The 144,179-nt window shown below is 46.6% G+C and overlaps 2 protein-coding genes and 1 non-coding gene across 3 annotated transcripts in view; 1 reads left to right on the top strand and 2 right to left on the bottom strand.

Annotated features, from left to right (window-relative positions):
• LOC135367491 (uncharacterized) overlaps positions 1-45,506 on the bottom strand; it is a 53,590-nt gene extending 8,084 nt beyond the window's left edge. The window contains exons 1-4 of the mRNA XM_064600794.1: positions 45,420-45,506; positions 13,825-14,000; positions 11,250-11,339; positions 946-1,075 (exon numbers count right to left, since the gene is read on the bottom strand). Coding sequence (XP_064456864.1) covers positions 946-1,075; positions 11,250-11,291 — 172 coding nt within the window. The 5' untranslated portion in view covers positions 11,292-11,339; positions 13,825-14,000; positions 45,420-45,506. The remainder of the gene's footprint in view (positions 1-945; positions 1,076-11,249; positions 11,340-13,824; positions 14,001-45,419) is intronic.
• A 3,459-nt stretch (positions 45,507-48,965) lies between these two features.
• Trnat-ggu (transfer RNA threonine (anticodon GGU)) lies at positions 48,966-49,038 on the top strand. Its single transcript has one exon. It is a non-coding gene; the product is annotated as a tRNA-Thr (tRNA).
• A 9,784-nt stretch (positions 49,039-58,822) lies between these two features.
• LOC135365916 (venom metalloproteinase antarease TserMP_A-like) lies at positions 58,823-133,209 on the bottom strand. Its single transcript, XM_064598580.1, has 14 exons — positions 133,041-133,209; positions 122,367-122,542; positions 120,989-121,078; positions 117,554-117,683; positions 114,898-114,951; positions 110,213-110,328; positions 104,779-104,853; positions 103,497-103,654; positions 83,219-83,274; positions 80,594-80,702; positions 76,970-77,137; positions 68,689-68,833; positions 61,778-61,903; positions 58,823-58,992 (listed from the first exon to the last, which is right to left on the bottom strand). Exons 1-14 carry the CDS (start codon positions 133,144-133,146, stop codon positions 58,948-58,950), a joined length of 1,554 nt encoding a protein of 517 aa, XP_064454650.1. The 5' UTR covers positions 133,147-133,209; the 3' UTR covers positions 58,823-58,947.
• Between the last annotated feature and the right edge of the window lie 10,970 nt (positions 133,210-144,179).

Raw genomic sequence — 144,179 nt, 5'->3', positions numbered from 1 at the left:
GTCCCGTGAGTATGGCGGGTGCGGAAAGTCACTCAGGCCGCAGACCTTTTTTTCGGAGATTTTCTCCGCTGTCGCACGTGCCGTGTATGGGCGTGCGTGCAGTAACACATCACAGCTAAGCAAACCATGACGGTTTGATTTGATTGCTGCCTTCGAGTCATACTCAAGCAGATTACGGTATGACGTACTATTCACAGTAAGTCGGTTGGTGCTGTAATGTTCCACTATTGGACCTTTATAGTCCTAGAAGACCGTGAGCATAAGCTTCTGTTGGAGCTGCCAGAGGCTTCTCTAGTCTTGGTGACGTAGGGTGTGTGACTTCCCAATATCGTCACGCGCATCACGGTTGGTATCGTGAAGTAACCGTACCTTCCTATTGATTGCGTGCGGAAGACGCGGTAGGCTCCCGGGCTCGCGATAACGGTTATACTAACGCTCTCTAATACTAACGTCTTCTCTACCAGCCGTATATTGCCCCCAGTTACGTCGCGCACAGACTATGTATGGTATGGGTGCACGACATAACAGGTGTCATACGCGTTGAAGTAGTATAGCCGTTGATGTACCCTACGTCGTAAAAGTCCGTACAGCAAAATATATCGCAAACAACTACGCGCACTTCGTTTCATGGAGGTGCGCCATTTATTGCTTGTGCAGGATATCACTGGCGAACCCGCAATCGGGTTCCAAGTGTAGAAACAACATTGTTTCGTTCTTGTGTTTTTCTCTATACACTGTGTGGCGAATTATCAATTTTGTTACACACGCGTTCAACAATATCGTCATATACGATGCATTTGACTACTAAAGAAACAGAGTCTGGTTGAGACGCTCGATCATCCAAACGTTTGTGCGGTAGTGCATCGCACACATAAAAGCGCCGCCAGTGGTCGTAGTAAACTCACAGTATGTTGTTTTTCTTGAGGCTCTTACTCTTCCGCTTACCGTAGTCGTGTAGTGCAGCTCCATTCTTCAAGGATTCCTCCCGGTAGAGAAGATGCGGAACGTAGCCTTCTGCAGTTCGTTCCATCGTCAACAGAGGGCGAATGAGCATGTCTTCTCCGATGATGCCATTCTACGAAATCACAAACATTACATGTGTGTTTCGGCGCTACTCTGTGATGGCAACAGAATATAGCAAAACTCAATATAGATGAGAAAGGTACGGTCTCTGAGCTGTAGATGCTGTGCAATAGAGCAAAAAACACGTCAATTACTGTTGAAAGCAAGGTACACATTATTAAAGAACCAATGAAGTGACATCTGACATGGCTCGGAACCCTATTTTTATTCGTCCGTCAGGAAGCAACGCAAAATAGTTTCGCTGTTCAGCGTATGGTCACTGCGCGATCAAATTCACAAGTACGCTCGGAGAAAATAAAACAACAACAACTTTATTACGGGATGACGGCTGGGGAGTTTTATCGCCGAGGGCAGAGCGTTGGTGTGCTGGATGAGGCCAGGGACAAAGTAATTTTGTGAGAGAGGGGGTGCGGGAGCACTAAATAAGCGAAACGTATTTAGTGACTATAGGAGAAAGTAGCCGCGGGCGGCCGTCACGGTCGCCTCGCGTAACGTGGACAAGTCCCTGTTCGTTTCTTTAGCTTCGTTCTTTTTACCTACACCTCCTGAAAGTGCAAGGAGTGCAACCCTCTCGCATTCTTTTTGTCATGCACTCGCACTGCACCTGCGCGTCCCCATCCTTTTTGGGGAAGTGCTGACCTAGTTCTGCACAACTTCTCGGTTTTCTTGCACGACGTATCCCGGTCGTGCAACGGAAGGGCGCAGAGGAAGAGACGACAAGGCGGCGGAGAGCACTTTGTGTGCACTTTGCAGCACAGTGTTGTCGGATAATGGCGAGCGTATCATTCAAGATGGGGGAGTATTTACATGTGACATCAAGCAAAATTTATGTGTGCCTCGTTTTAAATATCTGTTATGTTTCTTGTTCGCACCGTGAACGCAGAAGTAAACTATAAATGCGTAGGCTCGTCAGATGGCTCCTTCGTACCCCTCTATCTCCATCTGAGTCGCAAAACTGATGTCGTCTACAAAAGTTAGGATAGCGAATTATTCGGCCATTATTGTGAGTAGTTGCGAGTAGTAATGTAACAACCCAAGATTTACACAGAAAATCCACGGCAAGTATTGCACATTTTACTTTAAATTATTTTAACATTACTTAAAAATTTGTTAAAAAATTTAAATTTAAAAAAAATTTAAATTTGGCAAAATCTGACTTAGTGCAATACTTGACGTGGATTTTCTATGTAAAACTCGGGTTGTAGGAAATAAAAAAAACTAGATAGAAAGGAAGCAGACAGTGGGAAATGATTTATTTGAAAATCAACGACGCCATCTTGAAGAAATCACGCCGGTGCGGGCGACTGGAGCACGACGGTTGCAGAGGCAGGTGGCACGCTAGTTCCAAGGCATCACACCAGATGGCGCCAGCATCGTAGCTCTGTACGAGAAACACAGAGAACAAGAAAGTACTAGAGACACGTAAAAATGGCAACACTGCTCAACAAGTCTAACCATGCCAGAGCGCGGGGAAAAGGCCTAACCGCTACTGCTAAACAGCACGGAGAAAACACTACACATCGGGGGAAAAGGCTTAAGGCAATCGACAAGGCCTAACCAAAGCGTCACAACACTACGCGGCTAACACAAGGCGGGAACCACACGATGGTAAACGTGCGTCAACAGGCTTGGACACCGCTAAACAAGTCTAAACATGCGAGAAAAGGCTTAACACGAGCACGGTAAAACAACGCGCAAACATCGGTAAATCACTCACCTTTTCCCCGCTGCGACGGAGCATCCGCTCTCGTCGACAGCCAGGGATAAAGTGACAACGGAGCGACCGGCCGCACGACTTCTACCTACGAGAGCCAGAGCTGGACTGAGTGAGGCGACGCGCCGCGGCAGCTACGCATGCGCGCGCGCTCCTAGCGCCCTCTGCTCCACCCGACCGCGCATGCGCGCTCCTAGCTCCCTCTGCGCCGCCCGAGGGTGTTTTCGGTTTCGGCTCTCCGCTGCGCGCGCTCCTAGCGGCGACGGGTGGCTTCTGAGTTTCGGTGTCACTCTCGTTTCTTTGCGCGCGCGTTTATCTGTATAAAGGCAGCGCGCACCGCGCTCGCGTCATCATTCTGTCCGATACGTGGAAAACGCCATGTGTGGTTTATTCTCCGGCGTTTCTCGTCGTCGCAAGGAAAAGACAAAACACGAAGAACTTCGCGAATTTATACGCGGCATCGTGGAGGAAGCCTTTCAAGTGCACCGCCTGGAATGGTTGCAAGCGCGTCAAGAAATGTGTCAGGACAAAATGAAGACGCTCGACCGCATCTTAGCGGTGGACAGACTGGCGAAAAAGAAGTCCAACTTTAGTCCACGCCGTCGCGACGTCTTGAGACGTTCTTCCTCGTCCGACATGAAACACCTCTCCGAAATTTGCCTCAATGTATTGAACGGAAAGGTGGCTCTAGCTCCAGATACGTTCGCGCGTTTGAAGAAGCACAAACGCTTTTTACGACGGCTCGCCTACAAAAAGATTCACAAGAATCCGCAAGGTTTGAAGCGCTATCTGTCTCAGCAGCGAGGACAGGGCGTTCTTTCGTCGGTGGTTCCTCTCCTGCTTTCCGCCGTGTTGAACCTTTTCGCCAATGGCCAAGTGAATTGAAGTGGCCACCTCCTCCATCGGAAACATTCTTTCCTCGAGGGAGAGTGACAGTGGAGGCAGGAGAGTGGAGAGTTTATCATTCCCATTTGGCAGCAAATAAAACCGATCGCCAAGAGAACGTTGAAGCGCTTGGCGCGGAATTTGGCCGATGGCGAAGGAATATCGCGCGCAGTAAAAAAGACGGCCATAGCAACGGGGAGAGACGTGCTGAATTCCATGGAGGGCTCTGGAAACAACAACAATGGAAAGAAACGCCGCAAAAGACAACAAAAGGCGCCGACACACGACGCACCTGCAGATATCTTTGGTACGCCGTGAAGGTCACACATCCGCTGCGCGCGCTCCGTCATGACGTTAACGAAAGCAAAAATACAGACGCAACGGTCACCGCATTGTCTTACGAGTGACGTGATGATATTCGAACCGACCTTCCATTCAATACGGCGTGGAAGATACTTCGTACCAACTCTTTTATCCTGTCAACAGAGTAAATAATTCCGTAATCGAATTTTCTATTCAAAATTTGCAAAGGGCGCACTTGGATCTCTAGGGCAGTTTTGTGTCTTTGACCGTGCGCATTGTTCGCGACGACGGGGAAGAAATGGACGAGAAAGATGTCGTTTTCCCAATAAACCACCTGTTGAGCGGCATGTTTAAGTCGGTCACCGTCTATGCGAACAACAAGCTCGTCAGTTCCAACGAGTTGTACGCCTACAGGAGTATTTTGGACGTCGTGCTTCATTCCACGCCCATGGCTCAAGAAACAGTGCACGCGGCTGGACTTTATGTCGAGGACGACGAACATTTAAAGAACGATTACGACGTCTCGTCTCGCGGTCCGAAACAACGTTACGAAGCGACGAAGGGTGGAAAATACTTTAACCTCGTCGGACAGATCAATACCGACCTGTTTCAACAGCCGCGCCTGGTGGTACCTGCCGTCGAGATTCGCGTCGTTTTCCTCTTAAACAACGACGAATTTAAACTCATATCGGTCCCTAACGACAAGAAAACGTACAATTACGAGGTGGACATTAAAGAAATGACGTTACACTTGAAAAAGGTGACGCTGGCACCTTCCCTATTTTTGGAATACGAGCGGCGGCTTCAGACCACGCCAGTCATCTACGTGTTACGCGGATTGGAAACCAAGGTGCGGAGCTTGAGTGCCGGGAGCTTGGACGCTCACTTTGAAAACGTTTACCCCGAAAGGGTACCTTCCAAATTATGCGTCGCCCTGCTCGCCACGTCCGACTTTTTCGGCGACATCCAATCGAACCCCTACAAATTCCGCCATTACGACCTGTCTCATTCGATGCTCTCCGTGGACGGCCAGCAAGTGCGAGCCGAGTACGACTTTCAGAACGACTTGGTCAAAATTTCCTACTTTAACTTCTTGCAAGAACTGGGAGAGAAACATTTCAAGTATAGCTACGAGCGATTTATAACGAACGGGTTCCTTCTCTACTTCAACTTGGACGTGGACAAGTGTTCTTCTCCTTCCCATTTGAACGAGTGGCGAAAAGGAAACGTTCGCCTGCAATTACGCTTCGCTAAAGCCCTTCCACACTCGGTCACCGTCCTCTTGATTTCCGAGTGTCCCAAGCTCATGTGCGTCGACAAGGACCGTACGGTCACCTTCTCATAAGAAAAGATGTACGAGAGCGACATCTTGGAACTCGTGTCCCTGAACCCCCTTGCTTCCTCCATGCTAAGAGGCATTTGCGCTTCCGACGAAGCCTTCGTTTTACGCAAGCCCGGCTATTTAGTCATCAATACCGAAGAGCGAAGAAGGCGCGGGCAGCACTGGGTGCTCTATCTGAAAAACTACGACGGGTCTGCCGTGTTTTTCGACAGCTACGGACTTCGCCCCATCGAAGCAAACCTTCGAAGGACTTTACCTGTAGTGGACGAGTATAACGACAAGTGTATTCAATCACCCTTTTCGCCTTACTGCGGGCATTTTTGTATCTACGTAGCCACGCGCATGTCGAAACGCTACAGCTTGAAAAATTGTGTGTTTCTCCGTGCTGTTTAGCAGTAGCGGTTAGGCCTTTTCCCCGTGCTCTGGCATGGTTAGACTTGTTGAGCAGTGTTGCCATTTTTACGTGTCTCTAGTACTTTCTTGTTCTCTGTGTTTCTCGTATAGAGCTACGATGCTGGCGCCATCTGGTGTGATGCCTTGGAACTAGCGTGCCACCTGCCTCTGCAACCGTCGTGCTCCAGTCGCCCGCACCGGCGTGATTCTTCAAGATGGCGTCGTTGATTTTCAAATAAATTATTTCCCACTGTCTGCTTCCTTTCTATCTAGTTTTTTTATTTCCTACAACCCGAGTTTTACACAGAAAATCCACGTCAAGTATTGCATTGAGTCTGATTTTGCCAAGTTTAAAAATTTTAAAAATTTAAATTTTTTACCAAATTTTAAAGTAATTTTAAAATAATTTAAAGTAAAATGTGCAATACTTGCCGTGGATTTTCTGTGTAAATCTTGGGTTGTTACATTACTACTGTTGCGCTGTTAAAAGAGGACGATATAAGAAACAAGATTCTGCCAATGGCTGTTTACGAATTGCTAGTACAAACCATTGGTACAAACAAAGCGCGAATTAAGCAGGAAGGAAACAGGCTACAACACCGCCACGCCAACGCTGCGCTCCGTAGCAGACAACAAGGTCTGCACTGTCTGGACTTCCTCATTCTTTGTTGTAGCCGGCGCTGTCGCGTCAGTGCAACTGGATCGGAACTGTGGAACACATTGCGTGCAGTCAAGAACTGGTGCAGCACCAGTGCAGCACTTTTCTTTGGAAAAGAACGCACCTTTTGTTTTTTACTTCTCAGCTCATACGCACTGTTTATACCTGCATAAGCTGCGTATGTCTGCGTCACAAATAACATGATCGTTCCTGCCAGGGGGATAGATGACGTCATGTCATGCCGACCTCCTATGCTCGTTCTCCGACGCGTTCTTTCCAAGAGAAGAGCCTTTTTTTTAGGTGCGTGGGACACAGGCCTCTGTAGAGGCGCTGCAGGTCGCCTGACCTCGTCGTTCTTTCGGAGGTGCTCATCGTATCTTTTTTTTTTCGCACAACACGCCCCAGTCAAGAAGAAAATAAATTATGGGGCCACGTCGATGCTGCTCTAAAATAGTACTTCATCACATGACATAGACTTATACATCCCCTGATTTCTACAAGTCACAGAGAAAACGATATCCTTCTGAATGATGGTTCGCTCCGGATGGTGCTATGGGGCGAAGTTATGTCCTAACGGTGACAGGACTGTCTGTTTCATACTAGACGTGGGAAGACAAGAATATTACTTTGGTATCAAAACCTTCGCCACCAAGTCAACCTTAAAGGGACTGTAAAGTTAAAAATAACCCCCATACTTTTGCCCACTATCGTGCACAACATCATTGTTTGATAACACACGGAAAGCATTACTTCTCAACTCAGCATATTTTTTTACGTATAAATACTTTGAAGATTGCCGGAACATGGACGGTGCTGCCAATGAACGGCGAAAAAGAGCAACTTGGGTTTCGGGTCAAGGGCTTCCAGGGATTGGTCAACCCTTACCACGTGAGAGTTAATTTTGTAGAGAACAATGTTGACGCACATTATCTTACAGCTAAACGCCATTTAAAGATGACACTCACTTCCATAGTTTCTACATTAATAAAGCGTTAATAAAGCATGCACCTACTTCGCCGCTACGAGCTACGATCCGCCGCGCCATCTGCAAGGCCGTCTGTGTTATCGTGTTATCGCGTTTATTGTGGTTTATTGTCTACGTCGTGTGTGGTCATGCTGGTTGAGCGATGCACAAAATGGAAGTGAATGACATGTCTGTGGCTGCTGTGTGACGTATTCGAGAGACTTACATATGCCTAAAGTAGTTTTGGTGTTCCGGGATGCAGAAATCATCTTCGTTCATCTTCGACGACGGGCGTTTCCTACCACAAGATTCCACAGGAGAGTGCGCGAAAACGAATGTGGTTCGAGCGCACTGCTCTTAGATACAGCAGTCGTGTCGTGTGTGCTGAGCTCATTTTGCTACCGATGACTACGAAGATGATGTAGAAGGCGAATTGCGAAGACGTCCGAAGCAAACTAGTTCAGTACGTTCATTCAACTGTGATTTTGCTTCACCGAGGTGACGAGTTCAACACAACGGTACGTACAGGTGTTACACATGTATAAATTATAATATAGTGATTCCATTATTCCGATTATAGCGATTCCGATTCCAACTTATGTTATCCTACTTGTCCCGTACTGAACATTGTCAATATCAACAAATTTGATTTTAGGGGCCTTCCAGTGTTCAAGTGGCGCCAGACTGCTTCGTGTGCGTATGATCCAGGCACTCAAGTTGTCATGACAAAAACATCTGAAAGCAGGTATGCAAAGTCCACAGATGGAAGCACTAGATCTGTTACGTGTTGCAGACTTTGTGACATTTTTGGAGAATTGAACAGGTGCAGAACATTAGTATGACGTCAACAGCAGGAGAAGAACCGATGAGAACTACTAGCTTCTTTGAAGGGTAGAGGACTACTTCCTGTTGAGGTACAGTTATGACTAAGGAACGCGAATTAATTTTCTAGAGATGCGTCCTCTACACTTCAATGAACAGTGAAACAGCGAAAGTTCACTGTCTTTGAAGCCCCCCTACTGGAATTGTTCAAAGCGTGTCACAGCTGCACTGAGCCATGAAAGGGGGGGGGGTATATAAGTTTAATGAACAAGAGGTGGCGTCCACGCAGGGAGAGGTCAGCCAGACCTATGTCGGCTTGCTACGCCCTGGTGGAGCCATGCAAGGCTACATCATGTTGGTCCTAAATTTGCAGAGTTCCCCTATCTCAGACACAACGGTCATTTCGGTTTATTGCTGTCCCAATGCTACCTTCTCAGAGATTAATGTGGTTCTGCGTTGCATGGGCACTGCCTTTTTCTACTTATACTTTCGGTTTCTTGTTCTGTTGAATAAATCAATTGAGAGTTTGCAGCCATCACGCTGTCTGCTGTATTCGCCCCTCATCTATATTGATGTGCTATAACGGTATAGCACGTCAACATGCCGACAACCTACCAACAACAACAAAACAACCTTGCCTAGTCCTACTTTTGGATGGAAACTACACGATGTGGTAGCATCCACATATATAAAATTATAGTCGACGGAGAGTTGCTGTTTTTGTACAACCTTCATTCTACATTCCTTTTGTTTCACTCAGCACAAGTGAAGAAAAGTTATCTTCATCAAGATGACACGTCATTGTTCGATCTATCTGCAGCATTATTGTTCCTGTAATCTTTTCATCAACAGCGAATACAAAAGTACACAAATGGTAAAATATAACTTGCTTCTTCAATTCGAAAGGGAAAGACAGAGCTCTTTATACTTCTCGTGTTTATTTTGTTGCAGGTTTTACAACTCTATCAAGTACGTCAAAACATCAGAGGGCAGGAAGTCCTACTCTGTTTCCTAAATCTCTGGACAACAAAAAAGAAAGATATAGTTTGAGTTGTGACAAAATGTTGCTTCTGCTCTTATATTATATTTCAATTAAATGTTACGATGCATTTGTCATGTACACTGAAGCCAGTTTCATCTTGCTGGGCCGTCAAAAGTACTTTACAAAAGTACATCTTAATTACAGTAACAGATAACTTATGCAATAAATTATTTAGCCGTTTTGGAGTACTATGTACACCAATGTGGCATGGTTAGCTTTGAACCCAGATCAAGGGTTGATAATACTTGAAGTCAGCCCTCAAATCCTTCTTTACAAATGTTAGTTGGTGACGTGATCATGAATCAGTTACAAGTACTCCTTTTAGCAAAACAGAGTTAATTAAGTGTGAAATCCCAACCTTGGTTCAAATAATAATTGGCATTTGGAAACGTGGTCAGTAAGAAGTATATTAAAAGGTTATGAACACAGCTCAGCTGAATGAAACCAATGAAAATTTTCTTATTTACTCCTTATATATACAAGATATGAGTATAATCTACAAATGCAGATATACCCCCAGGTTACTTAACCCACCAGGAACAAACTAATAATCATAATATGCTGTGACAGCAAAGAAAAAGCAATGAGAAAAACTTGCAGCAAGCAAGAATTGAAAATTTGCTGACATCAACATTTCTACAAGTCTGCGCACTGATGAGAAAGCATCCCTAATAGCATGCACGACGCAGATCGAGATCCAGTGGAGTACTTTCTACTGTATTTTCTCGGAGTACCCCATATCCTTCTTGTGAATGGCTGACAGGTGATATAACGGAATTCCTGCAGAAATAAGGGTTTTCGTCCAGTTTGCCGTTCAAGTAGCGCGTAAAGACCACACGGCGCCGCCGCGTATGTTGCCATACTCTTCGGTGTCTCGGATGTATGTAAAAGACACTTGCAGTACTTCGGTGTCAAGGCACAGTATTTCGAAATATTCGTTAGTTGTGATGCAATTGTCTGTTTGCTTTTCACACGCATTCTCGACCTCTCGGCAGCAAAAACCGTAGTATCCATCCGTAGTATCCGTCGGTTTCCATTTCACACATGATCACCTGCACGACGAAAAAACAGTGCTTGTTTCGGCTTACAGAAGTGCTTCTCCCTGATACATGGAAATTTCACAAAGCAGTCCATGTCCACGGCACGGTGAGCTACTGCTGAGGACAAATGTGACTCCGGTTAATCTCTGGACGAGGAATCTTCTGCTGCGAAAAACACACTTTCCAGCACGCTAACGGACGAACAGAAGTTATGTGTGAGAGACAGTTCTCGAATGCGAATTAGTACTCAAGAGCGCGTACCTTCATGTCAAACCTGTACCAAATTTCGAGAGGTGACTTCAGTGAAAACTCTTGGTGTCCCTTCTTCAAGGTCCCGATTCACCTCCTGAATCCCAGCTGAACCGGTCGCGATTCTCCTGGGGGCCGCGACCCACATTTTGGGAGGCACTGCCGTACGAGGTTACAAAAACTACTAATAGTTCAATCCGCCAAGCATATAGATTAAGGAATTATAAAGTAAAAAAAAAACTACTTAATTTTGATAATAATTCAGCTGTACGATCACAGCTGGCCGAACTGCTACCTACGGCATGTAGTCATCTGATGCGAATATGGTAGTCAGCACCACAGCGTCAACCGAGGACTTACAATGTCGAGAAACGCGAGCTTTTGGGGTATGGCGTTCGTTTAGCTGGACTTGTCCATCTATCGAGCAACTTTTTCACTGTGAGAGCCGGGAGGCAGTTTGTTGAAAGACGCTGGAAATCTGGTAATGAAGTGTCGGTAGTGGGAGCAATGGAGAAGGATAGGTCATATCAGATCTTGCAAGTCACCAATGTGACGGCCGCTTCGAAACTCAGGTTATCGAACGCGGCAATATCACTAAAAGCTACATTGAGGCACATCCGATGGATTTATGCGACACCTTGACGAGAGGTGCTGCGCGGCGTCAGGAAAGGGTGCGCTACATGAACTCTCGCCACCGCAGATGCACCGCGAGCAAAGCCACATGCGAAAAAAAAAGTAATATGACAAAACTTACCACACGCAGTCCGTCTTCTTCAGACACTACTGCAGAAGCCATGCGCTGTGGATCTTGGAAAAGCTTGCTGTTGAACTCTGACGCATCCACCTAATGTAGAGACCCATTATATGCTTATTCACCCGTTCAGTATGCCTTTTTGACTACAAATATTGCCATTCATAGCAAAAACTGGACACATGCAGTGTTAATGTGGGTGGCTTTCGACTCCTCCCATTCGCTGTATTTCCACAAACGAAAACTCTTATTCATTTTACAACCCTTACTCAATAGCGCTGAGAACACGACATATCGTCAACGTACTCATTCAAACGATCCTGCTCATTTTAAAGACACAATCAGCCAATCAAATTACCCTACTGCTCTTGTTCTACCTGAGAGGATAGGCATGTAGCCCGATACACCAACGAATGCACTCCGAATGTGAGTGGAAAGAGAAAAGAACTTGAAAAAAAAAGCCTCCCTGTTCTCTAAGCCGTTTCGCTAAGTGAAGCTCGGGAATTCGCATACAGATCTAAGAAGCTCTGGAACAGTTGTGAAATGTATTACGCGCCACGAAAAATAAAGTCATAGGCATAGTTTCAACCAATTCTTTTGCGACTTTATTTTGATGTTGTCATAAACATTAAATGTCCTTAAAAAAACATCTCCATAAGGAACCCAGTGACTAGGGGAAATGACACATACACAAGTCTCAAACACAGCTGACGTTTATTCATCATCCCACACAAATGTATAAATCAACGGGATGTGACGTCCCTCGCCGTAGCCGTAAGGGGGACGGAGCACAAAATTACCGAAGAAAAGGGGATACACTCAACACGTGGGCACCCGCAGAGGCGAGAAGGAATAACAACCACTCACTTCGTCAACTACAACAAGACATGATTTAATGAATAAAAAAAAGCACTACGCCATTATTCAGTTCGTATGATGGATAATACAAATCGCGGCAACAACACACATGATATCAAGCGAACATGGTATACTTTAAAAGAACAGTTATACAAAACGCGCGGTTAATGAACACGTGAATCGGGTGCAAACGTAGGAGACACAACAAGGCGGCAAGAGTGACTGACCCTGACTTTGCGCATCCCGACGACACCACATCTTCACCAGGCCGTGGACGATGGCGTGGCAGACGAGCTCTGAAGATGACTTCATCAGTGACCTACACGGCCGCCTTTCCATGCTGTGGCTTTCGGTTGCTGCTTCCGTCGATCTTCATCCGCTCTGGTCTCCACTCTTGGTCCACGGCCGGGTCAAACAATAGCGAAGACTGCGACTTGGCGGCAGGCCTACCGTCCCACTTGGAGGCTCGGTCCCAGGAGCTCGGCTGCCGCCCTCGTCGATCCGTCTCTTCGCTCGCCACATCGTCGTCGGGTGCACCTCTTTCCGGTCAGTCACCGCCAGCTGGGCCTCCTGTTCGTAACTTCGGTTGCCCGGACGTCAGCGCTGGTGGAAGGAGACTTCGGGGACGAACCCTCAGGTCGAAGGTGGGTTCCAGGCATCAAGGCGCCGCCGTCGTCCATCTCCCTCCGGGCATCCGTCCGGGCTCCCGCTCTGGATCACATCTCGACGACTCTTTTCTGGTTCTGACCCTCGACGCAAACTACCACTGACTGTTTAGGCGACTGTCCCACTCTCTCCCTCTCTCGAAGTCACCCATGGTTTATATAACCTTCCCGCGCCATGACACAGCCCGGGTCAGTCACGTACGCCAAACCAAAAACACATGTGCGTCCGAGACTGCATTCGAAGAACGCTGTAATTGCCACTGCTTCCGTTAACATACAGTTATGCTGCCTTCTACACAAAGCCGCCTCGAGGGGAAAACAACACTGTCTAAGGGGGAGCAGATGTCACCCTTCCCACGGAGAGACACTGCGCACATGCCAACTAAAGTTTTATGGTTTTCAACTGTGGGGGAACACGAGCTCTCGCAACCGTTTGGAAGTAACAGGGCGCGCTGTCCCTTTGGTGCTAGATAATTGGAAAAAGTCTGTGAAACCGATTTTGTCAAGAAACTCGGACCGTCACAGGGAAAGGGGGAAGAGGAATGGGAAAGGAACAGCTTCAACTCTTTAAAAACTCCGTGTGTGAAACAGAAGGGTTGCTACTGACATCCCCAGAAGTGCATATCTCGACGGCTTCCCGTAAAACTCTTTTCGTTGTGTCAGCCTCTTTTACTAAAAACCCTGGCCTCCTTCCAAACGGATTCGAAATTGTTCCAATCTTCAACATGCTCGACAAGTTTGATAAACCTTTTGGAAGCAGGTCAGGGTTTTGATCAAAGAGGCTGACACAGTGAAAAAAGTTTTACGGAAAGCCGTCGAGATATGCACTTCGGGGGTGTCATTAGCATCCTTTCCCCGTCTTCTTCCCCCAGTCTCGGGGTTCGTTATGGAGATCTGTTATCACCAGCACGCCTGTTTTTTTGCCGATCTTTATTTAAAAAATCTTTCTTAAATCATAGACTTCATATACCAGTTCATCTATCTCTCGACATCAACATTCTCCTCAACAGTAAACGCCCAAGAAGACTCCTAGTGGAAAGCCACAAAATACATACAAACTTTTCGATGAAGGTATTATCTCCTCCCGCTGTTCTGACGAGTAGGTTGTCGTCGAAGGCAGATCTTTGTTCAAGGTGTAAAGTGAGTTCATCGTGGAGCTTCAATATTCTTGCACCACTCTCTGACCTTCCTTCCAGGAACAGCGGATACACAATTTTCCTTTCCGAGGAGCCTGAAAATGCACCGACTGAAATCAGTTTTAAAAAAATTCACTGTACTCTTTGGCGCACTACCAAATGCGTACGAAATGCGATAGCATTGCAGCAGACGAAGGGCGGTGCCTGCGCTGTCACAGTACACGATTGTCGGGCGTCGCAACGACAAACCCGACCATAGGTTGGCATGGGCCACGTGCAAAAACACGAGCGTCACCTGCAAACACATTCACGCATTCCTAGACATCTGGCTGAGCGTAATGGAGACACGCTTTGTAGCACGCAGCTTCCTAGCATTACCGGTCGCGCACTGCTTACGTTCCTTATTTTCGGCACCGCGTCCGCATCTCTCGTCCGATACATCTGCGCACTCTATGCATGACCTGTAGGTGACGCATCTAAACCTCAACATTGCGGACGTGTCCAGGTTGTCGCTCAGTTTCAATTTTCAGATTTCTGAACTGCAATAATGATTCTCGATGCCTTGAAGGCGAACGACTATTACACGCTACTCATATACTTCTGGCAGGCGTAACTGACTTGTCCAAAGAGAAGGCTATAGCTGTCGCGTATTACTTGCGAAGTTCCGGTGTGTTTGATCTCCCCCCCCCCCCTCACACACACACACACACACACTTCGTGAAGGTCAGTTTCAGGTTTACCGGTTACGAGGCCGAAATAGCAGGCTGCGAGTGTCCTGCGCTTCAGGAATGTCAGAGACATGTGAGCACACGACACCTGTTTTGATGCTGTCATACAGATAAGATCAAGCCTGTAGCGCGTGTACGAATGTAGTTTATAATTAGGGTTTGTGGTTTTCGGCATTTATTTTCAACCCAATTCGGGGGGTGTTTATCGGCATTTATATGGGGGATTATAAATCGGATTTTTTCGGCATCTATATTCCGTCCAAAAAATAAATGCCCGAATACGGGCATCTATTTATTTCGCATGAAGGAAAGCCTATTTTGCGCGCGAAGTAACAACGAACCGAAAAGAAGTGAATCGATTCATGGTTTCATTAACAATGTCTTTTATTGCCTGTGCCAAACCAGCAAACAAGGAGACTACCTCTTGTTGTAATAGATGCAAGCGTACATCATCATGCTCGCATCTGTCATAGCGGCTCGCTCCTTGCGATTAATAACACGCAGTTTAGAGAACGCGCGCTCAACATTAGCGCTAGAAACAGGAATAGCCAGTATGCTTAAGGCGCACTGCGATAGCAAAGGCCATGTGCTGGAACGGGCCGTCCAAAACTGAATAGGAGATATATCCACCTGAGGGGCAGGGCATAGAGCATATTCGAAAAACTCGCGCTTTATATCATCCATACGAGATTCATCTCGTAGAACAAATAAGAATAAGTCTTCATACAGTGAAGTGCCTCGAAGTGCCTTGTAGTGCCTCACGAACGGAAACAAGGGTCACTCCCAGTCGTAACTGGAAGGGAGTAGATAGAGGAATACAAAGAACACAAAAATGAACTAGAAGGCTAGGGCAGGGGATGAGCGATCGGCTTTTGAAACCGTTTGGGAGCTCCGTACACTCGTGATCTCTTTTTAACCGGGCAACAACAGACCACAAAGGTTCTGGATAGTAAATTCACTAAAGATAGGTGTGTCACTAAGTACGTGTGCTGCCAAAAGGCGGTCACGGACCGCACAACAGAGCTGAGGTCAGGGCACAGCCCGAAAATAATACCACGCTCTAGAAATAGTCGACAACGGGAGATTCCAAGCGGATTTCCCTTTGCGGTTCCAGGAATGGCAGCTGTCAAGATACGAGAAATTCGGATTTTTTCGGAATATTCCGAATCAGAAAAAAATCATTCGGGGGCTGTTTTCCGGCATTTTTCGGAAAATGCTGAAAACCACGAACCCTATTTATAATTTACAGGGTAATGTTGCGGCACCCGTGTGTCAGTGGTGCGCATGTTTTGGGGAAACCTTAAGAAAACGTCGCAATTTTTCTTCATTATTTCCCAAGTGATGTGACGCGCTGATTCAAATGCACAGTTACAAAGCTGACTTGGTATACGTTTTCGCGCTACCCCTTGCGTTTTGTTATTGTTAATGGCTACTCAAGTATGAAACAAACTTGTTTCCTTTTGCCTAGACAAGGTTTTGCTTCCCTTGCTGACGTGAGCAGCAAAGAAATGTGCTTCAGAAAGGGGGAAAAAAAGGAAAAAACGTTCATCAGATACGTATAGGCAGTACCGCTCCAAGATCTTTGCCACTCACACAAATGCATTGCTGGTATAACAGGTTTGCTGATTTTGAGTCGCTCAATCCGTCCCTTCCGAGGATACGTCAAAGTAGGCGGTATTCCATGTGCGGAAAGAAGAAAACGCGGAAATACAAACTGTTGTGCCCTCGGCGCGCAGAGGGGACAGTTGTGGCAAAGAACAAAAGTCATTTGGTTTTGTTTGCTGGTCGTTGTCTGCACTGTTTCCTTCATCCATGATTTCAACACCAAAATACAGGTGTAGCTCAGCGACCCATGCGAAAATCACCAACTTATCCGCAAGTGAACGCGGGGTCGGCCGTGTGTACCTGGATCGGCTAGTCCAGAGTTTTCCGATGTGCAACGTCGATTGGCGAAAAACGCGAGTAGTGGCGCGAATGATCCGCAGCACAATGCCTGCACTCAGCCCTGTAACTCCACAGGGTTCGTGTTGCCAGACGACGTCGACGGCATCATGTGAGACGCGCTCTGCAGACACTGAGAGGGGGCAGGGGCGTCCGCCCGTGGGTGCTAGCCGACGTCGTGCGGAAGATTAGGATGTTGTGGGTTCGAATCCTACCACTGCCAATACTGTTTAATGTTTGCCCTGCTTTGCCCTGACTTTTGTGGCAGACTCTCCAGGCGAAGGTCTGGTACAGAACTTTCTGATTTTGTTCGGCACGGAATGTTAGGCGGCCGAAAACCACTTTCCCACAATTAGTACAACCGTAGCGAACTTGCGACGACTACAATAGCTCGCGAAACACCATCAACTCGTTGAGGATAGATACGTGGCGAGCGCTGCGGGATGGGCGTCAGCATGTTATGTGTGTAGCAGAGGCTCTTCTCTTTGGATATGGGCTCGGCTTTGGGTAGCGTCGGCCACCACCGGTGAGCAACGCCACTGAGGCCTGGCGTCTGCTACTGTCTGGTATAACTTCAGAGACACTTGACGCTCTTCGGTGACCTAATGTCCGAAATGAAGGATTCAGAGGCCGTCAGCGGCCTTGACGTTTTGGGACCCCTGGCACTATGCAAGAACGAGTAGTGCAACGCGAATCTCACTGTCTGTTGTACACGGACACCCCAGTTCTCCCCGACGGTGTGCGGTTCCATGGTGTTGTTACTTCAGAAATATCTTCGGTTACGCCACCGGTACGTGAAAATTGACCTGGACATCGACATATGAATCCGAATGTAAGGGGACGAGTTTACTAAATGTACATGAGGCAACTGCGTCGCCATGTAGACCGAGCGGAGGAATATCTGCTGCTGTTCCATCGTTGCCGGACGACAAAAACGTTCGGCAGTGATTGATAATCGCTCTTGTTGAAGTACCTATACAGCATATTCGAAGGTTTGTATCACGCTGTGTATCCTGAAGTTGGATTAAAGCGAGAGTCCTGCTTCTTCCTGGCTCATTCGGGAGAACCTTCTGCAAGCAGCAGTCAGACGTTGCCTGTCTCTTTCACGCAACCTTGAACTCCGCGCTGGTGAGCTATACAGCAACACAATTCGGTAGTCTGCGGACACGACAGATCAAACAGACTTTTCCGTGACAGGGGATTAGCGATACGTCGAAGAAACGCGCTACTGCAAATGCCTCGGAGTATTCTCGCTTTGAACGGTGTACTGACACGCACGTCGCTCTCCAGTTGTAGATGTGCAACGAACGATTGCACAGTAGCCACGGATATTACTCTTGTGATCGCAATACTATTTTGTCGGGCTGGATATATATATATATATATACAGGGTGTCCACGCTAAGTGTGAACAGATTTTTTAAAAATATATATAACACTTTTTCCAAGATGAAATCAATTGCAATATAGCATATGCTGAAGGGCACTCCCTAGCAGGGCATTAGCAAAGTCCAAAGGCAATGTCTTAATTAACTTTCATTGATTAACTTTTTAATTATAAAAGCTACAAAGTTGTCCCATCTGTTCCTTTCGGTCACCTGATATCGTAGCCGTTTTCAGAACAAAAATCCGTTCGATAGATCGCCCGCAAAAAATTCGTGAAGGAACGCCAATTTTTTTCTTTATTTTGTTCACTGCGCTTCTTAGAAGACGCGTATTTCCTTCATCCCCAACGGGAGAGGGGGAAGGAGCACAGTGCCGCCTCATGCGTCGAAGATGAGCTTTAACTTGCGGAAACAAAACAAAAACAAATGTATCGGGTGACTCTATCGGAACTAGCCTTATCTTGGGTTGCATATTCTGTTTCCTTTTAATCTTTTTCCAGGACGCGAGAGGCGATAGTGTGCTCTTTCTCCCTCTCACATTGGCGGTGAAAGAAAGACGCGTCTTCTAAGAAGCGCAATGAACAAAATAAAGAAAAAATAGCGTTCCTTCACGAATTTTTTGCGGGCGATCTATCGAACGGATTTTTGTTCTGGAAACGGCTACGATATCAGGTGACCGAAAGGAACAGATGTTCTCATTGGGACAACTTTGTAGCTTTTATAATTAAAAAGTTAATTAATGAAAGTTAATTAAGATATTGCCCTTGGACTTTGCTAATGCCCTGCTAGGGAGTGCCCTTCAGCATATGCTATATTGCAATTGATTTCATCTTGGAAAAAGTGTTATATATATATTTTTATATATATTTCGTACACAACCCTTTTAGCATTCCAAGTATCTTAAATGTCAATAAATTATCCCTTTTTTCTTACTTCCCGTACCTTCGTAGTCTGTGTTTCAATTTTCATTTCAGCTACATATATTCGCGGTCGTCCGAACCCCATTCACCAAGTATATATATATATATATATATATATATATAGCTGAAATGAAAATTGAAACACAGACTACGAAGGTACGGGAAGTAAGAAAAAAGGGATAATTTATTTACATTTAAGATACTTGGAATGCTAAAAGGGTTGTCGACGTTTCGACAGTGGCACTGTCTTCGTCAGGACTGTCAGGACATATATATATATATATATAATGAGGGGAAAAAAGCCATTAAAGAAACAAATAAATGACACTAGACGTGTTTGAAATTCAAAATTACAGATTAAGATGGCTTCTATGACTGCACGCAGAGAAACAGATACTCATGGAACGATGCGACAGCACCAGAGGACACGTGTTTCGCCGTGTTTGCGGTTCGTCAGTTCTGGGCAGCTGCGCATCGTTCGGAATTGGCAAACCAGGGGTCACTCAGCGAGCGATACACACCTGGGAGGGTGACTTAGCACTCCTCAATGCCACAGTGCAAGCCAGTGAATTATAATTATCTCTGCGTGCAGCCATAGAAGCCATCTTAATAAGGTCTCATCTCATCTCTTAAGGTGGGCCCGGAGGGAGAGCTGCAATGCAGTCACTAACGGCTCGTCCTCATGTTTTTCAGAGATACTTTGGGGCACTTGCGCTGAACTACTGTCTACTCAGCTTGCTTTCGCCATCGTGGCTTGTGTCTCGTGTACCATCGGCCTTCGTCTTCGATCAACGGCTGTGTGATTGCCGTCACGTGTTTCAAGTCTGCGATAGCACGGTACTTTCACCAGTGTTTTTTGCTATCAACGCTATTGATGAACTTCGTGAAAGCCCTACTGGTGGAACACCTGCTTATCACATCGAGCAACAGTACGTCACTCACCCATCGTCAACAGCGATATTCCGTACAAAAGAAGATAGGTCGCTACTTCTCGTCAGTGGGCCCGGAGGGAGAGCTGCAATGCAGTCACTAACGGCTCGTCCTCATGTTTTTCAGGTTGGTACCTGTTACCCTCTCTTTTCCAAAAGAAGCAATAATGTTATGCTGCTTCTCTTTCCGAGCCCACGGACTTGTTTTGCAATTGCCTGTGACTGTTTTTCTGTTGTTAGAATGCTCTTACTGTGTGCGGGAGACGTTGAGGCAAATCCCGGCCCCATGACAAAAGAACAAGAAGCTCAATTTAGTGCAATGATGGGCTTACTCGAAAAACTTAACGCCGGTCAGGAAACGTTGCTCAAAGAAGTAAAAGCCATCCAGAAAGATCAAAAAGAATTTCGAGCTTCTTTAACTAACCTTACTACGCGCGTTGGTAAAATAGAGTCCAATGTAGCCTCAATGCAAGGTAACTTATCGGAAGTTATCAGCACACAGGGTATGCTCTCAGCCATCCCATCGGACATGGCTTCGCTTAGATCACGCATTGATAACCTTGAGAGCAGGTCCAGAAGGGACAACCTGGTGTTCTATGGTATTGAAGATGCTAGTAATGAAACATGGACCGAATCAGAGGAAAAAATTAGAAAGCTGTGTCAAGATAGACTGGATGTTGTGGTCTCAGCTGAGCATGTCGATAGAGCCCATCGCCTAGGACGTTTTCAAGAGGCAAGGACACGTCCAATAATCGTGAAGTTTGCGAACTTCAAGGTTAAGGATACCACTTTAAGAAACTCTTATAAGCTAAAGGACACTAGTAAAGCAGTGTCTGAGGATTTCACTCCCGCTGTTCGTACTGCCAGAAAGAACCTGATTGCCTTCGGACGCTCACAGGGCCAAACTTTTCGCCTCCGTTTCAATAAGCTGCTGGTTGGTAGCAAGTGTTATATGTACGACGAGGAAACACAGCTTGTTCGAGAGGTCCCAAATATCGAACCACGGAGCTTGCTATCTCGGGAAACAAACCCAGTTTCAGCCGCAACCACTAGCGATTAGCAATCACTGAATGTCACTAGTTCCTTGTCTCATCACTATAGTTTGTCACTTATCTTTTCAAATATTAGAAGCATTGTACCCAAGCGTGAAGACCTGTTATCTCTTATAGGAACAACTGAAGCTGCTGTTGTTGTTCTGACCGAGACATGGTTAACACCTAACGTGCATGATGCTGAAATACTGCCGGGTTTTAGAGTATATCGTTATGACCGTGTTGAAAGGCGTGGTGGTGGTGTGTTGCTTGGCATCAAAAATGAAATACCATCTCGCCCCATTGAAGTCCCTGGGAACATTGAGATGGTATGGTCTTTACTTGGTCACTCCCACAACAAGATCCTTATTGGAGTTTGTTACCGCCCACCTGATGATGTTTGTCTTGTCGCTGAGCTTCATAAAGCCCTTGCCTTTGTGAAAAGCAGTTTTCCATCTCACAAAATAATGCTTTTCGGTGACTTCAATTTCCCCGATATTGACTGGAATGACGTCTATAAGCCAAAAGCCTCCGCGGTTTTGTCTTCCGATTTCTGTGATCTATGCGTGTTATTTGGTCTGCAACAGCTGGTCACCGCGCCTACGCGAATTTCTGGAACCTGTCAGAGCATCCTTGATTTAGTGCTTACCACATCGCCAGAGCTATTTTCTCCAGTAGTGATTTTTGATGGCCTCAGCGACCACAGATTAATACACACCTCCATAAAAGTACCCTATACTGAACGTAAGAATATTAAATTCGATATAGTGGACTACAACAAAGGGAATTATGACGCCATAAACAGAGAGCAAGGTACGTTTTTCGATGAGGTTGTCTGCCTGTCTCCGATGCGATCTGTTGAGGATAATTGGTGTGCTTTCAAAGCTGCTCTTAGCAATCTAACTGAGAAGTACATACCCAAAATTACAATACGGTCATCCCAGAATGCTCACTGGTACGACCGCTCGTTGAATCGCTTGGCCAACAAAAAGAAGCGGGCGTACCGCAAAGCGAATACCCGCAAAAGTGACTCTGCCTGGGAAACGTACAGGGTAGCCGCAAAAGAGTATACCCTTGCCGTTAAAAATGCGACGCGCACGTTTTTCAGCGTGACCTTACCTTCTCTCCTAAACAGTAACCCTAGAAAATTCTGGAAAATTATCAACCCAAGTACTGACTCACATATACAATTAAGAGGTAGCTCTGGTGACGTGTTGCCCTTAGAGCATAGTGCCGCATTATTAAACAATTATTTTTCTTCTGTGTTTGTTACTGAGAGAACTTTTGATGCCTCAGGTTTACACATGCTAGACACTGTTATCATGCCCAGTATCACCATTGACCATCTTGGTGTTGCCAAGCTTATCGACTGTACCCGTTCTTCATCATCACCCGGTTTGGACAACATTAGCCCCAAAGTACTCAAGAATACGTCACCAACATCTAGTCGGATTTTGTCTCTCATCTTCAATCAGTCCCTTCTAACCGGTCTGTTTCCGAACGATTGGCCCGTCGCCAAGGTTATCCCTATATTCAAAAGTGGTGATACCTTCACCCCCTCGAACTACAGGCCTATCTCGTTAACTAGCATTCCCTGTAAGTTGATGGAACATATCATATACTCGAACGTCGCCCGGCATCTCACTTCAATTAACTACTTCTACGAGTTCCAACATGGATTTAGGAAGGGCTACTCATGCGAGACGCAGCTAGTTGAGTTCATACATGACATCCAAAGTTGTCTCAATTCAAGGGAACGCATGGACGTCATCTTCCTTGACTTTTCAAAAGCATTCGACACTGTGCCTCATTTAAGTCTCTTGGCTAAGCTCTCAACACTAAACCTCGACCCCTTTGTTTTCTCCTGGATAAGAGCCTTCTTGACAGACCGGAAACAGGCCGTTTTCACTAACAACACTCTATCGAACTTCACTTCCGTAACATCAGGTGTACCTCAGGGATCCGTTCTTGGCCCTTTATTGTTTCTTATTTATATAAATGACTTACCCCAGTGTCTCAGTAGTACCGTTCGACTTTTTGCAGATGACTGTGTTTTATATAGGAAGGTGGCGTCCAGTGCAGACCATGATCATCTTCAGGGGGATCTGCTCGCGGTGTCCCGTTGGTGTACCACTTGGTCTATGTCTCTCAACATCACTAAGTTCAACGTCATGTCCTTCTCACGTTCCTCTTCACATGTCTCTTCATCTTATCAGCTACAGGGCTCCCAGCTGTTATGCGTTCCCACGTATAGATACCTAGGCCTTCACTTAGATTCAACAATGCGTTGGTCCCTGCATAATGATAAGATTGTGTCTGAGGCAAACAGGACCCTGGGATATCTTCGCCGCCATCTTGCACTTGCTCCGCCTCACATCAAACTCCTATCTTATCGAGCATTCGTATTACCCAAATTAGAATACGCCTCTGCTGTTTGGGATCCACACCAGGAATATTTGATACATGCCCTGGAATCAGTTCAGAACAGGGCCGCACGCTTCATCACCTCCAATTATTCATCGGATTGTAGCGTCTCGGGACTAAAAGAAGACCTTGGCATGGACCATCTCACATTCAGACGAAAGGTCTCCCGTCTGTGTCTTTTCCATAAGCTATTCTATAACAGAAACACTCGTGATCGTCTTCTCCCCCCTGCGGAATACATCTCTTCACGTCACGACCACGCTCACAAGATTAGAACCCCACAATGTCATACTAATTCTTTCATGTACTCCTTCATTCCTAAAACAATTCGGGACTGGAATCACCTGCCAGAGTTGATCGTTTTTATGCAAGACCCCGCCCACTTTAAGGCTGCCATCACCCAACACTACAAAACATAGCCTACATCTCATGATCGCTCCAGCGTCACTTTCCGCCACCTCTTTTCTTTTATTTTCTCACCTCGACCGTCTTTTCCTTTTGCATTCATCCAATGTCATTTCTAGTGAGCACTGCAAATCTATTGTTTTATATTGGTTGTACATCTGTTGCAATATTTTTCCTATTTGTCTGTATGTTTTTGTTGTTGTTTTCTTCCATGCTTTGTTTCCTTGTCTTTTTCCTTGCCCTCCGTTGTGTAATACCCCCTTGGGGGTCCTCAACGTATGTAAATAAATAAATAAATAATCTGTAATTTTGAATTTCAAACACGTCTAGTGTCATTTATTTGTTTCTTTAAAGGCTTTTCCCCCTCATTATAATTCACTGGCTTGCACTGTGGCATTGAGGAGTGCTAAGTCACCTTCCCAGGTGTGTATCGCTCGCTGAGTGACCCCTGGTTTGCCAATTCCGAACGATGCGCAGCTACCCAGAGCTGACGAGCCGCAAACACGGCGAAACACGTGTCCTCTGGTGCTGTCGCATCGTTCCATGAGTATCGGTTTCTCTGCGTGCAGCCATAGAAGCCATCTTAATCTGTAATTTTGAATTTCAAACACGTCTAGTGTCATTTATTTGTTTCTTTAATGGCTTTTTCCCCCTCATTATAATTCACTGGCTTGCACTGTGTCATTGAGGAGTGCTAAGTCACCCTCCCAGGTGTGTACCGCTCGCTGAGTGACCCCTGGTTTGCCAATTCTGAACGATGCGCAGCTACCCAGAGCTGACGAGCCGCAAACACGGCGAAACACGTGTGCTCTGGTGCTCTCGCATCGTTCCATGAGTATCTGTTTCTCTGCGTGCAGCCATAGAAGCCATCTTAATGTGTAATTTAGAATTTCAAACACGTTTAGTGTCATTTATTTGTTTCTTTAATGTCTTTTTTCCCCTCATTATAATTCACTGGCTTGCACTGCGGCATTGAGGAGTGCTAAGTCACCCTCCCAGGTGTGTATCGCTCGCTGAGTGACCCCTGCTTTGCCAATTCCCAACGATGCGCAGCTACCCAGAGCTGACGAGCCGCAAACACGGCGAAACACGTGTCCTCTGGTGCTGTCGCATCGTTCCATGAGTATCGGTTTCTCTGCGTGCAGCCATAGAAGCCATCTTAATCTGTAATTTTGAATTTCAAACACGTCTAGTGTCATTTATTTGTTTCTTTAATTGCTTTTCCCCCTCATTATAATTCACTGGCTTGCACTGTGGCATTGAGGAGTGCTAAGTCACCCTCCCAGGTGTGTATCGCTCGCTGAGTGACCCCTGGTTTGCCAATTCCCAACGATGCGCAGCTACCCAGAGCTGACGAGCCGCAAACACGGCGAAACACGTGTCCTCTGGTGCTGTCGCATCGTTCCATGAGTATCGGTTTCTCTGCGTGCAGCCATAGAAGCCATCTTAATCTGTAATTTTGAATTTCAAACCCGTCTAGTGTCATTTATTTGTTTCTTTAATGGCTTTTTCCCCCTCATTATAATTCACTGGCTTGCACTGTGTCATTGAGGAGTGCTAAGTCACCCTCCCAGGTGTGTATCGCTCGCTGAGTGACCCCTGGTTTGCCAATTCTGAACGATGCGCAGCTACCCAGAGCTGACGAGCCGCAAACACGGCGAAACACGTGTGCTCTGGTGCTCTCGCATCGTTCCATGAGTATCTGTTTCTCTGCGTGCAGCCATAGAAGCCATCTTAATCTGTAATTTTGAATTTCAAACACGTTTAGTGTCATTTATTTGTTTCTTTAATGTCTTTTTTCCCCTCATTATAATTCACTGGCTTGCACTGTGGCATTGAGGAGTGCTAAGTCACCCTCCCAGGTGTGTATCGCTCGCTGAGTGACCCCTGGTTTGCCAATTCCCAACGATGCGCAGCTACCCAGAGCTGACGAGCCGCAAACACGGCGAAACACGTGTCCTCTGGTGCTGTCGCATCGTTCCATGAGTATCGGTTTCTCTGCGTGCAGCCATAGAAGCCATCTTAATCTGTAATTTTGAATTTCAAACACGTCTAGTGTCATTTATTTGTTTCTTTAATGGCTTTTCCCCCTCATTATAATTCACTGGCTTGCACTGTGGCATTGAGGAGTGCTAAGTCACCCTCCCAGGTGTGTATCGCTCGCTGAGTGACCCCTGGTTTGCCAATTCCCAACGATGCGCAGCTACCCAGAGCTGACGAGCCGCAAACACGGCGAAACACGTGTCCTCTGGTGCTGTAGCATCGTTCCATGAGTATCGGTTTCTCTGCGTGCAGCCATAGAAGCCATCTTAATCTGTAATTTTGAATTTCAAACCCGTCTAGTGTCATTTATTTGTTTCTTTAATGGCTTTTTCCCCCTCATTATAATTCACTGGCTTGCACTGTGTCATTGAGGAGTGCTAAGTCACCCTCCCAGGTGTGTATCGCTCGCTGAGTGACCCCTGGTTTGCCAATTCTGAACGATGCGCAGCTACCCAGAGCTGACGAGCCGCAAACACGGCGAAACACGTGTGCTCTGGTGCTCTCGCATCGTTCCATGAGTATCTGTTTCTCTGCGTGCAGCCATAGAAGCCATCTTAATCTGTAATTTTGAATTTCAAACACGTTTAGTGTCATTTATTTGTTTCTTTAATGTCTTTTTTCCCCTCATTATAATTCACTGGCTTGCACTGTGGCATTGAGGAGTGCTAAGTCACCCTCCCAGGTATGTATCGCTCGCTGAGTGACCCCTGGTTTGCCAATTCCCAACGATGCGCAGCTACCCAGAGCTGACGAGCCGCAAACACGGCGAAACACGTGTCCTCTGGTGCTGTCGCATCGTTCCATGAGTATCGGTTTCTCTGCGTGCAGCCATAGAAGCCATCTTAATCTGTAATTTTGAATTTCAAACACGTTTAGTGTCATTTATTTGTTTCTTTAATGTCTTTTTCCCCCTCATTATAATTCACTGGCTTGCACTGTGGCATTGAGGAGTGCTAAGTCACCCTCCCAGGTGTGTATCGCTCGCTGAGTGACCCCTGGTTTGCCAATTCCCAACGATGCGCAGCTACCCAGAGCTGACGAGCCGCAAACACGGCGAAACACGTGTCCTCTGGTGCTGTCGCATCGTTCCATGAGTATCGGTTTCTCTGCGTGCAGCCATAGAAGCCATCTTAATCTGTAATTTTGAATTTCAAACACGTCTAGTGTCATTTATTTGTTTCTTTAATGGCTTTTCCCCCTCATTATAATTCACTGGCTTGCACTGTGGCATTGAGGAGTGCTAAGTCACCCTCCCAGGTGTGTATCGCTCGCTGAGTGACCCCTGGTTTGCCAATTCCCAACGATGCGCAGCTACCCAGAGCTGACGAGCCGCAAACACGGCGAAACACGTGTCCTCTGGTGCTGTCGCATCGTTCCATGAGTATCGGTTTCTCTGCGTGCAGCCATAGAAGCCATCTTAATCTGTAATTTTGAATTTCAAACCCGTCTAGTGTCATTTATTTGTTTCTTTAATGGCTTTTTCCCCCTCATTATAATTCACTGGCTTGCACTGTGTCATTGAGGAGTGCTAAGTCACCCTCCCAGGTGTGTATAGCTCGCTGAGTGACCCCTGGTTTGCCAATTCTGAACGATGCGCAGCTACCCAGAGCTGACGAGCCGCAAACACGGCGAAACACGTGTGCTCTGGTGCTCTCGCATCGTTCCATGAGTATCTGTTTCTCTGCGTGCAGCCATAGAAGCCATCTTAATCTGTAATTTTGAATTTCAAACACGTTTAGTGTCATTTATTTGTTTCTTTAATGTCTTTTTTCCCCTCATTATAATTCACTGGCTTGCACTGTGGCATTGAGGAGTGCTAAGTCACCCTCCCAGGTGTGTATCGCTCGCTGAGTGACCCCTGGTTTGCCAATTCCCAACGATGCGCAGCTACCCAGAGCTGACGAGCCGCAAACACGGCGAAACACGTGTCCTCTGGTGCTGTCGCATCGTTCCATGAGTATCGGTTTCTCTGCGTGCAGCCATAGAAGCCATCTTAATCTGTAATTTTGAATTTCAAACACGTCTAGTGTCATTTATTTGTTTCTTTAATGGCTTTTCCCCCTCATTATAATTCACTGGCTTGCACTGTGGCATTGAGGAGTGCTAAGTCACCCTCCCAGGTGTGTATCGCTCGCTGAGTGACCCCTGGTTTGCCAATTCCCAACGATGCGCAGCTACCCAGAGCCGACGAGCCGCAAACACGGCGAAACACGTGTCCTCTGGTGCTGTCGCATCGTTCAATGAGTATCGGTTTCTCTGCGTGCAGCCATAGAAGCCATCTTAATCTGTAATTTTGAATTTCAAACCCGTCTAGTGTCATTTATTTGTTTCTTTAATGGCTTTTTCCCCCTCATTATAATTCACTGGCTTGCACTGCGGCATTGAGGAGTGCTAAGTCACCCTCCCAGGTGTGTATCGCTCGCTGAGTGACCCCTGGTTTGCCAATTCCGAACGATGCGCAGCTACCCAGAGCTGACGAGTCGCAAACACGGCGAAACACGTGTCCTCTGGTGCTGCGCATCGTTCCATGAGTATCTGTTTCTCTGCGTGCAGCCATAGAAGCCATCTTAATCTGTAATTTTGAATTTCAAACACATTTAGTGTCATTTATTTGTTTCATTAATGGCTTTTTTTCCCTCATTATAATTCACTGGCTTGCACTGTGGCATTGAGGAGTGCTAAGTCACCCTCCCAGGTGTGTATCGCTCGCTGAGTGACCCCTGGTTTGCCAATTCCCAACGATGCGCAGCTACCCAGAGCTGACGAGCCGCAAACACGGCGAAACACGTGTCCTCTGGTGCTGTCGCATCGTTCATTGAGAATCTGTTTCTCTGCGTGCAGCCATAGAAGCCATCTTAATCTGTAATTTTGAATTTCAAACACGTCTAGTGTCATTTATTTGTTTCTTTAATGGCTTTTTCCCCTCATTATAATTCGCTGGCTTGCACTGTGGCATTGAGGAGTGCTAAGTCACCCTCCCAGGTGTGTATCGCTCGCTGAGTGACCCCTGGTTTGCCAATTCCCAACGATGCGCAGCTACCCAGAGCTGACGAGCCGCAAACACGGCGAAACACGTGTCCTCTGGTGCTGTCGCATCGTTCCATGAGTATCGGTTTCTCTGCGTGCAGCCATAGAAGCCATCTTAATCTGTAATTTTGAATTTCAAACACGTCTAGTGTCATTTACTTGTTTCTTTAATGGCTTTTTCCCCCTCATTATAATTCACTGGCTTGCACTGTGTCATTGAGGAGTGCTAAGTCACCCTCCCAGGTGTGTATCGCTCGCTGAGTGACCCCTGGTTTGCCAATTCTGAACGATGCGCAGCTACCCAGAGCTGACGAGCCGCAAACACGGCGAAACACGTGTGCTCTGGTGCTCTCGCATCGTTCCATGAGTATCTGTTTCTCTGCGTGCAGCCATAGAAGCCATCTTAATCTGTAATTTTGAATTTCAAACACGTTTAGTGTCATTTATTTGTTTCTTTAATGTCTTTTTTCCCCTCATTATAATTCACTGGCTTGCACTGTGGCATTGAGGAGTGCTAAGTCACCCTCCCAGGTGTGTATCGCTCGCTGAGTGACCCCTGGTTTGCCAATTCCCAACGATGCGCAGCTACCCAGAGCTGACGAGCCGCAAACACGGCGAAACACATGTCCTCTGGTGCTGTCGCATCGTTCCATGAGTATCGGTTTCTCTGCGTGCAGCCATAGAAGCCATCTTAATCTGTAATTTTGAATTTCAAACACGTCTAGTGTCATTTATTTGTTTCTTTAATGGCTTTTCCCCCTCATTATAATTCACTGGCTTGCACTGTGGCATTGAGGAGTGCTAAGTCACCCTCCCAGGTGTGTATCGCTCGCTGAGTGACCCCTGGTTTGCCAATTCCCAACGATGCGCAGCTACCCAGAGCTGACGAGCCGCAAACACGGCGAAACACGTGTCCTCTGGTGCTGTCGCATCGTTCCATGAGTATCGGTTTCTCTGCGTGCAGCCATAGAAGCCATCTTAATCTGTAATTTTGAATTTCAAACCCGTCTAGTGTCATTTATTTGTTTCTTTAATGGCTTTTTCCCCCTCATTATAATTCACTGGCTTGCACTGTGTCATTGAGGAGTGCTAAGTCACCCTCCCAGGTGTGTATCGCTCGCTGAGTGACCCCTGGTTTGCCAATTCTGAACGATGCGCAGCTACCCAGAGCTGACGAGCCGCAAACACGGCGAAACACGTGTGCTCTGGTGCTCTCGCATCGTTCCATGAGTATCTGTTTCTCTGCGTGCAGCCATAGAAGCCATCTTAATCTGTAATTTTGAATTTCAAACACGTTTAGTGTCATTTATTTGTTTCTTTAATGTCTTTTTTCCCCTCATTATAATTCACTGGCTTGCACTGTGGCATTGAGGAGTGCTAAGTCACCCTCCCAGGTGTGTATCGCTCGCTGAGTGACCCCTGGTTTGCCAATTCCCAACGATGCGCAGCTACCCAGAGCTGACGAGCCGCAAACACGGCGAAACACGTGTCCTCTGGTGCTGTCGCATCGTTCCATGAGTATCGGTTTCTCTGCGTGCAGCCATAGAAGCCATCTTAATCTGTAATTTTGAATTTCAAACACGTCTAGTGTCATTTATTTGTTTCTTTAATGGCTTTTCGCCCTCATTATAATTCACTGGCTTGCACTGTGGCATTGAGGAGTGCTAAGTCACCCTCCCAGGTGTGTATCGCTGGCTGAGTGACCCCTGGTTTGCCAATTCCCAACGATGCGCAGCTACCCAGAGCCGACGAGCCGCAAACACGGCGAAACACGTGTCCTCTGGTGCTGTCGCATCGTTCAATGAGTATCGGTTTCTCTGCGTGCAGCCATAGAAGCCATCTTAATCTGTAATTTTGAATTTCAAACCCGTCTAGTGTCATTTATTTGTTTCTTTAATGGCTTTTTCCCCCTCATTATAATTCACTGGCTTGCACTGCGGCATTGAGGAGTGCTAAGTCACCCTCCCAGGTGTGTATCGCTCGCTGAGTGACCCCTGGTTTGCCAATTCCGAACGATGCGCAGCTACCCAGAGCTGACGAGTCGCAAACACGGCGAAACACGTGTCCTCTGGTGCTGCCCATCGTTCCATGAGTATCTGTTTCTCTGCGTGCAGCCATAGAAGCCATCTTAATCTGTAATTTTGAATTTCAAACACATTTAGTGTCATTTATTTGTTTCATTAATGGCTTTTTTTCCCTCATTATAATTCACTGGCTTGCACTGTGGCATTGAGGAGTGCTAAGTCACCCTCCCAGGTGTGTATCGCTCGCTGAGTGACCCCTGGTTTGCCAATTCCCAACGATGCGCAGCTACCCAGAGCTGACGAGCCGCAAACACGGCGAAACACGTGTCCTCTGGTGCTGTCGCATCGTTCATTGAGAATCTGTTTCTCTGCGTGCAGCCATAGAAGCCATCTTAATCTGTAATTTTGAATTTCAAACACGTCTAGTGTCATTTATTTGTTTCTTTAATGGCTTTTTCCCCTCATTATAATTCGCTGGCTTGCACTGTGGCATTGAGGAGTGCTAAGTCACCCTCCCAGGTGTGTATCGCTCGCTGAGTGACCCCTGGTTTGCCAATTCCCAACGATGCGCAGCTACCCAGAGCTGACGAGCCGCAAACACGGCGAAACACGTGTCCTCTGGTGCTGTCGCATCGTTCCATGAGTATCGGTTTCTCTGCGTGCAGCCATAGAAGCCATCTTAATCTGTAATTTTGAATTTCAAACACGTCTAGTGTCATTTACTTGTTTCTTTAATGGCTTTTTCCCCCTCATTATAATTCACTGGCTTGCACTGTGTCATTGAGGAGTGCTAAGTCACCCTCCCAGGTGTGTATCGCTCGCTGAGTGACCCCTGGTTTGCCAATTCTGAACGATGCGCAGCTACCCAGAGCTGACGAGCCGCAAACACGGCGAAACACGTGTGCTCTGGTGCTCTCGCATCGTTCCACGAGTATCTGTTTCTCTGCGTGCAGCCATAGAAGCCATCTTAATCTGTAATTTTGAATTTCAAACACGTTTAGTGTCATTTATTTGTTTCTTTAATGTCTTTTTTCCCCTCATTATAATTCACTGGCTTGCACTGTGGCATTGAGGAGTGCTAAGTCACCCTCCCAGGTGTGTATCGCTCGCTGAGTGACCCCTGGTTTGCCAATTCCCAACGATGCGCAGCTACCCAGAGCTGACGAGCCGCAAACACGGCGAAACACGTGTCCTCTGGTGCTGTCGCATCGTTCCATGAGTATCGGTTTCTCTGCGTGCAGCCATAGAAGCCATCTTAATCTGTAATTTTGAATTTCAAACACGTCTAGTGTCATTTATTTGTTTCTTTAATGGCTTTTCCCCCTCATTATAATTCACTGGCTTGCACTGTGGCATTGAGGAGTGCTAAGTCACCCTCCCAGGTGTGTATCGCTCGCTGAGTGACCCCTGGTTTGCCAATTCCCAACGATGCGCAGCTACCCAGAGCTGACGAGCCGCAAACACGGCGAAACACGTGTCCTCTGGTGCTGTCGCATCGTTCCATGAGTATCGGTTTCTCTGCGTGCAGCCATAGAAGCCATCTTAATCTGTAATTTTGAATTTCAAACCCGTCTAGTGTCATTTATTTGTTTCTTTAATGGCTTTTTCCCCCTCATTATAATTCACTGGCTTGCACTGTGTCATTGAGGAGTGCTAAGTCACCCTCCCAGGTGTGTATCGCTCGCTGAGTGACCCCTGGTTTGCCAATTCTGAACGATGCGCAGCTACCCAGAGCTGACGAGCCGCAAACACGGCGAAACACGTGTGCTCTGGTGCTCTCGCATCGTTCCATGAGTATCTGTTTCTCTGCGTGCAGCCATAGAAGCCATCTTAATCTGTAATTTTGAATTTCAAACACGTTTAGTGTCATTTATTTGTTTCTTTAATGTCTTTTTTCCCCTCATTATAATTCACTGGCTTGCACTGTGGCATTGAGGAGTGCTAAGTCACCCTCCCAGGTGTGTATCGCTCGCTGAGTGACCCCTGGTTTGCCAATTCCCAACGATGCGCAGCTACCCAGAGCTGACGAGCCGCAAACACGGCGAAACACGTGTCCTCTGGTGCTGTCGCATCGTTCCATGAGTATCGGTTTCTCTGCGTGCAGCCATAGAAGCCATCTTAATCTGTAATTTTGAATTTCAAACACGTCTAGTGTCATTTATTTGTTTCTTTAATGGCTTTTCCCCCTCATTATAATTCACTGGCTTGCACTGTGGCATTGAGGAGTGCTAAGTCACCCTCCCAGGTGTGTATCGCTCGCTGAGTGACCCCTGGTTTGCCAATTCCCAACGATGCGCAGCTACCCAGAGCCGACGAGCCGCAAACACGGCGAAACACGTGTCCTCTGGTGCTGTCGCATCGTTCAATGAGTATCGGTTTCTCTGCGTGCAGCCATAGAAGCCATCTTAATCTGTAATTTTGAATTTCAAACCCGTCTAGTGTCATTTATTTGTTTCTTTAATGGCTTTTTCCCCCTCATTATAATTCACTGGCTTGCACTGCGGCATTGAGGAGTGCTAAGTCACCCTCCCAGGTGTGTATCGCTCGCTGAGTGACCCCTGGTTTGCCAATTCCGAACGATGCGCAGCTACCCAGAGCTGACGAGTCGCAAACACGGCGAAACACGTGTCCTCTGGTGCTGCGCATCGTTCCATGAGTATCTGTTTCTCTGCGTGCAGCCATAGAAGCCATCTTAATCTGTAATTTTGAATTTCAAACACATTTAGTGTCATTTATTTGTTTCATTAATGGCTTTTTTTCCCTCATTATAATTCACTGGCTTGCACTGTGGCATTGAGGAGTGCTAAGTCACCCTCCCAGGTGTGTATCGCTCGCTGAGTGACCCCTGGTTTGCCAATTCCCAACGATGCGCAGCTACCCAGAGCTGACGAGCCGCAAACACGGCGAAACACGTGTCCTCTGGTGCTGTCGCATCGTTCATTGAGAATCTGTTTCTCTGCGTGCAGCCATAGAAGCCATCTTAATCTGTAATTTTGAATTTCAAACACGTCTAGTGTCATCTATTTGTTTCTTTAATGGCTTTTTCCCCTCATTATAATTCGCTGGCTTGCACTGTGGCATTGAGGAGTGCTAAGTCACCCTCCCAGCTGTGTATCGCTCGCTGAGTGACCCCTGGTTTGCCAATTCCGAACGATGCGCAGCTACCCAGAGCTGACGAGTCGCAAACACGGCGAAACACGTGTCCTCTGGCGCTGCGCATCGTTCCATGAGTATCTGTTTCTCTGCGTGCAGCCATAGAAGCCATCTTAATCTGTAATTTTGAATTTCAAACACATTTAGTGTCATTTATTTGTTTCATTAATGGCTTTTTCCCCCTCATTATAATTCACTGGCTTGCACTGTGGCATTGAGGAGTGCTAAGTCACCCTCCCAGGTGTGTATCGCTCGCTGAGTGACCCCTGGTTTGCCAATTCCCAACGATGCGCAGCTACCCAGAGCTGACGAGCCGCAAACACGGCGAAACACGTGTCCTCTGGTGCTGTCGCATCGTTCCATGAGTATCGGTTTCTCTGCGTGCAGCCATAGAAGCCATCTTAATCTGTAATTTTGAATTTCAAACCCGTCTACTGTCATTTATTTGTTTCTTTAATGGCTTTTTCCCCCTCATTATAATTCACTGGCTTGCACTGTGTCATTGAGGAGTGCTAAGTCACCCTCCCAGGTGTGTATCGCTCGCTGAGTGACCCCTGGTTTGCCAATTCCCAACGATGCGCAGCTACCCAGAGCTGACGAGCCGCAAACACGGCGAAACACGTGTGCTCTGGTGCTCTCGCATCGTTCCATGAGTATCTGTTTCTCTGCGTGCAGCCATAGAAGCCATCTTAATCTGTAATTTTGAATTTCAAACCCGTCTAGTGTCATTTATTTGTTTCTTTAATGGCTTTTTCCCCCTCATTATAATTCACTGGCTTGCACTGTGTCATTGAGGAGTGCTAAGTCACCCTCCCAGGTGTGTATCGCTCGCTGAGTGACCCCTGGTTTGCCAATTCTGAACGATGCGCAGCTACCCAGAGCTGACGAGCCGCAAACACGGCGAAACACGTGTGCTCTGGTGCTCTCGCATCGTTCCATGAGTATCTGTTTCTCTGCGTGCAGCCATAGAAGCCATCTTAATCTGTAATTTTGAATTTCAAACACGTTTAGTGTCATTTATTTGTTTCTTTAATGTCTTTTTCCCCTCATTATAATTCACTGGCTTGCACTGTGGCATTGAGGAGTGCTAAGTCACCCTCCCAGGTGTGTATCGCTCGCTGAGTGACCCCTGGTTTGCCAATTCCCAACGATGCGCAGCTACCCAGAGCTGACGAGCCGCAAACACGGCGAAACACGTGTCCTCTGGTGCTGTCGCATCGTTCCATGAGTATCGGTTTCTCTGCGTGCAGCCATAGAAGCCATCTTAATCTGTAATTTTGAATTTCAAACCCGTCTAGTGTCATTTATTTGTTTCTTTAATGGCTTTTTCCCCCTCATTATAATTCACTGGCTTGCACTGTGGCATTGAGGAGTGCTAAGTCACCCTCCCAGGTGTGTATCGCTCGCTGAGTGACCCCTGGTTTGCCAATTCCCAACGATGCGCAGCTACCCAGAGCTGACGAGCCGCAAACACGGCGAAACACGTGTCCTCTGGTGCTGTCGCATCGTTCCATGAGTATCGGTTTCTCTGCGTGCAGCCATAGAAGCCATCTTAATCTGTAATTTTGAATTTCAAACACGTCTAGTGTCATTGATTTGTTTCTTTAATGGCTTTTCCCCCTCATTATAATTCACTGGCTTGCACTGTGGCATTGAGGAGTGCTAAGTCACCCTCCCAGGTGTGTATCGCTCGCTGAGTGACCCCTGGTTTGCCAATTCCCAACGATGCGCAGCTACCCAGAGCTGACGAGCCGCAAACACGGCGAAACACGTGTCCTCTGGTGCTGTCGCATCGTTCCATGAGTATCGGTTTCTCTGCGTGCAGCCATAGAAGCCATCTTAATCTGTAATTTTGAATTTCAAACCCGTCTAGTGTCATTTATTTGTTTCTTTAATGGCTTTTTCCCCCTCATTATAATTCACTGGCTTGCACTGTGTCATTGAGGAGTGCTAAGTCACCCTCCCAGGTGTGTATCGCTCGCTGAGTGACCCCTGGTTTGCCAATTCTGAACGATGCGCAGCTACCCAGAGCTGACGAGCCGCAAACACGGCGAAACACGTGTGCTCTGGTGCTCTCGCATCGTTCCATGAGTATCTGTTTCTCTGCGTGCAGCCATAGACGCCATCTTAATCTGTAATTTTGAATTTCAAACACGTTTAGTGGCATTTATTTGTTTCTTTAATGTCTTTTTCCCCTCATTATAATTCACTGGCTTGCACTGCGGCATTGAGGAGTGCTAAGTCACCCTCCCAGGTGTGCATCGCTCGCTGAGTGACCCCTGGTTTGCCAATTCCGAACGATGCGCAGCTACCCAGAGCTGACGAGTCGCAAACACGGCGAAACACGTGTCCTCTGGCGCTGCGCATCGTTCCATGAGTATCTGTTTCTCTGCGTGCAGCCATAGAAGCCATCTTAATCTGTAATTTTGAATTTCAAACACATTTAGTGTCATTTATTTGTTTCATTAATGGCTTTTTCCCCTCATTATAATTCACTGGCTTGCACTGTGGCATTGAGGAGTGCTAAGTCACCCTCCCAGGTGTGTATCGCTCGCTGAGTGACCCCTGGTTTGCCAATTCCCAACGATGCGCAGCTACCCAGAGCTGACGAGCCGCAAACACGGCGAAACACGTGTCCTCTGGTGCTGTCGCATCGTTCCATGAGTATCGGTTTCTCTGCGTGCAGCCATAGAAGCCATCTTAATCTGTAATTTTGAATTTCAAACCCGTCTAGTGTCATTTATTTGTTTCTTTAATGGCTTTTTCCCCCCATATTAAATCCCCGGCTTGCACAGTGTCATTGAGGAGTGCTAAGTCACCCTCCCAGGTGTGTATCGCTCGCTGAGTGACCCCTGGTTTGCCAATTCCCAACGATGCGCAGCTACCCAGAGCTGACGAGCCGCAAACACGGCGAAACACGTGTGCTCTGGTGCTCTCGCATCGTTCCATGAGTATCTGTTTCTCTGCGTGCAGCCATAGAAGCCATCTTAATCTGTAATTTTGAATTTCAAACCCGTCTAGTGTCATTTATTTGTTTCTTTAATGGCTTTTTCCCCCTCATTATAATTCACTGGCTTGCACTGTGTCATTGAGGAGTGCTAAGTCACCCTCCCAGGTGTGTATCGCTCGCTGAGTGACCCCTGGTTTGCCAATTCTGAACGATGCGCAGCTACCCAGAGCTGACGAGCCGCAAACACGGCGAAACACGTGTGCTCTGGTGCTCTCGCATCGTTCCATGAGTATCTGTTTCTCTGCGTGCAGCCATAGAAGCCATCTTAATCTGTAATTTTGAATTTCAAACACGTTTAGTGTCATTTATTTGTTTCTTTAATGTCTTTTTCCCCTCATTATAATTCACTGGCTTGCACTGTGGCATTGAGGAGTGCTAAGTCACCCTCCCAGGTGTGTATCGCTCGCTGAGTGACCCCTGGTTTGCCAATTCCCAACGATGCGCAGCTACCCAGAGCTGACGAGCCGCAAACACGGCGAAACACGTGTCCTCTGGTGCTGTCGCATCGTTCCATGAGTATCGGTTTCTCTGCGTGCAGCCATAGAAGCCATCTTAATCTGTAATTTTGAATTTCAAACCCGTCTAGTGTCATTTATTTGTTTCTTTAATGGCTTTTTCCCCCTCATTATAATTCACTGGCTTGCACTGTGTCATTGAGGAGTGCTAAGTCACCCTCCCAGGTGTGTATCGCTCGCTGAGTGACCCCTGGTTTGCCAATTCTGAACGATGCGCAGCTACCCAGAGCTGACGAGCCGCAAACACGGCGAAACACGTGTGCTCTGGTGCTCTCGTATCGTTCCATGAGTATCTGTTTCTCTGCGTGCAACCATAGAAGCCATCTTAATCTGTAATTTTGAATTTCAAACACGTTTAGTGTCATTTATTTGTTTCTTTAATGTCTTTTTTCCCCTCATTATAATTCACTGGCTTGCACTGTGGCATTGAGGAGTGCTAAGTCACCCTCCCAGGTGTGTATCGCTCGCTGAGTGACCCCTGGTTTGCCAATTCCCAAGGATGCGCAGCTACCCAGAGCTGACGAGCCGCAAACACGGCGAAACACGTGTCCTCTGGTGCTGTCGCATCGTTCCATGAGTATCGGTTTCTCTGCGTGCAGCCATAGAAGCCATCTTAATCTGTAATTTTGAATTTCAAACACGTCTAGTGTCATTGATTTGTTTCTTTAATGGCTTTTCCCCCTCATTATAATTCACTGGCTTGCACTGTGGCATTGAGGAGTGCTAAGTCACCCTCCCAGGTGTGTATCGCTCGCTGAGTGACCCCTGGTTTGCCAATTCCCAACGATGCGCAGCTACCCAGAGCTGACGAGCCGCAAACACGGCGAAACACGTGTCCTCTGGTGCTGTCGCATCGTTCCATGAGTATCGGTTTCTCTGCGTGCAGCCATAGAAGCCATCTTAATCTGTAATTTTGAATTTCAAACCCGTCTAGTGTCATTTATTTGTTTCTTTAATGGCTTTTTCCCCCTCATTATAATTCACTGGCTTGCACTGTGTCATTGAGGAGTGCTAAGTCACCCTCCCAGGTGTGTATCGCTCGCTGAGTGACCCCTGGTTTGCCAATTCTGAACGATGCGCAGCTACCCAGAGCTGACGAGCCGCAAACACGGCGAAACACGTGTGCTCTGGTGCTCTCGCATCGTTCCATGAGTATCTGTTTCTCTGCGTGCAGCCATAGACGCCATCTTAATCTGTAATTTTGAATTTCAAACACGTTTAGTGTCATTTATTTGTTTCTTTAATGTCTTTTTTCCCCTCATTATAATTCACTGGCTTGCACTGCGGCATTGAGGAGTGCTTAGTCACCCTCCCAGGTGTGTATCGCTCGCTGAGTGACCCCTGGTTTGCCAATTCCGAACGATGCGCAGCTACCCAGAGCTGACGAGTCGCAAACACGGCGAAACACGTGTCCTCTGGCGCTGCGCATCGTTCCATGAGTATCTGTTTCTCTGCGTGCAGCCATAGAAGCCATCTTAATCTGTAATTTTGAATTTCAAACACATTTAGTGTCATTTATTTGTTTCATTAATGGCTTTTTTCCCCTCATTATAATTCACTGGCTTGCACTGTGGCATTGAGGAGTGCTAAGTCACCCTCCCAGGTGTGTATCGCTCGCTGAGTGACCCCTGGTTTGCCAATTCCCAACGATGCGCAGCTACCCAGAGCTGACGAGCCGCAAACACGGCGAAACACGTGTCCTCTGGTGCTGTCGCATCGTTCCATGAGTATCGGTTTCTCTGCGTGCAGCCATAGAAGCCATCTTAATCTGTAATTTTGAATTTCAAACCCGTCTAGTGTCATTTATTTGTTTCTTTAATGGCTTTTTCCCCCTCATTATAATTCACTGGCTTGCACTGTGTCATTGAGGAGTGCTAAGTCACCCTCCCAGGTGTGTATCGCTCGCTGAGTGACCCCTGGTTTGCCAATTCCCAACGATGCGCAGCTACCCAGAGCTGACGAGCCGCAAACACGGCGAAACACGTGTGCTCTGGTGCTCTCGCATCGTTCCATGAGTATCTGTTTCTCTGCGTGCAGCCATAGAAGCCATCTTAATCTGTAATTTTGAATTTCAAACACGTTTAGTGTCATTTATTTGTTTCTTTAATGTCTTTTTTCCCCTCATTATAATTCACTGGCTTGCACTGTGGCATTGAGGAGTGCTAAGTCACCCTCCCAGGTGTGTATCGCTCGCTGAGTGACCCCTGGTTTGCCAATTCCCAACGATGCGCAGCTACCCAGAGCTGACGAGCCGCAAACACGGCGAAACACGTGTCCTCTGGTGCTGTCGCATCGTTCCATGAGTATCGGTTTCTCTGCGTGCAGCCATAGAAGCAATCTTAATCTGTAATTTTGAATTTCAAACACGTCTAGTGTCATTTATTTGTTTCTTTAATGGCTTTTCCCCCTCATTATAATTCACTGGCTTGCACTGTGGCATTGAGGAGTGCTAAGTCACCCTCCCAGGTGTGTATCGCTCGCTGAGTGACCCCTGGTTTGCCAATTCCCAACGATGCGCAGCTACCCAGAGCTGACGAGCCGCAAACACGGCGAAACACGTGTCCTCTGGTGCTGTCGCATCGTTCCATGAGTATCGGTTTCTCTGCGTGCAGCCATAGAAGCCATCTTAATCTGTAATTTTGAATTTCAAACCCGTCTAGTGTCATTTATTTGTTTCTTTAATGGCTTTTTCCCCCTCATTATAATTCACTGGCTTGCACTGTGTCATTGAGGAGTGCTAAGTCACCCTCCCAGGTGTGTATCGCTCGCTGAGTGACCCCTGGTTTGCCAATTCTGAACGATGCGCAGCTACCCAGAGCTGACGAGCCGCAAACACGGCGAAACACGTGTGCTCTGGTGCTCTCGCATCGTTCCATGAGTATCTGTTTCTCTGCGTGCAGCCATAGAAGCCATCTTAATCTGTAATTTTGAATTTAAAACACGTTTAGTGTCATTTATTTGTTTCTTTAATGTCTTTTTTCCCCTCATTATAATTCACTGGCTTGCACTGTGGCATTGAGGAGTGCTAAGTCACCCTCCCAGGTATGTATCGCTCGCTGAGTGACCCCTGGTTTGCCAATTCCCAACGATGCGCAGCTACCCAGAGCTGACGAGCCGCAAACACGGCGAAACACGTGTCCTCTGGTGCTGTCGCATCGTTCCATGAGTATCGGTTTCTCTGCGTGCAGCCATAGAAGCCATCTTAATCTGTAATTTTGAATTTCAAACACGTCTAGTGTCATTTATTTGTTTCTTTAATTGCTTTTCCCCCTCATTATAATTCACTGGCTTGCACTGTGGCATTTAGGAGTGCTAAGTCACCCTCCCAGGTGTGTATCGCTCGCTGAGTGACCCCTGGTTTGCCAATTCCCAACGATGCGCAGCTACCCAGAGCTGACGAGCCGCAAACACGGCGAAACACGTGTCCTCTGGTGCTGTCGCATCGTTCCATGAGTATCGGTTTCTCTGCGTGCAGCCATAGAAGCCATCTTAATCTGTAATTTTGAATTTCAAACCCGTCTAGTGTCATTTATTTGTTTCTTTAATGGCTTTTTCCCCCTCATTATAATTCACTGGCTTGCACTGTGTCATTGAGGAGTGCTAAGTCACCCTCCCAGGTGTGTATCGCTCGCTGAGTGACCCCTGGTTTGCCAATTCTGAACGATGCGCAGCTACCCAGAGCTGACGAGCCGTGAACACGGCGAAACACGTGTGCCCTGGTGCTCTCGCATCGTTCCATGAGTATCTGTTTCTCTGCGTGCAGCCATAGAAGCCATCTTAATCTGTAATTTTGAATTTCAAACACGTTTAGTGTCATTTATTTGTTTCTTTAATGTCTTTTTTCCCCTCATTATAATTCACTGGCTTGCACTGTGGCATTGAGGAGTGCTAAGTCACCCTCCCAGATGTGTATCGCTCGCTGAGTGACCCCTGGTTTGCCAATTCCCAACGATGCGCAGCTACCCAGAGCTGACGAGCCGCAAACACGGCGAAACACGTGTCCTCTGGTGCTGTCGCATCGTTCCATGAGTATCGGTTTCTCTGCGTGCAGCCATAGAAGCCATCTTAATCTGTAATTTTGAATTTCAAACCCGTCTAGTGTCATTTATTTGTTTCTTTAATGGCTTTTTCCCCCTCATTATAATTCACTGGCTTGCACTGTGTCATTGAGGAGTGCTAAGTCACCCTCCCAGGTGTGTATCGCTCGCTGAGTGACCCCTGGTTTGCCAATTCTGAACGATGCGCAGCTACCCAGAGCTGACGAGCCGCAAACACGGCGAAACACGTGTGCTCTGGTGCTCTCGCATCGTTCCATGAGTATCTGTTTCTCTGCGTGCAGCCATAGAAGCCATCTTAATCTGTAATTTTGAATTTCAAACACGTTTAGTGTCATTTATTTGTTTCTTTAATGTCTTTTTTCCCCTCATTATAATTCACTGGCTTGCACTGCGGCATTGAGGAGTGCTAAGTCACCCTCCCAGGTGTGTATTGCTCGCTGAGTGACCCCTGGTTTGCCAATTCCGAACGATGCGCAGCTACCCAGAGCTGACGAGTCGCAAACACGGCGAAACACGTGTCCTCTGGTGCTGCGCATCGTTCCATGAGTATCTGTTTCTCTGCGTGCAGCCATAGAAGCCATCTTAATCTGTAATTTTGAATTTCAAACACATTTAGTGTCATTTATTTGTTTCATTAATGGCTTTTTTCCCCTCATTATAATTCACTGGCTTGCACTGTGGCATTGAGGAGTGCTAAGTCACCCTCCCAGGTGTGTATCGCTCGCTGAGTGACCCCTGGTTTGCCAATTCCCAACGATGCGCAGCTACCCAGAGCTGACGAGCCGCAAACACGGCGAAACACGTGTCCTCTGGTGCTGTCGCATCGTTCATTGAGAATCTGTTTCTCTGCGTGCAGCCATAGAAGCCATCTTAATCTGTAATTTTGAATTTCAAACACGTCTAGTGTCATTTATTTGTTTCTTTAATGGCTTTTTCCCCTCATTATAATTCGCTGGCTTGCACTGTGGCATTGAGGAGTGCTAAGTCACCCTCCCAGGTGTGTATCGCTCGCTGAGTGACCCCTGGTTTGCCAATTCCCAACGATGCGCAGCTACCCAGAGCTGACGAGCCGCAAACACGGCGAAACACGTGTCCTCTGGTGCTGTCGCATCGTTCCATGAGTATCGGTTTCTCTGCGTGCAGCCATAGAAGCCATCTTAATCTGTAATTTTGAATTTCAAACACGTCTAGTGTCATTTACTTGTTTCTTTAATGGCTTTTTCCCCCTCATTATAATTCACTGGCTTGCACTGTGTCATTGAGGAGTGCTAAGTCACCCTCCCAGGTGTGTATCGCTCGCTGAGTGACCCCTGGTTTGCCAATTCTGAACGATGCGCAGCTACCCAGAGCTGACGAGTCGCAAACACGGAGAAACACGTGTCCTCTGGTGCTGTCGCATCGTTCCATGAGTATCTGTTTCTCTGCGTGCAGCCATAGAAGCCATCTTAATCTGTAATTTTGAATTTCAAACACATTTAGTGTCATTTATTTGTTTCATTAATGGCTTTTCCCCCCTCATTATAATTCACTGGCTTGCACTGTGGCATTGAGGAGTGCTAAGTCACCCTCCCAGGTGTGTATCGCTCGCTGAGTGACCCTTGGTTTGCCAATTCCCAACGATGCGCAGCTACCCAGAGCTGACGAGCCGCAAACACGGCGAAACACGTGTCCTCTGGTGCTGTCGCATCGTTCCTTGAGTATCTGTTTCTCTGCGTGCAGCCATAGAAGCCATCTTAATCTGTAATTTTGAATTTCAAACACGTCTAGTGTCATTTATTTGTTTCTTTAATGACTTTTTTCCCCTTATTATAATTCACTGGCTTGCACTGTGGCATTGAGGAGTGCTAAGTCACCCTCCCAGGTGTGTATCGCTCGCCTGAGTGACCCCTGGTTTGCCAATTCCGAACGATGCGCAGCTACCCAGAGCTGACGAGCCGCAAACACGGCGAAACACGTGTCCTCTGGTGCTGTCGCATCGTTCCATGAGTATATATATATATATACAAAGGGTAAATAGCCGAAGCTCTGTAGCTGCACGTTGAGCATATGTTTACAATTTGATCGTGCACTCCCAGCCAAGTACAGCTGTTTCGTCCTACTTGGGACTCGTCAGCCTGGCGTAGGGAAGTGACACGATCTTGGGTTGGCGCTAACAGTGCGTTTCGGCGCACTGTTTTTCTGAAAACGTGATATGCGAGTGGTGTTCAAATCAAAGCGGGACTTTCTGTCTCCTGAGTGTACAAATGGCTCGTGCTACTTCGTCATTTTCAAACGCGATAGGCCTCCGCGTTCACCACATGGTGGTCGAAAGTTTGTGCATAACAGAAGACACGTGCTGGACAAGATGGACGACAGCGAGGTGAGCGCGCACATCGAAAGGCGAATTGTCATGAAGTTTCTCGTGTATGAAGGCGTAAAGTCATCTGAAATTCGCAGAAGCATTCAGGCTCAGTATGGCCGCGATACACTTAGCCACAGCAAATCGTTTAAGTGGTGCAAAGGGTTCCGAGACGGCCGTACATCAGTGCAGGACGATACCGGCTGGAGCGGCTCAGAGCCCAGTGTCACAGATCCTGAGAACATCCAACTTGTGGTGCGCCTGATCCTCAAGGACCGAAGAATGACATGTCTCGAACTGGCTCGAAAAACGGACGTGTCTGTGGGAACGTTGAACACTATCATTCATGAACACCTCCAGTTTCGGAAAGTTAGTGCCCGTTGGGCCCCGAGGCAGCTCTCCGTGTTTGACCGGCAGAGAAGACTGTAAATCTCCCAAGAGCAAAGGTACCATTTCGACACTGAAGGACAGCCGTTCCTTGATCGGATCATCACGTGCCGTGAAACGTGGGTGCACCATTTCACCCCTGAGTCTGAACGCGCATCCAAACAGTGGAAACATCCGGGCTCGCCAGCTCCCAAGAAGTTCCGAATGAGCACCCCGTCTGTGGGTAAGGTCATGGCCACGGTTTTCTGGGACGAGGCTGGCGTTGTTCATGTTGATTTTCTGCCCAGTGGTACCACCATGCTGTCCGATCATGGCTGCTACGCATCGGTAAGGATTTCTACGCTGCTGGCCTCCAAGTCCTCGTGAAACGCTGGGACAAGTGCATTAGTGGACTGGAGATTACGTCGAAAAATAAAACTAATTTTTCGCCTGTAAGTTCATTTTACTTTTGCGAAAAATGAAAAGTCCCGGTTTGACTTGTACACCCCTCGTAAATCATATAATGAATATCAGTCAACAAGAAACAGCGCGCAATGTTAATAGCAGACGGTTCTTTTCTCACAACGAATGAGGGGCTTCTCCACCGTAAACGTCACTCTAAGGAGGTGCGGTATGCAGTCGGAACGCCCCGACCTCACACCGCGGTAACGATTTTGCAAATGAATTGCGCCGCGGTGAAACAACTTTAGGCATAAATATTTTGTGGGAATGCCTTTCGCATACCGCTCTACAATACGACAGCAGTTTTTGGTCATGTTGGATACTACTTTAATGCTCCTTTATTACATCAAATGACGGCAAAAACCCAGAGACAAGGGACGATGACAACTGACACACACAGACGAAGTCTCAAACTGTGTGTTTCTGTTGTCGCCGTCCCTAGCCAATGAGCAATTCTTCTAATACTTTCCATTCTGTTTTAGTATTCTACGAGACGTGAGGAGGCATATTCTTTTTTTATTTTATTTTTTGCGTTCTCAGTCGTCACGAGTGCCGCTCAGGATTAGTTTCGATTTCGCTCGGGATTACTAAAATCCCGGCATTTCAGGACGTCAAAACATCCAGGATCTCCAGATTAGGGATATGCCGGATGCCAACACAAAACGGAACTACCAAATATACCTCAAAATGGTGTGGTGATGCCTACCTTTTTTCTTAGAGTGACAGTGGTACTTAATATCAAAATCAGCAACTCACGATCGAGACACTTGGTTTGCTGGGCCCAGGTCAACAGCAAGGTAATGCCCAGCAGCCATACGCTCAGACACCAGTGGGGAAATCGACGTTCGCACTTGAGGCAAGCCATTGCAAAATCACTGTTATCAGTCAGCCACCGAGGTTTCACACATCCACATATTTTAACAAGAGCGACACCTGGCTCTATTCAAACACACCTCACACCTGCTTTCTGTGCACAACGCATTGTTTCACAATGTCAAATTACTGCGTTTTGGATAATCCGGTGAGACAATAGAAATTAAGTATCTGTCTTTGCAGGTGAGAGACGGATACGTTCTGCTGTGATAGTAATCGCCTTCAATCATTGAAACCGTCTGCATTTCCGGCCACTAGGCTTTTAGAAACGGTACTTTCTTCTTGCACTGGTTCATTAGTGCTTCTTGGAGTCGTACTTGTCAATTTCCGGTATGAATTGGTACAATGCGAGCATGAATCGGTGACGCACTACGTAACGCATTCATCGGTACTAGAGAACTCGCTTCAGAATGAAAAAATGGCTAGGAAGGATGTTCCCTAGTCTCGGGTTTTTTACATTATGCAACGCTTCAGAAGTTCATTGGGCTGGCTCCGGTCGAGGGCCTGTCGCTGTCGCAGAGTGTTGATTCACTCGGTCCACCCAGCTATATTTTGCAGAGCTAACTCAGCCTTCGCCTTGTCGTCTATGTCGCTGAAGTTCCCAGTGGAACACCCTATCAAGTTGCACGACACTGTGAGAGGAATGTGGGGTCCAAGTAGGGTGGACAAATGGCAATGAATGGGGCAAACACGGACGACCCCAAGAAGACGGCTTAAGTGGTCCGCGTTCGGGCGCCAAGATGTAAAGTTAGCTGCCGTCACTAGATGCTTACATACTCGTATAACACCCTTTTGCTGTGGGCGGTTGGTTCGGACGGCGCACTACAAAAGAACCCCCACGCGGTCGAAATTATCCGCAGTCCTACCCTGCGGCACGTGCAGCATTTCGTTCCACTACGCAGACAAGCCTTACGTGTAACATCACGGCACCATTATTATTATTATTATTACTATTATTATTATTATTATGAGCCATACATCAGCGTCAATATAAGGCACGGAACAATCCGTCGGAAACGGAGCAACAATAACGCTAACACGAACTCCGTGGCTAGAATATCGAGTATCGCCGATAGTGTCGAGCGGTGCTATTTGTTTCTCGTGGTAACTTCCTGGGAACAACTGGGAACATCCTCCACTCATTTCGCTCGTGTTTCGGTAAGAACGACCGCCGTGTTTCTATCATTCAAAGGAAACGGTGCGGACGCTTTACACTTTAAAACAAAAACTTCACGGCCTAAACACGCTCCTAGATTAATCACGATTGCAGACTGAACTGAACGGCTGAACGTTCGCTGAGAGAAGCAGAGGAATTTGGAAACAAAACGGCAACCTTTATTTCAAAACTGCGTCACAAAAAAGAAAAGAAGAAAGCTAAACAAATCACTTGGAGTGGTGTGGCCATACGGCAGGTTTCAGAGTTCAAACACTCTCTCCCCCCGCACCCCTCGAAAATCGTGCCTTTGGTAGTACATTCGAGATAGGGAAAGTGACATTATTAAATCCCCTGATGATAAAATTATAACAGGAAAAAAGAAAACGATTTTTTTTAGTGGGCCGACAGACATACTCCTCTGATGGTGGCAATAAGAGAAATTCACTGGGCGATGTTGTAACTCGGCAGTTTGGGTAGCGTGAAGACGAACTCCAACAAACTATGCAGGGAAATGGAGACAGACGCCGGTACGCATGATACGGGGGAAGGCGACACAGAATATATTTACATCATGTAGAGACTGGTGAGGGACATACGTCTAAAGTACAGAAAAGCGATGAGCACCCGATGTCGGATGCTTTTAAAACCATCGAAGGTGAGAGGGTCCAGTTTTCTCTATTCCAGGAATACATCCCCTGCTTGGTTCAGCCTCTTAGCTGTCACTAAACATTGTCTTAGACCATCAACTCATTGAGATCGTAAAGACTGTCAAAATACTTGGTGTGCATTTTTCGGACAACCTGACATGGGATGCTCATATCGGTTATATCAAATCTAAAATAGGAAAGGCAGCGGGTATACTCTGTAGATATCGCCATAATTTACCAAAAGATGTTATGATTTCTATTTACAATTCATTGATAAGGTCGCATCTAACCTATTGCCATCTTGTGTGGAGCACCACCTCTCAAAATAACATCAAAGACCTGTATCTTCAACAAAAGCGCACAGTGAGGGTGATTGCCGGTGTGCCACCTGGCCATCACACTGCGGAATTATTTACACAACTTCGTATCATGAAAGTTCATCAATACTATGAATACCTCCTTTTGAAGTTCTACATATCGGCCGTAAAAAATAACAACTTAGTAATACTGTCACTTTTCAACCTGCAGTCACAGTTCACCCAAAGGACACGCCAGGCAGTCTACTGGAATGTACCCCGCTTGCGTACTAATTTCGGTACTCAATTGATACAGTATAATATTGCAGCAATTCTTAATAAGTACATCAAAAACGGTATCGATCTTGCGAATACGTCATTTACAACTCTAAGAGCCATGTTTGGATTCTGACAACTTGCAATTTCTCTTGCGACTAATATTTTGTTACTAGGCCTTGCATCAGAGTCATCTCTGTAACTTCTATTTCTGATTAATTTCGTTAGATTTATCTAGTTTTTGTTTTGTTACGTCTGTTATTGTGAATTCACATTGATGCAGTGCTAGCGATTTGTTTTGCGATTTGCTTTATTATAGTTTGCTTTATATAGTTGCACAATTGTTGTGATGCTGCTGTACGTTATTAAAGGGGCGTGCCCTCGTTAAGCTGCAGTATTGCCGCTTTTTGGCCGCCTCTAATCAACTGATGTAACATGTTGTGTCTATAATAAATAAAGAAAGAAAGAAAGGAAGAAGAAAGCTGCCTCCCAGCTTTATTGGACAAAGCAGACCGCAGGTCTGTTTTGAGGCTTTGTATGTATTTGTTCCTTCTATGTTGTTCCAGCCTCAGAACATCAGTTCTTTCATGTTCAACTGTTGCCGCCTGCGTCGATCCCGTCGTATGAATGTGTGTATGAGTGAGCAAAAATTGTAAGAGTGAAAGGAGGATGAGTGAGAGACAGTGGCTGGTTTGTCCTTTCAGATGACGCATCCTTGGAAGTCCCTGAGAAGGCGTGTTAGCTTAGCTCAGTTGGTAGAGCTCTGGACTGGCAACCCGGAAGATGTGGGTTCGAGTCCTACAGCTGGCTAACCTTTTCAGTGACTTTAATCTTTCATCGTTAATTTCTTAGGCAAATTGATGCTTTGTATGTATTTGTCCCTTCTATGTTGTTCCAGCCTCAGAACATCAGTTCTTTCATGTTCAACTGTTACCGCCTGCGACGATCCCGTCGTATGAATGGGTTTATGAGTGAGCGAGTTTAAGGAGGATGAGAGACAGTGGCTGGTTTGTCCCTTCAGATGACGCATCCTTGGAAGTGGCTGAGAAGGCGTGTTAGCTTAGCTCAGTTGGTAGAGCCCTGGACCGGTAATCCAGAAGATGTGGGTTCGAGTCCTACAGCTGGCTAGCCTTCACAGTTAATTTAATCTTTCATCAGCAGAATATGTTGACTTATCAGATACTACATCCGAGTTCGGGACAAGGAAGGAAAGAAAAATAGTCTTAGTAACTACCTACGCTCTATTTATAGCTTGATAGTATTCTAAATTAGTTTTGTACTCATATGAATGTAAATAATATAGGTTGGGTTCTTCGTGTGGGGACAAGCGTGCAGTTACCAGTTGACGTCCCTCTCCCTGCGCTGCGGCGGAGCACTGCGTCGGTTCATACCGTGCTGCAGGTGGTGTGATGTCATGTGTGACTGATGTCATAAGGAGCATCCACTGTATCACGTGGTGTTGCGACGTCATAGCGCAGTGACGTCATCTCATTTCTGCTAGGCTCGCCACAAGCCGTCAGCGCCGCAAAACCTCGCTAATACAACTACTGCTGTAAAAGGGCGCACGCCCAGTTCCCCCTTCAAATCAGAAACGATAATTGCATCGCTCGGCGCAATGATTTGTCGAGTGTTCTGTTTCTAGAGCGTAGAAGATATTCTGCGTTGTACCGTGTGAACAAATGAGTGCAGGACTAGTGCAACCTAGTGGTTTCTATTCCAACAGTTTTCATGCCTCGCTCAGACGACTCCACAGAGCAGCGTGACCAAGACGCCATTCGTAAGCACAATGTTACGAGACCGTCTGCGGTAACCCACCATAAAAATGAGTAGGACGCCCTTGTGGATAAGATTTTGCACGTGGCACCTGCAAGTAACTTAAAGGAGCATTGAGGTGGTATCTAACATGGCCAAAAACTGCTGTCATCTTGTAAAGCAGTGTGTGAAAAGCATTCGCACAAAATATTTCTGTCCAAAGTTGTTTCACCACGGTGCAATTAATTTGGAAAATGGCTGCCGCGGTGACAGGCCGGAGCGCTCCAACTGCAGACCACACCCACTCTACTGTGACGTTGGTGGTAGAGAGCCCCTCATTCGTTCGTAGGAAAAACCGTCTGCTACGAACATTGCGAGCTGTTTCTTGTTGACGTCTATTCTTTACATGATTTATATCACGTTTTCTTTAAAAAAAAACAAAGCATATATGCAGCCTGAGAAAATAAGATTACGATCACAAGAGTAATATATTCGTGGCTTCTGTGCAATCTCAGAATTCACAGTAGCAGAAGGCAAGCGATGGCGGCGGTATTGTGGCTCTACCTGTCAGCCACTGAACCAACTACGCGGTGAAAACGGTCGGACAGGCTGCACACTGTCGAGAAGCACGGGGTTTTCGCTGTACAATCGCAGTTAATTTCGGGCTGCACCACTCGTTCTTCCCGTGGTATCTGCGGTCCCGAAAAATCGTGGTTGTGTCGTGGACAGCCTTCAAACTCTCCGTTTCGAAAATCACGTAGCCGGAGAACGCATGGCGTCTCCGAAGCGGTAGCAGACGCTCCGGGCTGCGCGATGTTGCTCACCTCGATCATGTGATCCCAGGTTCACCGAGGAGCGTCCTTACCACTTGCGTCACATAGTGACGCGCGTGGTGGCGCTCATCACGTGCCTATCGTGAAGGCGAAGGAAGGTGTTTTGCGCACGGGAGGTTCGGGGAGCCATTGCAGGCGTCCCAATTTCGCTATGGTTGCACTAATTGTGGGAAAACTGATTTCGGCCGCCTAACATTCCATACATTCCAACATGCGACCACATGAGGAGCCTTTCGTATTCAACTACCTTGAACTTGAGAACGCGTACGGCACAGCATGGCGATGCAGAATATAAGGGAACCTCTGTGTCTTCTCTGCGCGTGACTGCTAGGGCCGGCGATAGGGGGGTAGCGGGAGGGGGAGAGTAAGGCGATCCCTGTAGAGTGTAGACCCCGCGCGAAGCCCTCAACCAGGGATTATTTTTTTTCAAAATATCAAGTATGCACTTAATCGTGTGAAACAGGCCCGCGATGTGCATTTGCCTCAGACCCCGCACACCCCTAGCACCGGCCCTGGTGACTGCTTTTAGGGATGTGTACGAAATTTTCTTACTGGGTGAACGTTCAGAGTTCTGCTTTGGTTTGCAGGGGTCCTCCGCTCCAAGCCTTCGCGAAAGTGAAGGGGCACAACTGTGTCCTCTGAGGGTCGCGACTCCGATTTCGTCAGCGTATTTCGGAGCAATAACGCGTGGAGCAGAAAGGTGGTTTTATCCTAAAAGTGGCCTTTTGTTTGCAGGGCTTCTTCACATTGAGGGAAATCCTGATATCCATGTAACGGCCGCTACCGAATCTCAGACAGCACAAAAATGCAGGCCTATTCATACAAGCGTGCCTTCGGCACTCGGAATAAGAAAAGTATTTTCTTTGTTCGCTGCGTCTTCGAAGCCGCCCTTAAACACATTTCAAGTGTACCTCATTGTAGAGCTCCGGGCTGGCACATTTTAAAAGAAAATCAATCGAAGTAATGCTCGCTAACTCTGCAATTCCTCTTCTTCATTACCTGATTTACGTTATCATATTGTGGTTCATGTATTCCCCGAAATTCCTCCAGGAATTACTCTGACATCAAGAACATCCGTTTGACCAGCTGTTGGAGCCTTTCAAAGGAGGCTGTCCTCATTAATTTATAAAATAATGTATTTGCACTGTAATTGTCTCGTTCTGCTTTCAATACGTTCCGTTCACATAGAACGGTGACCTTTGTACGGTGCCGACTGCTGCAAGGGTACACCCATTATGTCGTTGTCGCGAAGAGCTTCAGTGTGGGTATTAATTGTACAAGTGGTTGGATTACATGGACGTGAGCAGCTTGCTTTGATTTTATGCAATATGTCACAATCTGATGACGTCCTTGGTGATTGTTCCATTCAGTTCGAAGTGTTACATTAGCGGCGAATGGCGGACAACACACAGAATGGCTATCGAACGCGTGACGTTTCCTTTGTCATATACAACAAGAATATTCTGTCTTTGCACAATATGTCTGTCTCTTTTTTTTTTCGTTTTTCGGTGCAGCGTGTTCTCCAAGGAATAAAATGAGTTCCTGCGAAAGAACAATGGCGCGTAGGTGACCTACAGCGCGAGCGCGAGGGCTCTGTTCCGCACACATTTGAGAAATCCTTTTCCTCTCGTGAAAAGAGCGCATCGCGGAACAGGAGGTCGTGACGTATGCTACTCCCCTCACGTGAACAGTGTCGTACAGCGTCACAGCTCAAGCATGTATAAGCAGCGCGTGAACTGCGAAGAAAAAAACAAACAAAGAAACAAGGCACGCAGCCTTCACTGCTTCACTAGCGCATCCTGTCGGGTCTACATTGGCTGTGCCTTGCCGGTCCTAGATCGGACTCAAGCCTGTGCTACTGCATAGAGTGCGAGTCACAGGCAACAATGTAAAGATAATGTGTTAAGGGTGCGTGCTTGTACCGTTAGATTTTCTAGCATGGCTTGGTGAATTCATGGGAGTGTAGGTAGCACGGTGTAACTCCTATAGCGTCACCGAATGGAAATCAGAGGTTATGGGTTCTCTCCCACTGCTCTTGCCCTCTTCATTAACTGTCAATCTTTAAGCGGCTTCCATTTATTCGTCACGAACTCTATCCGAAGAAACCGCTAGCTCAGTGACAATGTTCCTACCAACCCGGTTGAGGTTCTACGTGAACGTGAAACGGCTCGCCACTTTCTACGTTTGCGTGCTCACATTCCCAGTCACCCGCTCCTCAGGAAAATTCGATACCGCCCTGAAAGCGACTTCTATCGAGTAGCGCAGAGGACACGCCCGACTCTCACTGGCTTCATAGCTAAGGACATTATACCGCCGGAACCCCCCTGGTCTCTACCGGTACCGCCGACTTTCGTAAGCCTTCCGAACCTTCTGGAAAGAGAGATCAGGTACCCCCTCAAGTCCTCCGAGCCCATTTTCCTGCTCTGGTAGACGAGAAGTTTTCTACGTCTACGGCAGCATATACCGATGGCGCATCCCACAATAACAAGTCCGCCTCAGCATTCGTCATAACATAATACGAAGGGAACCCAGAGACAAGAGGAAAGAAAACACGAAACACACACGATCTCAGATTCGTCATACCATCCGAAGGCGCAGTGCAAGGACGACGTCTTTCACATCAAACCTCCTCCACAGCTCCGGAACTCTATGCCACCCTTTTCTTCCTACAACACATCGCTGATTTTGCACCGCGGGAATGGGCCGTCCTCACAGACTCCAAATCTGCACTTCAACCTATTGCAATTTCCGACATACGAGGCCCATCCGCAGCCCTGGTCACAGATGTGTTAATGGCTTACCACACTGTCTACGCAGCAGGCCACAGGTTAGTTCTCCAGTGGATTCCAGCCCATTGTGGTGTCGTGGAGAACGAGCAGGCCGACAGCGCCGCAGAAGCAGCACTCTCGTATTGGAAACGTTCCAGTATTGTTCTACTAAGAGGGAATCGCCGTTCCATTCCGCGACGCCTCGTGACACCCCTGGCTTCCCGCCAATGGACAAGCGACATTCTCCCCCCTTCGATGTTAAGCAGAGTTGATCCAACGCTCGCTTTCCGCATGCCACGAAATACCTCTCGTCAAGATGCTGCATTAATCCACCGGATGCGCCTCCATGTGGCCTTTACAGCTCAGTAGTGTTACGGCTTGAGACAAGTTGACTCTACCACATGCTGCCACTGTGGTGCTCTTGAGGATCTGGAGCACATTCTCTTCATTGGCCCCATTACCAAGCTTTCCGAACCGCTCTCTCCGAGTCCCTTAGTCAGCTGGACTCTCGCCCCTTCTCCCTATCGAAATTGCTTGGTCCCTGGCCCAATCCAGCCCAGCAACGACCTGCGCTCAAAGCTCTTTGACATTTGTGGACACCATCGGACTTCGAGCGTTATTGTGAAGGGGCTCATTATTTTATTCCTCACCTCCCCACCAGCAATAGTGTAGAGTATCGCCTCTGGCGATGAACCTCCCCGCCCTTCCTCTTCCGTAAAAAAAAAAAAAAAAAAGCTGTTGTCGTCTCCCTACCAACGCGCACAGGCTGGAATGAACAGTAAATGTTCAGGTAACATTCTCAGACTCTTTCACCAGATTTCAGTTTACGTGCCTAATGTTCACGTTCGGGCCAGTATACGCAATGCAACAACACAGAACTTAAATGTCATCAGCGGGCACTTGTCGCCTGCTGCTTGACGCATGTCCAGAAAACTTGGCCATTTATCTGGAGTGGCACCGACCACCGCGCCAGCCAGAACTCCCAAACAAGGCTTGGGAGTCTTGGAGAGGAGTGCCGTGAGTGCCGGTAAAAGGTTCACGCCAGTGGGATTGACGGGAAGAGTTGAAGTCTGAGCAGGGTGTAGCTGGGTTCATGGTGCACGTCTGGGAGCCGTCCGTCTGAGGACTGCACACAAAGAGGACATATCCCTTTGTTGAAGACGTTGGCAAAACAAAAAATCACGTTCATGCCGAAAGAGGCACACATGCAGAGCACACAACATGTTAGTCACTGATTGAAGTTCCATCAGTTCTTCAGTTGTCATAGATGACTTATTGATGAATTTGAAGCTCCTTTTTCTTCCTGTGCCAATTGTCAAAGAGATGAAATCCTGGTGGCGGTTAGGAAAATAAAGTAAAGGCCATTTTTGATGCCCTGAGTGAGCTTAACCATCCTGCACACGACCTTTTGCACTACCTTCTTGGCCCGGAGATTCGTTTCTTTTGTTCGTTTCAGCAGAATAGGCCGCGCTCAGAGTTTACAGCTCCCCACTTAAAAGAGTACGTGTCATCAGTTCGTGGCCTCCGCGAGAGCCACGTGGACGCTGATCTTTCTACATGGTCAGTGAGGCGGTTCTATGTGTCCCTGCTGGGCTTACTTCCGGCACCCACGGGTGCACCGGAGCTGTCTGTTGCGCGTCAGACCGCGTGGCGCTATGCTACTGCAGGATGGTTGGACTCTCGTCGTGCAAGTTTGCAGTGGCGACTTGCGCACAATGTCCTGCCGCTCAGGGGTCGTTTGCATCGTTATGGTCTCGCCTCGCCTCGATGTCCTTTCTGTTCTAGCCCTGAAACTGCGCAGCACGCTTTTCATGAGTGTCTCGTTCCCGACGTTTTGTGGCACAGAGTTGATGAGCTGTATGGGGTTCCACAGATTCGCTGGAGCACCATTTAAACGCTCCTTCAACACCCCGTTCCAGTCCGGGATAGACGGCAGTTCATTCTCTTAGCCGTAGAGATAAACTACCAGGTGTGGCTTGCGCACTGCATAGCAGTAAACGGCAGCCGCGCTCGGGGGCCGTCACACGTTCTAAGCCCCGTTCGAGCGGGTGTTCGCAGAGTTTTACAGAGGGAGAGAGCAGCCCTTGGTGCTATGGAGTTCGGAAGACGCTGGCTAACTTCGTCTGGGCTATTCGAAGAAACGCATGGAAGGTACGTTGTTCATTACTAAGCGTTACTTTCCTTCGTGCCGTTACCCCGTACGCAACTCTCCGCAGTCTTGGTCTGTTTAATGGCGACGACAAGGACGAACAGCAATCCTTAACGTGACGTGATTTCACAAGCAGCAGTTGGCATTCCACTAGTTCTAGTTTTAGTCCTAGCTTGTTGAGATAGTTATATGGGAGCCAGTCCTTCCCAGCAAACCATTAATATCCCTGGAACATCCCTACAAGGTCGCGAATGTCCTGAATATCTCGACATCCGTAAGATATCTCTGGGATATCACACAATTTCAATGCGTGTTGGGCTTACTCCAGTAAACAACAGATGTCCCTGGTACGTTGGAAGGATATCGCGCTCTGGATGTTTGAATGTCCCATGACAGGCAGCCTGCATATCCTAGGGATATCTATGGGAGATCCAGGAAAGATTTGTTTGTCCTTATAGAGACGGTAACCTGAATTAAAAACACAGTAGTTGATAGGAAGGGATGTCGGAAATGTTGTTGGGTATACTGTGAGTTGATGCAGAAACACAGGAATTGCGAAGATACATCCTCATCACCGTTACAAATGGTTTACGCCAAGCTACCCCTAACGAACGTGTGTGTAACGATTTGTATTTCAGTATATGTTCCATCCAGCTCGCAAATAGAGGTTACTGCGGTTTTTCAAAAGTGGTCCAAGTAAGGCGGGCGGGGTTCGGCTCTTATGCTGGCAGTTCCCACAGTGTTGCTGTACTGTGATGAATCCTGTTAGGCTAAGGTAATGTTTTGTTCCCCAAATGGGAACAATAGTATCAAATTGGTTAAAACACACAAATATTATTTGCTGGTACACAGTTGCAGTGTTCTCTACGCACTCTACGAACACCAAATATGTGATGCACAAAATTTTAAGAAGCAAAATATGTACGACATTCGTAATCTCCCTTATATATCCAAATATCCGTGACAGACGTCGCAGGGACTTTCAGTGGATCTACAAACATGGCAGAAATGCTAGTCGCTGGGATATCGCATGGATGTAAAACGGATCTGTGGCAAACTCCACTGGATATCCAAATGTCCCGGGCAGGATATCTTACGGACATTTGCTGGATGTATCTGGTTTGCTGGGTTATGATTGGTCTTCCGCCACGATGTCAATACACGCGAAGGTTGGGCCACTGGTTTTCCAGTGAAACAAGACATTGTACCTTTTCTATACTATACCCCTACAATCTGCATATGCGTATAATGGACATTGGGATGATGCCATTCCTGGAGAAAGAAGAGGAACACGGGGCATATGTTTATTTAAAGAAAGAAAATCTAGAAGGGGGCATTCCAGAAGAGCAGCGGGTTTCTAGGTATCCGGTGTGAAGCTCTCGAACAGATGCCCGACTCAATCGCGGATGTCAAACACAGCAGAGATACAGCCAATTCCACTTGTAGCCCTAAGGTCTGTGACATCAGAGTTTTGCTATTCAAGGTGCCCATTTTGTACACACTATTCCCACCTTGGTTTGTAAAACACACATTGGTACAAAGAAGCTTTTATGTTCATGTGGGATGATGGTGTTGCAACCCCTTTCACGGGTTTGTGGGGAATGACCTCATTCTGCACGTAAGACTTACCACGAAACACCTCAACTACACCTGTGTTCTGTACAACTTGCAGTGTACTTGTTTATCTATTGTGACGAATTATTCTTCTTCACCCTTTAAACACCCTTTTAGGAGGGTGTAAAATTGTTAAACACCCTCCTAAAAGGTTGTATAAAGTGTGCCAAAGACAGCAATTTCAAGGAAAAGTACCATTTCAAAGGGTGTTGTACACAGGATACACCCTCTGGAGAGGGTGTTCCAGACCATATGGTGTACAAAGAGGTGTCAGTTATAGGACAAGCCATTTACACCCATAAGGGTGTTTTTCAGTTTGCAGTGTACTTATTGTTTTAGGATTTTTCAAGATTCTTCAATTGCTACTGTCTAATACTGAAGATGAGGATGTTTTCAAGTCATCAATCAACTTTTCAATCCCGCGAGGGTGGACAGTGATATTTCCCATGGGAGGAAAGTTACATATACGGGTATGCTTGGTGGACGTGACGAGGAATTCCTAGTGAAAGGCAACAGAAAGAACTAGTTGAATGCAGATGCAGATGATTCGTCAGGGAGGAAGTCACCAGAAGTGGAACGGAGATGGGTAATGAAGAAATGGCTAGGAAGCAAGCGAGCTGGTGAAGATCATGCATGATGTAAAACCCCGAGAGTAAGGAACACGATGGGACGGACACAAACACGGGTTCTCAAACACAGCTGAAAATTTTACTTCACATACAAGAAATGTATACACAAACAGGGGGAAGAGAAACAACCAGATGAAGACAAAAGAGGGTCAGTTCGGGAGAAAGAACAGTCTGTTCAAGGCCGTACCGAGGACTACGGATGGGTTGCTGACACATGAGATGCTCACATATGAGATGGGTGTCAGGTTCCTCCTTTTGGTTGATTACTTTCCAGAATTGACGAGGATTGTTCGAGAGTAATGCGGGTAATGTGGTTCTAAAAAGGAAACGCTTGGACCTGGTTACAGTCCTGGAGTATATTTTAGCGGCAATCCGATAGGCTTCCCAAGATCTGGGAGTGTTAGATAACCTAGCTTTCCGATACAAACGTTTCTTTTTAATCCCAAAACTAAGGAGACTGTGGTTGAAACACGAAGTCTTGTTACTGCCTTTCATGATATCTGTGGGAATGTACGAATTTGCATCGCACGCCTGTTTGGTATACTTAACAAGCGGTCACTATTGTGACTTCGACTTACCTCCCTCCGCTGTCTTTTCCTGCCTCCGCAATCTGCAGCTGCAAATATCCTCGGCACAGCATTCCGGTTGAGATATATTCTCCTCGAGTTGCGCGTTGCTTCCGTAACATTCAGGGCCGAAATGATCGGAACAAATCACTGCTTTCGAAGGTGGAACCCAATCGGAGCTGTAACCGATCGCTGCATGCAATACAAAAGCTTCTCCTTTCGTCTTTCGCAAACTCGTGGTTCGCATTTTCAGTACGCGTTACGAAATACGACATGCACCAGGGACTGGAGCAGACATCCCGGCTCGGCAGAAGAAGCCAAGCCAAATGCCATGCCAATCCAAAAACATCCCTGACATCGAGTGTGACGTCGACACAAGGTTTGAAGGTCGTAAGTCGGAATGGTAAAGCCAATTAACTTTTCAAAAAAAAAAAAAAGAGGGAAAAAGAAAACGCGAAGAGTTTGGAATAACTACATGATCAGCGTTCCCTAATGAACACGTTGTGTGAGTATTGCTCCGTTCTGTAACACTCGAAAATCGGCGTAGCTGAGCTTCAACGAGCCGGTCCTTGCATGTGGGCACACTCTGGGAACTTTCTGGTTTGAACCCTTTATTCCATTCACTGCGTAGCGCGTACATATTTAGGAGCGTCATTCTCAGTTTCTTCGGTGCCCTCGTCTTCTTTTTTTCCTTTTTGTACCGGTGCTTTGCTTGTCTATCCGCTCTACGTTTTCGATGGATAGGCTTTACATTCCCCACGTATGCACACCTGAAGCGACAGAAAATAATATTGCCAAATAATTATAACGTAAAATACAGTACACATGCGTTGACACCATTCACCAATTATCTGTCATCGGCGTGAGCAACGCTAAAGGCTGAACCGCATGGCACGAAGAACTGGCCGAAAACTGGGCGAACCGACATCGGGACCGACCTTTTTTCTGTGCATCACCGCATGCTACCGAAATGCACCCCGAATTTCCGCCGATGACTTCTCGGGGAACATCGCCTTACAACCATCCAGCTCAATGAGATAATCCCCGTATTCTTTAGAGGTAGAAGTCGCACACACGGCAACGGTCGACCCGCTTGCTACGTCATCGTTGCTATGGTTCTTTTTCCGGCTGAACAGCCATTGGATGCTTCTACTTTTGCGGTTGGCGTCACTTCCCATTTCGGAGGAGAAATCTGGCTTGGTCAGATCGGGTCGAATTCGGCCCGAAATTCTGTTCTCCAAAAAAAGGTTCGGACCCGAATTCAGTTCGGGAAGATTTCGGACGCTTTTCGGGCCATGCGGTTCACGCTTAAGAGGAGGATGGATGCAGTGAGCGGCACTTGTGATGTGGATAATCGCATTTCTCTGCTTGTGAAGCAGTTCCTAAAAATCAGGCAACTGGCTACCACAGCCGCTTTCGACCGTGCTGTCATTTACCTTAACAGATAACGAAAAGACAAAAAAAAAAAAAAACACCGAAGACGATCGTAGAATTATTATGGTACAAGCTTTCGGACGGAGTCCGTCCTTTATCAGGTGAACGACATCATCATCACGGATTGAGAGAGATGACGAGGGATGACGACATCGTCAGCGCACCTGATGAAGGACGAAATCCGTCCGAACGCTTGTAACATAATAACTCTACGATCGTCTTCAGTGCTTTTTGTCCTTGCGTTCTTTAACTACGGTCTTCACTGACCTTGTACTTCTTTGTGCTTCAGATAACGAAAAGAAAGTTCCTCTACATCTGTAAATTGTGACATGAATTCCTGATAATAGCATTTATACACCACTTGTCAATCATGTAGAGAAACTTAGCACACCTGCGATTCCTTAAAAACAACAGAAAGCACAGAGAGCAAATCATTGAATGGGGATATGTAAAGAGAAATATGCAGAAGCTACAACTAGGAGCTACAGAATACGCGTGTCATTGTTACGAACACGTCAGCCACTTCCACGTTCCAGAAGTACAATTAGAGAAGAGTAAATCCGGTGTTCATGGACATAGCGTATACTAGGGGCTTCGGTGAGCAAGCGCTGGATCGACTGATTAGCCCCAGGATAACTTTCACATATAATCAGCCTGTGGTGATGATCCTGGTAATAGCTATAGGCACAACCACGCCGTCGGCCGTTCATGAGCAGCAGAGCGAATGCAAATGTACTGAATGTCTGTTAGTGTGCCACAGGTCGCACCGTTCTGGGAGCTACATTTCGTCATTCTGAGCATCCTGCGAGACGTGTGCGTAACACTCAGGCGCAGGCGATGCATTAGAGAAGGGTGTATTCTACGCAAGCCACGAGGGACAACATAATTCACGGTTGACACTATAGCTCTCGAGTATTTGTGTCGAGCTTCAGCACACTGGCGATGCCCGAAGAATTTACGCACACGAAACAGCGGAAAAAATTGCGGGTTTAATGCGAAATTAATTCCGGCCCTTCACGTCCTAGCGTTTCACGTCAGCTGTACAATAACCATAGGTGGGCATTTTCCTGCGGCCTCACTCATCCTCACCTCACGAAGCACAGACTTTATTGGCCTCACTCACCCTCACCAAATTTCCTCACCAGTAACTAAACCTCAGTCGCCCTCACCCTCACATTCCATTTTAAATTTTGCCCTCACAAACCTCACCTCAGGGCATCGGGATCCCGAGAGGCCTCACCATCCTCATCCTCACATGCCTTCACCTCATGAGGGTCCTCATCCTCACGTGTCCTCACCTCATGAGGGCCCTCATGTCCTCGCCTCATGAGGACCCTCATGGCCTCACGACCCCTCATCCTCACGAGCCCTCGCCTCGTGAATAACCTCATGGCCTGACGTGTCTTCAAGTCACTAGAAGGCACATGAGCCTCCAAAGAACTACCCGTGATGTTCTCATGACACGTCGGTGTTGAACTACTGTGTCGGTAGTTGGTACTAATGATACTGCGCGGCATTAAATTGTTTATAGGGTTTCGTGCTGTGCTTCGATAAATTTGGTAACAGTTGTTACTGTCACAGTGAAGTTTAACGTTCGTGTTTGGCATCAGCAAAGAGGAGACCGAACCCATCACATCATCCGTGAGGCCCCTCACGAAAGGCTTCATGGTCTCATCCGTGAAGCTCCTCACGGAATACGTTGTACCCTCACGTATTGATGGCCTCACGACGACTGGCCTCATGAGGGCCTTCACGGTGGGCCTCATGAGGGACAATCCCTCACGACTGTCCTCGTGAGGAACATTCAGCGTGGTCTGGCCTCACTCACCCTCACCTCATCGTCGTGAGGTGAGGGTGAGGCGTCTTCATGAGGGTCCTCATGAGTGAGGAAGCCCAGCTATGACAATAACCATGAAATTAATTTTTGCCGTCCTATGTAACCGGTAGTTGTCTGTGCTATAGTATACTGCGAGAGATCGATGCTAGCCCACACCTCAGACGCAGATTCTTCAAAATTCGAAACATAATAGTTTAAGCAACGTTACCTTCCGCACAACGTCCAACCAATGCTCATAGGCCCCAAAGCTAATCAAATATGGTCAATCCGGTGAGTTCACTTACCTTGTTTCCTCCATTGCAGCGTATTCCATCAATGGCGAATACCTTCGCAGTGCTATACACCGGCTTTTCGCCGGCCTGGTAGTTAGCGGTTCTGCACGGTACCATGCAACCAACGTATGGTTCGTTCTGCAGTATACAAACGCTTTGGTGTATGGTGATCATGTGGACAACAGCCTTATTTTGGTGAAAATGAGCGCGATGTTACATCGCCGGTGGCGATTCTGTACCCAATTCCGCTAATTTGGCGAAGATGGAATGATGAACTTCACTGTGCGTACGAAAGTCCTGTAGTGCCCAGCAATGTCGTAGCTAAAGGGGATGGGGGAGGGTTTAAACGTCCCTGAAATGGTACCTTTGGAAGTGCATTTGGGAGAGGTATACAAGGGTTAAATTGTCTTCCCTCATGTAAATTCTCCATAAAACCCCTCCCGAAATATTAGCGAGTCCTAGTACAGCGGAAGAACTCTACAAAAACGATACGATCAAGGAAGATGTCGAATCCATAGCTTACCAATGTGATGTCACGCGCTTCAAAGGAACAGGGCGATTCTCTCACCATGTTTTCGGAGCCGTTATCGTGGGCACCTTCCGATATATAAAACTCGCAATTTTGGTGCCGTGGTGCCAGTGGTGTCCCGACAGGTAAGCAGTGCATTTGCGGCGTGAGTGTGTGTAGCCTTGGCTACCCGCGTTTTCAATTCGCTCCCCGTGGTTAATGACCCCGACCAACTTGCCTGATTCTCCACACACAACAAACGACATTCACCCGTATCCCACGAATCAACGCGTAATCCGAATGACAGATATTTCTTGGCATCAGGAAAGCGAGCGTTGAAGGTAATCTTCCAAGCGCAGGTGTGGAACGAACGTCAGTTGCCCACTAGTGCGCAGAGCCGTTTAGAGGGAGAGTTTGGCCTAACTTGAACGGCGTCATGGGTCAACCGGTCGCCGATGCCATGTTGATGCAAAGCGTTGGTCACGATGCAAGGGGGAAGGGCGTTGGTCACGATGCACCGCGTCCTTCGAGACCCCTTCGTCCTTGAATCCTTTCAGTTTGGTAACAAACCCCTCATTTCACACGCGCCTGAGAGTCATAAGCCGGCGACTCTGGTAGATTACATTGAGCGCGACAAAAGTACATGTCGACAAGCCGGAGAACTGCATCAATATGGCGCCTACCTCCTGGCTGATAAGCGGACTTCGCTTGGATTCAGGCTTTTTGGGCGGTGCAACACCGACCCTGACGTCAATCCCTGCTGGAAATAGTAGGCATGATGTCACTGACCTCTTCCCGCAGTTTTAATGAGATTCAGTGAGAAATCAGACAGCGAATTCCTTCAACGTGTGAAAGACAACTATTTCTCATTGACTGAATTGGAAGTTTAGTAGAGAAGCTGCCTGCAAGAAACCGGGCTCCGCCGTGCTGTGAGACGAAGACCGCATCAACGGAGTAGAGAACCAATTCAACGAATTGGTTTAATGGGCGTCAATGAGAAACGCTGATTTCCAATTGGTTTAATGAGGTCCGGAACGTTGTTTATTACAGACTGCACCAATAGAAGGAATCAGGTATTGGCTTAATGTGTATCAATGAAAAACTGCTTTCCAATTGATTTAATGGGAGCCAACGTGTTGCATGGCCGCCAGTAAATTAAGTGAGAAGTCAGTTACTGAAGCACGACCTACGATACACCATAACTCTCAAATTAAGTAATAATATATATAGGAAGAACGCTGTACGTCTGTGTGGAAAATGAACTAATTCGAGAAACGCGTCCAATTCAAACAAATGAAATTCCAGAGCAGGCTCCGCTTGTGAAGCGGCAAAAGATCAAAAGATGGCAAAACTCTCCCTATATACGGCTCTGCTAGCGCGAGGCCACATGCTCCATCTAGTGTTGAAGGAGCCGTAAACAGGCCGGCAGACATTTCACAAATAATGGTACCCCATGAAGGAACGCAGGTCATAATACCCATATATGTCTCTCGTTCACCTCGTGCCAGCTCAGTGACCCATATAAATGATTTCAAACATGAGTAACCAGCCCGCCTCTCTCCACCACCCATACGTCACATGCCTACGTAGCCTTTTGCCGTCCAATCGCGGGGCAGAGCTCCACACATGACGTTTCAAATTACCAGCCAATAAACAGGCTTCATTATCACCTGTAAGGCGGAGAGCTCCGTTTGATTGTCTGGAACTACATTTTGCGCCCCGTGCTTACGAAATTCAACGTAATGACATCTTCAACATCTTTGGCTGGCGCAAACGTCAATAATTGGGCTGCTATAATATGACGCGATTTGAACACGGGTACCTCCCAATCACGACGTGACATGGCCAGCACACTAACCACTGTGCCACGCGAGCTGATGCCGCGTGGCTCAAGCCAAACTACGGCAGCGCAGTCGTCGGAACCATTCGAAGATGACGAAGGTGACCCATCGTGACACATCTCCAACGTCTTTGGCTGGCGCAAACGTCAATAACCTCTGTATGCAATAAGGGGATAAGTCGAAAAATCACAAACCGAGAAAAGAGGCCTGATCTGACGGTCGGTCCCATTGACACGCCTGCATTTCCCGTTTTTTATCGTCCTGTACCGGGTCAATAAATAGCAATACGGTCGCAAATTTTCCTTGGCAGGTACATACTGGTATGTATATGTCATTATAACAAAATAGTAAAAAGGGGATAAATCGACTTATCCCCTTATTGCATACAGAGGCTGAATTGGGCTGCTATAATATGGCGCGATTCGAACCCGGGTACCTCCCAGTCACGATGTGACATGACCAGCACGATGTGCCAGGACGCACACTGTGCCACGCGAGCTGGTGACGCGATGCCGCGTGGCTCAAGCCAAACTACTGCAGCCCAGTCGTCGGAACCATTAGAAGATGACGAAGATGACCCATGGCGCACCTACTTAAGATACCTACCGGAACTGTAGCGCCGGATATTCATTCGCGCTCGCGGTGTGCTGCGTGCTACTGCCACGTCAAAATGACGTAAAGTTAGAGCGCAGGGCGGAGCTAAAAGCGAAGGAGTGCAGCGAGTATTTCATCAATATGCAAGCGCCTTTTGGTTTTGAGCGTTTGTAATTGCAAGGAGCTTTCACTGCCTGAGTTGCAATAATATAACGCAGAGAAATGCGCACCTTGTATACCTCTTTAGGCCCCCTTTAAAGTAATTGGTAAATGTGTTCAGGAAACTAAGGACTCCCAATACGCTGGACCCACAAATTCAAGGGGAAGCCGAAGCCAACGCCACCTGGATGTAGAAGGCCTGCTTATTGCCTCCTCTCCCTCCTTGGCTACGTCGACATATAAAGTCAGAATTCGTCTGCTACCGCGATTCGCCGTAATGCGAAACTCGCAAATGATTGCAGCTAACTTCACAAATTTGAACCCGTAGACTAAAAGTGCAACACGCTTTAATCCTGAGAAAAATATGATAAAAATATGATAACATGTCGCGCTTTATTTTGTCTTCTCATTGAGTACGGGGACGTTTACTCGCAAACGACAGTTGCTGCTCATGAAGCCGACGGTGGCTCGTATTCATGGTCGCGACCACTGAAAGCACGTTTGTGATTGGCTACGGTCGTTGAAAACACGATCGTAATTGGCTGACTCTTAGTTGTTACGTCACGTCGACGAGTAAGCAGGCTTTCTGTATCTAGGTGGTGTTGCCACAGCGCTCTGCCAACAGTGAGGGTATGCCGGTGTTTTTAAAGTCAGTTTTGTCTTAGAAATTGTCAGAACCGTGATGCACCGCATTGGCTTCTCAAGCACGGAGACGGAACGATATCATTCTGAGTGCTGGTCGCCCTTAAAGGAGCAGTCTAGAGGCACACAACTTTGTCTTTTTGTTTTTGGTCGGTATTGAATGTTAGACGGCCGAAAACACTTTTCCCACAATTAGTGCAACCGTAGCGAAATTGGGACGCCTGCAATAGCCCCCAAATCTCCCGTGCGCGAAACATCCTCCTTGGCCTTCACGATAGACACGCGATGAGCGCCACCACGCTCGTCACTATGTGACGTGATTGGTAGGGACGCGTCCCATTGGACCTGGCATCACGTGATCCAAGTGAGCAACACCGCGCAAGCTGGAGCGTGTGCTACCGCTTCGGAGACGCCCGGCGTTCTCAGGCTGCGTGATGTCCGAAACGGAGAATTTGAAGGCTGTCAACGACACAACCTCGATTTTTGGGACCGCTGATACCACGGGAAGAACGAGTGGTGCAGCATGAATCCAACTGTGTGTTGTGCAGCCTAAGTGTCTCCCGACAGTGTGCAGCCTGTCTGACCGTTGTCACCGCACAGTTGGTTCAGTGGCTAACAGGTGACGCCACAATAGCGCCGTCGTTGCTTGCTTTCTGCTACTGTGACTTCTGAGATTGCACAGAAGCCACGCATATTACTCTTGTGATCGTAATCTTATTTTGTCGCTTGTCGAAACTCTGGTACCATGGGTGATTACACGCCTGATAGGGAGGGCGCGATCGATAAACTCGCATTCGGTTAGTATGCCCCAGAGGCAAGGGGCGTGTAGTAAGAAACACAGGACCTAAGCAGTCTGCTTCAAGGGAATGGGGCTCTTCTCTTTCTGGTTCCCGTGTGGCTTGTCGCACTCGTTTGCTTTTCAACTTGAAACGTGCACACAGTATATGTTTCTCGTAAGGTAATAAACCTTGTTCTTGTTTTGAATTCTTGTTGTGCGGGACGGATGGGCTTCGCTCTGAGAGTGGGAAACGCTCCCAGAAGCTGGATCATTGAGTATGGCTGTTTAGGCAACAGGTGTTTAGGCTGTTATGGCTGTTCTGTTATGGCGGGGTCTTGCAACAGAGCAACACAAAAAAAGTTACTAGTCTCTCTAGGGTATACGCCCCCAGTTACACCTAAAGTACTATTGAGTCCTCACAGGGTCGTGTAGGTCAATTAGGGCGCAAGCGTTCCCAACATACGGAATATGTAGTCCAGGACTACGCTGAAGCTGTGACTAACTTCCTGAGTTGAAAGGCCAATGAAAACTTCTTGTGTCTGTATATAGCCACCACCACCTATATACAGAAAGCCTTACTCGTCGACGTGACGTAACAACTAAGAGTGAGCCAATGAGGATCGTGTTTTCAACGACCCTAGCCAATCACGAACGTGCTTTCAGCGGTCGCAACCATGGAGACGAGCCACCGTCGGCTTCATGCGCAGCAACTGTCGTCTGCGAGTAAATGTCCCCGTAATAAATGGGAAAAGAGAATAAAACGAAACATGATCCCATATTTTTCTCAAGACTGATTAAAGCGTGTTGCACTTTTACTCTACCGGTTCAACTTTGCGAAGTTAGCTGCAATCAGATTCGCAAAACGGCGAATCACGGTAGCAGACGAGTTCTGGCTTTATATGTCGACGTAGCGAAGGAGGGGGGTGGGAGGCAATAAGCAGACATCATTTATCTATGTGACGTTGACAGACCACATTTGAGCCCTACCGACATATGGAGACTTACCGTGTATTCACACGAGCGACATTCCCCAGAATGCTACAGCGGAAGATGCGAAAAACGTCATAGCTTTCTGCTGTGACTGAGCATGAGTGCTCAACGTCGTGTCTTCACATACACTGCTAACCGTAGGGAATATCCTGCGACACAGCCACAAGATATTCCGTAGCAGAGGACAGGAATAGACGCTGACGGTGTCCGTCCCCTTGTCCGTCCCTACGTCCCTTTGTCTTTTGCGTCGTGTTTACTTCATTATGCTGACGGTGTCATCTGCTAAGTGCGCAGTATGCCACTCCCGATATTCCTGCACCATGTGAATGCTCAACATAACGCGGTACCGACCTTCGGCTCTGTGCCCAGTGTTTTTGCTTTATCTTCTGTACAATCTTCCGTGAGAATGTCGCTCGTGTGAATACACGGTTAGTAATATGTTCAGCAGAAGACGCGGTGCTGCCGTCCATTGGAATTACTGTGTACGGGCGTGGACGATCGTAATTTGTCTTGTTTGCGTCAGTCACATCGTGGACATCTTCCGTGACAAGCATTTTTCTCACGGCCTAGGTGAGCCACAGATTAGCCCAACCGCTACGTACACTTTAAAAAATCGTCGGCGGCCACTAGGGGACTTTGGAAGGAAATTATTCGGAAGTGTGTGGCGAGCGAGCGCTGTGTGTGCTTGGTGGAGCCTGGTAAGAACAACCTCGAGGCCGATGCTGTGTCTACTACATAACAGTCGTGCAGCCCAAGACTGTCGTCCACGCAAGGCGTATAGAACTCTGCGATATGTACGTTTTGCCGAGAACTATATGCTGTAACTTCATTTTCTACATGCCGTAACTTTCTCAGCTGCACAGGCAAGGTTAATCTATAAAGTTTATTCGTCTCATGTCTCATCACCCTTTCAGAGAGAAAACTAGAGAGAGAGAATTCAGAGAGAAAGATATGGGTGCTACTCTCCCCCCCCCCCCCCATTACGGGACACCCACCCACACCGCCCCCGAGACTGAAATCCTCGGAATATCCCTGGTACCATTTGCATGTAGATGGAATTTTCAGTAACCTTTGCGACTTATGTGGCAGTTTTAGCCCTCGACTAAGGTGTCCTTCGCACCTTTCATATCATCCTTGTCAGAGCCTTACGAAAAAAAAAAAAAAAAAAATCAGGATACTGAACCGTTTGCAGAGCCGGTTCCGAATGCTACTCTTCATTAGTTCTGGTCCAGGTTCCGTACCAAGAATGCAGAAAAAAATGTGATCGGTTTTGTACCGGTTCGGGAGAAAATAGCAGTTCAGTTCCGGTTCCACAGCCTGGTTTCAGGAGCACATTCATGTATGCAACTGTCACTGTATATTTCACCGATATGTCTTTCACTTTTGGGGGTATGCAGGAATAAATGCTTACCTCGTCGAAATAGTAGACTCGAGTCTTATGAGCAAGGGATGCTTTACAAAACTCATGTAAGGTCATATTCGTGCCTGGCAAGTAGTGTGTTGTTGGTCGTTCTCTCTGTGTGTTGTTCACATGCAGACAGATATGGCTACGCAGGCTGTTAACAGTAAACGAAAAAAAAAATCTCATTACAAAGCAGTCGATATACAGGGTGTCCACGCTAAGTGTGAACACATTTTTAATATATATATATATATATATAAGTTGAAATAAACGAATGCGGTTGACCACGAAAAATAAAGGTATTCAATAAAGGTCAGAAGTGGAGACGGTGCTTCCACAGGATAAGGAATAAAAGGGGGACTTTATTAAAAACTAAGAGGGGGTATTCGACGTTTCGACAGCAGCGCTGTCTTCAACAGGAATGGGATACTATGGTGACGCAAGACAATTGCAAAGAATGAGAGGGGAATATGTACAAGGAGAGAGGGCAGCACACGTGCTTTGTCAAACAAAGGTAAAGGGGTACAATGAATCATAGGCAGTCATGTTCTTCGCCGGAGGGCAATGATTTCCTGGGGTGACCAACCGGGGAGTCTGAAAGAGATACAAAAGAGTGTATGTATTCTGAGAGAATTAGGAATTTAGGTTGCGAACTGTTGAGAGGACGCCGGGGTCCTCGTTGATCTGGCTTTTAAATTTGTAGATCAGGAACGATTCTCTTTGTTCTCTAAGGCGTTGGGATTGAAACCCCGATTGCAGAACGAAAATGGTTATGTCGTTAATTGAGTGGCCGGGTTTACTAAAATGTCGAGACACTGGCAGATTAGGTTTCTTTGATACGTCGGACGTGTGGTTGTTGAATCGGATTCGGAAGGATGTAGCTGTTTGACCGATATATTGGGCCTTGCACTCATTACATTGAAGGAGATAAAGGATGTTAGAAGAGTTGCAGTTAAATAGACCATTAATTTTTGTGCGATAGTTGGAATTTGTGCTTTCTACTCTGGTAGCAGTTTGCATTAATTTACAGATCTGGCATCTGCGTCCGTTGCATGGTTGACAACCGTTGTGTTCCGAGGACTTGTTTAACTTGGCGTTCACAAGTCTGTCTTGGATGTTCCTTGCTCGACGATAAGTAACGCGGGGTGGTTCCGGAAACACCTGACTCATACGATCAGATTGGGTGAGGATTGCATAGTGCCGTTTAAGTATACGGTTTACGTCCGGGGCATAACCGTTGAAGCTAATAGTGAGGTTTACCGAAGAATTCTTATCGGCTCGGGGCTGTGTTTGGAATAGGTTCTCTCGATCGGTTGATCTAGCTCTGGCTATGGCATCTTTTACGACCTGATTAGGATATTTTCTATCTGCGAAAGTTTCTTCAAGGCTCTCAAGATGATTGTCTAGTTCATCATCGTTAGAACATATTCTCCGGTAACGCAGTGCTTGACTATAAGGGATAGCTAGCTTAGTGTGCCTGGGGTGGCAACTCTGGAACGATAGATATTGTTGGGAGTCGGTAGGCTTGCGATACAGACTGGTGGTTATGATTCCATTATGTAGTTTAACTTCCACATCCAGAAAATTAACAGCTGAGGAGGAGTAATTGAATGTAAATTCAATACTGGGATGTACTTGGTTAAAGTCGTTAACAAACAACTGAAGGTCGCATTCGGAGTGGGGCCAAATAATGAATATATCATCTAGGAATCGCTTATATAGGAGTGGCTTCAGTGCACAGTTTCTGAGGAACGGTTCTTCCAAGGATGCCATGAAGATATTTGCATAGTTAGGGGCCATTTTTGTTCCCATTGCTGTACCATTGACCTGTATGTAGTGTTTGTCGTCGAATTCAAAGTTATTGCATGTTAGGATCAGATTCAGGAGCTCCGTGAGGACAGACGTATCATAACCCTGATCCGGTTGATTCTTAAATGCACGCTCTGCTGCTGCTATTCCATCTGAGTGAGGAATGTTAGTATACAGGGAAGTGACATCTAGGGTTGCTAACAGACAGTTAGGGGGAACGTTTATTTTACGTATATCTTGAAGGAAATGGTTGGTATCGCTAAAAAGATTGAAAAAGATAAAAAACGCTAAAAAGATTGACGAGAGCTTGTACCAGTATTTACTCCCAAAGGACCCTAGGCCTGGTAGATTTTACATGCTCCCGAAGATACATAAACCGGGTAACCCCGGAAGACCGATTGTTTCCTGTAATGGTACAGCCACTGAGAATCTTTCATCATTCGTGGATCATCTCCTCAAGCCCATCCCGTCTAAATTCGACTCATACGTTAAGGATACCAACCATTTCCTTCAAGATATACGTAAAATAAACGTTCCCCCTAACTGTCTGTTAGCAACCCTAGATGTCACTTCCCTGTATACTAACATTCCTCACTCAGATGGAATAGCAGCAGCAGAGCGTGCATTTAAGAATCAACCGGATCAGGGTTATGATACGTCTGTCCTCACGGAGCTCCTGAATCTGATCCTAACATGCAATAACTTTGAATTCGACGACAAACACTACATACAGGTCAATGGTACAGCAATGGGAACAAAAATGGCCCCTAACTATGCAAATATCTTCATGGCATCCTTGGAAGAACCGTTCCTCAGAAACTGTGCACTGAAGCCACTCCTATATAAGCGATTCCTAGATGATATATTCATTATTTGGCCCCACTCCGAATGCGACCTTCAGTTGTTTGTTAACGACTTTAACCAAGTACATCCCAGTATTGAATTTACATTCAATTACTCCTCCTCAGCTGTTAATTTTCTGGATGTGGAAGTTAAACTACATAATGGAATCATAACCACCAGTCTGTATCGCAAGCCTACCGACTCCCAACAATATCTATCGTTCCAGAGTTGCCACCCCAGGCACACTAAGCTAGCTATCCCTTATAGACAAGCACTGCGTTACCGGAGAATATGTTCTAACGATGATGAACTAGACAATCATCTTGAGAGCCTTGAAGAAACTTTCGCAGATAGAAAATATCCTAATCAGGTCGTAAAAGATGCCATAGCCAGAGCTAGATCAACCGATCGAGAGAACCTATTCCAAACACAGCCCCGAGCCGATAAGAATTCTTCGGTAAACCTCACTATTAGCTTCAACGGTTATGCCCCGGACGTAAACCGTATACTTAAACGGCACTATGCAATCCTCACCCAATCTGATCGTATGAGTCAGGTGTTTCCGGAACCACCCCGCGTTACTTATCGTCGAGCAAGGAACATCCAAGACAGACTTGTGAACGCCAAGTTAAACAAGTCCTCGGAACACAACGGTTGTCAACCATGCAACGGACGCAGATGCCAGATCTGTAAATTAATGCAAACTGCTACCAGAGTAGAAAGCACAAATTCCAACTATCGCACAAAAATTAATGGTCTATTTAACTGCAACTCTTCTAACATCCTTTATCTCCTTCAATGTAATGAGTGCAAGGCCCAATATATCGGTCAAACAGCTACATCCTTCCGAATCCGATTCAACAACCACACGTCCGACGTATCAAAGAAACCTAATCTGCCAGTGTCTCGACATTTTAGTAAACCCGGCCACTCAATTAACGACATAACCATTTTCGTTCTGCAATCGGGGTTTCAATCCCAACGCCTTAGAGAACAAAGAGAATCGTTCCTGATCTACAAATTTAAAAGCCAGATCAACGAGGACCCCGGCGTCCTCTCAACAGTTCGCAACCTAAATTCCTAATTCTCTCAGAATACATACACTCTTTTGTATCTCTTTCAGACTCCCCGGTTGGTCACCCCAGGAAATCATTGCCCTCCGGCGAAGAACTTGACTGCCTATGATTCATTGTACCCCTTTACCTTTGTTTGACAAAGCACGTGTGCTGCCCTCTCTCCTTGTACATATTCCCCTCTCATTCTTTGCAATTGTCTTGCGTCACCATAGTATCCCATTCCTGTTGAAGACAGCGCTGCTGTCGAAACGTCGAATACCCCCTCTTAGTTTTTAATAAAGTCCCCCTTTTATTCCTTATCCTGTGGAAGCACCGTCTCCACTTCTGACCTTTATTGAATACCTATATATATATATATATATATATATGTATAAACACTTTTTCCAAGATGAAATCAATTGCAATATAGCATATGCTGAAGGGCACTCCCTAGGAGTGCATTAGCAAAGTCCAAAGGCAATGTCTTAATTAAACTTACATTAGTTAACTTTTTAATGATAAAAGCTACAAAGTTGTCCCAATGAGAGCATGTGTTCCTTTCGGTCACCTGATATCGTAGCCGTTTTCAGAACAAAAATCCGTTCGATAGATCGCCCGCAAAAAATTCGTGAAGGAACGCCATTTTTTTCTTTATTTTGTTCATTGCGCTTCGTAGAAGACGCGTCTTTCTTTCACCGCCAATGTGAGAGGGAGAAAGAGCACACTATCGCCTCTCGCGTCCTGGAAAAAGATTAAAAGGAAACAGAAAATGCAACTATGCATTGCAAAATGCAAATATGTTTTGTTTCCGGAAGTTAAAGCTCATCTTCGACGCATGAGGCGGCCCTGTACTCCTTTCCCCTCTAACGTTGGGGATGAAGGAAATACGCATCTGCGAAGATGCGCAATGAACAAAATAAAGAAAAAAATGGCGTTCCTTCACTAATTTTTTGCGGGCGATCTATCGAACGGATTTTTGTTCTGAAAACGGCTACGATATCAGGTGACCAAAAGGAACAGATGTTCTCATTGGGACAACTTTGTCGCTTTTATAATTAACAAGTTAATTAATGAAAGTTAATTAAGACATTGCCTTTGGACTTTGCTAATGCACTCCTAGGGAGTGCCCTTCAGCATATGCTATATTGCAATTGATTTCATCTTGGAAAAAGTGTTATATATATATTTTTTAAAATATGTTCACAGTTAGCGTGTACACCCTGTATATTTCCTTACATGCATCGTACTTTCTGGAACAATTCGGGAGCTTGAGTACAGGTCCAGACAAAACCTTACGGAATACGTGCTTTTTGTTCAGCAGGCCACCAAAGCGGCGCGCGGAGGCCGGTTCATCCATTCATTGAGAGGGGCGGTCGAGTGCACGGGTAGCGCCACACCGCGGTAGTTTCGGTTTCCAACCTCCTTAATGAGTGAAAGAACCTGTTTCAGCTCGCCGCTAGGGTTTCACTCTAAACAAAAAGTACGCCACTCGCGTCTATCGTGAACTTAAAATTGACCTGTACGTCTAGAAAAGGTAAGGCGAAGAAAGGCCAATTAGCCTTTCAACGCAGTTCGCATGTAGAGAGTAAAGCCCACAGGGTGAGTTTAACAATTATTATATATTCGACCGCGTTTCATGAATGCAACGTCGGGTGAAACTCACCCTCGAACCTTGCAAGCTAATAGCCATCTCTCCTGACGTTTATTGCATTTTTGGGAGTCAACTCCCGTGTAGAAAAGACAGCTGGGTAGACATACGGGGTGTTTCTTTTTCTTTTCTTTTTTTATTCGACACCCATTTTCTACACAAAAGCTATTATACCTGCATAAATTTCGTTTTCGCGGGTGGGTTATACGGCCGGACAGACATCTTTTAAGAAAGAGTATGCAGCTACTGGTCGACTGATTTCTTAATCCACTTATTAATTAGATGTTTTCTCGGAAATCCAAGAGTCATTATTCAAGTCATTCATTATCCAGTCATTGTTCAAATCAATCGCTTTTTTAAACGCCCTAAAAAGCGAACACCTTGAGATACCAATTCCCTAATTTTGCTATGCAGGTTGGCCGAAACCAGAACTACGTAATTCTCTAGCGAAGAAACGACACGACCCCGGCTTTGACTGAGCCGGAAAGCAGTCTGCATGGCCAACAGATTACCGCTAATATAATCAGATCAACCGCGCTCCAAAGCACGTGGCCCTCTCACGTAGATGGTTGTGCCTCGCAGGTTATCTAAGTCTTTTATAGACTCACTCGGCTCAGCTCCACTCAGCTCCAATGTTTGTAAATAAACAAATATTTCCTCTCTCTCTCTCTCTTGATACGCTATTTCCATGACTCGGCTTTGCCAGGTCACAGTTAAACTTACGAAAAATTATGTCGTGTTGGGACATGGCCAGAGATGAGAAAGAACGTAGCGAAGATCGCACAGACTTGCGCGACATGTCATAGGCAAAACCTCGCGACGGACAACCACTTCGGCGATTGCAGACTATAGACATCAATAAGCCTTGGCAAGTTGTTGCTTGCAATGTAATGGGACCTTTCTCCCGCGGTTCGTGCAGTAATCAGTACCTGTTGGTGACAACAGACCAGTTGACAGAGTGGGTAGAGCTTTTTTACGCTGAGGGCGCTCACTTCACGTTTTGGGAACGACTCCTGGAGGCATTTTCCCGGCTCGGTTTTCCCTCACAGCTTATTACTGATAAGGCCTCGTACTTTACGAGTAGAGTGTTCGCAGACTCTTGTGCTACCCTAGGTATTAGACACGAGAAAACATCGTCCTATCACTTGAATTTGAAGGTGATGTACTTACCCTATGTACAACTTACACAACATCTCTGTGACTTTAAATAGTACATTAGAGGGGGTATTGACCTCGCTTGTATTTCAATAAGATCGTTAAGAGCAATGTTTTGGGTCATGACATGTATTTTGAGATATCTGTTTCTGCCTTGCTCTGTCTCTCTCTCTTTGTACCAATGTAATGCAATTTTCTATTTGCATGTAGTGTGTGGCCTCCGATAGTTGATTTGTATAGCGTTATGATTGTCGCTGTAAAAGTGTGGGGACGTGCCCTTGTGAAGCAGCACTGCAGCTGCTTTTGGCAGTCCCTTCAGCCTTGGTCATGGTTGCTTAATGAAATAAAAACTAACTGAGTGAACTAAATGAAACTTTCATTGCATTCACCCCCGCTGAACGCCACGTTCCTCCGGCCGAGGTTGTGCTGCTGCGCCTGGTTCAGTCGAGCTACATCGAGGTTCTCCTGAGCTGTCCTAATGGCATCGTTGAGCCAGTTCCGGAGTCCTTTCGCGAAGCTCGAGTAGTGACGCGCGACCGAGTTATTCCGTAGGCCAAGGTCGTCGTTCTCGAGAGGAAAGAACACCTCTCGTCCTAGTTTCAGCAGCGCAGGCGTGTAACCTGTTGCACGATTAACAGCTGTTCGCGTAGCGAAAGAGAATTTTGAGAGGCTAAGGTCCCATTCACAATGATGATGGCAAGTAAATGCAATCAACATCATTTTCAAAATCCTATTCACCATTTTAGTAATATTAGCTTGAGGGTCGCAGGGAGATGTTGTCGTGTATCTACTACATAGAGCAGCACAAGAGTCTGAGAACGCTCTACTCGTAAAGTACGTGGAGGTATCAGTGATAAATTGTGAGGGAAAACCGAACCGAGAAATTGTTTCCAGGAGTCGTTCGCAAAGCTTAAGTGAAGTGAGCGCCCTCAGCAAAAAAAAAAAAAGCGTTACTCACTTTGTAAATTAGTCTGTTGTCACAAACAGGTACTGATTACCGCGTGGACTGCGGGGAAAAGGTCCCATTACATCGCACTCAAAGATTTGCCAAGGCATATTGCTCTCTACACTCTCAGAACAGTACTTCACCTCACAGCAGGTTGTGTGCCAACCACTGCCACGAATGATAAGGTTATCGCTTCTGATTTGAGGAGAGAGTGAGGGGCGTGCGCCTTTTCATAGCAATCATCATATATCCAAATTGCTACAAAAAGGCGTACGCCCCCTCGCTCTTCGAATCAGCAGCGATAACCCTATCATTCGTGGCAATGGTTGGCGGATAACGTGCTATGCGGTTAAGTTATGTCCCGACTGTGGACACGCTCCAATCGGTTCTCTCCCGTGAGGATTTGCCTGTTGGCGTAACGCGCAATTCTGTGCGAACTTCACTACACCCTCCCTCATTCCCGGCCATGTTGCAACTTCACATCCAGCCAAAGCCGGGTCATAGAGATTGTGTATAAAAGATTTACGTAGTCTGCGTGGCACAACGACCCTGAACGGAGCAGATCCCTTATTGTCCGCCTGGCTAATATACCTGAGCAATAACACCACCACGGGAGTTCGTTATTGCCCCTGGCGATGAAACACCCCCATCATCACGATAAAATAAAGTTGTTGTTGTTCGCCATCAAAATGCGCATGTAGCACTAGCTTACACCTGGGTGCTCGATCTGCAGTCGCAGTAACTGAGTTCATGCCGCCGCACGATGCATATGGAACCATAGCTCACGACAACGATGGCGACAACGACAGTGCTGTTTATTCAAAACATACTCACTTAGCGACATCCTTAATCCGTCTGGCACAACACGAAGAGAACTGGAACTGGTTTGTGGAGTTTCGTAAGTAGCTCATGATGTAGCCATCGGACCACGGGCAACCCGTGGCACCGGGATGGTTTTCTCTACCGTTTTCTGGGACATCGCCATCGTGAACGCATCCCAAGCTGCATAGCACGTCTTTCAGTAAGAGGCGTGTCGCAGAAGCACGACAACACAAGTCACTACGGTTAGATATGTTTGACGTAACCAGTAATGACACTGATGTTCTGAGATTTCGTATATCGCGATGTCGGAAACGAACAGTACTGGAAAAATATCTTTGAGTAAAAGCGAAAAAAAATATTGCGCTTTCCCTACGAATTGTGCATTGCCATATTATGCGTATTGTGAGGAAGAAATTATGATGTGGTTACCGCTACCGATAGACGAAAAAGGTATTCGTCGTCGACACAAATATGGGCTGGCTCCAGTGTTCATAGAAGTGGAAAGAGCGTAGTGCAAGTCATCTTCATATGTTGCATTGTTTACATTACCTATTTTCATTGGGTGTTATTGGGGGTTCTTATTTGTATCCGAGTGTCTTCGAGACAGGTCGGCGCACATAGGGAACGCGGATGGCGAAATATGCCGTCACAGTGTAACAGCAAGCATTCTACAGGGCTGTGTCCCTCAGTGTGACCAGGTGATCGCGCTGGGTGTAGCCATGGTTGCCCTCCCTGCCCTCCTCCAATGAGGCGTGCGTATGAGGTTGTATACCGATGGCACATGGATGTGGTGATTCAGAAAGCAATAGCCAGTATTACAGGGCCGTTGGCATAGAGTGTTCTTGACGATGTTGCACCACATTTCTGTTTCACGGAGGTGTGGGTGTCTCGTAAGAGAAAACTGTAAATCCAGCATTGACAAGTCCGCGCTTGAAAACCATTCAGCTCTACAGAAGTGTGCATATGGTGCGCCACGTATCGCACCACAAATCCTTTGGAATAGTCATCGACTTCATTCTTCTGTGGACAGCAGGGGTACAACGCATGACTGCAAAAGCAGAATGCCAGATTTGCATCTCACTCTATGTGCGTGGCGCTCGCTGGGGACTCACTACGGGCACACTGCTTGGTCTACATAGCTGCACCATACGCCAGATGAGGTCGTACCATATTACTTCGCATGTTACTAGAACAGGAATTGGACGCCATTCTCGCTGAGAGCATTAAGCTGTGCCTCTTAGCCCCTGAGGCAGGCCCAAAGGCCGAAGGCCCGTGCTTGCTTTCGTAGAGGCTGGAGTCCCTAATTCCCTAGATCCATTAGAATCGCAAACTACATAAACTACATGTGCCCGGGCCAGGATCCGGTTTCGAAAAGCCGTGTTCTTATCGCCCTACGCCGAGACATCCCATCAGTGTTTTTACAGTCACATCGTCGACGGAATACGTGGCCGTTAAAGTGAAGCTGTCCTCGAGAATTCTCACTCTAGTAGCTGTGTACATTCCTCCCAAAAAGACAATTGACCCAGCCAAACTCAGGACCCTAGTCGGCGTATTACCACCTCCCGCCGTTATCTCTGGTGATATGAACTCGCACTCCCCACTGTGGGGCAGTAAAATAATGGGGGTAGGGGACGTAAGTTGGAGAGACTTTTTATGAGCATGGATTTCGCTGTCCTCAACGACGGTTCTCCAACATACCTTCGCGGCCCATTGTACAGCAGCTGCATTGATGTGACTGTGTGCACCCATGGAATGTCAAATCAGCTACAATCGACAGTCGACACTGACAATAAAGGGGAGTGACTATTTGCCGATCTATGTGACAGATGAACGAGCACGACAGCCAACGCTAAAAAAGACAGCCACACTGAACAAATGGCAAGTATTGGAAAGGACACCTGAACACGCAGTGTGAGCTTCCTGCGGATCCCTGACGGATTTCGCAGCAGGAATACGCAAAACTTTAAACCAATCCAGCAAGTATGTAAATATATACCACCTATACCACATAAGTATACACATGGCATACACATAACACACATACGCAAGTATACACACAAGTATACACATATACACTACAGTATACACATAAGTATACGCACACACAAAAATGTACACATAGCATCGGGTTCATGATGTTAAAGTCACACTAAGTGGGCTAAGGTTTAAGGTCTAAGGTCTAGGGCCTTACACGTAAGACATTGGAAGTTACGCTCCACGTGATCATCCAATGCCCAGCCTTCGAACAGCACTGAGAAAAACTGGAAGCTGCCCTAGCAAGCTCGACTCGCGCCCCTTCAGTTTTTGTAAGCTGCTAGGTAAATGGCCCTGCTCTAAATAGCAAAAGAATGCGGAGAACGGCCTCTTCGGTTTTCTTAAAGAAAGCGGCACCGCAGACCGCTTCTAAAATCAGAGACATGATTCCCCAAACCAAAAGTGTCACGTCTCATTCACTCAAGAGTGACACCTGCTAAAGTATTTTCTCTGGATATCACCACCTATAACACCTACAAGAAATGGAGCTGCATGCGATATATGAAGTCACCACATAGCTCCCGTAAGTACCCAGTTGTGAGAAGACCGGGGAGACCCATTGCCAACATGATAATTAATCCCTCAATTGCTTCCAGATCAGATGACGGCATCAATGTGGGCGACGTAAACATTGCTTCAAGAACAGTGTGTGGGAGATTTCCTGCGCCCGTCAAAAGAACCCCGGGGGTGTGGAGGGATGGAGAGTAACGTCGGGCAGACGAGCGGTCTGCCTGCCTTGACTAGCCGCATGTTTACTAGTGGAGTGGGAAACAGGACGAAGAGAAGGTTCGCAAAGTTATCTCCTGGTAAGCTGCATGTTCCTATAGCCTTCCTTGTTAGTGGATGAGCTCGAAAATGAGCAACAAAGCTTTTTTGGAGGAGTTTCCGACGGTGGAGCTTGCCGCGAGGAGAGACTATCTCATCGAGTGGGGGTTGAGATGTGCCGATGGGCTTGCACAGCTTGCTGAAGCTGCGACTAGCATTCGATGTGGCTGGGAAGTCCATTATAACCCCAGGTGGTCGAAATTATCTGCTGCCCTACTCTCCGGAACGTGCAGCATGTCGCCACGGTAATAGGCTGACACACCTTACGTGTAAATATATTCCATTTACCTGAGTGTACCTTTTCCGTTACGGTACGTCCCTTTCTGCGAGCCATACTGCCATATCTCTGGCTACGTCAAAGTCATAATGCTTTACCGTAACGTCATCTAAGACCATAAGCGCTTGACGCGAGAAATAACGCTAGCAGCACGCAGAAGGCACATGAACTGTACTTTGCCGTGCCTCCCCCGAATAAATCAGTCTCATCCTCATGACAGGGCACGTCGTCACCCCACTCGTAATGTTTTATGCTCTTTGATTCGTTTCCTCCACTTGTTGGAAGGGCACCTTGGTGGCGCCGAGCTTCAAGACAACGGTGAAGTTAAAAATGCGGTGCATGATAGGTGGCGCAAATGTTTGAAGGAGGTTCTTTCATGACAGTGTAGCTCTGAGCTGAATGGAATTTCTTCCATTATAACCCTGAGGACTACGAACTGACATATGAACTGCAGAGCTCAATCCAAAACCCGTCGCAACTTTCCACTGTTTACTCCTCACCTGTGGGCCAATTCGTGTGCAATGTTACGAACAGAATGGTACATCCACGGCTTGTCTTCAACTATGGCTGCCCGGTACTCTGTGCAAGCGCCCGCTACATAAGCCTCTCCTGGAATGAACGCACAGAAAAAAAAGGAGATAAACCTGGAATGCAGAAGACATACTTCATTTCAAATCACTTCAATAAGAGGTGCCACAAGCTCAGGATACCACAGAGAAAGCAGAGTCGAAGACGCCCTTCATGTGCTACAAAAATTCTAAACTCCGTTTCAGTGTCACGTAAAATTAGCAAAAGTGATACTACTGGTTTGAAGCTTCATAAGTTGCCGACAGTTAGAGGTACGACGCAGGAGAAAACGTTATCATCCTTATTTCTCTTTTTCAGGTCTTTTACCAGGGCAGGACAACGGGCTTCCGGCGGAAGTGGGCGGAAAGCGTGGAAGTCACTGTAGCATTATGACAATCGAATGCTTTGACATACAGAGGGTCCGGTGGATAAGATTCAAGTCCCCCCTTGCACCCTCTCGAGAGGCCCATGCGCACCTGAGAAATTTCGAGGCAGATAAATGTTACTGTGGCGGTCTGTGGACAACAACGACGCGCCACTACTACCGCGCGCCATGGCACAAGTCAGCCAGGTCTGTCGGCACAGTCCTGGGTGAGGCCACGGGTTAAGAAGCCCTCCGTGACATTCCATCATCGCCGATCAGGACTCATGGATACCACCTCCTCTACATTTGGTGACGCGGACAATGAACACAATAGCCCGGTAGCAATTCGACACTTCACCATACTAAATTTTGCATCGACTCAAGATCACCGAACGACCACTCCGAAGGCCATCACAAGAGACACGATGCCTCGTCCCTTCCGATGCCCACTGCCCCATGCCCACTAAACGACCTGGCATTTTACGGCGCCTCAAGCATCGCAATAGTCCTCCAGAGGCACCGATCTGTGGCACGTTTCGGGGCCAAGAGCTCTAGTACCGGTCGAGATACGCCGCTGTCGACCGCACGGCAGCACACTTACATACGGTAAAGGAACGCACCGCGCTCAAACTCCTGATCTGTCTTTCCCCGTCGGTCTTCATCTTGGGCAAGTGCGATACGCCTGCTACAGCAGCATGTGAACCAGCGTATATTGCGCTTGCTGGAGCAATGAAAGAGGGGAAACGAAAGAGGGAAAAGATGAGGCGCGAACTGCGATTCAGCAAAGACGGCACGGGCAATGTGGATGTTAGATGCCACATATGATCTACTACAAAAACCCAAATAACGCTGATGGTACATAAAGAACAACAACAACAATAAATGAAGAAGTGATGATGACATGGGATGCTTCCCCGTGGTAGCCACAGGACCCTACCCCACTTCACAGTGGTTAATATGAGAGGATGAATTATGGTGAAAGTGAAGCGACGACAGGTCGGAGTTCCGTTTAGAGCTCTTCGAGGAGCCCAGTGGCTTGCATGAAAGCAAAAAGGGAGCGAAGAGCCCGGCACTGATGCGCAGGGGAGCTCCATGGGTCTTGACCCATGGAGCTCCCCTGCGCATCAGTGCCGGGCTCTTCGCTCCCTTTTTGCTTTCATGCAAGCCACTGGGCTCCTCGAAGAGCTCTACTTTGGACAAGCTGAATGGTCGATGGTCAAGTAGTTCCAGTTGGCGTTGAAGTACCCGGCGCTCACACGTGGATCGGTCACAGTCCTCGATGATACGGAGGATCGTAGCTGGGGTGTGGCAATCTAGGCACAGCGCCGTGTTACTGTAACCCAGCTTAACACGGAACACAGGGATGAAGGGGACTTTGAGTCGTAGACGCCGCAGGAGTGTCGTAAAGCTGCGAGGGAAGCGACCTGGCATCCTAAATGATAATGACGGGTCCACAGCATGGAGGAGCGACCATTGAGTGATGTCAAGGAGCCATTGCTGGCGGGCCAAGGGTGACACCAACGCAGACAAGTAGGAGCGCCTATCTCCGTTGGAGAGGATAATGGGCACGGCTCTGGAGATACGGTGGACCGCCGCCGCCGCCAAATCTGCCTCTTCGTTGCCCTGAATGCCGGTGTGGCCGGGACCCGGGGTACATAAACGCCCAAACCACAAGTACCTTGTTACCATATATTACGTTGAACGCAACCACTTTATGTTAAAACTTTTACCCACGGGAGAGATGACTACACTCATGAAGAACTCGTTCCAAATGGAAATAACGTTTTATGTGCAAGGGGTTCCGGGTTAGCAAGTTTCTCGTGACCTTTCTTTTGTATGGCATTTACATGCTCAGGATTTGCTTGACGCAGCGGGGTGTTTGTTCAACTGCCTGCTTTCGTGTGTGTCGTGCGCAAATCTAAATTTTTCTCCGTGGTTTCACATTTATGTTTCCTTGTTCAGACCGCCCATGAAATTGACGGATATAAAAGGTCCAAGTGGAGCATGATGGAGGTGACGCAGTAGTTCTGAGTGGACGAGAACATGGCGTTGGACGTACATGACCCCGTTTAGTTGCATTGGGACAACGCTAACTGACGGATTTGTTCTTGACACCAACCTCAACAGCTTTATAAATGCCCCATCCGAGCAATACGTTCCAAAAATAAATAAAATGTATCCCATCCTGACTCACCTGCAACAAGACAGCTCAACGTCGACGTCGACTCTTCTAATTTGCACATATCCCTTCTGCAAAGAGGAAATACATTATTTTCGAAACCGTTTACCCTACGTCTACAATCTTAAAAATGAACTTCACCACATAGCACGCTCATAGCCAACCATCATCCCGAATGGCAACGTTCTCGCCCTAGATGTGTTGAAAACTGGAGGAGGAGCCTATTTTGCGCTGTGTACTCCACAAGTGGGGCAGAGGGAGGACGAGGGGGAGCCTAGACGGTGCTGAAAGGCCTCAGCCACGTCATGCTGGCTTGTGGGCAATACTGCCACGAGCGTGCACTAATGCAAGTCTCTATGCAACGCATTGACAAGCGGCCGTTCAACCTAGCGAAGATCCTCGGTCCGTGGGCGAACGCTGCCCATCAGACGCAGGGCCTTCGCCTTCTGGCGGAGTATTTGCGCTCCACCGGTCTGGCGATGCCTCTTTGAAAGCCCCCATCATCATCCCTCCATGCTCTCCCAACGCGACATAGGGTAGTGTACCGCCTCAGCGGTGGTGAATCGCCCATTTCATCACCATCCAATGTATGTGTGTGTGTGTGCCGTGCTCCTTTTCCAAGACAGCATGGTGTACTGCGGATACAAGATCAGCAGCGAAGGTTTACACAAGACCCAAGACAAGATCCGTCCTGTACTTTAAGCTCCAGCACCGCAACACGTCACCCAGCTGCGTTACTTCCTTGGGCTAATCAACTACTACGGAAAATTTATTGCGGGCAGCGCAGACCTTTTGGGACCTTTGCACGCACTTTAGGAAAAATCTGCGAAGTGGAACTGGACAAAACACTGCAAAGTAGCCTTCCAAAATTATGGCGTCTGACACAGTCCGCAGTTACCACTCCGTCTCGCTTGTGATGCCGGACTACATGGTCTCGGCGTAGTTCTTTCTCACGAAATGCCTGATGGGACGGAAAGAACTACTCACAAATTGACCAAGAGGCCCTAGCCATTGCCTGGGCAGTACATAAGTTCTACACTGGCAGACATTTCAGACTTATAACGGACCCGCAACCGTTGACGCAGACCTTCTGACCACTGAAGCACGTGCAATGCAATGCATACCTGCAATGCAAGCAGCATGTCTCCAACTCTATGCTCTCTTTCCCTCCGTCATGGACTACGACATAGTGTATAAGAAGTCAGAAGACAACGACAATACTGACAGTTTGTCACGCTTACCTCTACCGGACGTTCCACTGGAGGGCCCAGATGAAGCTGAGCTTTACCATTTCAGCCAATTTGAGCAACTCCCTCTTACTCATTCACAACTGCGAGAAATGCCATTCTGTCCAAGAGACATTGGAATGTCATGAATGGCTGGGACAGTTCTAACTTGGACGACGATCTTGTGCCTTACCTCAGACGCAAAGATGAACTATCTATGCAACAAGGGGTTCTAACATGGGGAACTCGCACCGTCATTCCCGCGAAACTCGTACAGTCAATTCTTCACGAGCTTCACCCTGTTCACATGGGAATCGTTAAAATGAAAGCTTTGGCATGATCCTACGTATGGTGGCCAAACATCGATCGTGACATCGAAGCTCTTGCAAAGAATTGCGAAGGTTGTCTGAAAAACCAAAATGAGCCACCAAAGGCTCCATATCATGCGTGGGAAATTGCTAACGGACCATGGGAACGAGTCCACTCGGACTTCGCCGGGCCATTCCAAGACAAAATGTCCCTAGTAGTCGTGAACGCCTTCTCCAAAAGGCCTGAAGTAATCGTCATGGGCTCTACTACTGCTTCTCACACTGTAGGTGTCCTACGGACGAACTTTGCCAGAAACGGCATACCCGAACGTATCGTCACTGACAATGGACCACAGTTCATATCAAGCATGTTCATGGGGTCCATGAGGAACAATGGAATTCAACATTCCTTGACAGCATCATACCATCCAGCAGCCAATGGACTTGTTCAGCGTTTTGTCCAGACACTTAAGTCAAGCCTGAAATCTATGCAGGGGGAAGGGAGTATCCACGAGGATCTCGCAAAGTTCTCCATATCGCACTTGCCCCCACACAACGACTGGAGAAACTCCATCTAAACTCTTCCTGGGACGTGAAATTCGCACCCGCCTGGCACTTATCAGGACAAGTGTTCAAGAAAGTATACGAGCCAAGCAATATAAACTGTTGGAGCGGAACCATGGAAGGGAACGCTACTTTGAATCGGGACAACATGTTTCTGTTCGTGACTTCAGAGGAACTGATTAGTGAACCACTGGAATTGTACTCGGACGCCACGGATCATTGACCTATGAAGTAAAGGTTGGTGACAAAATCTGGCGCCGGCACATCGACCAGCTGAAACCGGGTGCCTGCGAACGCCAAAACACGCGAGAAGAAAACCGCAGACCAACTTCAAATGACTGTGTTACTCAAGAGCCCGTGGTAGCGGATCGACCACACCATCCAGAAGCAGAAATTACTCCTCCGAGCGAGTTGCACACGACCACTGAGAATGTGCACGCTCCGAATACAACAGTCCCTGATCTAGGAAATGGGAATGCACAAGTCGCAAAGACGCCCCGTCCCCAACAAATAAGAAGACCTCCGGAAAGGCTGATTGTGGGACTGGACTAAAGAATGTGACGGGAAGAGGTGTCGCGTTCGGCTGATATCGGCAGATAAACGATCGCACATGTCAACTGTGGGATATTCCGTAACAGAGTGTAACGTGTAACACGCCCTCAACGCGTCAGTCGCGCACAGACTCCCGTAATGGAAACTATGTTCCTATGTACTCTGATGTAATGTCAATTAAACAGTTGGAAAATGTGACAATGCCCATCACTGATACTACTTCTCTCTCCTTTTTGCTTTTTAATTTCTGCAGATCTTCTTATTGATCCACGTTGCATAGAGTTGCAAAAACAACACTGCATCGCCCTACAAACGAAGAACAGGTGCTACGCCCGTCTTGCTGAATGACCCAAGCAATCCTACGGAACTGCCAGTGTAAAAAAATCTCTCAGAAACCTTCACTGGGATCGCAATAGTGTATGAATAAAAAAAATTCAAACCGCAGTGCAAAGGAACGGAACACTTTCGTGACGGTGATCGACATGCGCCTCAGCAACTCACACTGCCTGCAGTAACTTGAAAGCACCTAGCGTTACAGAAGAGACATCCCTTCCGATCAAACATAGGTTACATTAGTTGTAGGTCGCGTGATTTCGCTCGAACGACCACGCTGTCAGTCGGTTAGACCGATTAACATTGGCATCGCGAAGCAAGATGGCGGCTATAAGATGCGGCTGGCGAAGCAAGAAAACGCAGCCCACAAAGTGATAATAAAAAAGCGACAGTTCCTGAAATTGTGAAAGGGAAGGCATGATCCCAGTGGATGCCGGGTGCGCTAAGAAAATCCTGTGTTATCTCTTTCTGCTATCACTCTGTGGGCTGGGTTTGCCACCTCCTTTCGTCGGACTGATAACGATAATATTGCGCTCAAAAAGTCGTCAAGCGCTATGCTCTTGGTGCCCCGAAAAGCATGATCTTCGGCTATTTTTTCCCGATGGGATAGCTCGCTCATATATCTGTTAATTATCACGAATTTGAGCAAATTCGGCACGCTCTTCACACTGGTGGTGTAAAATAGTGACTTTTACTTGGCAAATTTCCGAGTTCGGTTGGCAAAAATTTACATAATAAAACTTACGTTACATGGCATTCACATTAGAGGGTGGCAAAAGCCTAATAAAAAGAAATGCCGTTGACCGTGTGATTCTAGGTGGCATAGTTCTTTTATTGTAATGCAATGGCACGTTTTCTGGAATACCCTGTATAATACCTGTTTTTTCTTGGTCTACTGGTCCGGGAGAATTCATGTTTCTCTCTCTCTCTTTCTTTGTTTCTTTTTTTTTTTTTTTGCTCTTTAAAGCGCCGCACTAAATGTTGGTTACAGGAAATGCGAACAACAAAAAATAGTCCTGCGTCCCATCCTACGGACAGCAATCTAACAAATAATGATATCTCATATACGTGGCTTTACATCGCGAGATAAGTATCAATATGAATGAAGGCACAGAGGTCGGTCTACGGATTAATTTGGCCCAACTGGTGGTTATGTAACATGCACGGAAATATCAACGCAGCGCATTGAATGTGTGGTGGCCTAGGTTGAAACAATATGGCAGAAAAAGCGTGGAAAAAATTTCGACTGCAAACGCGTGTTCACTTCTCAAAAAGAAAAAGAAAAGAACGAGAAAAAAGCCACGTTCACTATTGCTACATGCAGAAGTACAGTCCAGGAAGCCCGAGCTTGCCGGAATATATCCCATTCAGAGCTATAACACGTCCGGACAGCATCCGGTAGCTACGTCCGCTAAACGTCTGTGAGATGTACCTGGGTGTTACATTCGCACATTTCTGGTATCTCTGGGGTATCTCTTCAGTTCGGACGTCCACCAACTGCGGTCCCAGCGATGCGTTCCGAATTCGCTTTTGTTGTCTAGGGACAGAATCATCGTTATTTCTTCTCTTTTTTTTACGTTTATACGTAAAATCTCCGCGTGTGTGACTACGTAGTGTTCAGGTTTTTCAATGCCACCGAAACGATTGCGGCTGCAAAAGATAACAGTATAGATGGCAATGCCTCCTCACAAGACATGAAAAGGTCCTTAGTAAAAAATGCCATTTTAAGAAGAGCTTCGATAAAAGTTCACAGCGAATGGTGGTCCATTGGAGCTGCTGGAGCTGGTGTGTTTAAACTCGTTTAGCAGAACGTCAGACGTGCAGCCAATACTTTTGGCTGCAGCGATGTCCTTTCTTTGATACAACCAGGTGACCATTCTCGCATAATAGCTCACCCTATATCATTTAAAGGGAACACAAACTGAAACTGCGGAAGCAACGAAATTTTTGCGTAACCTCGGCATTCAACCAACGGTTTAAAGGAACCCTCTGATACCGCTGCCCCCTTTCGAGATTACAGAATGTAAGTTACGTGCAACGAATGACGCGCAACGCTGAAGCTGCTGCCACCGCAGGACACTTTAAGACACCGGTAGACGTGTGCGCAGATGGAGTTTTGACCGGCGGCGGCGTCAGCGGTGCGAACACAAGTCAAAAAAGCAGAAAACCGCAACCTACCGCCATCGGCATCGCCAGCAACCAATGTGACCGCGCGAGAGGGCTGCACGTTTTCGCTTCCGAAAACAGGCACGAAGAGGCCCTCGGCCCGCCAGTTTGGAACCGGCGGCGTTGCGAAAATTACCGGCAGCGTGGCGCGGCAGCGCAATGTTCCGCGCCGCGATGTCGTCTCGGGAGCAGCGTCACAACTCATCTGCTAGATTCCGCCATTTTGATTGTTCTGGAATCTGGATACGGGGTTACAATGTTTTGCATTGTATCTTCCGCAACAAGGCTCAATCGATTCCAAATTCACCAGGATCGAATGTCCTTCGGAGCTAAACAACACCATGTTCCATCTGCATTGAGTATCTGCCGATCATCGCATGCGGGCGCGGGTAGATTTTTACAGGGTAACACATTGTAACTGTCATGTTACTGACTTTTTACTTTTAAACTGTTTAAAAATAAAACAAGTGTTATGCATCCTTTTAAAACGCCCATTATTCGTATTCTGTAAACGGATTACATAATGTTCTACGGTTCGAAGCTTACGTAAAAAGCATTGTACACCCTGTAACACGTGGTGTTCCTTAATATGATAATTTGCCTTATCCTTCGTTACCGCCTACAACAAAGCACTCAGTGGCGCAGGATCCATCTTCACCCGCCATCGCAGCATACTTCAAAGCGACGAAAGACTTAAAATAATATTTCCTGCTCTCCCCAATGTCACATTCTGCCGATCAGGTAACATTCGTAATTTACTAGTTTCATCCCATCTATCCCGATCAAATCCTGGTTGTTGTGGTAACGAACGCTGCCAGACATGTCATTTCATCAGTTCGTGTACGTTTATCTCGAGCACCTCAAATTATTTTACTTTGGAAATCCGACAGGGGTTGCACTGCAACTCTTTCAACATATGTTACCTTATTAATTGCACTAAACGCTGTATTCGGTATATCGAAGAAATTTGGAACACAATGAGGGAAAGATTTTACGGCCATAAGTCCAATATCGTTAAAGGTCAGATATGCCGATTTTGAAGCGCGCAGAACTGAGCGATACTCGCGCTGTGTGTTCAATGGCGAAGACTGAATATGTGTGCGAAATAGCTTGGTCCAACAGTTCGTAGTTTTTTTAGAAAACATTTTTTTAGTTCTTAGTTAGAGAAACGATGAGAAGGAAGGGGACAAGGATTATTGTGATTAAATGCACTTCTTCAGTTGTTCCGCGTGCACATACACGCATGTTTTCAAAGAGGAAGGATCACGAGGAACGGGAATGGAATTCTTGTGATTAAATGCACTTCTTCAGTTATTCTGCATGCAGATACACGCATGTTTTCAAAGAGAAACGTTGAGAAGGAAGGGGACTGAATTCTTGTGATTAAATGCACTTCTTCAGTTATTCTGCATCCAGATACACGCATGTTTTCAAAGAGAAACTCTGAGAAGGAAGGGGACTGAATTATTGTGATTAAATGCACGTCTACAGTTATTCTGCATCCAGATACACGCATGTTTTCAAAGAGGAAGGATCACGAGGAACGGGAATGGAATTCTTGTGATTAAATGCACTCTTCAGTTATTCCGCATGCATCTAGATACAAGCATGTTTTCAAAGAGAAACGATGAGAAGGAAGGGGACTGAATTCTTGTGATTAAATCCGCTTCTTCAGTTATTCTGCATCCAGATACACGCATGTCTTCAAAGAGAAACGATGAGAAGGAAGGGGACTGAATTCTTGTGATTGAATGCACTTCTTCAGTTATTCTGCATGCAGATACACGCATGTTTTCAAAAAGAAACGATGAGAAGAAAGGGCAGCAGATCGTCGGACCGTCGGCAAACCCTGCGCACTGGCGAACCGACGTCACTGCTCTCGGTTTATCTGTCTTTGGCTTGGCATGAACTCTTGGCTTGGCCGCTTGGCTTCTTCCGTTTCGTCCTCTGTGCATCGTACATAAGCCAACAGCTGTTATGTTATTGCTAAGCCGGAAACGAAGCATGTGAATATTTTTTGCCACGGCGTCGTTTGGAAAGTGCACTTCCTTGTTCTGACCTTGCCTTTTGTGGGCTGGAGCGATATGATACGTGATATGCGACGGCGAAGTTGTCGAAGATGCGACGGTGCTACGCTGTTAGAACAATTCATCGGAGCATTCAAGTGTTACCTATTATCAGCTGCCAAAATCCAAGCAGTGCCACTCCAAGTTCCACTCCAAGGATTTCGTCCACGAATGTTATCATACGTTACACGCGACTCACAGGCAATTTGGAATCTCGGCACGAAATCGTCTGATGAAAATCTGAGGTGCCCGACGCACAAAATTCTGAACGTGCCACAGAGGTTGAAGGCAAAAAAACGAGAGCAAAAAGGTAAGTCGAGGTTCAGACATAAAAATTGCAAGCTTCATGAATCGATTGTGCAGCTGTCCTACTGCGCTTACTCTGATATAACCACGATTCAAAACACAATAGCATTGATAATCTAACTTCTGAATTACCACAGGTGCACGCTAAAGGCGGAAGTGAAGCAGGATCTGGCTTGCATCTAGTGTATGATGAAATTGCTGGCACGTTAGTTGCAGTCTACCTCCATCAACAGCTATGACAGTGTGATGGTATAATTTGAGTATTCACCTATCTTCCACTTTTCATGCAGACATCTTGACGCCACTCTTAAATCTGTCCTCAAAGTTACAGTCTGTGCTTTCAGGGTGGAAAAGAAAGGTCGCCATTCCGATTAGGTGCTATCTCCCAGTTCAAGCAATTTTGCTGTCTGGACACTGGTTCCTGTGGATGGCGTGTTACAAGCTTGACTGTCTGATATAGAAGGCACGTTACATTAGTTCAGTTAAATTGTCTTTTGCACACTTTTTTTTTTTTACTGTTAGGTGGATTACTATTGGACATGCAATCCTTTCTGACACGTAGAAGCTGATGTCGCGTCTGATAAAGTTTTATAATTTTCACTCTCATCAACGTTCACTCAGGAAGGTCCCTTTACTATCTGTGAATCTTTTATTGAAGAATAGCCGATAATTAATGTTAATATTACGTATTCTTAATATTACGTATTAATATTACGTATTAATGTTAATATTACGTATTCACTGTCTGTGTTCTGAGAGCTAAGAAAAATGGGAACTATTTAGTTGTCACAACCTCACAGTGGATGTGGTACTGGATTGACATGTAAGCTAAAATACTTGGATTCTGCAATACTTGTGTTGAACCTGGTGCATTACTGTGGGCAATGCCACATTCATTATATTTATAGTGGGTCCAGTGCATAAATGCTGTGTGCACACTGCATCATGCTGTTCGATAGGCAAAAATACCTGAGCAGTGCTGTGTAGTCTTTTTATCCAAAGTCCATAATCTTACGGCAGAGTCACGGTACGTTCAACAGCAGTGTGCAGGTATGCTGCGATAGAGACTCACAACAGACAGAAGACTGTCGAGGGCATCTAAATTTTAATGAGACGAGACTTTCGTGCACAAGGATGCATGCTCTTGTTAATGTCTAACATGAAGTTACAAAATCCCAGAATATATAAAACATGTTGTAAGATAGAGAGCAAGGGCAGCAAGCAGACATACAAATAATTATACAACCTATATCGTAAAATAAAAGGGGGGTACAACTCAACAACTCAACTCGACAACTTGACAACTCTACTTGTTCTCTATCTTACAACATGTCATATATTCTGGAATTTTGTAACTTGACTTTAGACCTCAAGAAGTACAGCCTTCTGTGCGAAAGTCTTCTTTCTGTTGCGCACAATCATTATAAAATAAATATGACTATCCATTTCTTGTCATTAAACGCTTTTTTTTCTGTAGTGGTGAGCAACCATAACGCACATGCAAGAAAGGGACTCTCTTTGGGATGACAAACCCTCATAACCTCATGAGGATACCATGGTTGACAAATGGTTCATGTTCTCAAGCACATGGAAACTTCAACAAATAAATCGTGAAAAAGCCATTCGGTGCTAGCACCAGGAATTGGACGTGGAGCGTCCTGCTACCAGTCAGAGAGGTTACATTTCAGGCACTCATAGACTTTTGGTGAATTACTTGTTGGCTTTATCCCAAGGTGGAGCTCGCCACAGCTCATTTGCCAATCTGATAATGTTGTAGCATGTGTTGCGTTTTTCTATTTGTGTGTTCCAGACTCAGAACGGTTAATTTGGATCAGGTTAGGTATGTTTTAGACATGGCAAACAGAAAGTAGTGTTTCTCAACACAGCTTAGCAGTGGCCTTCATGCATTACTGCTGCGGCCAGTAAGTGTGAATGGAAAGCTGCACATGATGTAAAATCCCGAGACTAGGGAACACGAAGGGACAGACACAAACACGTCCCTTTGTGTTCCCTAGTCTCGGGGTTTTACACCATGCATCATCTTCACCAGCTCGCTTGCTTCCTAGCCATTTTTTCTGCACATTATGTTTACTCTACTTTTATCGTGTGCTATGTAATCTTGTTCAAGTTCTGTCAAACGAGCGTGTAATGGTATAAAAAAAAATCAGTGCACTCTTTAAATGGGTTGAATGGCACTGCATGAATGCAGGAAGGAAACTGTCATGTTATGGCAAGTGTTTATGTATTGAACATTTAACTACTAATTTTATTGGTTAGCTGTCGCCGACGTATCATGTCAAGCCATGTTATATTAATTTGGAACATGTTGTTATTAGTTGCCCGAGCAGTTGATACACAGCGAGAACATAGCCCGGGTGTGTTTGTCTCTTCAACCGCAGCCCTTGGTTTTCCTCCCTGATGGCTTCACATGTCAGGGATAGTTTACAGAACCGGTAGTTCCAGCCAAGTGTGAATTGCTTTTCACGGGATCATCATGCTGGCAGATGAAACATATGATTTAAATTATCTCCAGGACTGGAATTGCGTAGCTTCACACAAATACTACTACCACGACGTAAGAGTAGTTTCAAATCTAGCTTTTTTGTGTTCCTGATCCTGTGTTCGAACAAGATGTAGTATCCACTATGACCATTTATATGGGGGTTAGGTACAGTGCAATCAACATATGCTATTTACAAGTCTGTGTTTCCTACTCTGTTGAAATGGGGTAGTTTGCATCTGAGAGCCATAGTGAAACACAGGCAGCCAAGGACAGACATACATTTGATGCCCTCGGGAAACATAGCAACACATTGCAGGGGCTCTGGATGCTACCTAAATTTCCAGAACACGCAGCTCAAGGCAGCTATTAAACAACAAGCGGTTAGAGAAATCCAAGACAGTTGCATGTGTAAGCAGTCCGCTGTTGGATTTGCTTCTGTCCGAGATACGTTATCTCAAAGGGGACGCACTGGCACACTCAGAATGATACTAGGGCCGCCTGTGAAACAGAATGGGGAGAGGGGGAGATATATAACCATTTTTTCTTGTCTGTTATTCTGTTGGTTAAATTGTCATTTGCTTAGCAGCATATATGTGTATATTCCAGAGTCTGCTAATAAATATATCAGTTGAGGGTTAGCAGTCGCATTGTACATGTCTCATCCTGTCCTAGGCTGCTTGTGTTTCACTATGGCCATGTTTGCTATTGCAAAGAGAAAAAAAGGACCATAGAAATACACGAAAAGAGCGACCTGGAAAGCTGCCTGTTCTAGTGCTGACATGGAGGCAATACAGTGAAGTGACATGTTCCATTCATGAACTGTACATAGTAGTACACATCACAATGGCAACCGATTATTGAGATTTTTCTTGCTACCTTGTCTTTTGGAATTTTGATCGCCCAGACTATAATTGGAGCTTTATGTGATTACCCTCTTGAGATACTTAAGATTGCTGATGCTGTGCAGTTTGTTAATCTTTAAACTGTACTGTGTTGAGGTATAAAAAGAGAATTGTCGTATCTGCATTTGAGTACATAGGAATAATTAGTTAGTACTTTCCTTGTTGACATTAATATTTGCACCAGGTCACAACATTGTTGATTGATGGAAAATGAAATACATATATCTATTTCCTTGCGAAACAATACAGAAATGTCGTCTTTTCAAGTGAGATATTCCCTGTTCACCAGGCATAAATGTGGAGAAGTTAAAGGGGCTTCAATGATGGTAGAGTCTAGCATAGCTTTTTGCCACTTCACATATATTCACTGTTATTCGTGTGCACATGCAAGACTAGGAAGGTAGAGCATGCGCATAAAAAATAATTTCGTATGCAGCCACACATAGGGATCAGAAGATTAGATAGATAATAGATGTCCAGGCACATATAATTGTGCTTTATGTGCAATGGATATGCAACGCATTGCTTCCATGAAGCCTTTTTATTTATTTTTTATAAATTATTTTTATTTTATATAAATTTTATATTACTTATTATGTACTTATTTTTCATAAATTTTATAAATTCAAAACTCAAGTTACACAGCTCCTGTAAGGCAGCCCTTTGCCAATGGTTTGGTAACGTGTCTCTAACTGTAAAGGTAAGAGACAGTCGAGAATGCTGCAGACAGGGTTGCGACTTACATATTGTTTATGATGTCCTACATGATAAATGTTAAATACAAAGTGATTTGTGCAATAATTCCTGAGTACGGAATTAATTCCGAGGCTGGCCACTGATGTCACCCAGGACGACAAGTCACATAATTGCCTCTAACACTTTTACACCGCATCAGCACTCTACAGAAGGATAACGTGCACCCACTAATTTGATTTCTAGGATCTATGCTATGCCCTAACTCTTCAGATCCCACATTTATAAAAACACAATTTCTAAGTGGCAGTATGTGCTCTGGTAATTCTTTTGCGTCTACATAGTGTGCAACAATATGGCTCCTGGAGCTTTCGTGTGCATGTTTTTGTGCTACGGTACTCATTACAAACAATATCCAGATGTTAGACATAAAATGCAGAAGTTTGTAGCGTGCCACACAACGCAGCGTGACATGGGATTGTGTGATTCAAACAAAGCTTCTGGAAAATGCACAGAATCCCACACAAAGTTTAAAATGTGATGTGTATTTCGTTTTACGTCACTCGTCCTCGTCGTTCCATGGCATCGTTGACGGTGTTGCACATTGATAAATCGTACGTAAAACTTGTCCCATTGCAGTATGCGGTTTCTCAAGTACATAGCACGAATTTTTCCTGCAAGAATAAAACGTTGTCGGCATTTTCTTGATAAAAAACGGCTGTCGAAACGTCAGTCTCTACAATGGGCAAGTGCTGTAAAGGGGCTAACGCAGACGCGACTTGAAACAAATTACGTGCTCACAAAACACAAACGAAGAATTCCAGTCACAACATCGCACAGAGGTTGGTTCACAGATGAGTTCGCAGCTGCTGGACTGTTTACTTATCGCGGAACCCGGCTGTCCGCCATCTTCACGCACAGATTCGTGAAGCCACGAGAAGCCGTAGCTGGAATCCACTGACAAGTACAAAGGCGCGTACACGTCACAATGCCCGTTCGGGTGCATCTACGTCATAAAAATGGCTGCGCCCATGTGTGTTTCGTAATGAATTATCTATTTCTTTTACATGGTACCGTACCGAACTGAGAGAATGAAAATGCATTTTGGGGAGGGCTGGATGTGGGCTTTCAGAATACTAAAATGTTCCACAAGCCGGGACTATACATAACGAAAAAAGTTACAGATACCCCGACTTCACGTAACAAAACAACAATTTACTTGACAGACATTTCGTCCCCCATGCAGGAGACATCATCAGTGCGAGCACACACGAGAGAATGACATCTAACCCAGTTTAAGGAGGTCGCTGTACCTGTCTGGGAGAGGGCCGCAGTAAATTGTTGTTTTGTTACGTGAAGTCGGTGTATCTGTAACTTTTTTCGCTTTCAGAATATCACAACCGGTTCGACTATTTGGGATGTCGGCATAGCTGACCTTTAATAACCATACTAGACCCGTTTCTACACATTTTAACCTCGCTGGACACGCTTTGGACACAGACCTCAAAATCGTTATCCTTGAATCGCGTTATAACAGTGACATGAGGCGCAAAAATCGCGAATCCTTTTTAATCGCAAAATTCCAGTCTCTGAAGCCGCACGGTTTGAAAATCCACGCAGGCCCACTACAATTATTTAACCCGTAAATATTATTTCTCGCACAAAATAAAATAACACAAAAACACGCACACACGCAAACTGTAGAACAACTCAACATTTTTCTTTCCATGTTCTGTTCATGAGACTTGGATTTGCACAACTTGTAAAACGCATGGCGCAAGGACCCACAGCCCTAGCGGCTCCTCAAGCGCGCAAGATCCCATGTTGTCGACAACCTTGCTAGAGCTTCGGAGTGTTGGCCAAAAAGTTTCAACGGTTCTTAGCCGAATGGACATCCTGGAATCAAAAATGGAATCTCTTTCACTGAAGCATGATGCGCTTGCCAGCCGTGTTAATGAAAACGCGGTCTCACTTAATGAGCTGTCCTCCTGCACGACGAACCTTCAAAGCGCTCTAGCACAGAAGGATGCGGAGGTTTCAGCACTAAAAATACAGATAAACGACATGGAACAGTACAACGGGCGCCACAATCTAGAACTTCGAGGGGTTCTTGTGCGTCCCAAGGAAGATGTACTGGAAATTCTTAATCTTGTTGCTGATAAGCTTAAAGTTTCCCAACTCTCACGCGCCGACATTGAAGCCGCGCATCGACTTCCTTCAAAGAACGACACAGCTCCTGCCATCATCGTACGTTTTAAGGATAGGCAACTGAGGGATCTCTGGCTGAGTAAAAGACACCAACTAAAGACTCAAGATACATGTGAAAATCCTGATTTACCACCGTCGGTTTTCCTCTGTGAGAACCTAACCGCATATAACAAGTCACTGCCTTGGCATGCAAGAACAACGGCAAAGCAAAAAAATTTCAGTACGTCTGGGTACGAAATGGCCATGTCCGCAAGCGTCGTGATGCAGACTCCGGTGTACTGCGCATAAAAAGCTTGAGTGACCTCACTGGGCTGTGGTGTGACGCGGCTAATTTCCTATATTCATGTCGTTAGTTTCACTAGACTGCTTGAGCAAAACGTGCCCTTATTATCTTTTTACGGCTCATTTGAATATACGAAGCCTTGGAAAGCATTTCGATGAAATAAAAACAGTAGTCCAGTTGCTGGAAAATAAGCTGTCGTTTTTTGCACTAACCGAAACATGGCTGCAAAAGGAGCGTGAAGCCTATTTTAATATAGCAAATTACGAGGCTTAGTTCAGTCATAGAGATGGCAGGCAACATGGTGGTGTTGCCCTTTATATTCGCTCTGGGATACCCTACACAGCGAGAACCGACATTTCATTTTGCTGCCAGCTTGTAGAATCTTTGTTTATAGAGGTACCCAATTGTCCTCCTGCCATTAGCACCTTCGCTCACCGTCCTTTAATCATAGGCGTAGTGTACAGATCACCGGACTCGATTTTAATGGAATTTTTGGACGCACTGGATACGACGCTGCATTTCTTGTGCCAACATAGATTTAACGTGGATAGATTTAACGATTTCTCGTTGGAGATTTTAATATCGATCTCTTACAAAGTAATTCAGCTGTGTTAGATTACAACGATATCTTGGCTTGTTCCGGGTTCAAGCAACTTATCACTTCAGTAACCCGCATTGGAAGACCTGAACATGGAACTCTCATCGACCATGTACTGACAAATATCCCCACTGATAACCTGATATATGGTGTTGCAGGATGTGATATAACGGACCATGAAATGATTTATGTAGGCGCGAAGGAGTCTGTACAGATTGGCCCTGATTGCGTCCCACGCACCCACATTAATTACGAATCCCTAGAACGTCGTCTGAGTCAGATGTCCTGGGATTTCTCTTTGCACACAGACGTGACCGCGAAACTAAATTACTTCTTGTCAACTTTGTCGGAGATGATTCGACAGAGCTCTTCCAGTACTGCGCCTAGTAACCGTAACACGATTCGACGAAGGCAATACTAAAAAGCATAAAACATAAAAATAACTTGTACATCAAGCTACGGCGTTCACCGTCAAATTCTAATTTACGACTGACATACAATAAATACAATAATACCCTTAGGAATGTTCTACGAGTAGCAAAAGTGAACTACTACTCCAAAATTATCGCTGACGCTAATGATAGCCCCAAAGCCATGTGGAACGGGATTAATCGCATCCTGTCGAAAAGGAATGTCAAGGCTGATACTGCCATCTCACTCTTAAAGGAGCAGTCTAGAGGCCCACAACTTTGTTTCTGGTTTTGGTCAGTATGGAATGTTAGGCGGCCGAAAACAGTTTTCCCACAATCAGTGCAACCGTAGCGAAATTGGAACGCCTGCAATAGCTCCCCGAACCTCCTGTGCGCGAAACACCCTCCTTCGCCTTCACGATAGGCGCGTGATGAGCGCCACCATGCGCGTCACTATGTGACGCAAGTGGTAAGGACGCTTCTCATTGGACCTAGGATCACATGATCGAGGTGAACAACATCGCGCAGGCCGGATAGTCTGCTACCGCTTCGGAGACGCCATGCGTTTTCCGGCTACGTGATGTCCGAAACGGAGGGTTTCAAGCCTGTCCACGACACAACCACAATTTTTTGGGAGCGCCGATACCACGGGAAGAACGAGTGGTGCAGCCCGAAATTAACTGCGCTTGTACAGCGAAAACCCCGTGCTTCTCGACATGTGTGCAGCCTGCTGTCCGGTCGTTTTCACCGCGCAGTTGGTTCAGTGGTTAACATGTGGCGCCACAATACCGCCGCCATCGCTTGCTTTCTACTACTTCAGCCACTGTACTACTACTGTGAATTCTGAGATTGCACAGAAGCCACGGATCACGGATATATTACTCTTGTGATCGTAATCTTATTTTCTCAGGCTGCATACGTGCTTTTTTTTTTAGGAAACGTGATATAAATCATATAAAGAATAGAAGTCAACAAGAAACAGCTTGCAATGTTCGTAGCAGACGGTTTTTCCTACGAACGAATGAGGGGCTTTCTACCACCAACGTCACAGTAGCGTGGGTGTGGTCTGCAGTTAGGGCGCTCCGGCCTCTCACCGCGGCAGCGATTTTCCAATTTAATTGCACCGTGGTGAAACAACTTTGGACAGAAATATTTTGTGGGAATGCTTCTGCTTTACAAGATGACAGCAGTTTTTGGCCATGTTAGATACCACTTTGATGCTCCGTTAAGCAATGACGAACTTCTAACCAGTCCCGTTGCCGTGGCAGAGGAGTTCAACGATTACTTCTGCAACATTGCGAAAAGCGTGCCTCAGCTGACCGAGTTCACGCAAACGTTTCCGTTACCTCCTGTAAACAAATATAGCCTTTTCCTAGGACCATCTACACCTGATGAAGTACTTTCGATTATTAAGACACTGAAATCGTCAAATTCATGTGGCCACGATGGCATCTCGGTAGCTCTTTTGCAAAGATTTGGTCATCTGCTCGCTGCACCATTGGCGACTCTGGCAATCGATATCTTTTCCCAGAGGTCTTTTCCGGATTTGTTAAAGGTTGCAAAGGTTATTCCAGTTTTAAAAAAATGCAGCAGGACAATGGCTGGTAATTATCGTCCTATATCCATACTTCCGTCTATTAGTAAGGTGTTCGAAAAATTAGTGCTCCTGAGGCTCGAAATCTTTTTCGAAAAACATAAATTACTACATCCATTCCAGTTCAGTTTTCGCCCGGGGAAATCCACAACCTTAGCGTTAGCTAAATGCCACTGAAAAGATTAAGCGCAATATCGAAGCAAAACTACTTACCATGGGCATCTTTATCGGCTTGACAAAAGCTTTTGATTTAATAGATCATCAGATCCTGCTCAAAAAACTTGAGAGGTACGGTGTACGTGGCTTAGCTTTGAACTTATTGACCAGTTATTTCGAAAACCGGAAACAAAACGTATCACTCAGCAACTCTAATTCTGGCATTAGAGCACTGACAACAGGCGTTCCTCAGGGCTCTATTTTGGGACCTTTCCTATTTCTTATCTATGTTAATGATCTCCATGATTACCTACATGAAGACTGTTTCCTTTACGCAGACGACACTAACATTTTTATTTACGCATCTAACACTATGAGCTTGTTTGCAAAGGCAAATAACGTTTTACGTCGGTTCTCCATCTGGCTTTCTGCCAACAAACTGGTTCCAAATATTGACAAGACTTGATACGTAATATTTCGCCCCCGACAAAAATATTTGGACCTAGACCAGGAAAAGCTATACTTCGCAGGCCGCCCTCTCAGCAGAGTGTCTTCAGTCAAATTTCTCAGCGTTATTTTACATGAAAACCTAGCAGGGGATGATCATGTTAAGTTTGTCGGACTCAAAATCACCTCCGCTTTGTTCGCACTTTCTAAGTTAAGACAATTTCTTTCTATCCAGGCGCTTCTAATGGTTTACCATGCTCTAGTCCACTCCAATATTTCGTACGCTCTGGAGGTCTATGGGTTGACCTATCCCTCCACCCTTCTTCCTATTTTACACTCCCAAAGGAGGGCCCTGAGGATAATGTTGTTCATACCCCCTTGCGAATCAATAGCGTTTGCCTTTCAGTGTTTGTCAGTACAAGATACTTATTCTCTTGTTAAGCATAAAATCGCACTTTTCATGTACAAGTTGATCCATGGGGCTATCACGGACCACTTGGTCTCTCTCAATCGAGTTCATACATTGTACAACCTACGTCATCAGCCTGACATGCTTCAACTTCCGTACACGTTCCACGTACAAATTATGGAATATTTTCAATGTCTTTTTTTGGTTCCAAGGTATGGAATTCCCTACCGTTGCATATCAGAACCCTGTCTTCCTTTTTTCAATTTAAGAGATATTCCCGTCTATATCTATCACAATGGTAGTGGGACACGAAAGCTGTATGATTTAGTAATGATCTCCTCCTTTCTTTCTTGACATAAGACACCCTTGATATGACTTATGCAATTGTTTTATCCATGTCGGTAATGCTTTTTGCTTACTACAGGTTGCACCATAATGTTTCACTTTCCTTGTCAATGCATTTTTGTCAATTGTTTGTCAATGTCTTTTTTTCTTTCTTTCTTTCCTTCCCACAAGGCTTGTTATATTCATGAACGTCTGTGTATTTACTGCTGGGACTGTTATACAGGGCACGCCCTCACAGTCCCATTTGTAACTCATTGAAACTCAGAAAGAGTAAAGAGTAAATACAACCTGAAACCTCTTCGTTAGACTCTCCTGAGACCACCTATGTCTTCACGTTCTTTGGTCACCTCCACTGGTCACCTTTGTACTCCGCACCTGTGTCCTCATTCCGTCCCCATAACCTCCCTTTTTATCCTTAATTCCTGGAAAGTCACCTACATGCGTTCTCGTTTCCTGTGTAAGCCTTTGGACTCGCGTGATGTTGCGCTTCTGATACCCCTTCGTTTGTATTTACGTTCTTTTCATTTTTACCTGTATTTGCATCATTTCCATCACCCTGTTACCCCCTCATACAAAAACTCCTTCGTCAACTGTATATATGTTCCTGTATCATGTTCATATTTTTCTAACCTGAAGAAGTGTAGTCTCGTGCACGGAAGTCTTGTTACGTTATGTGTAAATAAATAAGTTACTCCTACCGTTTAATATCACTCTATGATAATTTGCTTCATGAATAAAATCCACGGGAACGGCCTTGATCATATTAACGATTTTCGACTATATGAAGCAGGGTCCTTAACAATCAGCTCCAAACTAACTATCCTAACGATTACCAAACCTAACATACCACAAGGTGTTTGTCAATCCCGTAACGTGAAACGATTACATGTTTATTTCAAGGGAATGATAACGGACGTATTTTCGTTACGGTTTCCATTTTCGTTACAGCTATATATTTTGGTCTCCGTTATCCGTTTCTGATACCAGTCGTTCAGTTTCCTTTCTCCTGCGTTTCCGCTTCCGGTAATGGAGCAACTGTGAAAGAGCTGCGGGAGGCCATCCCGTCCGGCTCTGAGAGCACCCTGTTTTGCCCAAGTGCTGCTTCAGTGTCACGCGTACACATCACAGAAGTACGTTTACGTCTTTGGGATGCACACAGCTTCAAATATAAAAAAAAATGTGGGAGCGACCTTCATCCAGTGTCCCATTCATAGGCGGACGTTCTCAGTAGTAAATAATACTGTTATTTCAACGGTGAAATGAAAAAGAAGTAAAAAAAGATATAAAATACCGTACGCTTTAACACTTGTGTTATGGTGGTGTAGAGTGCGTGGAATCTATGTTGTGTAAAAGTCTCATGGGCGTTGATCATGGAGTATGAGGACTGGGACGAATAGGCAAGCGAGGGATGCACCCTCGACATCCAATAGTGCGGTTTGTTTCCATGCACTCGTGTAGTATTTAGAGCAGGGGAGTCAGGGTCAGTCAGGGAATGGAGTCTTAAAAATACAATATCAAATTAAAAGTCACTCAAACGTCATTGCACAACAGGAATAGTCATTACCCGAATTCAATACCGGACTGCAATTTTTGTTTCCGTTTCTGTTTCTGGTAATGGAGGACCGCGGTCTGCTTTTCCGTTATCGTTACCATCTCCAATTTCGGTAATATACCGTTTCTGTTTCCGTTACCATTAGTTTAATTGTTAAATTCTTCCTTTTCACTTCAGCTGTCAAAATAAACGCAGCCAAGATGTTCGCTAACATACAATCCACAGCGAGTCAACCTGAAGAAAGCTGACGTGGATTAATGCAATTTGCTATGGAGTGGAATTGGTTAGAACTGTTGCGTTCTTTCCGAACAGCTCTTTCCTTTTTCTGCGCTTCTAGGACGTACCATTTCGTGCCACGGGATTTTTCATTGAGTTCATTTTTGAATTCTGGAAGTCGGAACAACTATTTCAAATTCCAGTATTTACATAAGGAAGACGCAAATGCCGCAAATTATAGGACATTACAGCGCGAACACATGTCATTACGTCACCTGCTGGTAATCCGACCACGAACACTCACAAAACAAGAAAGAATACGTAGATATGCAGAATATGAAAGATTATGATAGTTAAAGATGCAGAGACACAGATATGTCAATCGTTGGTGTGATACGCTCATAGTTGTGGAGTTTGTCTTAATTTCACACAGGGTATGATGGGCGCAATACGTACCCCGTGACTAGTACGAAGGCATCCACCTTCGCAAACAGATCAGGCTGCTGCCTGCGATAAGCATTCCTGAAGCTGTACAAAGAGCTTTTCATATCGACATACTGCTGAAATTCTTCACCGTATTCGCCAAAAGTTGTAATATACCTCTCGTCGTAGACCTGTAATAAACGAACAATACTGATCCATACTTTAAATTCCCGTAGTACCCTAAGAACAGTACTTGTCGTATAACACACTCTTGGCCAATCATCGTTCCGAGTACTCTTGTTCTTTCTTTTCACTCGTTTAGAAAGGAAAGCGCACGCCTTTTTTTTTTCTCTTTCTTTTTTTGACACATTTATGTTATCAGTCACATACAGAGGCATACGCCGTGCTCTCCTCAAATAGCGAGTGACAACTCGGAATGACACGACTCTGGGCGGTGCTTTGGGCGGTGTGACTGTTGTGAAGTTTTGCTCTTGGAAAGTACGTAGGAGTTGAATTTTCAGTTGCAAACGAGAGCTCATCTTCAGACGTCAGGACCGTAGGATCGGGACCCGTCTCCCTGCTTTGCCGCTTCGCGCGTTGCTAAGTGTTTGCGCCGCTTTCTTAAATTACATTGGGCAGCGTCCTGACACAGATCGACAAAAATATTTTGCGTTGCGGCTACTGTACCATTAAACTCCCAGGGTTCCGAGGCAAACAGAAATGTCTACACAAAATGTTTTCAACCCGCAACTGCCAAGACTGTCACGTCAATCATGGCAGCATGCGTGTTACCAAACGCAGGATTTATCTGTGGGGACCCATCTACATTTCCGAATCTCGACGAATGTACTCTTCGCAATGTGGCTCTGTTCAACCTGTGCAAGACTAGAATTGCAATTGCATCCCTGCAATCTGGTCTTATGGCATTTTCCCCAAAATAGCAATGGGGTAGCATTCTGCTCAATGAGCGGAAGTGATCCCCCTATCATCGTCATCATGTATTTCTCTCTCTCTCTCTGGTCTTATGAGGTTGTTGATTCGACGGAAAGTGCTTCCATTTCGGAGAATTTGTCCTCCGCCCTTCTTGTTCCTTGTCTCTCGGTCCCCTAACATGACGTCACTCATCCCGTGCAACTTGTATGACAGCAATATAACACTAAATGAAATTCCATCGATGGACGTGATGGTGTGACGTGCTCCAAAAAATTTGTGGTTCATTGATTTCATTGGTTTTTGTCTTGCTTATGTTTTTCTTCTTAATCTTAACATCGCAAAGTTGTGGGTGTCCCTTTTTGGGGCCCGCATCAGGACTTACAGACTTATTGAGAGTGAAGCCAGTAATCTTCACAGTGACTTTCGGGTCTATGATGGTGGCATACCTAAGGTTTATCTGCAAGAAAAACAAAAACGAACAGACATAAGTTAAACAATATTACTCTTTGCAAAAGGGTCGTAAACCGTGGTTCACACTACTGTGTTTCAATGCGTGCGGACGCGGCAGAACCTTGGTAACCGTGGCAACACACACGTGTGAGACCTTCCCCAGCAGAACGGAAGGGGTTAGCCCGAGCTAAACTTTTTTTCAGACGCAAGTACCGGCCCCCAAACTGAGAACCAACCAAAGTGTGGAAGGGGAAAGATTCATGATAATAGTCCAGGTAATCGTGACCTTGCCCCTGTGTCTGACTGCAGCGAGCAGTACCCGCACCATCACCACCAGGTCCCGATCTATTTCTCAGGGAATGCGGAGTTCAACCGAGCAAAATACCATTTCCATGTACGCGTCATCCTTGGGCGTCAGGACGCAGAACGTCGTATTTTAACCCATTTGATACCATTGTTCCCATTTGGGAACAAAAGCATTACCTTAGTCTAAGCGAACGCGCAACTTAACGCCGATATGATGCTGAAATCAGCTTGCATTGTATGCCAAGATACCAATGATCAAAAGTATGGTCCGAAATCGCGGTTAGGTGTTCACGTTTTCAGCTGATAGGGGGATTCGTCTGCCGTTACCAAAGTTGAAATTTTTGCTGGCAATAAGGGGGGGGGGGGGAGTTTCCATTATGTGCAGCAGGTGCGTCGCCTTTCCGTTGCTTATGTAACTACCAGTGGTGGTGTAACTGCCTTAGGACACCGCGACCCACTCCAGGGCGGCCTTACGTCATGTAGTTGGCTTTCTTGAGATGACAGGCCTAAAGGAACCCTTGTGACCCCAACAGCGCTCTCGGACATTCCCACCATCTCGATCACGACCAGGATCGCCATCGCCGCTCCGATCATTCCCGTCATCTGTCATCGTCATCACTCATCATTGTCAACACTCATATTAGACCCCCTAGCTATGGGGTAGCGTTCCTCTCCTGGAGTGGAAAACCTCCCCACTTCATCATCAGAGTATATCTCTTGTTGTTGTTGCAGGGAGACAAATATACATATCTGTATGGTTAGAAAAGCTCACTAGCCAAATATTCCAATGTGAGGCCAACCATTTCCTCAGTTGTTCCCATTTGGGAACTATGGGTTCAAGTACATACTTTTCCGTATTGAACTGCTTGACAGCCAACGCTTCTGAATCTCTGCAGATATCGTCAAAAAGTTCTTGGACATTGGTAGAAGCTTTGGAAATGGTTCTAAGAATCAGCGACGAACACGAGAATGGTTGTGTTGGGCTATATAGGCACAACCGATTCTGAAGGGAACGTGATCCACGAAGACCAAGAAGACGAAGAAGACGTAGCACTACGCTGCCAGGTGATGTAGCGGGCAAGTGGAACGAAGAAGTGGAAATTGCTGTGGGCTGTGGAAGTGCTGTGGGTCGGTAGCACAGAGTGGACGTCATGAACCCCTAAGAAAGATTAACAGGAGCACGGCCGGTGCAAAATGGGTAAAAGGAGAAGGGTAAACTATCCCAGCAGCCGCGAATCAGCCTGAAACAATTTCCCCGACTTGGTGGTTTGTTGCCCTTTACACTGTTCAAAACATTGTTTTCAATGATGAGATAGTTGTCTCCAGGTGGTTGTGAGTAAGGTTGTGACGCCGGCCTCTGCCGCTACCGACTAGTGACACAGATGTGGATCCTTGAGGACTCAATTTAGGATGTCCGCCGCCTTGTCATGGTTGGCGCCTGTTGAACTTCCACGGCTTCTCCTTGTTCTCGAAGCGACAGGCAGGCTCCAAGGAATTAGTTCGGGCTTGGTGAAAGCTGACGGTGCCACGAAGAAAATATGCTGGCAGTCATCTTCTTATTGCCAAAGGCGGTACCTAATGCTAGCGCTAACTTTCAACTTGTGCAGGCGTCAACTTTATGTACATGTGTGTACACTTTGACATTGTCAGGAGGCAAAGAAAACAAGACAAACAACAACAACAAATCACTTGTTCCCGATGTCACTGCTTGATAAGTGTATTGGTTCTTCCTTCTACGGTAGGCTATGAAAACAAAAATAATAGTTTGTAATCTTTCAACCGGCAATACAAGCGGGGGTGCACCATGCATTCAGGAACAGCCTGTCATTAGGATGAAAGAGGGCAACACCTAGAGGAGGATGGGAAAGGCGGCACATAGAAAACGGAACTCCTCAGGACGCTCGAAAATATCGCACTTTCTTCTCTTTTAATAGTAATAATTGGGTGTTTACGTCGCGAGACAACTGAGATCATGAGCGACGTCACAGCGGTCGGTCTGTGGATTGCTTTTGCCCACCTGAGGGTTCTTTAACGTGCGTTGAGAGCTCATCACACGGCACCCCGTATTTAACGTCCCTCAAGTGTGCCACAAAGTTGCTGGCGTCCTCGGCCGGGTTCGAACTCTCGATCACGGGATCAGAAGGCGAACACGCTACCAACTGAGCCACCGAGGCCGGTCGCCTCTTTTGCACTTGCACTGATTTTTGTGGATTTAGAGAACCTCAAGCGGACCTCAAGGCTCTAACTTTGCAATTAATCCGTCAACCTATTCAAATTAATTAAGGATGTTAATTATCAATGTTACTTACAAGTTTCATGAATTACTGACTAGATATTATGTTTAAATATGCCAAACCGGGAACAACAATATGCGGCAACCCTATCGAAGGGAAATGATCCACTAATTTCAGAAAATTTTGGTCAGTCTGTAGTAACACACCTTCTACATACAGCACTTGATATAGCTGACAATAGCCTCGATTTCATTAACGCAGGGCGTCAACTTTAGCCCGCATATCTATGAATCGTGCTGCCACTACTTTGCTCTGCACAGTAAGACAGCCATGAATGCATAGTGGTGCACTTTGATATCGTTTGTAAGCGACGGTGAATGACAGTGTGGACAAGCTCACATGACTACGGCAATAATACGTTGGCCGTTGTTACACGGCAGGCATAACAAGGGATATGTTAAATGTTGCAAAAACAAAAAGCAGATTTCTCGGGCGAATATTATACGTGAAGCATATACCTGAAATCTAGCTGAATTTTGATTATCGGAGCGTGTCAGCCCTCGTTTTGTGATGAAAGCCGTGCTTTGTCTTCTCGATTTCAATTTTAACCTGTATTGAATTGAAGAAGCACGGAACGCCCCTCAAAGCTGAGCTGAGCTGAGCTGAGCTGAGTTTGAGACCGTGTTTGTGTTTGTGTTTGTCGGTTCGTCCCTACCTCGTCTCGGGTTCTCAAGTCATGGATCGTCACCACCAGTTCGCTTGCTACTTAACTTTCCTTTCGTCCTGAAACATACTTTTTTTTACCGTGTGCAGTGCTTGCACGAACTGTCACGCAAAATAACAAAAATGCATTTGTTTGAATGATGATGAGTAGGGATTTTCACCGTCAGGGGCGATACTGTACCTCTTTGCAACATATTTCCGTTGGGAACCACCGGATTTTCCGGGAAAGTTAGTTTACACGAATGCGTGCAGGAGCGGCGACCTCTCCAAACTCCTTATGCGAGCACTTTTATTTCTTGCCAAGGATCGTCTGCTACAGCGAGAGCAAGCTGATTCGTTTTTAGTAGAAGCGGGACGCGCGGCGCCAAACACAACTGCAAAAGGTAAAAAAAAAAAAAAGGAATAAGATGGCGCGCGCCTCACTATTCGCTGGATGAGATTACGTCGCAAATTTGCAGCCGTGAGAAGGGGGATATACGTTTTATTACAGAAACGTCAGCCTCACCAAAGGTCGGCTTGCTATTCCTAAAGGAAAAAGTTTGAGGGCGAAGTGAAGTGTAGATGATATAAGGGGTCGGGCTTTCCAGACCAGCGAGATTGAAAGCCGTTACAGGGATTGCCAGTTTGTATCCCAGGGATTGTAAACCCAATTTCTACCAGTGGGGCTGATCATCAAGTGAGACTTTTTAATCGAATCACACATAAACGTGGGCGTTCTGAGGCACATAAGTAGTCTTTTCGTCATCCTGTGTCATCCGTCGTTCTGCTCTTCGGACACTGGGTTACTTAACTTATGAGTGCAAAGGTTTTGGCACTACCTCTGTTTTTGTAAAACTCTACAAGGATTCCTTTTACCACAACTAGAGTATGCATCTGTTGCATGGAACGCTTTGTGCGTGCCTTACTGAGAGCAATCGCCTCGAAGCTGTTCAGAAAAGTGCACTTCACTTTGTTCACAACTTCTATACCTCCGGGATATCCATTGCTTTGAATCATTCGACTAGCCCAGTCTCCTAAAAAAACTTTCAACTCCTCCCCCAAACACAGCGGCGTCAAATTGCTGATGCCACATTCCTTTACAAGTGTGTATATTCCACTGTTGACTCCCCATTCTCGCTAGGCCGCATAAATTTCCGCTATTCTTGTGGTGCCCTTCGCAATCCCCCGTCATTTTATGTACACAAAACTTGCCCTTATGACCCACTCAGACGTTGCCAAATTTGCACTTTTTCGTCCTCATGTGATATTTTTTCCTCATATGCTGAACTTAAACGTAACATTGCATCTTCCTTACCTGAAATTCAGTAGCCTTCATCGACTTCTTTGATCTTGCTGCCTTGACTTTTGTTGTTTAGTGACCTTTCCTTCTCATCATTTCACTGTCTCATGTATTGTTTCAAATGTTGCAATTTTGGTGCCTCTCCCCCAATTATCGTTTTGTTCTATTATGTCACCCATATGTCCATCTCCTGTATATATGCTCATTCTTTCCACCTTCATGTGCGTTCTTGCCTTTCTTTGTAACGGGCAGTGTACCGCCTCAGCGGCGGTGAATCGCTATGTATGTATGTATGTATGTATGTATGTATGTATGTATGTATGTATGTATGTATGTATGTATGTATGTATGTATGTATGTATGTGTGTGTGTGTGTGTGTGTGTGTGTGTGTGTGTGTGTGTGTGTGTGTGTGTGTGTGTGTGTGTGTGTCTGTCTGTCTGTCTGTCTGTCTGTGTGTGTGTGTGTGTGTGTGTGTGTTGCCCTTGTTCTTTTTATGACTTTACCGCGTTGGTGCATACTATATGTATATATTACTTGTACTTTGCTGTGATGTGATAGTGCGCCAACATCAAGGCTCCTGCAGCCGTTCTTGGGCACATTAAACTCATTCATTAATTCATTACCTCATCTGGTGCTTCGTTATTTAACAGGTTCCGTATCTTTCAGCTGGTCACGTAAGGAAATTAAGCATAAGTGGACTACTTGCCAGTTCTTGGAATCCACCACGCGCACGAATTCATAATGAAAACGTGTTTTGTTGAGATTGATCGCCTTCATTTACTGGAGGTTGTCAATGTGATGTAATATAAAGAGCATTACTTACTGAGTTTAGAACGGCTCCGAAGTAGGCAATGATATCACTTTCCTTTCTACCAAAGTCCGTGTAGAATACTGAATCGATGACGACGTGTATTTCTGGCTGGATTTCCTTGACATCACCTAGATGATAACATAATATCGTCATTATAAAGCTGTTACCATGCAGGTTGATGCAAAGCATAATACATTGCCTCATCATGGTACGGTGCGAACGTGCGTGTTTGTATTGAGGTGCTCTCGTATAGGGCACTGCACGGGCCTAATTTTCAGGCCCAGGCCCGACGGCCCGCACCCAGCCCGGGCTCGAAGTCTTCTACAGATTTCCAGCCCGGGCCCAACCCGTACCCGACTGTTTCCATGCTCAGGCCCGGTCCCATCCCGCCTCTGCCCTATGCGTTCTCGGTGCCCGTCCAGTGCCGCTTATCCAGTCTCGTGAAATATATTCGCGTACATGCCCGACTATGGCCGGCGTTGTCAAGCCCATACCCGGCCTGGACCCGGTGGCTGAAACCCGAGCCCGGGCCAGGCCCTCATAAAAAACGCAAAGCCCGCCCCAGCCCGCCCGCGGGCCTGCGCTGGGAACTGCGACCTTGTGTTTTGTTAGATTGGCGACGTGTTTTTAAACAGCGAAAAAAGTTTTTCTTGGAATTTTACCAGAAAAACGTTTGTTTTGGCGTATCAGAGAACCACAGCACGTTGCAATTTTGATTTTGCTCATCGTGTACGCCAAGAGAGCTAAAATCGAGAAGTGAGGTCAAGGTGGGGGCCGGCCTCACTGTTGCAGCTTAACCCATTCCCCCTATGACCCTCCATATTAACCCATAACCCTCCACCCATTCGCCCATATGACCCCCATAACACATATGAATCCTGGTTTTAATGCCTGGCACTCAGTGTCGAAGGAACAACACTTCGTCGCGTTCGACCGAGAAAGGAACACATTCGGAATCGTGAATTTGCGGAACCAGCTATATTTACGTGTGAAAGAAAGCTGCCGAAAGAAAGGAAGCAGATCTTTCCCGTTCATCTATGCACTAATTGGCTTTAAAGTGCCTCTTTAAATGTAGTTTCTTCAGAATAGAATTGTCCATTGATTCTCGATTCTTGATGGAATTGTGATCTACGTGTCCCACGTGGTATTCTTGCAAAATATCGTTTCTGTACGTGACGCGGAGGTAACATAGAACTGATTTCGGGTTTTGAGTAGCATGACGCAACCATTCGGCCAATTTACATCCCGTCAAGTATTTGCTCCAAGGCCGTTTCTAATTCCATATCACAGCTCCTTGCCGTCTTTCTGGATACACGCAGACCTGAATGGTTCGACCTTCGCCATCGCTCGAAGGCGAACTCTAACGCTGATGATGACGTCATCTACAAGGTTCGCCATTTTTTTTCTAAATATTAAGTGGAAATTTGTAATCTTCACCAGTAGCACCTACACTTTGTGTACTGCATCTTCCAGTCCATATTGATTTATAATCAGTCAAAAACAAAAGCTGTATCAGCTGTAATTTTCGCGAATCGTATTTTTCCGCGAAATTAAAGTCCCGCGAAATAAATGACACCGATAAGTAAGTAAAGTAAGTAAGTAATGTCCCGCGAAGTATCTGACAAATGACGCCGTTATGCAGGATCAGCGTAGGTGGAAAATATTCACCAAACGTCTCTCCATCTGAATTCGCGATGGTTAAGACCCCGAAGTTAACTACTTATACAATTTTTTTTCTTCCAGTCGGGAGTAGCAGGTTAAATTGCTCACGGCGTACCTCTCGAAACTTCTGCGAACGGCGAGCAAGAGAACTCAAGAGTGGGAACAGTACCCGAGAGACGGAGGGTGAATTCGCGACCCATGCTTGTCATCGTTGCTTGGATTGTGAGAGACGCATGCGTGGACGCGAACTTTCCCGTGTGACCTCAACGTTATGCGCAAAAACGGCAAAAGGCCCACGAAGGCGTGTGAGCCTATCCTTATGTGGCTCGTAATTGCTGTTTTATCTAGTCTGGCTCAAATGGCCTTCAACAAGTTGGATGTGCGGAAAGTCACTGTGGTAGCACATTACAAAACGTCTCAGCGTGCACCGTCGCAGGGTGTGCCGATCATGCTGGAGCATGCTCACATAACTCAGAACGCGAAAGCATCGCGCGGTAGCCACAAGCACACAGTGCGTCGTCCTCGGGATGCATACCACGTTTATGGAAGATGGAGGTAAAAAGGAGTCACCGATTTGGGACCATAATGTTATAGAAACTGCCTCGGTGCAATTCTTCCTAGGTATCACCACCCGAGACATGTTCATCTGTGAAAATCCCGTACACGAGTCATCCAGGACAGGTGTTGAAGGTGCTCTTCGAATCCTCTCTGACGTACAGGAACCCAAAATGCATTTCGGGAGAAAGGCACCTCTGCTGGCCACTGATACACGATAACGGAGAATCTCCTTTTCGGTACCGGTCCTTATCGCATTCCGACCGAAATGGCGCAGCCTCTAACGCGGCGCCACCTATGATTACTTCCTAGGATAACTTAAAGCAAAAATGTGTTCTTCTACAACACTTAATAATCATGGAAAAAGTCTCCTCAGGTTACATTTGCGAGCCACTTTTAATTAAATGAAGGTATGTAGTCGGGAGTCAACTCGAGGCCATTATACCCGATTTGTTAATACCGGATGGGGTTTGTTGTAGTGTTTTCTCGCATTTTTTGCAATTTATTCCACTCAAAATATGCGGTACTGCTCTCCATGTGCTTGTTTATTTTAAAAAGCTACTGCCACATTTTTGGCAGCGTACTACGAAGAAACGCTTAGAGCGACATTTCCGCTGACTTACCTCCTTCACATTTCGCCAACTCGAGCTGTATAATTATTATGAGCCTTATAAATCAAACCGATATACTTTAAATTTCGCGCGTGGAACGTCGTAGGCATGACGTCGAATTGAGGACATGTGGGCGTTCCCTCGGCGCCTGACTTCGCGCTTTCCTGTTGCAGGCTTCTTCGCGTCGCGCTGCAGAGAATACGTGAGGCTGAGGTGTGGGAGAAGGCGCTAGCACGTCAGCGAAACTCGGGTGTCTGAACACTAGCTCCCTCTGTATAGGCTAAGGACAATCGCGCCGTCTGCAGCGACGTCCGCCATGCTGAAGCCCACGCTCTACGTTGACAAAGATGTACCTTATGTACTTGGCTATACACTACATTTTGGAACTGAGTAAATCCATAGCAGAGTAGGCCAGAAGAAGTCAGTAAAAGCGGAACACAGCTTCCACACATGGTTACCCAGGGCCCCAAAATGGCGAGTTGGGGGCGTTCTCTTCTTCAAACTCCACCAGTGACTGTTGAGTGAGTGAGTTCAAAGTGTGACTCCACCCTACACAGAGAGAGCTGGTATTCAGCCACCTTAACTGAAACGCCACGCGAGCGTATGAGGAAGAGGTTTCGGTTGTTTCTCCCCGTAGACGAGGATCCGCTGCCAGCTGTCACGGCAAAATACGAATAACTCTGGAAATAGTTTGAACGAAAGCGCTGGCAGGAGTGTTGTTAGAAGTCGAACGCTCCTGCCAGACATCTTTATTTCAGCGTCGTCCGACGAACAACTTTTCCTTTAACCGAGATCGACGGTGCCGTGTGCCGCATGCACGAAATATTTTCATTAAAGCGCCCTTCCAAATCATGAAGGACCTTAGATCAAAGGAGTTCTAGAGATCCCGTTGCGTCAGGGATATAATATTCTTATACAGGGTCGCTATGATTAGATGAGTAATCTGAGTTACATTGATGTACCATGTTTAAGAACTATGAGACAGCCGACACTTAGTAGTATATCAGTTCCATTGTTCATGCATATTCCTTATGATTACCAAGGGATGAAATTCTCCCCGTTGGGCGGTCATGCCCATATTAGGAAATTCAAGTCCGCGCCTGACTTTCTTTCTTTCTTTTCTTTTTCGCATTGAACTTTGTCACATGTTACTGTGATGTTCCTAGGAAGCGAGGTTCCTAGAATCACTAAATGGGTTCTCCAGATGTGCCCATCGAGCAGACCAGTCGTATACTTTTCCAAAGCAGGGAATAGCCGTGGCCTGCAGAGGCTGCAAGGGCACGTAAACTGAAGCTACAGATAGGAAGAGGGAGGCGATCACGACTTCACACGAAACCGCCGATTCCAGGAAGCCGTTTCATTACTTGGCCGGCTTTTCCCTAAGCAAGGAATGTGAGTGGGAATGGCGACCGGAGAGTCCATAAAAGGGGTGCAGCTCCATAACCAGGGGGAAAGAGATATGACGCCGAACGACCACGACTCGTCAGAGAACCGCCGGGAGCAACGAGTCATCGCTCGGACGGGCAACCCTCAAGAACTGGTATCGCAAGGCCCGACACGGACTTCGGAGTATGCAAACTCTGTACAAGCAGCTCGACAGCGTCCACCAACACTGTGCCGTCACAGATTGTGCCCCAAGGACAACGTCCAATTATAGTGAGCCGGCAGCCTGTGCACAGATTTCTTGTGTTAGATAAAATTGTGTGCCCATTATTTACTGGTGTTGGCCTCGTTCCTTCACAATCTACCCCAAAGGTACCCTATCTCGTGTGCCGTCGCTCCTACCGGGAGCGGTCATCATATTACGTTCTAGTTTTGCGGGATTTGCAGTGGTGGTTTACTGCAGAAGGTATTGTAAATACTGCTTACCATATCTGATTTGACGATCCTCAAACCTGGGGTCCTCTGAGCGGGGCATGAAAACTGTAGGAATAGACAGTAGATTAGGTTTCACACTTTTGTTTGTCTTAGACTCGTTTCCGATATGACGGGAGAGCTGGGAGTACACTTTTATGGTGTAAGTTGCGTATATCGAAATTGCTATAGAGGGCGTACTTCTGTCATTGTCAGAAATCAGAAAAAAAGAACGATATCGTTCTGAGTCATGGTTGGTTTCAAGTTGGTGTGTGACGTTCTAAGTTCTGTGTCTGTGGTGTATCTTGCTGTAGTATGATTGACACACGACGCTTAACCCTAAGACTGACAAGAAACTGGTCCACCCACTGGACTTGGTGAGATGAAGAATAGCGTCAAGTGCAATAAGGTGGTGTATAACAAAGCTCGCACAAAATTAAACAAAGAACGACAAATCTCTCTCATTCCAGCGCCAATTTACTCACACGCACGCAAAATTGGGAGCTGCCTGGAAAGACCAGCAACTAACGGATCGCCAGGGGTGTACATATGGAACTCTGGCCATGAAGGAGTGTAACTCAGGTTTTACGGCGACATCAGCTGTCATTTTTTTTCTGCTTAGAAAAAATGGCGCGGACGTCGTTGTTTTCTGATGATTGTGCGAATATGCTACGAGCACCAACCTGACCGTCGACTGCGAATTAGCTGGTGTGAATAAGGCAGAGGGGCAAGAACAATGCAAGTAAGATTAATGACCTCAAACTAGCGATAACGCAAAGACAATGACATGATGCTTTGTTAACGTTTTGACAGTTGTAAACCTGTAAAAATGCTACAATCATTTCGTGTACTGAACAGAAAATACGACAAAAAAAAAAGATTATGAAAAACCGGTCGAAGATTCCGCGTTGAAGCGAAGCTCGGGTATCATGCTTCAAACATCATCTGCGTGGTAGGGGGGGAACTACATTTCAGTCATGATCACCCAAATAAACGGTCTCGTACGACTGAACTCGGGGTGTTCTTCCTGAATGTTTCTAGACAAGTATTTAAGACAGAGTGCCAGTGTAATCTGCACGGTCAGTATCGAATTCGATACCAAAACACCCGATAATTATATCTGAGTCATGTTCGAGTGGGGCTATGCATCTCAACAGCAAGGGAGTCACAGGGTGGGTTTTGTTGCATAATGTAAAACCCCGAGACTAGGAAACACGAAAGGACAGACACAAACACGAAGTCTCAAACTGTGTTTGAGCTTGAGGTGTGAGCTCAAACTTGAGCTGTGTTTGAGACTTCGTGTTTGTGTCTGTCCTTTCGTGTTCCCTAGTCTCGGGGTTTTACATTATGCATCATCTTCACCAGCTCGCTTGCTTCCTAGCCGTTTTTTTCATTGGGTTTTGTTGCCCTCTGTTTAATGGCAAATTGTTGCTCAAATCAATACGGCAAAATAGGATGCAGGGTCGAAATGTAGCCGCAATCAATTGTTTGTTTGCATAAAACAAAGACATCATCAAAAGCACTTTATCACTTTTCGCCTTACTTCTCACGCCCTACCGGCGTTTGACACAATGCTTTTCCAATGCATGGATGCCGCATGAAAAAAAAGAAAAGAAACTTAAGCCACGCATGCGCCGCTGCTATCAGATCACCGCCTGTATAAACCTTCATTCCGCCAAGAGCCGCTTCCAGAAGTCAGAACAAATCAAAGTCACTCGGTGCGAGGTCCCGTGAGTATGGCGGGTGCGGAAAGCCACTCAGGCCACAGACCTTTTTTTCGCAGATTTTCTCCGCTGTCGCACGTGCCGTGTATGGGCGTGCATGCAGTAACACATCACAGCTGAGCAAACCATGACGGTTTGATTTGATTGCTGCCTTCAAGTCATACTCAAGCAGATCACGGTATAACGTACTATTCACAGTAAGTCCGTTGGTGATGTAATGTTCCACTATTGGACCTTTATAGTCCTAGAAGACCGTGAGCATAAGCTTCTGTTGGAGCTGGCAAAGGCTTCTCTAGTCTTGGTGACGTAGGGTGTGTGACTTCACAATAGCGTCACGCGCATCACGGTTGGTACCGTCAAGTAACCGTACCTTATTATTGATTGTGTGCGGAAGACGCGGTAGGCTCCCGGGCTCGCGATAGCGGTTATACTAACGCTCTCTAATACTAACGTCTTCTATACTGGCCGTACATTGCCCCCAGTTACGTCGCGCACAGACTATGTATGGTATGGGTGCACGACATAACAGGTGTCATACGCGTTGAACTAGTATAGCCGTTGATGTACCCTACGTCGTATCAGTCCGTACAGCAAAATATATCGCAAACAACTACGCGCACTTCGTTTTCACCGAGGTGCGCCATTTATTGCTCGTGCAGGATATCACTGGCGAACCCGCAATCGGGTTCCAAGTGTAGAAACAACATTGTTTCGTTCTTGTCTTTTTCTCTATACACTGTGTGGCGAATTATCAATTTTGTTACACACGCGTTCAACAATATCGTCATATACGATGCATTTGACTACTAAAGGAACACAGTCTGGTTGGGACGCTCGATCATCCAAATGTTTGTGCGGTAGTGCATCGCACACATAAAAGCGCCGCCAGTGGTCGTAGTAAACTCACAGTATGTTGTTTTTCTTGAGACTCTTACTCTTCCGCTTACCGTAGTCGTCTAGTGCAGCTGCATTCTTCAAGGATTCTTCCCGGTATAGAAGATGCGGAACGTGACCTTCTGCAGTTCGTTCCATCGTCAACAGAGGGCGAATGAGCATGTCTTCTCCGATGATGCCATTCTACGAAATCACAAACATTACATGTGTGTTGCGGCACTACTCTGTGATGGCAACAGAATATAGCAAAACTCAATATAGATGAGAAAGGTACGGTCCCTGAGCTGTAGATGCTATGCAGTAGAGCAAAAAACACGTCAATTACTGTTGAAAGCAAGGTACACATTATTAAAGAAGCAATGAGGTGACATCTGACATGGCTCGAAACCCTATTTTTATTCGTCCGTCAGGAACCAACGCAAAATAGTTTCGCTGTTCAGCGTATTGTCACTGCGCGATCAAATTCACAAGTACGTTCGGAGAAAATAAAACAACAACTTTATTAGGGGATGACGGCTGGGGAGTTTCATCTCCAGGAGCGATACTCTACCCCATTGCTGGTGGTCATGCGGGGAATGAAATAATGAGCCTCTTCACAATAAGGATCGAAGTCATGCGGTGTCCAGGAAGGTGAAGAGAGCCTTGAGGGCAGAGCGTTGGTGTGCTGGATGGGGCCAGGGACCAAGCAATTTTGTGAGCGAGAGGGTACGGGAGCACTAAATAAGCGAAACGTATTTAGTGACTATAGGAGAAAGTAGCCGCCGACGGCCGTCACGGTCGCCTCGCGTAACGTGGACAAGTCCCTGTTCGTTTCTTTAGCTGCGTTCTTTTTACCTGCACCTCCTGAAAGTGCAAGGAGTGCAACCCTCTCGCATTCTTTTTGTCATGCACTCGCACTGCACCTGCGCGTCCCCATCCTTTTTGGGGAAGTGCTGACCTAGTTCTGCACAACTTCTCGATTTTCTTGCACGACGTATCCCGGTCGTGCAACGGAAGGGCGCAGAGGAACAGACGACAAGGCGGCGGAGAGCACTTTGTTCGTGGGCCCGTGTTGTCGGATAATGGCGAGCGTATCATTCAAGATGGGGAGTATTTACATGTGACATCAAGCAAAATTTATGTGTGCCTCGTTTTAAATATCTGTCATGCTTCTTGTTCGCACCGTGAACGCGGAAGTAAACTATAAATGCGTAGGCTCGGCAGCGGGCTCATTCGTACCGCTCCATCTCCATCTGAGTCGCAAAACTGATATCGTCTACAAAAGTTAGAATAGCGAATTACTCGACCATTATTGTGAGTATTCGCGCTGTTAAAAGAGGACAATATAAGGAACGAGAATATGCCAATGGCCGTTTACGAGTTGCTAGTACAAACCACTGGTACAAACAATGCGCGAATGAAACAGGAAGGAAACAGGCCACAACACCGCCATGCTAATGTTCCGGTCCAAAGCAGACGACAAGGTCCGCACCGTCTGGACTTCCTCATTCTTTGTAGTCGCCGGCGGTGTCGCGTCAGTGCAACTGGATCAGAACTGTGCAACACATTGCGTGCAGTCAAGAACTGGTGCAGTACGAGTGCAGCACTTTTCTTTGAAAAAGAACGCACCTTTTGTTTCTTACCTTTCAGCTCATATGCACTGTTTATACCTGTATAAGGTGCGCATGTCTATGTCACAAGTTACATGATCGTCCCTGCCAGTGGGATAGATGACGTCACTCCATGCCGACCTCCTACGCTCGTTCTCCGACGCGATCTTTCCAAGAGAGGAGCCTTTTTTGTTAGGTGTGTAGGACACAGGCCTCTGTAGAGGCGCTGCAGGTCGCCTGACCTCGTCGTTCTTTCGGGGGTGCTCATCCTATATTTCTTTTTTCGCACAACACAGCCCAGTCAAAAAGAAAATAAATTATGGGGTCATCTCGATGCTGCTCTAAAATAGTACTTCATCACATGACGTAGGCTTATATACACCCCTTGATTCCTACAGGTCACAGAGAAAACGATATCCTTCTGCATGATGGTTCGCTCCGGATGGTGCTATGGGGTGAAGTTGTGTCCTAACAGTGACAGGACTGTCTGTCAACAGACTAGACACAGGAAGATAAGAACATTATCTTGGTATCAGAACCTTCGCCACGAAGTCAACCTTAAGCGCGTTAAATGGAGGCTCACAAAATAATTCCGTAAGACAGCAGTGAGACCCATCAAAATTTTAAAATATAGCGTCGCGACACCCCGACCCCTGTTTTTTTGTTGATGCCACACGCTTTTCGATTTCAGTGCGGGGACCGCTATACACAGAATTTACGGTGAAGTCTTGTTTCACACTGAAGTCAGAGTGAATCAGCTGGGCTAGGAACCGTCGCAAAAAGGAGGAAAAGAAAAAGCATGCCAGCAAGGTTGACTGTTGCTAGTGACTAAAGTTACCTTGTCCTCAAAGGTCTGCCTTGAGTCTGCCCTGATAGCTCTTTTGACTTTTCTGGATACCATATGACTTCGGTTCCTATTGCTATGGGGCTCATTATTTCATTCCCCGCATCATCACCAGCGATGGGGTAGAGTATCGCCCCTGGCGATACTCAACCTCCCATTCATCCCCCCCCATTCATCATCTCACAATAAAGTTGTTTGTTAGAGCACAGTTATTCAACCCGAGGGCGGAGTTTAGAGAGAACAACTCTCATTTCCGGCTCGATGTTGAGCTGCGACCTGTACTTTGTTTTTATCGGCGCCACCGCAGTGAGCCAAGTTCACATTAGTATATGTCGTGACAAAGGGAAGAATGATACTCATGGCTTCAGCACTCAAGAGCGTGTACCTTCATGTCAACCCTGCACCAAAATTCGGGGAGTGACTTCAGTGGAAACTGTTGATGTCCCTTTTTCAAATTCCCGAGCCACTTCGCGAACCCCACCTGAACCGGTCGGGATCCCTCGTGGGGCCGCGACCCACATTTTGGGAGGCACTGCTGTACGAGGTTGCAAAAACTACTAATAGTTCAATCCGTAAAACATATAGATAAGTGAAACATACATATACATATAAACATAAAAAAAAAAACTGAACTGATCGATCACAGTTGGCCAAACTGCTACCCATTGCACGTAGTGATTTGATGCGGATATGGTAATCAGCATCCAAGCCTCACAGTGTCGGGAAAAGCGTGCTTTTAGGGCATGGCGTTCGGTTAGCTGGACTTTACCATCTACCGTAAATCTGCTCCTGAAGGGTTGGTAGTGGGAGCAACAAAGAAGGAGAGGTCATTCTAGATGTTGCAAGTCACCAATGTGACGCCCGCTTCGAAAGTCAAGTTGTCGTACGGGGCAACATCAGTGAAAGCTACACTGAGTTGCATCCGAATGCGACACCTTGACGAGAGGTGCATGCTGCGCGGCATCAGGAAAGGGTGCGCTACATGACCTCTCGCCACCGGAGATGTGCGAGCAAAGGAAACGCGAAAAAAAAAAAAATAATATGACAAAACTTACCAGACGCAGGCCGTCCTCTTCAGACACTACTGCACTAGCCATGTGCTGTGGATCTTGGAAAAGCTTGCTGTTGAACTCTGACGCATCCATCTAATGTAGAGAGGCATTATGTGCTTATTCAGCCGTTCAGTATGCCTTTTTGATCTACAAATATTGCCATTGATAGCAAAACCTGGACACATACAGGGTGGCTTTCGACTGCTCCTATTCGCTGTATTTCCACAAACAAAAACCGTAAACATCGCCGAAGGCGACCAGTCAGGGTTTAATCATTGTCATTGGCTAGCGCTCCTTTAGTAGTTAAAACACTTATTCATTTTACAAACCTTATTCAATAGCGATGAGAACACGAAGTACCATTAAGGGACTCATCCAAATTAGCCTGCTCATTTTAAAGACACAATCAGCCAATCAAATTACCCTACTGCTGTTATTCTACCTGAGAGTGTAATCCTGTAGCGCGATACACCAACGAATGCACTCCGAAGGTAAGTGGAAAGAGAAAAAGAACTTGAAAAAAAAACAGAAAAAAAAACGCCTCCCTGTTCTCTAACCCGTTTCGCTAAGCGAAGCTCGGGAATTCGCATACAGATCTAAGAAGCACTGGAACAGTATGAAAAGTATGAAATATATTACGCGCCACGAAAAATAAAATCATAGGCATAGTTTCAACCAATTATTCTGCGACTATATATTGATGATATCATAAACATTAAATGTCTTTTAACATCTCCATAAGTAACCCTGTGACAAGGGAAAACGACATATACACAAGTCTCAAACACAGCTGAGGTTTAATCCATCATCCCACACGAATGTATGAATCAAGGGGGAAAGGGGAAAGAAGGGGAAAGGCACAGCTTCAACTACTCCGTGTGCCAAACACGAAGGGTTGCTATAATGACATCCGCAGAAGTGCATAACTCGACGGTTTCCCGTAAAACTCTTTTCGTTGTGTCAGCCTCCTTTACTCAAAACCCTAGCCTCCTTCCAAACGGATACGCAATTGTTGCAATCTTCAACATGTTCGACAAGTTTGACAAGACAAACCTTTTTGAAGGAGTTCAGGGTTTCGATCAAAGAGGCTGACACAGTGAAAAGAGTTTTACGGGAAGCCTTAGATATATGCACTTCTCTGTTTCGTACACGGAGCAGTTCAAGCTGTTCCTTTCCTCTTCTTCTTCCCCCATTCTCAGGGTTCGTTCTGGAGATCTGCTGTCACCAGCTTGCCTGCTTTTTAGTCGATCTTTACATCACAAAAAAAAATCTCATAAATCACGGACTTCATACACAAGTTCATCTATCTCTCCACATCATCATTCTCCTCAACCGTAGACCCCTAAGAAGGCTCCTGGGGAAAGCCACAAAATACACATACAAACTTTTCGACGAAGGTATTATCTTCTCCCGCTGTTCTGATGAGTAGTTTGTCGTCGAAAGCAGATCTTTGTTCAAGGTGTAAAGTGAGTCCATCGTCCAGCTTCAATATTCTTGCACCACTCTCCGACCTTCCTTCCAGGAAGAGCGGATACACAATTCTCCTTTCCAAGGAGCCTGAAAATGTACCGACTGAAATCAGTTTTTAGAACATTCCCTGTACTCTTTGGCGCACTACCAAATGCGTACGAAATGCGACAGCATTGCAGCAGACGAAGGGCGGTGCCTGCGCTGTCACTGTACACGACTGCCGGGCGTCGCTACGACAACCCCGACCATAGGTTGGCATGGGCCTCGTGCAAAAACACGAGTGTCGCCTGCAAACGCATCCCGGACATCTTGCACGCAGCTTCCTTGCATTACCGGTCGCCTTACTTATCGCCTTACTTTTAACTACCGCAGGACCACGCTCTAACGAACCATTTATTAAGGAATAGCAAGCCGTCCTTTCTGGCCGCCCTTTCCTGTGGAAATAAATAGATCCTCCCCCGGTCGTACACGGCTTACGTTCCTTATTTTCGGCACCGCGTCCGCATCTCCCGTCCGACACATCTGCGCACTCTATTCGCGTTTTGCATGACTGTAGGTGACGCATCTAAATCTCAACATGGTGGACTTATCCAGGTTGTCGCTCAGTTTCGATTTTGAGATTTCTGAACTGGAACGATGCTTCTCGATGCGTTGAAGGCGAACGACTATTACACGCGCTCATATACTTCTGGCAGGCGTAACCGACTTGTCCGAAGAGAAGGCTATAGTTATCGCGTATTACTTGCGAAGTCCCGGGGTGTTTGATCAACAACCACTTCGTGAAGGTCAGTTTCACGTTTACCGGTTACGAGGCCGAAATAGCAGTCAGCGAGTGTCCTGCGCTTCAAGAATATAAGAGACACGCGAGCACGCGACACCTGTTTCGGTGCTGTCATAGAGATAAGATCTTCTAAGCGTGTAGCGCGTGTACGAATATGGCTTATAATTTACAGGGTGATGTTGAGACACCCGTGTGTCAGTTGTGCGCATGTTTTTGGGAAACCTTAAGGAAACGTCGCATTCTTTCTACACTATTTCCCAAGCGATGTGACGCGGCGATTCGAATGCACAGTTACGAAGCTGACCTGGTATACGTTTTCGCGCTACCCCTTGCGCTTTCTTATAGTTAACTCAAGCTAACTTGGCTACTCAAGTGTGAAACAAATTTGTTCTCTTTTGCATCACCCCGTTGTCTCCACGGGGTTCGTGTTGCGAGACAACGTCGACGGCATCACGTGAGACGCGCTCTGCAGACACTGAGAGTGGACAACGGCGTCCGCCCGTTGGTGGTAGCCGATGTCGTGCGGAAGATTAGGAGGTTGTGGGATCGAATCCTACCACTGTCGATACTGTCTAATGTTTGCCCTCACTTTTCTGGCAGACTCTCCAGACGAATGTCAGGTACACAGTACCCGTAAAGTCGGTACCCGACGCACGCCAAAACCCCCTGTCCTCGAACCCTTCTTCCTGTTGTCCTGTCAGTACTCAGCTCATAGCCAGAGTTGCTTCGAGGCGCAAACACGGAATGAATCTAAAAGAAGCACACATTAGGGAGTATCACCACATCGGAGGCGCTCGACGAAAACTATGCTACAATATAAAGGAAGCTATCAAATCCAAGACCAGGAATGTGATGTCAGTCACTTCAGAGGAATCAGGTGCTGGGCGTTCCTTTCAATCTGCTACATCTCTTCTAATCATTCCAATCCTTCTAACCCCGCCCCCCTTTCCAAGATTGGTGATGTATAATGTCCGTAGTCGGGTTGCACACGACCGCTGATCTCGTAATTGACGTGTGAAACCCTGGGGAGGGTAGTGTACGGGCCTTCCATGAAGGTGGCAAGTTTTCCCGTCATGATGCTTCATAGCGGACTTCACCTCCAGGTGTAAAGTCCAAGGAAATAAATTGCCTGTCGTTAATTGCCTTGTTCTTCGCATGGTAGACTAAGAAGTTATGACTGCTTTCCCTCGTGCATCTTCGAGTGGTGGTAGTGGTGCGGAGAGAGGTTGTTGGTAAGGAAAGAGGTCAAGCAAGACGTAACGCGGTGCATATCTGGTGACCTCATGTGGGGTACGGTTGTACTCGTTAAAGACATCACCAAGCAACCGGGGCCACCAGTAATTTTACTTTTAAGGCGAGTAATGAGGGTTTGGTTTGTTCGTTCATGAGCCCATTTCATTGATGATGTTGAGAAGAAGTAAATAGCTGGTGAATGTCATGACTGTTCATGAATCTTGCAAATTTACTTGCGGTGAATGCCGTTCCACGATCCGATAAAAACTTGTGTGATGTGCCAACCGTCAAGACCTGTCGGAGGCACGAGATTTGGGAATCGGCAGTTGCCTTCTTGTGTGGAAAAGCCAAAGCATACCGGGCAGCGTGGTCGACGACCAAGTTTAATGGATTTCTCGAGTGACCCATATTTTGCAACGGTGTCCATAACAATCAGGTCAACGGGAGGTTCCGCTAGTAGCAAATATTCGAAGTACCGATTTTTTTCACTTTCGCTTTCTTGTAACGCAGTCAGATCTCGCATTGTTTTAACTCCCACATGCCTGAAAACGTGATGGGCCTTAAGAAGTACCTTGCTACGCAGTGATGAAGGATCATAAGCCTTTGGAATGCCACATTTCTTTAGGACGATCACACGAGGACTAACGACCAAGGACAATCACCAGAGACCCTCTCTAATTCTTCCAAGGTTGAGAGCTGCACTGCTGGTAACATCCATAATGTGTGTGCTTCGACGTCGTTGGAACCTTTTTGGTAGTTGACGTCGTACATGGATAACATAATGACTAACGGAAAAGGTGTCCAGTTGGATTCGTTATGGACTTCAGCCATTGAAGCGCTAAGTGATCCGTGAGTACTGTGGAGGCTGGTCGTTGAGATAGCAGTGGCATTTTTTCCAAGGCATCAACGATGGCCAAGCATTCCGACTCGGCGACTGTATAGTTCCTTTCATGCTGTTTCCGGGAATAGTGTGCCACAGGGTGGTTTGCTCCGTCGTATGCTGTTTGTTTCAGGGCTGCTCCGATTCCAGTGGACGAAGTATCACGACAGAGAATACATGAACGGTTTGTGTCGAGTATACGGAAGACTGGTTCGGACGTTTTGAACTTTGCAAATGCTTCCTCACACGCGGTAGACCACTCCCAGTTGGCGTTCTGCTGGGGGATGTGAGCGGGGCGCAATGGTGCCTGAAGCTGGGAGTGTATTGCATGTAGACGTTGATGGTTCCCAAAAGGCGTTGCATTTCCTTAGCGCACTAAGGGACAGCGAAATTCTGAATGAGTTAGATGTTACTAGATATGGGAGCCATCATTCAGGAGTTCAGGCAGAATGATATTTCTTGAGCTTAAGTTTGACGTTCTCCTTTTTCATGACAGTCACCAAAGCGTCAAAACGTTCAAGATGTTCCTGAAATGTGGTGGTACGGACTACGCTGTCATCGAAGTGGTTCACGACGTTCTTTAGATAGTGCTTGTTAATAACAGCCTTAATAGCTCGTTGAAACGTTGCTGGAGCATTGTTGATACCAAAGGACATGACCGTCCACTCATAGTAACCGGTCTGGGTGACGAATCCCATCTTGCGAATATTATAGGAGCTCATGGGGACATGCCAGTACACAGAACTGATGTCAAGGGTGCTAAAGTGGGCCCTAGGAATTTAGTACATCGTGGGTCCATGGAATGGGTTGATAATCAGGTACTATCCGTGGATCGAACTTTCCCTAATCGATGCACATCCGCGTTGATCCTTCATCTTTCTTCTCAGAAAGAATGACTGGGGAGGCGTAGGGTGAAACCCTATGGACCGTATGACCGTATGAACCCCTGCTGCAGCAGCGACGGGAACTTCTTACGATTCTCCATTCGGTCTGTTTGCGATGTCCAGTATGAAGTTCTGTGGATAGGTACAAGGTTTCATAATGTGATGCAGTGCAGTTCAGTCTTGATTGCCTCTATGTCGCTTTGAGACTTCGAGAAGATGTCTACGTGTTTGCGGATGAGATCTGCTAAAGCCTTGTTTTCCGTGGACGTGAGAGGAGACTACTGGGAAGAGTACGAAGTTGTCAGAATATTGCCAAACCCGCTGTCAGAGGTTACATCCGGTTGAGAGGGTGAAGGAGAATTCTCGCACAAGCAGCTCGTGTTTGGCGAGAGCGCTAATGTCACTATGTCGTGTGATAGCCAAAAATTTAGGAGCGTTATCGAGACCAAGAAGTAACTCGGCTTGTACACCTCGCAACACACGAACTTTCGAGTCCTCGCATGACATAATCGATATGAAAATGAGCATTGACGCGACCCAAAGTGCACCCTGGCGACTTGACATAAGGCATGCGAATACTACAATTTTAAATCAGCTGAAGCTTAAGTTCCCCGTAGACGTCTTCGCTGATGCACGTAAGTGTTGTTCCCATATCAGGAAATCTGTGAACAGGATGATCATCGATAAATGCTTTGAAAATGATTACCTTGGGTCGCCTGCCTCGTTTCCTTGACGCTGAGTGAAAGCACACACTTGTGGTCGATATGAGCATGTATTTTGCCAATGAAACTGCCCACTAAGGATTTTGATATTTGGGAGTGACGGTATAGTTGAGCTATCGATGGTGAAAGGCGGTGCGCCGAGAAGGACGCGTCGCCAGCCGCTAGGTTTCGCTGCAGGTGGGAAAGCTGATCTCGGTCCCATTGGCATTTCTTGTCAAGCTTCTCGACGACGCTGAGCCATTGCAATGGTGATTTGAACTCTTGTCCTGCGAGCGGACATTCAAATTCCGGAAGCAAGCCGTCAGAGAGGCCAAAGATGACGTGGGACTTCTGAGGCCTGCCAATTCCCCCAGGCACTTCCGATCGTACTAGTCCCTGAAAGACTGTTCCCTTCTTTGCCGCCAACGAATGAACATACGGATCGGATCTGAGGTCGAGGTGCCCAAGCAAACAGCCATGGATGATTTTATTTATTCGCATGTTTGTGCAGACTTCGAATAATTCACTGAGGTACCGCTGAAAGGCATCTCCTTCAACGTAGTGACAGAAATCTCTGCCTTTGTCGATGTCTGACCAATCCAGAGTGTATGTCTTGGCTTCGAAAAGTCGCAGCCACTTCTCCACTGGAACGTCATCAGGTATTGAGGTTTAGGAGGCATATCTATGAAACAAGGGAAGGGCCCTATCGACTCATGTAACGCGTGCATAGTTAACTATACTTTATTATCGGCGTCGGCGTCGTTGCGTATTTCACATATATCTATTGAGTTTGCATTAAGTCTCTCATTCGGTGAGGTTCTCAACCTGGTGGACGACATCTCGCGGTAAACACCTGCGGCATCTCGCAACATCACGCGGCTTACGACATTCTAACGCGCTATTTTCGTCGGCATTTACCACGTTCGAGGAAGCTTCCCTGTACGGGATGCTTTACGCCTTGTCCCATCCTACAGTCGCCAATATAGAAGGCTGCTGAGGGAAGCTCGCGTGTTCTCGTGTGTTCTGTTCGTGTGTTCTCCCTGCTGAACGGTTGTCGAACGGCTTCGAATATTCGAACCTGCATTCCCGTACAGCACGTTGTGCAGTGGGGGGACGTGTTGGTTAGGGCAATGTCATGAAGCAGCAAAGGTTTCTTGCTAAATTTTCCCCGGCGCTTTTCTTTGATAGCCTCCGCAACTGAACCTCTACTAGTGCGTAATAGATTCCTGATATCATAGTTTTGGGTGGTAGGCAATCAGTCCGCAGAACAATAGCCTCATCTCGAAAAAAATAACCCCAATATCTTTCCCGCAGAAGTATTTCAAATTATCGTGGCACCAGGCGACGCTCTCTTGCGTGCTCTCGGGGCTATAAATACAGGTTTCATCCCGAGCCATTAACCACCTATAAAATCAACTCTGATCAGCGTTTAACATTTGATTCCACTCCATTCTTCTTTATTTCAGGTGTCAACATTTTGGGCACCCAACGCTAACAGACTGCGGGCAAACGCAAATGTTCGTGCAACATATTTTCTACGGACCCAGTACTATAATGTCCAGTTCCGTAGCAACCTGAAGAACTGTCACACGCCTTCTGGTTTTATCCATGCCTTCCGTTTTGGGGCACATTTCCTTGACTTCAAAGGCTCCCTGCCATGCATGAACAAAGCTGACCACCTTTTCCCAGTCGCTTGTGACGAAGCACGGTCCCCGTACACATTCTTCATGCGTTGCTGGCACTGTTCCCTCTTTCGTCATAAATTCGATGATGACATGATGCTGAGGTTTGATGTTTCGCTTCAGCCATTGCCTCCTAGCGGTCGTCAACGCCCCGCGAGATGGAGTGAGAGAGGAGGGCCAAGTGACTGGTAACTATTATCTAGGAGGAGGATGCACTATGCATGCAACATTGCAACAATGTATTGCGTCGGTTGTATCCGGATATCCCATACTTAAGAATTCACATGTTCAAAATCACAGACGTCCAAAAAGCCAAATCGGCACAGTCTAATGCTGCCACCGCCTACAACCAACACCACCTAGAAGAGAAGGTCTCTCTAGTATCCCTCGCCCTCGCGATACGTCAGCGTACTCGATTGGTTTGGCTCCACTGAAAGGTCTGTCGTCTGCTTCGCCGGGACACCGCTTTCGTGTAATTGGCCGACGCGCATCCGAGCAGGTGGGCTATTGTGGCATACCCAGTTATACTTAAACTTAGTACATACTGCACGCCCCTCATATGCTCCCTCAATGTGGCTAACGAGTAAAACCGTGGTGACGTTTCGTGACGTAAGGTCAAATGAGGTACTACGCCACGCGCAGTCGAGTGGCAGTGCCTGCTGTTCCTGAGGACCCCTGAGTTTCCATTGATCTCGCTATCTCTGGTTTCTGGTAGGCTGAAAGCGATAACGAAACCCTGTCGCCGTGCTGAGCGCAGGTGTTTCCTTTCCATCGCAGCACTGCAAGCTAGAATTTGATGTGTACACTACAGGCTACTATCTGTAGTAAAGTGCAGGAATCATCTGTGCAATCATCCCCATGCAAGACGCATACACGGAAAAACCTAGCGGTAGTAGCCAGACTACTACCTACTCCCGAGAATGTCCCTTGGATGAGCCACTGATGTACCAACGCAAATTACAACAGCTTTTGCTTTCCATCTTCAGGATCCGGTGGAGATCTACATCACATACCTAGCAGTCAACACACCAACAAGAGAAGGCGTGACCGTCAGTGCTCAAAGACCCACTATTGACGACGATGACGTGGCATCGTCACTGACTGTTGTGTTATGCCTCTATTGGGCAGCTACCGTTCAGTATGCGCCCTTCATTGACCTGACAGCTCACCTTAATTGCTTTATAACAGATGCGATGCTTGATGTAAGCGTCTCATTGTTGTCGTTCACGTTTTGGGTTTTTCGGTGTATGTCCACTCAACATTTTAGGTTTGTGCGCAATAAATAGTATTTCGAGAATGTTGCTATCAGCTTGGCCTTTTATAGTACGCGTCGCACACATCATCAGAAAACATTACTCTGCCCACTGAGTAGAGAACTTTGCAGGCTCAAGACTGATATGCACCAAGCAACGAGCACCTATACATTTTGTAGTAGGGTACTCAGCTAAAGTGTGCTCATATCAGAGCACAGAAATGAACACAGAACATGCACATCTGTACCCAGCAGATTGAAGAATAAGATCCAATTGAAGCAAGCTGAGAGAAAGTACAAGTACATCCCAGGAGAAAGGTCTTGTACTGTGTTATACTCATCTATCTGACCAATATACAACGTTGCTGGAGTGTGAACGTACACCACTTGCACACAGCACGTTACGTGTGTAGCAGACACTCTCCTCTTTGGATGTGGGGTCGCATGATCGAGGTTGCGTCGGCCACCATCGGTGAGCAACGCCACTAAGCCTGGAGCGTCTGCTACTGTCTGCTATCACTTCCGAGACACTTGACGCTCTTCGGTTACCTCATCTCCGAAATGAAGGACTCAAAGGCCGTGAACGACCCTGAGGTTTTGGGACCGCTGACATTGTGGGAAGAACGAGTAGTGCAACACAAATCTCAATGTGCGTTGTACACGGACACCCCAGTTCTCCCCAACGGTGTGCGGCTCTATGGAGTTGTTACTTCAGAAATGGCTTCGGTTACGCCACCGGTACGTGACAACTGACCTGGACATCGACATATGAATCGGACTGTAAGGGGACGCGTTTGTTAAATGTACATGCCGCAGCTGCATCGCCATGCCGACCGAGCGTCGGAATATCTGCTGCTGTTCCATCGTTGACGTACGACAAAAACGCTCGGCAGTGATTGATAATCGCTCTCGCTGACGTACCTACCCCATATTCGAAGGTTTGTATCAGGCATTGTATCCTGACATCGAATTAAAGCGAGCGTCTTGCTTCTTCCCGGCTCATTCGGCGGAACCTTGTGCAAGCTGTCGCGACAGGAGGAGCCGATCCTTCATCGCCTGGGCCTCGATGTTGCCCTGACTTAGAGCCCTGCGCGGATGAGATTTTTGGCATCCGCATCCGACCCGCATCCGCACCAAACACAACAGTTTACATCCGCATCCGATCCGCTGAGCAAAACGCACCACCGCATCCGATCCGCAAAATCCGCACGTTTCAAAAGATGCGTAAAGACCGCCGGAAGCATGTTGGTATAATTTCGGATGCCTCCATGCTGTCACGGAAGCACTCAGTCATGACGACAAGCAAAGGTAAACATTTCAACAAACGGGATATGGAGGGACTTCTGGAACGCGTGGAACGCTACCTCGTCGGTGCTCGCGCGGTTCGAGACGTCAGAATGCCTCCTCTCCCATCTTGGCGCCGTGCATGGACACAGGTGAACCCGAGCATGCGCTCGCTGTCGGCTGTCGGCGCGCAATACAAATAAATTGCTGGTGTAAAAATGACAGCACGCGGTATATCCGCATCCGATCCGCTACCGATCCGCTGCCTTCGTATCCGCATCCGATCCGCATCCGACCTCGCGTCAACCGCATCCGATCCGCACACCGCAGAAAGTGCTAAATTTTCATCCGAATCCGCAAGTATCTTGCGGATATCCGCGGATTTCCGCTTCCATCCGCGGATGGTGCAGGGCTCCGCTGCTCCTCTCTAAGATGGATAGACATAGTCCGCGATGTGTCCCTGCCGTGCTGCAGTCGCCGACATATGCCATCTTTTGTTGCACTGCAAGCGGTACGCCGGCCCCCGATTCGTTCTCGCCTCAAGTCTCACTCCCCTAGGCCACAGGGAACTTTGGCGACGCTGCTGGGACCTGTCCGGAACTCCAAACAGTGGGCAGTCACCCGAGCCCTCCTGAGCTACCTGAAGGCTAGCTGGCCACCCCATCGTCCCCCGCCACTTTTTGTTTTCCTTTTTTTTTTTGCTTCTTTTTTCTCTTTTGGGAATAGCAAGGCGACCTTGGCCTGTCTGACCTTTCCTCCTTTCCTTTTTCTTCTTCTTTAATAAACATACCCCCCCCCCCCTTGTGCAAGAGACAGTCAGGCGCTGCCTTTCTCATTCATGCAACCCTGGACTCCGCGCTGGTGAGCTATACGGCCACACACTTGGCCGTGGGGGCCTTTGCGTGGAGACATGACAGACCAAACAGACTTTCCCTTGACAGGGAACTAGCAAAGACGTCGGAGATACGCCCTACAGCAAACGCCTCGAAGTACTCTCGCTTTGAACTGTGCACTGACACAGTTCTCCAGTTGTAGACGTGCAGTGAAGGATTGCACTGAAGCCACGGATATTACTCTCGTGATCGCAATCCTGTTTTGTCGGGCTGGATATATGCTTTGTTTTTCCGAAAACGTGATATAAATCATATAATGAATAGCAGTCAGCAAGAAACAGCTCGCAATGTTCGTGGCAGACGTTTTTTTCTCCCAACGAATGAGGGGGCTCTCTACCGTAAACGTCACTCTAGGGGGGCGTTGTCTGGAGTCGTGACGCCCGGACCTGTCATCGCGGCAGTGATTTTGCAAATGAATTGCGCCGCGGTGAAACAACTTTAGGCAGAAATATTTTGTGGGAATGCCTTTCACATACTGCTTTACAATGTGACAGCAGTTTTTGGTCATGTTGGATACCACTTTAATGCTCCTTTAATACATCCAATGACGGCAAAAACCCAGAGACAAGGGACGACGACAACTGACACACACAGACGAAGTCTCAAACTGTGTGTGTCTGTTGTCGCCGTCCCTAGTCTATTGAGCAATTCTTTGAATACTTTCCATTGTGTTTTAGTATGCTGCGAGACCTCACGAGGCAGTTTTTTGCATTATCCTTAAATAAGAAGCCAGGTAGCTTTGCAGGCAGTAGTCACGAGTGCCGCTCGGGATTATTTTCGATTTCACTCGGGATTACTACAATATAGCAAACACCGAATGAGAGAGAAAAAAAATCCCGGCACTTCAGGACGTCAAAAACATCCGGCATCTCGAGATTCGGGATATGCCGGATCCCAACACAAAATGGGACTACCAAATATACCTCAAAAGGGTGTCGTGATACCTACTGTTTTTCTTAGAGTGATGGTACTTAGTATCAAAATAAGCAACTCACGATCGAGACACTTGGTGTGCTGCGCCCAGGTCAACATCAAGGTAATGCACAGCCATACGTTCGGACACCAGCGGGGAAATCGACGTTCGCACTTGAGGAAAGCCATTGCAAAATCACTGTTAGCGGTCAGCCACCGAGGTTTAATACATCCACGTATTTTAACAAGAGCAACAGGTAGCTCTATCGAAAAACTCTTCGCACCTGCTTTCTGCGCACAAGCATTGTCCGCTATGCCCAATTACTGCGTTTCCGATAATCCGGTGAAGACAATCGAAATGAATTAATTATCTGTCTTTGCAGGCGAGAGACGGGTATGTTCTGCTGTGAGAGTAATCGCCTTCAATCATTGAAACCGTTTTAATTTCCGGCCATTAGGCTTTTAGAAACGGTACTTTCCTCTTGAACTGGTTCATTAGCACTTCCTTGAGTCGTAATTGTAAATTTCCGGTATAGAGTAGTACAATGCAAGCATGAATCGGTGACGCGCTATATAACGCATTCTTCGGTACTAGAGAACTCGCTTCAGAAGTTCAGGGCTGGCTCCGGACAAGGGCCTACCGCTGTGGCAGAGTGTTATACGCAGACATATATGCCCAGATATATATGCAGGTACACCCAGTGTTATATACAGACCCAGAAATACTTTCCAGGGCTAAATGAAACGCCTCCGTCTTCGCCTTGTAGCCCATGTCGTTGAAGCTCACAGTGGAACACCCAATCACATTCCACGACACTGTGAGAGGAATGTGGGGCCCAAGTAGGGATGGACAGATGGTAATAGATGAGGCAAACACGGAAGACCCCATCAATTCGGCTTAAGTGGTCCGCGTTCGGGCGCCAAGATGTAACGTTAGCTGTCGTCACTATATGCTTATATACTCGTATAACACACAATTCCCGTTGACGGCTGGCTTCGGACGGCGCACGTCAAAAAGCCCCAGCTGGTCGAAATTATCCGCAGTCCTACCCTGCGGCACGTGCAGCATGTCGCCACACTAGGCAGACAAATCTTACGTGTAACATCACGGCACCATTATTATTATTATTAATATTGTTGTTATTATTATTATTTATTCTCCTTTGTCGTCTTTTCTTCAACACGCGGCTACATGACGCCCATTCTCGCCACACATGAGTGTCATTATAAGGCACTGAACAATACGTCGGAAATGAAGCAACAATAACACTACCACGAACTCCGTGGCTAGTATATCGAGTATCGCCGATAGTGTCGCGCGGCGCGATTTGTTTCTCTTACTGGGAACATCCTCCACTCATTTCGCTCGTGTTTTGATAAGAACGACCGCCGTGTTTCTATCGTTAGAAGAAAACTCTGCTGACGGACTACACTTTAAAAGAAGAACTTCACGGCCTCAACACGCTCCTATAGATAATCACGATGACAGACTGAACTAAACGGCTGAACGTCCGCTGAGAGAAGCAGAGGAATTTGGAAAGAAAACGGCAACCTTTATTTCAAAACTGCATCAAGAAAAAAAAAAAAAGAAGAAAAACGCGAAACAGATCACGTGGCGGTGTGTGGCCAGGTGTGGGTAGGTTTCTGAGTTGAAGCACCCCCCCCCCCCCTCGAAAATCGTGCCTTTGGGAGTACATTCGAGACAGGGAAAGTGACATTCTTAAATCCTCTGATGATGAAATGGTGAAAAGAAAAAGGAAAACTATTTTTTAGTGAGCCGAGAGACATACACCTCCGATGGTGGCAATAAGAGAAATTCACTGGGCGATTGCGACAGTCGGGACTGCGAAATTTGAACGCAGCTGTTGAAGCTGAGTTATACCCCACTCTTTTTATTTTCCACATATAGTACTTTCTCCAGGTAGCACTCCCATCCCAGTTTCTGAAGTCGTGGTCCACGTTGGTGAGGTACAGCTCGGGTATGTATCTAGCGCGACTCAATGCCACGTATACCAACTTTTGCGGATGACTCTTGGCATAGGAGTACCCTGCGATTTGTGAATGGTGATGATACTCGCCTGCACAACAGGTAGCTGGCATTTCCTCACCGACATATAAGTCTTCTTATCGATAACGCGGCTGACTGTGCGCCTTTCGATAGGTATCCAGTTTTGCTGAATGTCTTTGTTGAGCGCCCGTAACTGCCGGGAATGTGCAGACGTCACGGTTCCAGTCGCAGGTTTGGAGACAAGCCCACTGAACTGCAACCAAATGCGTTCTGGCTCCGCTTGAAGCGTGGACCACTGTCTCCGCTTTCCTCCTCGCGCCCTCTTCACTATCGCCGTACGCTTCCCTGCTGCTTTACTCCTCACGCTCTCCCGCAGTTAGCTACGCAGTGTATTTCACGGTTGGGTAAGCCAATCAACACTCTGCAACGGAGGCTGGAGAAACACCAGACAGAGAGGGACCCCGTTTGGAGCAAGCCATGAACGGCTGAACCGTGTTCAAGAAATACATAGAAACAATTGGCCGAGTTTGCGTTACGTCGTGTATGACCGATTGAACAATTATCTCTCGAGCAAGTACTAGTGAACCAGCTCAATACGTGAATTACCGCTTCTAAGTTACCTTACGGCCGGAAATTAAAACGATTACTATGCTTGAATGTGAATACTCTCATGGCAGCACATATCCATCGATCACCTGTAAAGACGGACAATCGATTAATTTCTATTGTCTTCATCGGATTCTCCAAAAATTTCTTACAGAAAAATGCAGTGACTCCGAATATCGGATAGTGCATTGTCCGCAGAAACCACGTGTGACTAGCTTTTAAATACAGCTGCCTGTGAATCTTTTTACAAAACGCGTATGTATTAAACCTTTGTCTCTGACCGCCAACAGTGCCTTTGTAATGCCTTTCCACGAGTGTAAACGTAGGTTACTCCGGTTATGCTTTCACGTATGGCCGTGCATCACTTTGGTAATGATTTGGGCGCAGCACACCTGGTGTCTCGACGGTGAGTTCCCGTTTTATATTAACAAATACTACGTATATCAATGGCAGTGTCGGGAGCTGTGGACTGATATTGAGACTATATTCGACTGTAACTTATATGGAGTTGGCATATGCAAAATTTCACTCAACAGAGCGTCGTAGTTTTCGGGATGGACACGAAAAAATGAACATCGTGTTCAAGTCCGGCAGGGGTTCCACGGTAATATAAGCATGTGATATTGCGCGTTGGCGGACGACACGAGGACTGTTTGGGATATAATAAACCGCAGCTAAGTTTTGTCTCGAGTCGGTTGGCTCCAGTCGGGGACTTGGTTGCTTCATGGAAGAAAAACCTTCACTTGTAAATAATTTCATATGAAGTTAATTGAAATATCTTGCACCGTGACGGCGAGTATGACAAGCGAATATGTGACAGCGTTTGTTTAGTTTTCGATTGTGTTCGTTGTGTCAAGTACGAAGCAGCTCTACGTTCTGCGACCGTTTGCGGGGACGGATCATTGCCGCAAAAGATTGTGACTCCATTGGTATACTGACTCCAGTTTTGAAACGTGTCCTGTTCTTCCTCTGGAGGGCAGCGTTCGATCTGTGCATTCACTGCATGTAGCAATCCACTGTCCCGAAGTGACGACCAACCGTGTCGTCTTGGACAAAGTTGTGGCGCATGGACGGTACATGGACGAACGTGGTGGGTGCACGGGTGGGCAGTAACACATTTTTTTTGTATTATAATAGTGATCCACAATACTTCACAAAAACACGTATAATACCAATACAATAATACTTCTGAAAGTGTGTATTATAAAACATAATACTAATACTGTATTATAATAATACGTACATTATGGTAATACAAGGAATACATAACTTTTTGGGAAAGTCCAGGGGTGGGGGATATGTTTATTAGGGGAAAAAAAGGCAAGCAGAAAGGAAAGGTCAACCAGACAGAAGTCGACTTGCTATTCCTTCTAAAAAGAATGAAAAAAAACGGAATAAAAAGAAAGAAAAAAATGGAAAAAGGAAACAGGAAACAGAAAAGGAAAAAGACGCAAGCGGCACATGGGCAGCAGGGGGGCATGAGTGCATGATCGCTCAGAGCCAGTCAAGGAGCCCAGAGTCACCCAGGAAGCATAAAGGCGCTCTGGTAACAGTCCATTGCTTCTGCCCTACAGGGCCAAGTAGGGTGGCCAAAGAGAGGTCTCTGTGCCCTAGGGCAGATAGGCGGTGCGTGAGTGCAGTCCGAGGAGCGGCATATCTTGGACAGGTCAAGATTAAATTATAGGTGTCGGCGTCGATGGAGCAGGAGGGGCACGCCGAAGAGCAACGCCGCTTTATCTTGAACAGGAACGATGGAGTACGGGCAACATTCAGGCGTAGACGATGGAGAGCTGACTCTCCCTCAAGTCCAGCGCTTGCACAACATTGATTTCACAGTGTACTGTACCTGTCGTATGAAGCAATAGATGCATTACTGGCTATTTCACTTTAATAATAAAATTTTCTCAAAAATCTAATCTTCGAGTGCTAGCTCGCCTGTTTGGTCGAAGCAAAGAACGTCTTGTGGCATATTTGACATTACCAGCTCGCGTGGCGTTACGGTTAAGGTGATCGCTTTCCACGCAGAGACTGGGAGGTGACGCGGGTTCGAATCCTGCCACCGGCTGTACTGTCTGAGGTTTTCCCTGGGTTTTCCAAAGACTTTCCAGACGAATGTCGGCACAGTTCCCCCTGGCCCAGGACACGTACTAACCCCCTCGTCTGCCACTCCTTCCTGCTGGGCTCTCTCCATCTGTCCACGTTCTGTACGCTGTTCATAGACACAGTTGCTTCGCGCCGCTAACACGGAATTCTAAAAAAAATGAGATTGGGACTTGCATGTCGTGCCCCGGTACCTCATGAACCCCCACGAAAAATTTACCATTCAGAATTGTGCGACTTTTCTGGTGGATGTGACAGCGAAAATGAGCTACCTCCCACCTCCTTGAGCAGGTCACCCATGGCAAGTTTGAGACGGTCACAAAGGCTGCATGCAAGACTCCTGACGGAATATTTTGTTATCTCCTTTTCACCTGGTGTGCCAATTTGCGACAAAGACAGAGGTGGAAATGGAACAGTGTGAAGGTGCAATGACAATCAACCCGTTTTCACAGCACATGGGCCCTTGTTATCATAGTGTGCTCTGGCTGAGTGATACGGGAGAATAGCCAGTGCCCGCTGGGAAAGCCGAAAAGTATTACTGTCTCAACTATTAATACAGTCATACGGGTAATTCATATTTTGGCATACTATAATACTTCTTGAAAATATGGATTAAAATACGTAGTACTACTACCAAAATGTATTACAGTAATACTATTATAATACAATGTACTATAATATATGCCCACCCATGGGTGGGTGGGACATGTATGGTATCGTCGAATAAGAGTCGTGAAGGCCGACGGTTTACATGACAATCGACTATGAAGCGGAATGGATCTAAGAACAGACAACCTACAGCTTGAACGTGCTAACGTGAACTATTCTATTCTGTTGGTTCTGTGCCGTCCGTAGCTTAGCGCGTGGTGTTTAACGATAGCGCTTGCCCTGCCATATTAACTGCCCTCCTCTAGCGAGCAGGCGAAGTCTGGGAGTGAAATGTTCTTAGAATGGGTGCCCAACAAATTGTAACGCGCTGTTTGACAGGAATTGGGTGAGACGCAGGAGTGACTGTCCTTGGGTCAACGTGGAAGTCATCTGGACCGGTATTAGTTTCGATGTAGGCTGGCTCCAAACGATGTATGCCTGCCATTGATGGAGGGCATTAAGTGTTTTGATGTACGATTGAAGACTTGGTTAGTTAGGCCATTGTATGGAGGCTGTAGGGACCGTCGTACGCTGTCAACGCGCACGAAAAGCGCGCGCAGGTATGGTGGTCTTTATGTATGTACAATCTCGTCGGTGATCGGTCGCGAGGTGGAGCAGCCCGAAGATTGCTTAAATTAATTGATGGGCTGACATAGTCCGTCTGTGTCGAGGACGCTGGCGGCCTTTGTTGGAGCCAAGAACTCGACAGGTACTATGAGGGATATGTCCAGCAGACGAGTTGAGATGACGCACATCCCAAATCTGGTTTTAAAAGGAACGGAGGCCGAGCAGGACGATTGGTACACCTGTGTTCAAGCCGTAGTATTGCTGTGTGCCTTGACAGCAGCCTTGAGGTGGCGATACAACATTTTAATTAGGCCATTTTATACGTGATGGTAGGCCGTAGTCCGGATCTGTTGTGAGGGCGGTGTGAGCATTGAATATAAACGGCTCGGACTGCCATCAGCGATCCGTTGTTACGGTATTTGGGAGTCTGAAACGAGCAACCCACGTGCTCATGAATTCTCATGCTGCCGCTGTGATGATTTGGTGTTACTTCTGGCCACCGTGTGAATCCGTCGATAAACGGTCGGACCGCAGGTATTGTTGACCTTGTGTCGTCGTGAATGACCCAACAATATGCAAGCGAACCTTGTCAAGTCGCGTTTCTGGTGGAAGGAAGCGACTGATGGGAACGTGAAAGGTGTGCCACTGGATTTTTGCTGTCTGGCATTGTTCACAATACATAATATTGGGTTGCATGGCGAGGCCAGACGCAGCGGGTACCAATCAGCTTTTGTGTTGCACGTACTGTGCGCCAATGCATGCAGAGCGTCAAAGACTTGTCGACGTAGAGCTGCTGGGACGAAGGCCGCGGATGTTCCAAAGAAACGTCGCAAACGGCTGTTCTTCGAGGCGCAAGTTGGATTTCGTGTCGGCGCGTAGCTCGGTTAGTTCGTCGTCCGTACGTTGGAGTTTGCCTAACTCTTCGAGGGTCAAATGTGTGCCGGTTGACTGCTGGTTTTCCTGCACTATCCTGGCGACGCGACAGTGTGTGTCTGACACGGTGTTCTTGCAACCGCTTACGTGTAGGATGTCCGCGGACAACTCAGAAATGAACGAGAGTTGCCGGTTTTCCAGAGGAATGTAGTTGTTTCCAGATGCAACGAATGCATACGTTTACGGCTTATGGTCCGTATAGATTGTGAAGCTGAGGCCTTCAAGGAAGTCACGGATGTGCTTCACCGCAAGGAAGACTGCAAGTAGTTTGCGAGAAAAATTCCTGTGGCGCATTTCTCTCTCCCTGCGTTTCCGGGAGAAGTGTTGGAAGTTTGCTGGTTGAAGAAGTGACTACTATTACGTTAGTGGGCGCACCGTGCACAGTGTCAGCTAGCAGCGTGGCGTTGAATAAATCACGCTTTACCTTCTCGAACGCGTCGATGGCTGCCTGAATCCAAGTAACTGGGGCTGCACGACCTCTGGCTACTTGGACTAACAAGGTCCCCAGCGACTGAAGTGTGTACGCGCTGTAGAGTATGAACCGTCGGCAAAAATTGACGCTTCCGAGGAGCTCGCGGTACCTGCGAGATGAAGTCGGCTGCGGGAAGTCTTCAATGGCTTGCACTCTGGCTGGTGGGGGCGTTATGCCTGAGCTGGTGACGCGATGGCCAAGGAAATCAGCTATTCTACTCCAAACTCGCTCTTGTTGCCGTTGATGACGATGCCAAAGTCATATTAAACTGAGCGAAGAGCGCGCAAAGATGGGCCGCATGTCTTTGCCGTGAGGAGCTAGCAATTAGCAAGTCGTGAATATATACACGAAGGCGAACGGAAGACCTCTGATGACTGAGTCGATGAAACGTCGGGATGTTTGTCTCGCGTACCGTAGGCCGACCTGCCATATGCAAGAAAGGAAACACTCCAAACGGCTTAGTGATTGCAGTCTTTCTGACGTCTTCAGGTGCCACAGATATCTGGTGCTAAGCGGCGTACGAGGTCGACCTCGAAGGAAAGTTTTGCTTCGTGTCTAGATTTCCTATAAAGCCTTGGTGTAGGATAGCGGCACGGTACCGTGGCGCGATTCAAAGCCATACTCCAGAACACGGCCGCCAATCCCCTGTCTTCTTCGGTACCATGTGGAGGGCTCAAGTCCAATTGCTTGAACATGGTCTGATTTACCCTTTAGTGCCGGCCCTGCTTTCCGATACGTCTACAACAACAAATCCTCGAAGAAAGGCTTATTATGTGGAGATATACGCAAATATAAATTTGCGAGGCAAAATATGCCGCCGTTGGCCAGATACGGAGTGATCCCAAATGAGAACAATGGGATCTCTCAATATCAAGGCATTCTACAGCAAGTCTGACTCATGGAAAAGCTTTGCCCACTGACTGTGCAGATGCACTTGACAGAGTTTTTATATCGGTCCTCCAGCCTTCTAGCACTGTCTGCAGCGGCGATATTTTCCTTCGGAGACCTATAATACCGTCGTCCCGCTCTTGGTAGAGAACAGAGTTCGCCAAGTGGACCTGTTCTTCTGAACGGACCATCACAGTCAGCGAATAGTCCCTCCATAACAAGTCTCATGCAGCTCAGCTGGTCGTAGTTAGGTCAACATCTTAGATATAGGTGAAGACTCCAGGCTGCGATGCGGATTGTTTGTAGCATGTTTCTGGGCTGTTGCCTTTACCATTCCTTGCTAGTAACGACAGGCCTGTAGTTACTGACAAACCTACCGAAAAGTCCACTACAGTCATGAAGCTGAGCTCTCAACTTGCAGAAGGGACGGTGTTACACTATACGTGTCCTGAATGACTATAATGAACTGCCCCACAGGGCAGATATCCGTAACCTCACGCTATAGGACAATGCCGGACGATAGTACCGGTTGAACTGATTGACTTGTGAAATGGCGTGGGGTAGTAAAAACACAACTATACGTGGTTGTATCTGTACCGCCTTGCACTCTCTGCGGTGCAAGCGCAAGCAAGGGTAAGCGGATGAAACGCATGGAAGCTCGAAGCTCATTTCTGACGAGCCCATTTACGTTTACGTTTACGAGCCCAAAAAAATACGTTTTGAACAGTCTAAAAGGCGACAAACCACCAAGTGGTGGAAATTGTTTCAGGCTGACTCGCGGCTGCTGGGATAGTGTATCCTTCTCGTTTTACCCATTTTGCACCGACCGTGCTCGTGTTCCTCTTTCTTAGGGGATCATGACGTCCGTTCTGTACGTCGGACCGACCCACAGCAATTTCCACTTCTTCCTTCCACTTAATAATAATGGTACCGTGATGTTATACGTAAGGCTTGTCTGCGCAGTGTGGCGACATGTTGCATGTGCCGCAGGGTAGGACTGCGGATAATTTGGAACACCTGGGGGTTCTTTTGACGTGCGCGGGAAATCTCCGACACACAGTGCTGGAAACAATGTTCTACAAATTCAGCAAGTTCTACAAAGTGCGACGCATCGACCACGATCCAGTTTATCAGGTCTGCTTTGCCCTTCTTTTTTAGAGACCGAGGCTTTAAGGTAAGAATCCGTTCCTTTCAAGCCTACTATGCCTAACGCTGGAACATTCAGTGCATTATAAACGTCGGAGACGCTACGTTTTGCATAGGCCCATTCGTGCGTATTCGGCGTATCGTGCTTAGAAATACAATATACTTGTAATACAATACAATACAATAAATAATAAGAAATACAATACAATAATAATAATAATCAGATCGCTGAGTACTACAAGAGGGCCCGAAGAAAGTGCCTTTCTCATCTGGCGCACGGAGCATACTATCTCAGCGCCTCCCCCACATTCCTACCACCCTCGGCCGGGATCGAACTCGCGATCTTGAGCTCAGCAAGCAGAGTGTCTGTGCTACGGCTTCTTCGTCTTCTTGGTCTTCATAGGTCACGATCCCTTCACATTCGGTCGTGCATAGCCCAACACTATCATTCTCGTGTCCGTCGCTGATTCCTAGAACCATTTCCAAAACTTCTACTAATGTCGAAGAACTTTTTGAAAATATCTGCAGAGATTCAAAAGTGTTGCCCGTCAAGCAGTTGAATACGGCAAAGTATGTACGTGAACCCATTGTTCCCAAATGGGAACAATTGAGGAAATGTTTGTCTCACATTGGAATATTTGGCTAGTGAACTTTTATAACCACACAGGTATGCCACGCACCTGCAGCACGTGATGGAAACTTCATTGCCAGCAAAAATCGCAAATTTGGTAAATGCGGCAGACGAATCCTCCTACAGCTGAAAACGTAGACACCTAAACGCGATTTCAGGCCATACTTTTGAGCGTTGGTATCTTGACATACAATGCAAGCTGATTTCGGCATCATAGCGGCGTTAGGAAAGCTGCGCGATCGCTTAGACTAAGGTAATGTTTTTGTTCCCAAATGGGAACAATGGTATCAAATGGGTATCCGAGTTTCGGCATGTGCTTAAACTCATCGCTTGCCCCCTTTAATTTGCGTGTCTGTTGTTGGCCCAGCGTTCACGACATGATGTTTACCATCGTGCTGCACCGGCCGCTTCCAATCGGAAGATTGAGGGATGGCCGGAAATTCCTGCAGAGTGGCTCCATACTCTGTTCTTGGTTGAGGTCGCCAGAGAGCATACGTCTTAGCTGGGTGTTAGGATGAGTATGCCCTGGACGGCGAGATGGACCGTTATCGATAAGGGCCTCTCCGGCTCATGTCGACCAGAAACTCGAGATGCACCAAGAAATCCGTTCCTATGATAGCGTGCATCACTTTTGCAGTTACAAAAATGCACCAGAAAACCATTCGATTCCTAGGTTGAGCGTCACGAGTTTTCCGACGGAGGTGGGAATGAGTGTCGTGCTTACTGCTTGGAGTGTGCTACTTGGCTTGCAGCGCTTTTGGTCATCTGGGGAAGCAGGAATAACCCATACTTAATCGCCAGTGTCTGCCAAGAAGCGTACGCCGGAGTAGCGGTCGGTGGCAAAGAAAAGGCGAGAACGAAGAAAGAGCAAACCATACATAACAAGTGACAGCGAACACTAGTATTTAACGGAAATCGCTTCCTTTTTAATGCGTTAGCATTAGAAGTGTCAAACTGGAAAAAGCTGTATGTATGTGTGTGTGTGTGTCCGTGTGTGAGATTGTGAAGCCTCACCGAGACAGCGGTATAAGTGGACATGCAAAGGGCATATAAGAGGGTAAATGTAAATGAAGGCAAATAATTCGAAATTGAAGTAGTCGAAGGTATTTAAGAGTAAGAGGTAAGAGTAACTGAAGGTAAGTAGAGGTAATTAAAGGCAATTAAAACAAGAAAGTTGAGTTTAGAGGTAATGAATGTAAGATATATGCAATTAAAAGAAAGAG

Source organism: Ornithodoros turicata, chromosome 8 (genome assembly GCF_037126465.1).
Source record: "Ornithodoros turicata isolate Travis chromosome 8, ASM3712646v1, whole genome shotgun sequence".
NCBI lineage: Eukaryota > Metazoa > Arthropoda > Arachnida > Ixodida > Argasidae > Ornithodoros > Ornithodoros turicata.
This window is presented reverse-complemented; position numbering and strand designations above follow the sequence as displayed.

What these genes read in the sequence shown, in the direction of transcription:
- LOC135365916 (XM_064598580.1), bottom strand. Translation starts at nt 133,146, where the DNA reads ATGGCTTTCCTCAAGTGCGAACGTCGATTTCCCCGCTGGTGTCCGAAC. An exon ending in GCACACCAAGTGTCTCGATC is followed by an intron (nt 122,543 to 133,040) that starts GTGAGTTGCTTA and finishes GTACATTTTCAG; the next exon opens with GCTCCTTGGAAAGGAGAATT. An exon ending in TCGGAGCCGTTCTAAACTCA is followed by an intron (nt 104,854 to 110,212) that starts GTAAGTAATGCT and finishes TTTTTCTTGCAG; the next exon opens with ATAAACCTTAGGTATGCCAC.